This window comes from Gymnogyps californianus, chromosome 20, assembly GCF_018139145.2.
Source record: "Gymnogyps californianus isolate 813 chromosome 20, ASM1813914v2, whole genome shotgun sequence".
In the NCBI taxonomy this organism is placed as follows: domain Eukaryota; kingdom Metazoa; phylum Chordata; class Aves; order Accipitriformes; family Cathartidae; genus Gymnogyps; species Gymnogyps californianus.
In genome coordinates, this window is record NC_059490.1 from 7,470,503 (window position 1) to 7,592,398 (window position 121,896).

General features: G+C 49.4%; 5 protein-coding genes across 10 annotated transcripts; 2 read left to right on the forward strand and 3 right to left on the reverse strand.

The window, feature by feature from the left end:
* Positions 1-16,782: 16,782 nt before the first annotated feature.
* Positions 16,783-83,505, forward strand: TAOK1 (TAO kinase 1). Of its 2 annotated transcripts, none has more exons than XM_050908773.1 (20): positions 16,783-16,936; positions 48,511-48,737; positions 52,964-53,035; positions 56,596-56,697; positions 58,073-58,118; positions 59,026-59,122; positions 59,907-60,020; positions 60,795-60,886; positions 63,417-63,510; positions 64,921-65,002; positions 66,978-67,145; positions 68,020-68,223; positions 69,414-69,548; positions 70,118-70,354; positions 71,121-71,249; positions 72,856-73,059; positions 73,577-73,816; positions 77,524-77,736; positions 78,817-78,999; positions 82,844-83,505. In XM_050908773.1, exons 2-20 carry the CDS (start codon positions 48,606-48,608, stop codon positions 83,303-83,305), a joined length of 3,006 nt encoding a protein of 1,001 aa, XP_050764730.1. In that variant the 5' UTR covers positions 16,783-16,936; positions 48,511-48,605; the 3' UTR covers positions 83,306-83,505. The 2 variants fall into 2 exon arrangements, with proteins under 2 accessions (XP_050764730.1, XP_050764731.1); XM_050908774.1 differs by having other exon boundaries at positions 69,417-69,548.
* Positions 83,506-92,181: 8,676 nt separating this feature from the next.
* ABHD15 (abhydrolase domain containing 15) lies at positions 92,182-94,597 on the reverse strand. The gene is given in 3 exon segments (XM_050908785.1): positions 92,182-92,659; positions 93,769-94,129; positions 94,132-94,597. Coding segments are annotated over 3 exon segments (1,305 nt in total).
* A 303-nt stretch (positions 94,598-94,900) lies between these two features.
* Positions 94,901-103,662, reverse strand: GIT1 (GIT ArfGAP 1). Of its 5 annotated transcripts, XM_050908775.1 has the most exons (22): positions 103,611-103,662; positions 100,341-100,474; positions 100,143-100,255; positions 99,952-100,057; positions 99,779-99,865; positions 99,535-99,665; positions 99,354-99,448; positions 99,232-99,274; positions 99,003-99,029; positions 98,667-98,715; positions 98,514-98,586; positions 97,772-97,869; positions 97,583-97,694; positions 97,376-97,503; positions 97,150-97,302; positions 96,848-97,075; positions 96,685-96,738; positions 96,342-96,428; positions 96,164-96,237; positions 95,905-96,087; positions 95,706-95,769; positions 94,901-95,604 (listed from the first exon to the last, which is right to left on the reverse strand). In XM_050908775.1, exons 1-22 carry the CDS (start codon positions 103,660-103,662, stop codon positions 95,392-95,394), a joined length of 2,304 nt encoding a protein of 767 aa, XP_050764732.1. In that variant the 3' UTR covers positions 94,901-95,391. The 5 variants fall into 5 exon arrangements, with proteins under 5 accessions (XP_050764732.1, XP_050764733.1, XP_050764734.1 ...); XM_050908776.1 differs by lacking the exon at positions 99,003-99,029; XM_050908777.1 differs by lacking the exons at positions 96,685-96,738; positions 99,003-99,029.
* A 2,139-nt stretch (positions 103,663-105,801) lies between these two features.
* On the forward strand, positions 105,802-112,904 carry ANKRD13B (ankyrin repeat domain 13B). Its single transcript, XM_050908783.1, is given in 16 exon segments — positions 105,802-105,912; positions 109,450-109,585; positions 109,811-109,935; positions 110,025-110,070; positions 110,320-110,463; positions 110,596-110,785; positions 110,906-110,972; positions 111,067-111,148; positions 111,220-111,284; positions 111,363-111,493; positions 111,602-111,759; positions 111,839-111,991; positions 112,097-112,257; positions 112,484-112,564; positions 112,653-112,670; positions 112,672-112,904. Coding segments are annotated over 16 exon segments (1,878 nt in total). The 3' UTR covers positions 112,882-112,904.
* Positions 112,905-113,788: 884 nt separating this feature from the next.
* On the reverse strand, positions 113,789-120,551 carry CORO6 (coronin 6). Its single transcript, XM_050908747.1, is given in 12 exon segments — positions 113,789-114,551; positions 114,649-114,879; positions 114,977-115,034; positions 115,121-115,266; positions 115,353-115,457; positions 115,878-115,997; positions 116,480-116,661; positions 116,743-116,872; positions 117,303-117,425; positions 118,030-118,055; positions 118,058-118,228; positions 120,506-120,551. Coding segments are annotated over 11 exon segments (1,413 nt in total). The 5' UTR covers positions 118,227-118,228; positions 120,506-120,551; the 3' UTR covers positions 113,789-114,428.
* Between the last annotated feature and the right edge of the window lie 1,345 nt (positions 120,552-121,896).

The following is a 121,896-nucleotide window of genomic DNA, read 5'->3' on the forward strand; positions in this document are numbered from 1 at the left end:
CTGGGCTTTCAGACAGTTCTGGATCTCCTCCTGCTTCCTAGGATCATCACAGGGACCACAGAGAAATCTGCACAAACACCCTCCAAGGTGCTCTTGCAAAAACTGCCCTGGTGTTATGACCTGACGCACAGGCAGTCTAGCCTGACTTACATGGGGGATTGTATCAGTCACTGCTTGCAGTAGACTTTGACCTCTAGAAGACAAATGAGAAAAAGCTCAATCCACAAATCCCAAGCACTTTTCATCTTGTTATACAACACAACGGTCACAAGGTCGCTGGTCACTTACATATCATTCTCATTGCATTTGGATACCAAGCACATATTTTGAAACAGGGATTTTTTAGTTACTATTTTTTAAATATACATTGGGTATGTCTGCATCTGGCACATGGGGACTTCAATACTTGTGTTTGGACTCATGGTCTCCAACCTAACAATGCCCGGCACTGGCAGAACATTGACTCTGGAAGGGTTATTATTTGAGTTATTACTACGACGGCTGTTTCATTATGTGACACAGGGCAATGACAGTTGACTACAAGATTAGGGATTGAGAAGAGCCCTTGTCTGAAGGAAAATTAAAAAGGCTGGGACCATTCTCCTCTGAAGGAGTGAGAAAAAGTCCACAGTGAAGGTAATACAGAATGCATAGCCTAGAGATAGCAGTCTGAGAACTTTTGTTCACCTTATCTCAAAACATAGGAACACAAGAACATGAAGGGAAAAAAAAAGGTAAATTAAAAGATAAGCAACCACATTTTAATGCTTTGCATAAAATACATATGGAATTCACTGACATGGAACATTGTCAAGAGCAAGGTAGTATTAGTATTCTCAAAGGATGGGCATAATTTAGCTAAAAGTAAATATTTAACATCTGAAATAGAGGTTTTAGAAGGATTATTATCTATCATTCTTCAGGGCACAAGTAAGGTTCTACCTCTTGGGATTTAAGAGGAGATTTCTGCTAGGTGTCTAGCACTTGGAGAGCTCAAATAGAAGCAGGGGGCACAATTTACTCATAGTAAAACCATCTACTCTGAAGAACTCATGAACTGAATATAAACAAGACAGCTGATGGCTCTCGCTAGACAGAGAGGAAAACACAAGGCACCAGAGACCAGTAATGACTGGCAAGGCAAGCAATGGTCACTGTGCAGCAGATGCCTGTTAATGTCTAGATTCCATAGAGGGGTTCTTGCATCCTCAACTTAATGGATCTATGCTCCAATTTATAAAATTCAGGTATTTTAGTAACTGACAACACTGTGGAAGACAGTTAAAGGCTAACTCTCGCCTCATCTTTAGCCCTACTTCCTCATCTTGGAATCCAGTCCACAGTGCCACTCTTGTTCTCCCACACAGTTTCTTTACTTCACTGCTTACCTACCGTGAGGACTGAATTACAGGACAAAGGCTATTGTTCGCAGCAAAGCGTTTGTGGAACAGCTATTCTGGCACAGCTCCCCAGGTGGAAATACAGTTCATATAGGCAAAAGAACTCACTAAACCATCTCCTTAAAAGGCAAACTACACCATCAGAATAAATCATCTCTACATCTTTGCTTTTTGCATGCATCATTGCTGCAGGGTTAGGTCTGGGATTTTTACATTCCAACCTGCATAACTATTCTGGCAAGACTAGTAGTTCCTTGACCAGGAAATAAACAAAGGGAAAAAAAAAAAAAGAAAAAAAGAGCTTGCTTTGTTTTCTTAACTGCTTCTTTTTTGTACATATTGAAAGAGAAGAATGAATGAATGAGCCATGAGCGCTGGCTCTGTTAACAATGGGAAGGGGAACTGTGTCCAGAAGTCACCTCTGGGGTAGAGAACAGCAGCTGAATAGCAGTACACAGCAACCCTTACAAAAGGATTTATTTATTACACGTATGGAAGAAGAATATTATGTCCTAATGAAGTTATAGTGAAACACAAGTAAAATCTAAAGACATAACATAAGCAACTCATCTAGAATTGAACCAGAATTCTAGATATAAGACCCCCACTCTACTGGGAAGTAGCCTAGGAATTCATACACCAAGTCCAACTAATAATATTCATTCTTCATTATCGGTTTTACACTGCAATAGACCTCATGTTGGCCCCAGGAAAGGATATGAGTCAATCCTTGACTAACTGGCTCTGATTCACTAAGGAACCAACATATATAAAATCACTCAAGATAAAAAAATGCTAAGGTTTGCCTCACTGATAATTTATCTAATGGCTGCTAAGATTGGAGTAATAGGATAGAGATGAGAACAGCACTACATTGCTATGGAAACTAGAATTTTCAAAATAAATACCTTTGCAGAACTGAGGTTGCAGATCTAAAATAATCCATACTGTTTTCGATGTTACCTCCCTTTGCCACGAGATCCATCCAGGCTGACCAGTCAGGCATAGGCAAAAAGCTTGCATGCAGTGATACAAGATATCCCATGGCTCATGTTCCTTATTCCAGTACAGGTATGGGCTCTGAATAGAAACCTCGGCGTTCGGTCTGTTACTTGTCCAGTTTTGGGAGCCCTCCTGCCACGCAGCCAGTCTGGCCACGCCAATGCAAAATGAATCCATAACCACTTGAGGCAGGGAGTGTTACCTTTATCCCACTATACTGATAATCCCAAATATTTGCAGAGTCCTTTTTTATTTTAAGTGAACTAGGCACAATACATACAGCTTTGTGAAGTTCTGATTCCCTTACTCGCACTAGGAAACTCCTTACCCTGCAAATGGCTCCACTGCAGTTATCGTTCAGGATATCCAGTCCTTTGCTCCCTGTTAGTCCCATTTTGGCAAAACGGTTGGCAACTTCCCCACTTGCGCCTGGGCAAAGGGTTTCTCATTTTAGACACACACGTACCTCCACACCCCACCTACCTAGTACCATCTCACTGATTGCTGCTGTAAACAAGTCTAGGCTCTAGAAATGCTGACTCACAGTGCTAGGACTATGGAAAATATTTAGAGTTGCTAAAGAAGTGAAGCCCAGCAGGTTTCCTGCCCTTCCTCCTTATCTGTGAGCCCCTTGCCTTGCTGTAATAAAGGACCTTGCTTCCTGAGAGGAGGCAGAGAGTAGGTACTTGCTTCCTAAAGATAGCTCAGATTCCTTTGAATTCCCAGTTGCTAGCTAGTAATTGCAGGCAGGGGAAGAAAACCCCCAGTGCTTACAACCACAGGGCTACAGATGTTGAGATTAATGGCTCCTGGGCAGGCTCTCTTGCCTAATGCAGCATTGCTCACTTCAGTGCACTTCCTGGGACATAGTCAAGTTCCTTTAAAATGCCTCAGTATGTGCTATGGAAGGCTGTTCTTTACCTATAGACTTTACTGAACCGGATTTAGCTCCAACTCCTGCCTTCAGCATAGCTGAGTCAGTGCAGACAGGCAAATCACTATTTGCTTTGGGAGGGTTTGCCACCAATCGAGACACAGGCAAGCAGCACTGGGTGCAAATTATGGTTTACTGTGGGCATGCCAGCACAGGCAAGGAGAGGGACCTGTGCTCATGCTGAACTGCAGGGATGGCGGAGAGCAGTGTGGGGAGATCTGCGCTATCTAAATGGGAGCCAGTCTGAGTGCATTCTGCCTGTGTTAGCACACTCCTGCACCCAAACTAATCGGCTCTGGATCTTATCCAAATGACAAGCGGACTGCCTACCACACCAACAGCCTGTTTTCCCCACTGGGAAATGACCTCCTGTTGCAAAAGGCAGAGCATTTAGGGAAACAACAAAGTTTTATACCCACATGATTCATGTGGCGAATAACTCCAGAAAGCTTAAGCAGCACGGAGCCTTTACGACTGGCTGGGATGGGCAGGTTGCTGAGCTGCCTCCTCCTCCCATTACCTACGCAGCTCGTTTGCAAAGAAGCAGAGGCTGATGAGCTACATTGGCAAGCTGGGCAGGGCGGACCAGGGAGCAACTCTCACTGAAGGGAAGGAGCAGGCTGGGATGAGAGCTGTATTGCAGTGCTCAGAAATGACTGTGCTAAATGGTCATGGGAGTGGTATTGAGTTGATTTTACCTATAACCTGATCTAACTACAGTCTGCAATCAACGTGGCCTGTAGCTTCAAAATGCACTAGAAGCACACAACTAGGGACGCAGAGCTTCCTTTTTTATTGGCAGCTGACTTTCAGCTTAGCTTAGCCGTGCATCAAATGAAATCCTTCGTGAGCTGATCTTGCGCATAATTCTCTCTATACTTGTCAATTTGGAGATGCATTTGGCTGAAGTCTCCCTCTTTCAAGGCAACAGGAGCCATTTTGCATAGATGGAGACTGGGGCTGGTCCTACAAGGCTCTCACACTAGTTTAAGAGAACAGTAACTATAGGGCTTTTGCCCTATTTATAGTGCTTACTCAAAGCAAACCTGAGGTCCTGTCAGTCCTTCATCTCAAATAACTGCTGTTACAATGAAGATGGCTCAGTGTAAAGATGGCCCTATATGAAGAACAGATCAGATCATAAATGCACAACAGCTGCTTAAGCAGAATGCAAGGAAAAGAAGCAACGATGTTGCTGGGCAGAGAAAAGCACTGCAAGAGCTTACAGATAGCCTCCTTTCTCCAAAGGCACATGCGCACTGCTATCATTCAGTCACAATTCTCTCAAGCTTCCTGGTAGCAGCATCAGCAAGTGCATTCTGTCACATCTGACTGGCTGCAGGACTCTGTCCTCGTCTGACAGTAATGACCTGGCCTCAATTTTTCACAATTTTGTCACCTCCTTCCTCTCTTTCAGCACCATAAAAATCTTTCAGCACCATAGGCATGAAACCTGCAGTACATAGGAAATTCTCGCTAGCACAGCCTGCTGCAGCACACTTCCCTCAGCAACACAGGCGACTGCAGGCATCGCAAACCTCTCATAACCTACATTAGATTCCCGTAACATTTCAAATCAGGCACTTAACTTCCAAACTTAGCTGAGACTTATCTCCATGGCCAGACTTACTATACACAACAGAGATTAAAACTCTGAGGATCATGGTAAGCAGCTTTGCTCCTTTGGTAAAATGTAATGCTTTACAACAACAGACAGTTCAACCCCATAAAAACAGCCCTTATTTTGGCCCAAGAACAAATACCGAAATCCCCCTAGAACTAAGGGCTATCCAGATTTCTCCACATGCAAACTGCACTGTAAAAGATCAACTCTCTGGTTGAATGGCTACAGCAAAACACACTTTACGTTGCCACGGCCATAGCCTCCAATCTGCCACTGGCCAGAGGTGATGTCATGGGCTGTGTTCACTGTCTGGAAATGAGGAGCAAGAAACACGCTGCTGTTGGCTGGCTGGCCAGTCCAGTGACACATCCTGACATGGGCCACAACGAGACAGAAATAGGCAGACTGATGCCTCTTAAACATCATGGAAATAAAACCCCAGGGAGAAGTCGTCTGTGTATAAGCACACTAACTTGGTCAGTGGCAGAGGGTCTGCCCAGGCCATTGATGCTTTTGTCCATCTCTCTTGCTGTACCTCCTTAGTCCTTTCCCACCCCTTATCACCTCTCTTTCCTCAAGGCTTAGCTAATTAAACTGCTGCTGTTCCGCCTTTGTTTACCCAGTTCTACCTGCACTGACCAGCAGCAAGAGTGCTCTCCCACTGATGTCACTACTACCTTTAAGAGAAAAGCTGACCTGCAAGCTATTTTTAGCCACATTGTAAAGTTGTGGAGCTATTTTGGTCACATCTCTGTACTGGAAGCTGCAGGATGCTGACAGGCTCTGTGTTTGCCTAGGGCAACAGGGGCTTTAACTGTGAATGAGAACGGCTTGTGACTTTGCACTAAGGCTTCTCTGCCCTTCCTATGCCATAGGAGTCCTTACACCAAGATTTCATTTCTCATCATTTTAGAAAAGAGCAACACATCTTCCTGAATTCTGCTGGATACCAGAGGCTCTGTAGGGCCTTTGCATTGTTGTCCTCTAGCTTGCACTGTTTCTAGGTCTGCAGGAGGTGCTATTTATTCTGTGGGCTCCCTCACTCCCATTTGCCTCACTTGCTAGGTGGAGACAGGTGCAATTATGAGTCCACAAAGACACCGGACAAGATTTTATCAATCTTCCTTTGCATCAGACCTTTGCAAAAGATCAATAAACATTAGGCTAGTGCCTGCTGAGAAGTTGGGTGCACGTAAATCTGTGGAGGTAGAAGGAAGAGCAGAAAGGAACCATTTGCATAGCAACATGTTCTGAATACAGACTAATGCCTGGGAGCTCTGGGGTACATCCAGGGCATCAGGCAGAAGGTGCCTGGTCTAGACAGTTGTTTTCTCTGGAGTGCCCAAGGGTTGGTTGCCAGGTTTGCTGGGGCTATATAGCAGGTGCAAAGCACAGGCAGAGTAAAAGCCAAAGCAACTGGATTTAACAGAATTAAGCCCATAGATACAAAAGGAAGCTTGAAGGATATGAAATATGAAGTAAATGAGAGGAGAGAAAAGAAAATACTGAAACTGGTGCATTTAGGACAGGGACGGATGAGTCAGATCGATAAATGAGGAACAAGGAAGTAACTGTATATGCAAGTTTTTGAACAGCTGTCGGCCATCCCTCCCCAGAAAATTCCTCTTAGGACTACTGCTGTCTTCAGCTATAGTGCACGTTTTCCCAAGACACTTCAGATAGTGATATTAACAGTCGTGCACCTATCTCGTTTGGGACAAGCCCCTCATGCAAGAGGAACCAGAATTTCATCAAGTCAGACTTCAAAGTCTCTCTCATGTATTTTTCCGCCAACTTTCTTCTAAAGGTTCTTCTTTAAGACTTCTCACACTAAAACCTACATCCTGCTCCTAAGGTGAGCCACTTCTTACTCTACTGACACAACTTGCACCTGTTTTCATGAGTCAGCACAACCAACATATCTCCTCCATAGCAGGATCAGCGTCTGCTAACAGGATGGACTGTCCCAGGCAAACACTGGCAACCTGTTGCAAACAAAGATTTGATTTACAGAGCATCACTGTATTTCACTGGGTATTTCAGCAGAAGGAGCTGCTTTAACTCATTTGGTCCTAGGCAAGTGTGAATCTGTCCGTGTTATATACATTACAATCTTCACGCCAGTAAAATCAGCTGACCATTAACTAATATTTTATGACATGTAAATTAAAACTAGCTTAGTAAGAATTTAACTTTTTAGTCAATAGGTGGAAATGGCATGCACAGAATAATATTGTTTAATATGTTGTTATTTTAGCAGGACAGAATGGAACTGCCGCACTTCAGATCAGACAGAGACATGTCCAGCAGCAATATGTCAAGACCTGTTGGGTCAAAAAGCTCAATGAAGTGTTTTGTGTTTCAGCTTCCCCCAGAGCTATGCACAAGACTAGCAGTAAGCATTACATAGTGAAAACGTTTTGGTGAGATGAAATAACATAGCCACATGTTGCATTCTTTACCTGCTGAGCTTCAGCAGCCTTGCTTTGGGACACTGCATAAGCAGGATAACAAACGCAGCATGACAAGAGCATCTGACAGAATGGACAGAACAGATAACCTGTCAGCTCCTGCACGGTGGACCCATGCTCCTGCTAGCAGAGCTTTGCCAGTGTAGGGAGTTACTAGTTTACCCTTCATCACCTGTCTAGATCCTTATATTTCATCCATTTTCACACAATTTATCTTACTGTGAGAGCATTACTGGAATCATCACTTGTCTCCACCAATTATTTAATGAAGACATCATATCACCATCTCCACAAGGCACATATTTTACTAGTAAATATATAGAAAATGCATTTTTAAGTATTCCTACTCCTGTTCTATTTTCTGGTATGGAAACACCAGGCATACAGTAACAAATCACAGGCAGCTCACCCCATAGACGTAGTCAGAGGTCGTCCACCAATTGTGTGAATCCAGACAAGCGCACATAATACGCTTTAGCTGACAACTGCAATTGTTCCAAGTCTCCTCTAGGGAGTGCAGTCGTAAAGGAAGAAATGAAAACTGCAGCACACATGCCAGCTGGTAATCGGTGACTCAGGACATTCAGTCAGTCACAAATGGTGTCTGTCCATTTCCAGCTGAACACAGGGAGCAGCAATGAGGTTTGAGCTTGATGTAAGAGCAGGATTCTACTAGAACCTGAGGTATGCTTTAGGATGTGAAAGAAAAGTCTGTCAAGATACTAAAAAATCAAGATGTAAATCAAGCAATAGGACTTCAAATACTGGATCAATCATTTAACCCAACACATCCACAGCTGAATGCAGCGTGGACAGCACCACTATGGGGCTTCCGTCTCTTGCCCACTAGTATCATGCTGCATAGCCATCTGATCCAGGGAAAGCATGCTCAGTCTCAAAACATCATTTAGGCCTTGGCCTCTGTGCAAAGAACAGCAGAGACACATTCATTTCTAAAACTAGCTGTATTTTGTGTGTATGTGCACGTCTCTGTACTAGAAACTGGGCAGACCCATCAACTTACTTCACCCTGGATCCACAAAAGAGCTAAGTAGATAGTATCTGGCTGATCTTAGTGGTAAGAAATCATGGATGAAAAGGCATAAGATTGCCTGTTTCCTCCTTACAAATCGCATGCATGCCTCGACTCTATGACCTTCTATACCTTCCTTAAAGAAGGACCAGAACATAAAATGAATCTGCTCAGAACAGGATCTTTGCCTCAAAAACATAAAACCCATGTTCCTAGTCTCAAGAAAAAAAATTTTAAGGAATGCAGAAATCATACTACCATCCACCTGAGGCAAAGAGTAAGAGAACAGACTTGCCAGGTAAGAGCCTCGATAGGAAGAGCAGGTCCGCAGCAGGGACATAACTGCGTTCAAACAGGTGCCAGGGTCCATCCCACAGCGCAGCAGAGGACACACTGACTTCTGCAACATTATTGACTGCTTTGTGACAAAGCAGCTCTGTTGCATTTCCTAAGGATGATCCCTTAGTGTCACCAGGACAGCACACCTTTAGAAGCAGGGTGTCTTTCTGTCCTGCCATACCAGACACTCTTTACTTTTCTAAGTAAGCGCTATATAAGAAGCTGCTGTCACAGTAATTATGGGATTGTATAGTGATCCACTGAAGCAGAGATCTTTTGCAAGATCCTTGCTCTCTCACAGGGTGCCAGGCTCTTGGTTCCTCGTCGGAGCCAGTGAGCAGCAGCAGCTTTGAGGATAGTGGGTTTGGGAAGCCAAGAGGCAGCAACCATTGCTGCTTATGGATAAAGCTGCCAGGCTGGCACTGGCAACTTTGCCACATGCAGAAATCATCTATAGCAAAACAGGAACAGACATTCACATATCCTAAGGACAGCAACTGGACCAGTGACCAGGGATTTCACTTTCAGCCAGGCGTTCAAGTGGCAGCAGATACCTGTGGGACAATGCCAGTCTTCTGCTTTTAGAGGCTAAAAGTTCCCTCTGTAGCAGGTGAGAGGATGATAGCTTCTGCTGTGTCTGTTACTAGATGTGGGTTCTGCAATCAAAATGCCAGCAGCTGGCTCAATTTAGACTGAGCAGCATTGCTAGTATCTGCTAGTGTGTAACAACCCATGGGAAGGAGGTAAAGGCACTGAGCACCAGCTTCATGTTTACTCAGCAAGCACCAGCTGAAGAGAACCATCTCATTTCTAAACTCCTGTTGCCTCCCACTTTTTGTCTCATCATCACACTACACATCTAAGCTACACATGTAAGGTACTGCAAGCTAATTCACTCATCCACTCCCTTTATTATAGCCCCTCTTGCTGTTTTCTCACCTGTCTCCCTCAACCAGCATACCAGAAGCCCTACGTACTGACATAGGGGGAAGAAAAAAAAAAAAAGGGCGAAAAAGCCTCTAGAAGCTGTGATAAATAAAAAGGAACCATCAGCTCTTTCTCGCCCTTGCAAATAACAGAGCATCTCCTCCCTGACCTGTCCCATCCACTCTTGTTTCTCCACCAGCACTGATTTCTATTGCTGTCTTGAATAGTCACAGGTGCTTTTTAATAGAAGCATGGGAAAGGCAGACTTAGCATTAAGAGATCCTCAGAAATCTGTAAGAATATTCCCGGTGATGGCACACTTGATTTCTAGGGGGATGTTTATGATGTATGCATTATCACAGTCTCAGAACTTCATTCTCCACCTATTTAGAATTCCCACACTCGATTACAACCTGCCTTCACATATGAGATGTTGAAGCTTTCAATGAGGTCACACCAGACACTGACAAGCACTGATGGGTGAGTCATGCTGCAGTAGCCAGAGATACTAGCAACAGATCTGTTAATCTGTATGCAGTCTAACTCTTTTTCTGGTCTAGAATCTTATTCAAGAGTGGAACACAATGTCTCAGAGATAGGTGACTGCAGAATTGCTGAAGAGCAAGGCCACATCTTCACAACTGTTTTACAGATTATAATAAGAATCAGTTCCTGGGAGTATGTTTACAGCAATGCAAAATGTGTTGTTTTACCTATCAAATGGAAAATCAACATCCAGATGGGGTCAACAGCAGAGCTGTTCATTGCAGATTACTGGAAAAGCCATCATGCTAATAAGGAATCTAAGGGTTCTCAGAAGAGTTCTACCAACTCTTGCTCCAGCAGTTTAAATCATCATCTCCAGCAAGCTGCTCTTCCAGAGGCTACATCCCTGTACCAGGGTCAGCAGGTGTAAATACATGTCTGTACAACAGCCAGTCTAGCACAAAGGCCCATGTAGTGGCAAGATTGTTAGGCTTGGGTTTGAGCTAAGACTCTAACCATAACCCAGCAGGGTCAGGCACAGAACAAACTCTCTTCTGCTGGCTCTGCTACAGGAGGGAAACCGGTGGAGAAGGACTAGACCAGACAACAGCAACATCCTGAACCACCACAGCAAAATTCAGTGGAGCTTGCCCATGAAAACTTTGGAAGTGTGGCAAGAGGGACACAGAAAACCATGGAACAAGTGAGATACGGGGGCTGAGTGCATGACAGCGGAAAATCTTTCTTCATTTTGGCTAAACTACTGGACTAGAAAAAGAACCAGTAAGAAAGGGAAGAGGCAAAGTAACTCTAAAAGAAATTCTGTAGAGGGAGAACAAAGAAACGACGTGCTGTTGTATTTTCATTGCTACAAAGCTAAATTAAGCTTCCTAAGTCAAGCAGAGAAATAATTGTTTAAGGCTTCTAGTCAGAAGACAGCACGAGCAGCAAATGCCAGTGGGACAACTAACAAAAGGTGTCTTCTCACAGAGAAAGAAAACCACCTGGAGATTGCATAACTATAATGAGTTTCCTCCCAGTTTCACATTATTAGTCACCTTTCACCCTTCTCTGCCAAAGGCCTCTTCCTACCCATCCATCCAAGGACCAGAGCCAAGACACAAGCCTTTCCTGTGCTGCTTCTTTCCATCAGTCACTCTTCAAGGTCAAGGCCTCCACAATACTGATCCTTGCTGCCCATTCCAGCCATTTTGAACCAACTCCAGAGTAAAACCCTCTTCAGCCCTCCTGTAGGGAAAAGATCTGAGATACCTGAACAGACCCTCCTTATACTCAGTTGTCATGGCCTGGAAAAAGTTAGTTTTTACACCAACACATTTTGATTTTCCTGTTAAAAGGGAGTCAGGAACGTTGTTACCTACAACTGTGTTTAAAAGACACTCCACTTATCTTTAAGCATCCAATCTATAAAAGTGCAATGCATCTTGTTGTGCTGTATCGGTCACAATATGTTGTACTGATACTCTGGAAGTACTTCCTAGCATCAGTTCATTTGGCATGCATATTATAAGCTATGTATAAAAAAAGCACCTGAAAAATGACAGCTCAATCAGCTTATTGTTATTCTCTTGCAGAGAAGGGTAAAAAGAATTCCTGGGTGTCCCTGGGCAACATATAGTACAAAAGACCCTGAAAGTAATCAGAGGAAATGTACATCTGGCAAAAAGAGAATTTTTTTCAAGTTCTGAAAATATTTCAAAGCAAAACTATTGCAAAGATCCATTGAGGAGCCCTCACCAGCAGAAGACATGCCCATCTAGAGTCCCTTGGAAACCTGACTCAGGTGGAAATGACCTACTGGCATTTATTTGTAATTGCCCAGCATGGCAGTTGCTGAGGAAGGAAAAGCTGTTGAGTCACGCTGCAAGCCACTTTTCCACTTTTGTCTGGTTGCCCAGAGGGTAGAGTGGCTGAGAAGTCACTTCACAGTCAGAAGGCTGAGATTCTGTTTATGCCTCTGACACTGATTTCCCATATGACCTGGGCAAGTACGACTTCTTCTTGTGCCACCGTTTCCCCATTTCTTAATAGATAAAACCACCCCCTTGACTCATGGGACAATCATAAGTGCACAGCAAGGAACACATTTGTTTATCTAATAAAAGGTAAGAGAGAAGAGCAAAGTATTATTATTGTTGTCATATAATACAAAAGCAGTTATGTAATAACATCAGTATTGCTTCATTTTTGTCATTATGACATAACAAACTGTCAGAAGCATACTGTCTGACATGGTATCTTCATCCCAGTGACTGTACTGAAGTGTTTATCTCATTGATACAAAACCAGATTACAACAATCTGGAAGACTCTACCCCATTTATTTTGACCAGCCTTTCTCTAGAACACGTTTTTCCTGTATAACCTTGTAACCCATAATAATGGCCCAAACTACACTATAGGAATGACGGCAGGTTTCATGAGCTAGTAAAAGCAAAACAATTCCTCACTCGTGCATTTCACAACTCGTCACACACTAAAACACACGAGTGCTTATCTTCGAGAACAGAGAACAAGCTGAAAGTTAGTTTCTAAATTGGTACATAATATATACAAAGAACACATTCTAAAAATCTCAATGCCATGAAAGAATTAGAAAAACTACGTAATTTAGCCAAATTACTTTCTGCTTGTATGACAACAAATTTCCTAAACCAAAAGCATTGACAAGTGCAGCTCATAACTGCTATTATAATTAATAACCAAATTTCATTGGTTCAAGTTCTACGATTTATTCTAAAATATACAATTGTTCGCTTAAAAAAGGTCAGATAAAAGCAGCACGTGGACTGAAGGCTAAGGAAGGTATGACTGTGATTACAGCAGCTGAAACTCTGCCCTAATCACACTCTTATCTTTCTTATCTACTGAAAGTATTTATAAAGCAATGATTACTGTACTAGGCCCCATCACTGCTCTGAGTTAGTTCTGAACCAGCACCTTCGCGTTGCTGTAAGAAGTTTATACTACTAGAGGTGTTGTCATTCTGCTGAGACAGAAAGCCAAGCTTCTCATCACTTGAAGTCATTAAAAAAAATAAACTATGACACTTCTAAAGAAGTAGGGGTGTTAACCCCAATGTCCTGGCCAAATTCCCAGCTTGAGTAATTACAATGTGCCTTGAATAAATTCTTGCCACAGTTTCCGTTGGACATAGTATTGTTCTCTACTTCCTCTCCTACGATATTATGGAGTGCTGATGCACACACTTAAAGGTCCTGTCTACACTGGAATGTCATACGGGTCTACCCCAGGACCAGCTCTGCGGCAGCACATTGGGAACAAGGTGTTGAAACCAGTTCTGCCTGTCAGCGGAACCGCTAGGCAATTTGTAATTTTTATTTATTGATGTTCTGGCACCTCCTTCAGATGGAATTAACTTTGGGTATAGCTATCTGATAGACAGACTGGTGCAAATCCCAGATGCAGACGTACACAAACCTGTTCAGTTCTTCTTTAAATGAACTAAATTTGCATCAGGAAATTAGCAAACTAAGCTAAACTAACTTTCTAGATGCTTACTATGATCATCTGAGAAGACAGCAAGAGCATGCCTAATAGCACAGGGCTAGAAAAGCATGCTAATTGTGCCTGTTTAGTTGGCGACAATAAACATCATTTTCACACTGTCTGTTCCTTCAGAATTTCAGAGGACTTTTTCTAAACGGGTGGTCCACAGATGATACTGTTTATTTTTGAAGCAGTCACTGAATATGTATCAAATGCAGATCTAGTATTTTAAGTAAAATACTTGATAGTTAATGGTAAAGCATTATTCACATTTTTCTGCAGCCTCCGTTAGAGGCTCTAAGGATTTTTACCTAGAGCTATCATTATCTTTTTATATGTGTAACACAAAGAGCTGAGGCCCAGACTCTCTGCTGGTGTTTGCTGGGTTAGCTCCATGGACCTCACTAACTGAAGCTTTTACTCTCATAATTCAGGAACTTTAAAGGCAATTTGTCTGCACGAAGAAGTACAAGATCAAGATTCAGAAGAACCTGATTCTCCATTCTACCTTATGACCCCATGGGCAGATCACTCCCTCTTACTGCTCCATTTAGTTCTCCCATCTGCAAAAGCAAATGATACCCACTAATTTGACAAAACAAGTACAAGAACAAATTTATATTGATAGGCCATGCTGAGCAATTCGTGTTAAACGCCATTGTTCCAACATTTGAAATACAAATATTTATCTTTCAAGTATGTCCTTAATTTCCCCAGAAGCATGCCTCCAAACCCATATTATTTTAGAAGACAGAAACTGTAGTTTCAGAAAGTGGATGGTTTTATTTTTGTGCCATTACAAAAATGCCTTTTAACTTGTCAAACGATACGCTACAAATATCTTTGGCAGATGAATGAAACCAAGTTTCCTGTCATAGCTGCCAACTTCAAGGTTGAGATAATCAGATAAACCTTTAGTTTGCCTCTCCCAATACTTACAACAACATATGTTTGAAGTGATCCACATTTGTCTTACTTTTCCTATTGGGATTTGAAAAGGCAAAGTATCAGACCACGACGTGACAAGTTCGCAAAACTCTAGATGTGGTCCACAATTATTACAGCCAACCTCTGTTCTCAACTTTCCTCAGGTTTCCCCCATCCCAGGTTAAATAGTCCCCAGCAGCTCTGCTTGCCTAAAGGTAAATGCAAAGTTTACATAAATAGTATCCAGCATCATCCTCGATGCCTGCTGGATACAAAGCCTTCTTATGGTACAAAGTACCTGTTAGTTTATGGGAAAATACGAAGGAAGTTTGTTTTGCTTGTTTTATTTCAGCAGCATCAGTAATACTGGATTTACAGAATTGTACTATTTCACCTCAAAATGGTGAATATTTGCAGGGTACTTTATAACTGAGAACACTGTCCCTTCATATATAATCCTGAATTTAAAAGTGGAAGCAATCCCTACAAACACACCTTTTACAAACTTTGCGTCTCATGTAACTGTTTCTATTAATTTATTATCAGGATGTCAGTACAAATTGTTATTTTGATGATTCCTTGCCCCCATACTTCTGAAAGGGAAAGCAACTATAAACACACGGGAGACTGACCTCAGTGATTTCCTCTGTTCAGACAGGAGCACAATGCGCTTAAACACCACGACAAGGAGAGGTGGACTGTTTAGAATTCCTCCAGCTGTAATCTACAGTAAAAACAAATAAACAAATATGTGACTACAAGACATGATAATTAATCCCTGCATGAAGCCAACTGTTATCTCTAGTTCATAGATGGAGATACCAAAGCACACAAAGGCTCAACAACCTACCAAGTTCAAAACCCACCACTGCGAGCCAAGACTACAGCTCAGGAGGCCATGTGCTCGGTCCATGAGATTTTTTTTTTTTCCTCTTCTGGCCATAAACCGGATACAGTTCGGCCAAGGGCAGACAGTCTGAAATGCACCCATTTGGTCAGGCCAGTTGCACAAGAGTTAGCACAAGCAGACACCTACCACCTCCTGGGATTATCGCCTGCAGCCGAGCTGCTCCCGGCCAGTAAGGCAGCTCCACTCAGCCGGATATCCTCACCCCCAGCTGGCCTGCCCCAAACCCACCCTCCTCTGCCACACCTGCCCCCAGCAACCTCCCACCTGCCTCCAGCCCTCTCCCCTGCCCTCATTCTTCACCTCCCCACCCGCGCCCAGGCCCCACCTGCAGCGTCCCCAAGCCCTCCTTCTCTCCGCTCCCCCCCAGAGCCCCCAGCTAAGCTTCCTCACGCCTTTCCTCAGTTTCCCCATTCCCCTTCAAGCCTTCCGCCCCCAGCGGCCCCGCAGAGCTCTTACACCCTCAGCAGCACGCCCCCCCCCAATCCTCTCCCTCAGGCCCCTCTCACCCACCCACCTCACCGTCCTCCGGGTCCCCACACGGGGCTCCCACAACCTCTCTACAACCCTCAGTTCCTCCAGCGGCCCCCTCCTCTCCCTCACCGACCCCTCACCCTAACCGCCCCCCGCATTGCCCTGTCTCTCCCCCCCGCCCCAAAACTGCCCCTCACACCAGCGCCCCACACAGCCCCTCACGGCCCAGCCGCCCCCTCACCCCGCCGCGCCACAACCGCCCCGCCGCCGCCGCCCCCGGCCCCGCCCCTCCTCTTCCCCCAACCGCCGCCCCCCGCCACTCCCGCCGGCCGCGGTGGTGGTGGTGGGGGGGGGGGGAGAGAGAGGGCGGCGAAGTCTCGCGAGAGGGGCGGGCGGGGGCCGCTGGCTGCGGGCAGCGCGGAGCGGCGGCGACGGAGCAGCCGGAGCCCGGGCGGCGCTGAGGGGAGGCGGCAGGCAGGCAGCTATCCCGGTGCGGTGCGGCCCGGCCGAGGGACCCGCTCCGCCGCGGCAGGCACGGCCGGCGCCGCCCGCCCTCCCGCACGCCGTGCCCCCGCGGCGCGGCCTGGCCGCGGCTCGGCGAGCGGGGCCCAGGCGGCGGCGGCCGTGGTGGTGGTGGTGGTGGCGGCGGCGGCTGGGCGCTCCGCCGCGCCTGCCCTGCCATCTTAGGTGCCGTGCCCCGCCGCCTTTGTGCCCGCCGCGCCCGGGCACCCGCGGGGGCCGGGCCCGACGCCCCTCCGGGGGCGCCTCCCCCCGCGGGGCCGCCGCCCCTTGCCCCGCTCCTCCTTCTCCTTCTCCTCCTCCTCCTCCTCCTCCTCCTCCGCGGGGGGCCGACCGGCGCTCCCAGCCCGGCTGCGGCGGAGGGTAAGGCGGGCATCGCGGCGGGGGGCTCGGCCGGGGCGGGTCGGTGGCGGGGGCGCCCCCGGGAGGGGGAGGGAGGGAGAGAGGGAGGGAGGAGGGGGGGCGGCCCGGTGGGGCCGGCGCCTCCCCCGCCGCGCTCTGCGGCAGTGCCGCAGGACTCGGGGCTGCTGCCTCGGCCCCGGCGGCGCTGAGCACCGGCGGGGGAGCGGGAGGCGAAATGGCGCTTCCCTCGGAGGGGCGGCCGCCGCCGGCGGGGTGTTCCCCGCGGCCGCCGCTGTCAGGGGCCGCCGCCAGAGGCCTAGGGCTGGGGCAGGGCTGCCGGCTCCCACCGGCCAGGCGTGCCCTGCGCTTCGGTTCTTTTTGTCTGCGCGGCTCCGGTGGGCTTCGTCGGCCGAGCCCGGAGCCCCCGGGGGGCTGGGGGTCCCTCAGAGACCGGCGCGGATTCCTGCCCTTTTCCCCCCCCCTTCCCCCCCCCCCCCTTTTTTTTTTCTTCCCCCGAGCTCTCTTCCCTACCCCTCGCTCCTCCCCAAGTGGTGAGTTTTCAGTGTAAATACCATTTTGTTCGGTGCTGGTATGGTATTTGGATGAAAGTGACCTATTTTAAAGACCTTTTATTGCTTCCCCTCAGCAATGCATGTGGCAGCCGATTCCGTTAGCCAAATAGCGTTTCCCAACCATTTTAATTTGTCAGATTAAAACATCTCATGGAGGCTAGATTTCTGTAACCCGCGTGTGGGTATGTCTTTAGAAATATCGTTCAGCCTGGTTTGCTGCAAGCATCTTTGGAGCATTAGAGTTCACCTTTGTCACTGTGAAAGCAGAAATAAATATAAACGCGGTACCTGGGTGCCTGTAACATGCAGTTGTACCATTGTGTTGGGCGCGGTACAAGAAACGGGGGGCAGAACCAGGGATTAAAATGGTTGTTGTCAAATGTACATCTTTACGTGTCTTAGGAAGAATGACAGAACGGTATTAGCCTTGAGGACTTTCGTTTATTTTCTTAGAAAAGCTTTTCGTGTTTATCGTGCTTGTCTCTGCTGCTTATCATGGTATGGAGTATTTCATTAGGTGGCATTTTAGTGGCTGAGTTGGTTAAATAGCAGTTGCATTAACTAGTTGAACCAATTGTGTCCTTCACCTTTGCCTACTGCATTTTGAGAGCCCTTACAGCGGTGTGCCCATGCATGGCAAGGGCAGATTAATAAGATGTTACCTAAAGGTTTGCATGTTATTGATTCCGTACTATTAATGCTATTTATAGTGCATTTGACATGGCTCTTGTTTTATGTATTTGGATAAAGGTTATCGGCTTGGAATGCTTCAAATGAAATCTTCCCAAAATACCACCCCTAACATTATATACATATGTTGTTGAACAGTATAGTTCAGATCTTCAGTGTCTGAAAAATAGCTTTAGTAGATAGCACATCATAATAGTGAAAACATGGTGGAAAACTGTGATATATTTTGACACTAGTGAAGGTTTGTTTTCATATTTCAGGATTACAGAATAACAACTTGTGTTGCAATAAAAATGATTTTAGATACGTTTTTCTTGCAGCTACTTTGAGTCTACGTTTTACTTGCCTTTGTGCCTGTTTATAGTGAGCGTGTCATAGTTTTTGCTACTTATGTCCAAGGGCAAACCTAATCAACAATTGGTTTGAGCCTTTATATTAGATTCTCCACAACGTTGGCCTAGTTCTGACTGGTATGTTTGCCATTTTTAGGACTCCTTTTCCTTTTGTCTGTAAACTGAAATACATTGATAAACTTGAACCTTAATTTGTCCTTTGAACTTGAGAGGATGTTTTTCTCCTCTGTTAAGAATGTCTCACTGAAGAGAAAGTGATTCTGGTAGAACAGCTTAAATTAAATTTAATCCTGTTGAAACACAACTGCCTGAAGTAAAAACTCCTTGGATAGTTTGATATTTTTTTCTTTTTAACTAGACTGAAATTAAGTGCTGCATGTAGAGGACCAGATGTTGGCATTAAAATTATGTACAGATAAGGTGACTTAGGCCTCAAGTTAGACTATTGGAAAAAGTTATCTATCATATGTCCTTCCGCTAAATTCTAGTGTAAGCTAAGCTGAAGAATTTTAAATGTTTACTTCCATCTAAATAACACTTCCATTTATGCAACTTTCATCTTTGCCTATCTGTTATAATTCATCAGTTTTTGTCGCCAGAATAACATATTTTTAATGAGTTGCAAGACAGTCTCAGTTTTTATGCTTGGTGAGATACATTAGAAGAGAAGCAAATATCACACTAATAATTACATCTTCAGATGTATCCTAGTAGTGGATTTCCTGTAATGAGGATGTTTTGTAGAGAACAATAGATATGGCAACGAATTCAGAGATTTGTTTTAAAGATGTTGTAGGTAGCTGACTCTGCAGTAGTGAGTTCCACTTTGACACAACCGTTGCATACTGAACAGGAACATCAGGTGGTTTCCAGGTACTTTGTTTTCAGGTGCTAATTCTCTTCCTAGCAAAGGCAGACTGGATGTACTACTGCTGTTGTCTCTTGTCTGTCTCTTCTGCAAGGATATGCTGCTGATCTAACTTAATAGAGACTACAGTCATTTGCAAAATATGGCTCATATAAGTTTATTTGACGGTATAGATGTTTTGTCAAATAAGAAAATGTTTAGGGTTGATCTGGCTCTCTGATCCAGAAGTGGTAAGGAAGCTATGATAAATATCACTTGTCTTATCCCATTCTCAGTGTGTTTTGGAGTACTCTTGCATCATCACTAAGATCCTATCTTAGAAGTATTTTCTGTTGTGTTTCTGTTCATATTAAAATCACGTAAACAACTTATTGTTATGTGGAAGGGCATACTAGAAACTGTAAAACTCTTTGGTATTACCAGTGGTGACCCAGGCTTTTGTTTTCTGAATTACAATGGTTATGGGTGGCCGTTACATTTTTCCTGTTCAAGTATGCTATGTAGTGTGAAGGTTTTTAGTTTTATTTCCTTTTGTGAACCTGGAGAAAGGGAAGAGCTTAACTTCAACTCTGGACTAGAATCATGTCTGAATTAGAAAGTTATCCTGGGTCTGACAGCAGGGTTTCAGTTATGGGTAACACAGATGTCCTTCCTTGGTGAACCATGTTTGAGACAAGCTTGCCTATAGCAGTGCAGAGAGAGATGACTTAATACCTTCTGAGACTGATGGCTGTCCTTTCTTTTATAACTCTTGAATGTGTCTTACTCTTCTCCACAAACTGCTCGTTCTTGACCGACATGATGCAGGATGAAACCCTGGTCTGTGTGGCCTTGTGCTTGCTGGTGAGTTCCTGTGACACTAGAACTTGATTTAGGCGTGTGGTTCCATCCTCCACCTGCTTTTCCATGTATGTCATTCCACTGGCTCTGGTCTTTGATCCGGCACTGAGCCACACCAGCAGAAAGCTAACCTAAGGAAAAATGCCGAGAGTTTTGTGTCAGCTTGGTGGTCTGAAATGGCTCAGTGCACAGTTAGGTGATGCTAGAGACAACCCAAGGGACTGGGCTGCACCATGACAGCCAGCAATGAGATCCGTTTATGCTGCCATGGAACCACAGCTTGTTCAAAGAGAAATGTTTGGAGACAGAGGTGGTTGGTGGCACTTTTTCCTGAACTTGTAGTAGTTAGGTTTCAGGATTCTTTGTTTTCATTGTTCTTTAACATGCTGAGGAGTTGCTCATCATACATTGATTTCTGTGTGGAGAAGAGACTGGAAAAAATCCAATGGATAAAGGGGTCAGAAAACCACTAATCCCCTCATGTGAAGTTCCAGAGGGAGCTCAGCTGTGCAGAGCTGCAAAGCAGAGTCCTTCCTGTGAAAGCAGAACTTAAAATATAAAAACATGAAATCAGAGGTGAAGTGCAAAGTATCTGAGGGGAAAATGTGTGCACAAAACAGGAGGAAAGGATGGAGAGCTGTTTAAAAGCACAGTTGGCTTTTAGGCACTGTATTCCCTCCTCCTTGTCTAAGTGCTCATTTACAGTACAAAACATGGAGGAAGGAATACTTTCTGAAGGCCCTTAGAAACACAATGGACATTAGACAGCACAATGGGTGCTCCAAACGTGGTTTCTTAAAGCAGTTTTTAAACAAATATTTGGTGATCACTGGAATGACAGTATTTTTTTAATTACCAAAGGGAAGCCATTGAGAACTTTTAATACTTTGCCAGAAATCAGTGCATTGTTACTCTTGACAATTATTTTTTATTTTTACATCCTGCTAAATCTTGGTTTCTTTGCCAGAAGAAAAGGCAAGGTAGCCACTGTAAACATAGCATGAAATTGCCTAAGCAGTGATAAGTTTTGTCTAAACAGAAAAGTTTCTCCAGTTTAATCGGAGCTTGCCGAGCCCAGCTATGCAGAGTTAGTTACGCACCTACATTGTAGCTTAGAGATGAGGTTTCCCTTCTCTTAGGGGTATGGTGAGGACAGCCCAACAGACGTTCTGAGTTATAGTGATGATGGCTTCTTAATAAGAGTGGACAGTAGCTAATAGTTTTGCCTGTTGTATTGCTTGGCTAGAAACAGTTTTGATTTTTCTCTAGGGGTCAGGATGGGGTGACAGCATGAGATTTACATATTGAATATTGTCCTTACAATGGAAAAGGCTAGAAATGTTTTGTTTTGGGGAAAACTTAGATCTTGAGGAAAGAAGTAAAAATCACAGTACTCTAAAGCTGGCAGGCTCTGCAGTTTTCTGTGCCTGTGATCTTCCACTGACCCTTATTACACTCCTGGCTACAGCCATGCAAATATTTTCTTTAGAGTGAGATGTAATTTTATAAAAACAGTTTTCTCCTACACTCATCAAGTGTAGCGTGTTTACGGGGCAGCCTTCTATCAGAATGTGGGTGAGTGGTGCCTGTGAATTTAGTTGGAAGCTTTTGCTGCATGTCAGTGATGTCAAGCCATATTTGAAAAGTAAATTTTGATGTTTAATGGTAATCTCAGAGATTCTTGCTAATAGCTTGTAGACTGGAAGCCAATGTGTACTACACCTGAATTCTTAAAACGTGAATAAAGTTGCTTTCAGCCTTTCACTTAGTTCAGCTAAACTTCAAAACCCCTGTTTCTTCCCGTTGGTCTGCTGCCATTCACTGAGCATCAGTAGACACAGTTTTTGAGGGGTTAGGTACTTTAGGATCAGTCCCTCTCTTTGCATTGCAGATTCAGCTTCAGTTCATTCTGGTCTGGCTGATTTCTAACCTGTGGAAAGCTTTGGGATCCAGGAGCATGGGAAAGTGGAATATGCTAATGCAAGTATGTTGAAAGGGTAGGGAACATTTCTTGTAACAGTTTTTGGCTTGTTCCCCATCCATGTGTTCAGTCTGTTTTCCAAGCATCCAGCAATCCTTCCTCTTCCCTGACATACCACTACTCAAAGGCAATAACAGACCCATGAGCCCGTTCCAGAAAATTATTGTATTGGGATTCCTTGCAAAGAATCACATGTGGTATTGCACGTTTGTTATTTTTGTCTCCCTCCCCCTTCTTAATATGCAATTCTTATTTCCCGCCTCAGTCCCCTTTTAACTGGTGACTGTCACTCCCTCCCCCAGCCGAGGAGATGAGAAGAGAGGTTATTTTTGCTAAGGCTGTTTCTCAAATAGGCCACGGGTACACAGTAAGTAGTGCAGTAACTTTCTCCATGGGAAACCATCATTTATTAGGATTTCTCAAGCTGTGTCCCGGTGGCAGTGCAACATGTTTCTTCTTTAGTTCTGGCTTGCAGTTGTCACTAGCTTTAGCTCCTCCCAGTTCCCACTTCCTTGTAACCCAATCTGAATAAAGATCATGGGATTTGAAAGTGCCTTGCTTTTCTGCTGCTGCTCTGAATGTTTGGGTTGTCTCTGTGTTCTTCGTAAACTGTACGCTGTGATCTTCGCTTTTTGGCTTTGCCTGTTCCAAAGAGCAGTTGACAGTTGTTAAAATCAGTTCTGGGCCAGCCATGATTTGATGCGATTAAACTGTGTTAAATATGTTCCAGAACTGTTTCTTGGCCTAGATAGCAAACTAGTTAAACCCTGGTTTTGAAATCTATTTATGTATAATTTGGTCCTGTACCTCTAGGTAAGCTGTCTACTTCTTCAAGGGTCAAACAGAGCACGGGATCTATGCACAGCACATGATCTTCTGCCTTTAAATCCATCGCCCTCCCACATCTCCTTTTATTACTCTTTGCATATCGAAGTCTTGTCCCGAGAATTATGTACCGGACTAACTGTAGTAATGTGGTTTTACCACCCATAGAGACTGTGTTGCAGTGATATGACTTTCCCTGGCATCAGCTGAACTGGTACAAACCCCACTTTATACTTGCTCAGTATATCCTAGTATGCAGGCAGGCTCATAGATTGAGGTTTTTATGAAGGTTTGCAACTTTAATTAAAAAAGAGGGTAACCGTAGGCCTTGACAAAATTTCATGTTGGCTTCTAGAAGTGCATATCAAAGTTGGGAAGGAAATAATGATACGTTTCAGAGGCAGTGCCTTGCTAAGAATGCCAAGCTCCATTTTTATTATAGGTTAATTGCCATATAGGCAAACCCTGAGCTCTTACCTGGGTTTTTGGCTTAATTTTCCTTCTTCCCTTTCCACACAGAACCCCCTCTAACCCATGCTTTGAAGTATTTAAAACTAGGTTAGTCTCTGGCTGGAGGTGTGTGGTAGAACCTCCTGTTAATTCTTGCTGGGACCTGCCCGTTTTGCAGCAAGAATGCAGGCGAACCCATCTGAATGCTGATCATCTGTCCTTTGTGGAGGATGGAAGATTATTTTTCCTTCATTTGACACAATACATGGGCAAACGAATCCTAGAGCATCTCCATTCCAAAAGCCCTGTCAAGTGGCCAGAGCAGTACAAGCAGGAGTGCGTGCCCATGGAGGTGGGGAGGATGCTTGGTCTGAGTTTAGCTGATTGCGTGACAATCACTGGAGATACTTCCTTCTCCCACTCTCAGAAGACGTTGCTGTGAGCTGCTAGCTCAGAAGTTGACCGCATTCTTACCAGATCAACCTACGCAGCAGTCCTGAACTGACCAGAGTCTTCAAAATTTCACTTTGTTGCTGACTGGGAAGACAGAGTGCAGGGTCCCAAACACTAAGATAACCTGTACTTGAGAAGAGGTCAATATGCATGCTTTTTACCCAAAATAAAATGTTATGGAAGAAGCAAGTTCTCATCCTCACCATTACCTTTGATTTCATTGCAATACTGATGTTTTAGATCTGTTTGCAAAAACAAGACTGGGCAAAAGGCTTGTTCCTGATTTGACAATAACAAGCAGAGCGCTTTGGATATTAGACTAACATGAAAATAGTTTACTTATAAAGAAGGTGATTTACCTTCACTAGCTCGTAATTAGTTACAGAAACACAAAGAACATTTAAAGAATTATTTGCTAGTTTATTGAAGACTTGACATGCAGTTTTTGATGTATGCTGTTTTTAAAAATACTTTGGAAAAGTCCCTACATTTTCCAAAATATTTTAATGGTAGGTGCTTTTTCTTAAATAGCCTCTATCTCTTGAAAATATTAATTCACACGTTATTTTAAGTATCCTGTATTTTCCCCTGTTGCAGGAATTGGTAATTGTGGGCGACTGTGCAGGCAGGCCATCACATGGAGTCTTTCCACAGTGGCTGGTCCAACACCAGCACCAGGGTGTATGATCCTCATTTGAATAGTCTTCCTGTTGCACTCTGGTATTGAAAATTAATTACTGTAGTGACTATCAATTGGTATAATCACCATGCTTTTTGTAGGTATTACAAATATTTTTATGTTTAAATAGAAATAGTTATCATTAATATTAATATGACGAGAAATGAAATATTAATACACAAACAGAAATTTAAGTAAGCTATAACACAGAAAGATTATCTTGCCTATGTGATTGTTTTTATACTTTTCTCTGAGTTGGCAGGATAATAATAGTAATTCCCAGTTGTGAATTTCATCTATAAATCTCAAGGTATTTGAAATGGATGATGAATGCATATTTATTTTTCACGTTTATAAGGTGGGGATACTGAAGTACAGGTGGAGGAGTGAGTGATTTGCCCAGCGTAGCTGGTGGCAGAGGTAGAATTTGTCTCCTTGGTCCCCAATGAACATCTGACTAGCAGGACTGCAGTACCTCCTGGGTTGTAAAGTAGAAGCAGAAGTGTACGAGATGCTGCATTGTCTGTGGGGTGTGGTGGAACAGCATAGACCTCAATGTTCAGCAGCACCACTGTCCCAGATCTCTTCCTGAAAGTCTGGCTGACCTACTAATAATGCAAGGGATTGGGTTTTTTTGTTTCATCATATGAGTGCTATGTAGATTTTTCTTATCATAATGGCAATTTGATGCTGTTCATGAATGAGCTGGCTAAACCTTGAAATTTGTAATATAATGCTACTATGATGTGACTTGTTGCTGATTTTTATTTTTAAATAAATCTGAAAGGGGCCTTTAATGCATTGTAGATCAGTCCCTGAACTTGATGAACAACAAACTAAGTCTTTTCATTTTGGGAGTCAGTCACACACAGGGATAACTGGGGACTGCTCACCTAAGTAAAAAATATTCTTCTGCATATATAATTGCAAGGCTTGGGGTTTGTCTGGACATCTTTATGAAGATCTGTGGAGGCAGAGTGTATCCTTTTATCCTGTTTGTGCAGTCCCTATTACAGCTGAATCTCACATCTTCTTAAGGGTCTAGTTATTGCGTAATGCAAATGCATACTGCTGTTTTCTGTAAAAAGCTGAAAGTGTTCTGACCTGATGCGCTAGGAAGGAAGAGCAGCTTTGAGCCCCTGTACCTGTCAGGAATCTGTAAGCATTGCTGAGCGAGCCATTGCTCAGCTCATCACAAGTAACTTTCCTCTGTTCTAGATTCTACTTTAACTGTCTCTGCAGAGAGGTTTACAGTGTTGGTATTCATTTAATGCATATCTATGCAGTAAAATTGCTTGGGCTTATTTGGAAATAATAAAATGAAGGATTTTGTTGCTTCAGTCATGTTATTTTTCAACTAGAATAACCCAAAAAGTATAAAAACTTTGAAATTTGAGTCCCTGTGTGGAAGTGCTCAATATTTTGGGACCTTGGTTTTCTGAGGGATTTTTGTACAATGTTGCCACAGCCACGGAGTATGAAATTTAGCAAGTTTTCTCCAAGATCTGCTTTCAGCTTTGGAACTAATGCTACCTGTGCTGGTTTGAAATAGTTCATACCTGTTTATCATGCGCATTGCAAAATCTACCTACCTATTTACATAGGTGTTGGGGAAACAAGGATGATACGGACTAGGATGAGTGGTACGGAGCAGCGTGAGTGGAAGGAGAGTATGGTGTGAGTTGTGATTCTACTTGTCTGCTTATTTTCTGGTTTGGAGGCATCAAGCACCTGCTGATTTAGGGGTTTTCTATATGTGATTTCATGCCTGTGATTAGCATTTCTAAGGACATGACACATATGGTCTCACCACTAAAATACGTTCTGTAAATACGTAAACAGAAAATTACAGAGATGGTCATTGTCCGTCTGTCCTGACTAGTCTCCAGAGTTAACCCAACAGGACTCAGCACGCTTCATTGGGCCCATCTGATATAACAGATCTCAGACTTCAAACTTAGGAGCAAAATTCCTTCTCTGAGTGGAGTTACCGCCTGCTTTTGATGCTTCCTTAATGGCAGTTGCTTGTCTCATTTTCTTTCTTTTTAATCACTGGGGTAGGAGATTGAGATATTTAGATAGCGTATTCCAGTGTCTCTAGAAAACTTCAGCTGCTTCACATAAATCTGTAATTGCATTTTATCTGAAATCAACCATTTGTTACGCCAGAATTTCTCAAGGTAGATGATGAATAGTAATAACAGGACTTGTAAGTTCTGGGGAGGTGTGAGAGATCCTGTACGATGGCATCTTTTAGAAATCTTTTTCTGGATAAAATCTGAGAGTGATACCTGGTTAGTTGATGTTATTGTTGGAGCGTTGTCCCTAAGTTAATAGCAAGGCTATGTTTGTTTTGCTGCTTTGAGAAATTATTAGTATTCTGGCTGAATTGAGCAGGCTGCTAATACTGATTAGCTTGTGCATAAGGTGGAGATGGCAATCTCCTTAATTTCATATTTAATTACCAAAAAATCACAGCAAAGAGCTGTCGAATTATTTATTACCGTTGTGCTGTTCAGTAGCTATCAGTGGAACTGTGTGACCACTGGGTATTTAATATCTTCCCCTTCTATAATTCTCCCCCCCCTTTTTTTTCTTTGCTGTTTTTTGTTGTTGCTGGTTAAAATTAAGTCATAAATTTTTAGGAGCAAGGAAAATGGTCATGTACCATCTAGTTTGGTGTCTCCAAGAAGCATCTTGGAGATTTGCTTCCAAGATTTTGCAGACATTTCTCACTTAAAACCTGTTATTTCTGAGCTTGCCAGTCACGTTGATCTGTTGAGTTCAGGTATTACATGAAGGATAAATACCCTTGTGACGTGGAGCAGTCAGTGCATATGTTCTAGCATGGACCTCTCCTGAGTTTTAATAAATACAGACAAGGTATGAGTGCCTCTTCACGGCAAGAGGCATGTGTTTTCCCTCTACAGGTGCTGCCTTCTGCATGCATACACATCTACCAATTCCTCTGTCTCTGGTGTAGCACATGCACTTGCTCTGCAGGAAAGATGCTTTTTAGAATGCTTACGTCATATGGAAGAAATAACTTTATAAAGCCTTTAAGTAAGACCAGTTTCCAATTTACAGAGACTTAAACATGCTATGCTTTGTTTTGTTTCATCATGGTGAAAGCTACTTGCCTGTATAACTCGAAAACAATAATAAAACAGGTATAAACAAGCATAAAACAATGTACTGTTCGAGGTATCTTTATAGCCAAACAGTAACTAAACACCTTTTAACTTTATTCTGCCTGGCCTGGAAAGCATCGGCACTGTCGCCTTCCCCCATTTTGATGGGCTGCTGTCATGGGGCAGGGGTCTGAAGGGAAAATTATTTTACCCCTGGACACGTTGAGTTTTGAGTTGTCCAAAAGGTAACAGCCAGATGCAGAGCTGTTGTTCTGAGCTCTTGTTTGAGGGAGAGCTGCTTCCCTCCTGTTTGGGTTTTGCTTTTTTTTTTGGTAGGTGTGATGTCATCATTCTGCGAGGTTTGCGCCGCCGTGTCCTCCAGGAAAACAAAACAGGGGGACGAGACCTGAATGTCAAATGCAAAAAACAAGCAGATCTGATTCTTCCTCTCCTCCCTCCCCCTTTTGCTTTGAAAGGAGCTTTCAAGCTGACTTTATACAACAGGAATTAGCTTAATAGAAAAAAGAGAGCGAGAGAAGCAGAGTTATTTCTTTTCAGTTCTTACTATTAAGTTCTCAAAAATAACTTTTTCCTGCCTTGCTGGAGGATGTGATATATATTATGTGCCAGATGCAAATATATGGGCATTTTATAAATACCTAAGTCCTCCTTGCTTCAGGGATCTTTTAATGTAACCTTTCTCTGTTCTTTATCGTTTGGAGATATTTAAATAAGCACTGCACAGTGACTTCTTGTCACGTTTGTGTTGGTTTCTACCAGAGAACTGTCCCATACGCTTCAGATGTTTGTATAAATATCGTGGTAGTACTAACAGCAGCCTTCCACCAAGATTACTGTTGGGCCCTGGCCAGGGTCAGGGGAGCAGCCAAAACCAACTGCAGGACTGATATAACCAGGCTGATTTTTGTTCAAGCCTGTGAAATTTAATATAAGAGTGTATCCGAGTTCTTCCTCCTTTATGGGAGCCCTTTTGTGGCCTAGCAGCAACTGGCTTTCCTGCAGCTTGTTAGATATACTAAGCAATACGGTTCATGTAAATATGGACAGGTTTATTCTTTTTTTAAGGTTAGAGTTTTAGATATTCCCTCACTCAAAATGACTTTGCAAAATGATCTGCAGAGAGGCTTTTTTACGTATTTGGAGGCCATAAACTCTGAGTATTGGTTGTGAGAGGATAGGCTGGTGGTCTCTGAGAAGCTGTCCAGATGTAGTAAGAACTTCTGGGCAGCAAGCAACACTGGAGCTGATATTCTTTGCCCTGTTGTGTTCAGGAACCTTAATTGCTTCTTGGTTCCTTTTTATAGCTTGCATCCAAAAAGTAAATACTGTTTTCTGGCATGGCATGTTGAGTTCTCAGTAGCTCCCTGTCCAGCTGGGCTGCATGGGTGATCTGCATGCATGATGAGGGAGCAGTTCTTGCTTTTTGCTGGTCGGTTGTTAGGGCAGTATCTGCCCAAGGTATCGGGAGGTTGTCCTACTTTCCCAGCTCAAAAATCCAAGATCCTTAGAATTTGTAAAATGGACACCTGACTTTCCCTTTGTTTATTAGCCAACAGGAGCGGTCAGCAAATAGATCCTCTTTTAATAAAGGAAATGTTGCTTGAAACTTTACTAGGTTTTTTTCTCTTATATGTCTGTTCCTACTGACAAACAAAAGGCATAATCCATTATTCCAAACTGCTGAAAAAGAGGCTTCAAATTGCCAGGTATGAAATTATGCTGCTTGTTCGGTTACCAGTAGGAAACGGCATGTGAGATGTTTCAGAACCTACAAAGGAGAAAGTTCTTTGTATGTGTGAATTTAGTATTCACAAAAGGTATCAGATTGACAGCCTTGGAAATTGTGGAGATTGGAATTTTATTTATCCCTAGAGTAGGTGCAGTGCAGGCTGCAATAGTGCAAAAATTTCCTCTATTATTCTGCTGTTACACACTACTAGTGCCCTTCACAGGCAGCCTCTAGGGGCGAGGAGCTCCTTCTTTCTCTGTGCCCCTTCAAATAGTTGGCTGCCAAAAGGATGTGAGGGTGTTTTTTGTGTGTGGTGTGGGTGCTTGTCTCCTGAAATCTAAACAGATGTGAAAGGAATTTGATAACATCTACCTCTAAAACAGCCACCGGAGCAGAGGCAGCCTTCAGCCCCCATGTTCTCTGGTTGTATGCAGACTGGTCTCGAGTCAAAAGATGCTAGCAGTCATGATTCTGTTATTCACTGACTTAGCCGTTCTGCAAAGGTTTAACACTCTGTCTGGTGATAAGTGTAAATTATATTGAGATATAAGACTATAAAATCAGGTAAATAATACTGCTCCTTATTTTAAATAGATTGGGCACTGGGTGAAACTTGAAAAAGAAACACAAACCCTATGTATTTAATGGTTGGCGTAAGAAACGGGACATCAGACCTTTCTATTCTTGCTGTGAACTTGTGTGGTCTTGGACAAGTCACTTATTCACGCAGTTTACATGTTTGTAAGGTAAGAATGTTTATTGCAACTCTGCTAAATACTCAGAAAATATCAGGTGCTTTTTAAGCCTTTGTAATGAAAGTATAAGTCAGATGTGACATTGTGAGTTTTAGCAGTTGAATAATATCCTCTTAGGAGAAAGTAGTGAAAATGAAAATAAAAGGGAGATGGAGCAATCTCTAGTCGCCAGAGCTCTGGTCTTTCCACCTTTTTCCAGACCTAGCATAAGACCTGAGAAATGCCAAAGAACCTGTGAATGGAGGCATCGCAGGTGCGGTCCTCTCCATCCTGTTGAGTTGACACAGTTGGCCAACGTTAGTCATGCAGAGCTGTCCTCCTCGCTCTGCAGGCTGTGAAACCGTCGGCGTGAGCTGTGATCTGCTTTCTTCAATCTGTGTGGACAATACGTTTGAATACCATAGAATGATAATATTTCAGCTTCAGAATGAATGCTCTTTATTTCAGAGAGATGGTTTTATTTTACTTTTCGCCAACAATTAAATACCATCAACCCCAGTGCAAACCATCACTTCCATCCCAAAAGGAAAATGTCTTTGTAAAAGCTTCTGCTGTTCACCAGGACAAAATTTCTAATATGATTTCTCAGTATAAAATATCTGTGGCATGATAAAATCTAAACATGCATAGCTATCATTAATTAAAAGATGGATTTTAGGTAACAACTGATTGTCTTCTCATGCGCTCTTTTACTTTTTAAATTCCATAAGTTTTCTTAAAATTTAAGTGAAAAATGCTGCAGATTTTTCTGCCTCAGAATAAGGACTAGTTCACTGCAGCTGTAGCTGTGTATAAGGTAGATTCTTAAATACTGTAAGGAAGAGGACCATTTTAAGGGAACCTGGACAGATATGCTGACAGTATTGAAACTCTAATGCAGCCAACCTCTTGTTTTGTCTAAAAATGTTTGATAAACTCTCCAGGGAAATAGGAGGGTCTCTGGGAGGTGTCATGTAAGAAAAGTATAGTGTTTTGTGTGAGTCGTCCATTTGCTAAAATGAAAATGGAGAAAGAATACCAAGCCCTGTTTCTGGAAAAAAAAAAAAACCTGCCACCACCAAAACAAACCAGTAGGTGATTTATTTTTGAAAATTTCTAACGTCCTCCTGGCACGATCTGTCCCACGGCTCTCTTGGGGCTGTTCTCGGGGCCGTTCTCGTGGCTGTCCTTGTCCCCTGCTGCTTTACTTCTTCCATATCCTGATAGAGCCAGACCCCTGTGTCGCATATTTGCAGACAATCTTAAGGAAGCCCTTCAGACCATACAGCCTAATCCTACTCCAGCTGTGCCATGTGGCTGTAGCTCTGGGTAGTAGCTTTTATCATCTGCAGTTACCATCCTTCATTAGGTGGCATGATTGTGTGCCTCTGAGTAGCATGGTTTAGCTTTGACCAAATCACTGATTGCCTTCAGATCAGAGACTCCTCGCAACAGCCACTGCTGCCATCCAGCAAGGCACAGGCTGCTGTGCTGGCTGAAACAAAGGCCTTCAAGCTCAATCCCTGCCAGCAGTGAATGCTTAAGGAGAAGTATAAGATTATTTTAATTGGCTTTTTCTTTGCAACGCTTATTCCTTTACTATGTCTCTCAAAGATCAGGTCAGTCTTGGAAAAGTCACCTGTTGGCAGCTCCCTGCCTCACCTCATGCAAAAGCTGAGGCCAGAGTCCTTGAAACAGGCAGGACAACCTTGTTTTCAGAAAGCCCAAGTGTGAGAGCAGGTTCCACCGTATCTCAATTAACCTTCTATTTAAAGGCACGGGAAATAGTTTTGTCCGTTGACTGAAGCAATCAAATTATTGTTCACCTCAACTAAAGGGTAGGAGTGGAAATGGTTGCTGATTATTTCTTTTTTGTTCATTTGCTTTTGTGAATGATTGCTGAGAACAGCTGGATTAAGCGACTTTGTGTGTGAGCACACAAAGAACCTGTGAAATAGAAAAGTGTTTGGATCTGTGCTATTGGAATAGACCAATTTCTGATTACAGTTTTCTGTCAAATTTAGGATGGATGTGTTCCTACTTGAGCTGAAATGCCTTTTCAGCCTTAAAATACTTTAACGCTTACTAGGTACATTCAAGCAACTTAAGTGCTTTCCTCCTCTCTTCAGGCCAGAAGAAAGTGCTGTATTTCTTGCTTGGGAGCTGAAGAGTTGGTGTACAGGAGAAAAAATTTTTTTAAATACTCCCAGTAAGAGTCAGCCTAGGTAGGATGGACCTTGGGCATTAAAACCTGCTTTGTGGGCCTGGTTTCTGAATTGTTGTTCCAAGTATTTGCTTCGGGTGCAGATGCTGACCTGCCTCTTTCATCCCTTGTATTCAGGATAATTAGTAATACTGCCAAAACCAGAAAAGAGCCAGATAATTTTTTTTTTAAAGCAGGTTTTTGGAGAAAAGTTGTCATTTACCTTCTGTGTGTGTGCCACGATGTATTGACTTAACCTGTCTTTCTAGTGGAGAGAAGGTCAAGCAACAGGATGTCTAAGTCCATGATTTGATGGACTTTTTAGTAAACCTGTAAGGAGAGATCTGCTGAATTTACTGGATATGTTCTACTGCAGTGGATTCCACTCTTCACTTCTATAGTGCTTGCAAATGCTGGTGTTCAGAGAAAACATAGCACTTTAGTATTCCATGCATGTGTCTTCCTCCTAGCTATATATATATATAAAAGATAATGATACAGGCAGGTAAAGCATAAAGGTTAATTTGTTTTGTATAAGTTCCATCAAGATGGAGACTCTCTTTGTATTTGCAAAACACCTCCTGGAACAGGGGCTTAGTCCTTAGTGGGACCCACTCTTACAGTGCAATGGTAATAAGAGGGTAAACCAGCACTATGCGTTGCTTAGGCATTTTGCAGCTCCTGGTGCTGAGCAGGCAGTTATCCTCAGAGAGCAGCTGAAGATGCTCCAGCCCTGGGCTACGGGAGATCAGAAGGACTTTTCCCTGCAAGAGAGGCTCCTCTTGTTTCCAGTTCCTAGACTGTTGGGAATCTCTGTCCTGTGTTCAGTGAATCATTCCTGGAGAGCAGCCAGGCAGTGTGGAGGAGGAAAATGCCTGGTGTGAATGCAGGAGGTATAAAAGTCAGATGAGAGAGGAGAGATAAGAATACGTCAGGACAGAAGTGTAGTGAAACTGGGGCTGCAGAGGGATCGGAGAGGAAGGAGCTACAGCTGGTGGAGAAATGGAGCTGGAGATTTGGACGAGAGGTGACTTGGGAGTCCAGGAGATGGGGAGGGAGGCAGCAAGTGAAGATGGGTTGGCAAAGGGAGATGGCAGTCTGAGTTCTGACACTTTCTCATTTTTGAGTGCTTGCCTTTGTAACCTTAATAATTTTGTTCTAATACACTGGATACAAAAATTACATTATATGTTCTGAGGAATTTGGTTACTATGGTAATGGGTATATAAGTACATAAGAGATAAGATATCAGCAAACGGAACAGCTGTAATGTAGCACACAAACCTGTGACTGCCTGAATTTGGGAAGCAGGCCGTTACAAAATGCTCGTGCTTCAGTCTCATATCTCACTGCCGGGATGTCTGTTCCTGTGTGAAAGTGACATCAGAGCTTCTACAATAAATCTTTCGGGTTTATGGAATTCCAGCAGACGTGCCCAAAATTTCTGGGTAAACAGACCACGTACCTCCCTTCCGTGCCAGGACGGGGAGGTCTCTGTGTTCCCACCCAGCCGCTGGAAGTGCAGGACTGGTGCGCTTGTGCTGACCAGCCGGACCACGAGCGTGCGGGATGGGAGCGGGCTGCCGCTGCCTGCCCTCTGCTCTGGCACCCTCCGTCCCCCTTGCTCGGATGCCAGGGCTGGCTGGGCCGTGGGTGGGTGACTTGTTCCCAGGGTCACGCAACCAGTTTCCCCCTCCTCACTGTCGGTGCCCTGTCTAGATGGATTTGGGGTAGTGCAGCTGGTACCTATTTTTTAAATCTTTGCCGGAGCCATTGCTTTCATTACGGCAGCTTGGTGATGGCGTGGTCTTGCTCAACCATAGCAGTTGGGGAAGGTCGTGGGGAGCAAGAGCATCCTGGGGACTGTCAGGCAGAAATGTGGGGCAGCCGTCGGCACAGGAGTGGAAAGGATGATGGTTCTTGCACGCTTCTTATCCCTTCCCTTCCCCCATCTGCAGCAAGGATACGTTTTGTATGCCCACCCACACCTTCTGATTTAAAAACTACTTGTACAGTGTTTCCCATGCTTGGGGATGGATAGGTTGTGAGGGGGGACTATCCTCAACAGGTTGCTGGAGAGCTGGCGGAGCAAGACAGTGGCCGGGATGGAGGAGCACTGCAAGTACAGTTCATCTCACATAGGTGAACGTCAGTACAGCACAGGTCACAGCATCACGTTGGAGATTTCTTAAAGCCAAGTATGGTGTAATGGCTTAGGGACTGGCTATGGGAAGGGGAGTTAGTCCTGTTGAAGGAGGAAGTGTGGGCTAGAGGGAAGCTGCTGATTGTTTTCAAGGACCAATCTTCAGACAATTTTAAATGGTGTTTTGGTCTTGATGTACACGTGAAAGGAGTGCGTTAATAAAATTTGCTGGGGCAAAGTTGGGGGGGCATCGTCAATCCAGAGGAGGACTGGAGTCTCACTCGGCAGGCCTGAATGAGCTGGAAGATTTGCGATAATAGAGACACAAATGGGCTAGTACAAAGTGCATGGTCATGCAGTAACAACAAATATATCGTAACATATGTAAAAATATATATTATAATATATGCATATAATATATATAAATATATGAAATATAAAAATGATGTTTATCAGTTAGAAATGGAAAGATGCGAAAGACTTGAGTATATCCATTGATACCACAGTGATTTTAAAACTTTAATGCTATGTGTCCAGGAAATAAGCAGATGTGGAGAATTCTGGTCAGGGATGTTTAAAAAAAAAAAAAGCCTTCGTTTGGGACAGATGTGAGGAAGGGCTGTTAGGATGGTCTGGGAAGTCAGTTCTCTCTCTTGTGTCGTAAAGGGAGGCAAAACTGGCTTGGTTTTTTCAGCTAACAGCTAAGGGGACACGTATTGTATCTCTGTACTTATGCTTATCCCTCAATATTGAAAAGGGAAGAAAACGGTTTAAACTTCAAGGACAGTATGGGAAAAAGAGTAAGTCAGTGTAAACTGAAAAATAATAAATACAAACTGTAAATCAGTCTTAATCAGTTCTTAATCTTAAATTGGTTCCTAATCAAAATAGGAGTGGGGTTGTGGAGCAGCCTTGTAATCAGACTAGTGGCTTTGAGGAGTTCTCAGGAGTTAGTTATTATTTGATGATTGGATTCTATTATATAGTTGCTTAAAATAGCAGGAACAGGACTTAATAGGACCGTCAGTCCTATGATCTTAACTATCCAATTGAGAAATATTCTGTATCTGAACCACTGCTACCTGAATTGTTTTGTGTATTAGTTGAAATGAGCATTTTCCTCATGAAAGCAGATAAAACTCATTGAATTAAAAGGGTACGCTTGTTATCTTAATACATACTGAAAACTTTTTTAAGTGGAAGGCATAAAGAGAAGTAATCTAGACCTTGCAGAACCCACTGGAAAAGCATTTCTTCAAGTAGGTAAAATAGCGAAAAAGGTGTTTTTTGATTTGTTGTTGTTTGCTTTTGGTTGTTTGACTCATCCCCTTGCTGTGTGCTGTTTAAAAAAATTGTTTTGCTCAGTCATGTGGAGACAGGAAAAATAAATACTTGAGCTGGAGTAAAACTGGACAAATTGCCATGACTTTGGGGAATTCCAGCAGGAAAGGAGGTACTCACAGGCTCTAGAAATGTGTGAAATAATTGCTCAGTAAAGGTACTCCATTTATGGATAGAGATAATCTGGTAGAACAGATTTAATGTTTGAACCCCTTTTTGAACCTGCTTTAAGTTACAAACTTACGTAAGCAGCTGTATACCCTTGCCATACTGCTAACACCTCTTTCTGTGTGCTCCGTTAGGTTGGTCACTCCTCCTAAAGAGCAGAATGGTCTTTCACTGGTAATCTGTTCTGAAATGGCATTTCCGCATTTGCCCAGTGATGAAGATCCATCACAAACATGCTCCTTACTAGAACCTAGTAAGGTACTTTCTTGTTATTTCTGTGCAGCCTTTCAATAAACCTTTTTTCTGTTTATGATAGTAGTTGTATATTTTATAAACTCCTATGTAAAGCTAAATTGACCTTTTTCATAACAAAGTGTGTTTTGATGATGCTTGTTTGACCCTAGAAGAATAGCAATATAAAAATTGTCATCCAGATTCTAATATGTCGCCTGTCTGGTCCTACCTGCTGTTTCTGGCAGTGGTAACAACTGGATGCTTCACAAGAGGTGCCAGGAGCATTCAGGAGTACCTTACCTGACCTATCTGTGGATGTTCTTACTTGTGTAAATGTCTCGTTTAAAAAGCCATGCTTATATCTCTTGGGCTCAGTACCTTGCAGTAATTTCTGCAGGTTAATTTTGCTCTTAATAGCTTGATTGGTTGAATTCCTTCACTCTGTTATAATTATGCTGCTCTTACATTTTATGGACTCTCCCCTTGTTCTTGAAGTCTGAGCACTTGACATGGCCTTCTTATGTATGATTTTTAACTCCTACACCTTTTGTCTTCAAGCTTAGTTTGTCGTCTTGGGCATTTACGACTTCCTATTTCTGAGGCCTTTTTGTACTGTACTTTCATTTTATTGCTAGATGTGAGTGAAGAATAATAGCCAGGAGCAGACCATGGCAGAGACTTCCTTAATGTATTGTCAGAAATTCTATATTATTTTCCTAATTGATTCTTCATGTTGTTTTTTCTGAAGAAAAGTCTGGCATTGTCTTTGCATAATTGTGCAGTTACTTTCATTGAGGTGTCTGCACAAGGCTCAGCTCCTCAGTTATGTTTAGTTTAGGAGTAGATATGTGCTTGACGGCTCTTTACTTTTTGACCTTTCATCTCTTGCCTTGTTGCTCATTCGTGTTGTTTTTTAAGGTTCCTGTGTACTTTCTGGTACTGTCAGCTGCCCTAAATATAACTTGTCATGTTCTTTTCCCTCCCGTTCCAGATCTTAAATGCAAATATTATGCAGGATCTGCACAGTATCTGTGGTCACTCTGGTTGCAAGGGCCTTTTCCCTTGCTCAAAATGTGTAATCATGTATCTGACCTCTTGCCTTTTTCAGAGTTTTCTGTCAGTTCAGAGGTGATGTTTCTGTTCTTCACCTATGGCTAATTAATACTCACACTAATTTTGTATACGAGACATTGCCCACTTCTTTTTGAATATCCTTTTGAGTAGTTCTGTTATTTTAATGATATGTAGTCTAGTGCATAAATGTTTGGCTCGTTAGTTCTTAGTGTATCACAGTCACCAAGTGACTAGCATGTTACTTCCACTAATTGTTAGTTCAGTTAATTCGTCTGTTCAGTTTGGCTGCAGCCATTGTGGGGAGCTTCTCTGGAGCAGCAGCCGTTGGAAGGGAACAGCAGTTGTGACAAAAGTATACGTCACTCTGGAGCTACGTCAGACTTTTAGGGCAGCTACTTACTCATCTCCATAGGTCAGTAGTGTTTAATTTATGAGTTTATTGAAGGACCAGCTTTCTTGGTGTATGGTCTGTGACAGCACCATACCTTATACCTAGTCATCTTCGTTGTGCGGATAATTTACCTTCTTGCGTGTGCCCTTGCTCTCCTGCCTGGCTTTTTTCCAGCCCGCTAGTGGATCAGGCTGGGCGACCGCCTGAGGCTTCTCGCTGTCACAGCTTGGTTTTTAAGATTATTCCCACAGAATCTTCCAATTTTCTCTTGGATGTTTCTGTTTGTATTTGACTTTATTTTCTAGTTTAGGTCCTTCCTACTGGCTTCAGTTTTGCCAGGGTCATACTTGCTCAAATAAGAGTCTGACCTGTGGACTGGACGGGTTGGACATAGCCTCTGGCTGGGGTGGACATGTGTCCTGGCGTTCTTCTGCACTCCAGTGAATTCAATTGCAAGCTCAATTTAAACATTTTCATTTTTTTCACTTATTGGTCAGAAAGACTTTGAATTACTTCTTTTCAGGCCTCCTTTCTAAAACTGTGTGTGATACTGCTACTTTTTAATTACTTCTTTTCTCAAGGGTAATTATCTATATTGTGAGCTTTAGTAGCTTATTTCTGAGTTATTTATGCTGAATCCAAAATAGCTAATTTGCTTACGTTTACTGTATTTATTGTTCTGGGGCAAAATTGCTCAGGGGTCAAGAAAAGGTTTCTTTAAACTCAAGTCCCATTAGGATATCTGAGTAATTTTTTTTATGGGCAGCTGAAGTTTCCCAGTATTTTTGCCTCTAGACTTAATTGACTCTCTGTGCAAGTAGCTGGCCACTTGCTAACCTCTTCCTGGCCAGTGTGCTGCCAGAACAGCATCTCCTGCACTGGAATCGTTATAACGTACGCTCTTTAGTCGGAGAGATGTGGCCACAGAGTTGTCTGTAGGTGATGCAGTCACAGAATGTGTATTAATGTGGTGCTTTATGTAGTAAAGGAAAAGAGTTGGCAACGACTGTGAACTTAATGAATTGCAAAAGAAGGGGGACAGAAGATTTAATTTTTTCCAGTTGCCTTCCTCATAGCTTTGCTAGCCTAAGGAATTACTAAATTTAGAGCTGACCTTCTTAATAAATGTACCAGAACTATCACAAGCAAAGACATTCAGGAGATGTTAGTGTTGAATATGTCAGGGTATGGTTAGCACTTCTTGAACTTTCATGACATTGGTCTCTGAGAAATGAATGCTGGCTATTCTTCAGCTATTCTGTAGGTCTAACTTTTGATCCCATGGGATGTTTTGTTTTAAATAGGAGAAAAAATACAGAATGCTTTTTGGCATTAATGTTTCTGTCAACTGCATTAGTAATGTCTTTTATTTCTGTTATTTAAGTGGTAGGGTCAGTAGGTAGATTTAGTGTTTCTCGGGTGAGTGATGTTGCAAAAATTGCCAGTTAACAAAACTAGTATTTTCAGGAGTACTGGTAGTGTTAGGTATATTTGTGTTTGTTTATAACTGGCATATGTAACTTGTCAAAATAGATTTAGTTTGTTCAGAATATCTGTCTAACACAGGAACAGTCTTACCCAGTTAGAGTTATCTTTTCCACTACTTAGAAAACTTGAAAGATTGTAGAAATAATCAGAAATACAAAAAACTTATCCTGTGCTTTCCATTTAAAAGGAAATGGAAATTGTTGCACCGTTGGCTTTACTGCTGGTGTGGATCGTCCTAACGAATATTTACACCCAACCCAACCCAGAAACACAGATCCTGAGCTTGTCAACGGAGGTTTGGGAAACTTAGCTTTCCTACCCTTTTGCTAGTGACATTCCTGGAAAGTAAAGATCCAAGCAGAACAGCTCAGCGGGATCAGAAAGTGTGCTGGGGTAAGTAATTCAGGGAGTTGATGATGGACATTTTAGTGTCAGAATCTTGAGAGGAAATCAAAGTAAGCCACAGAGTCTACAAGTGCATGTATAAGAGAAATGCAAGCAGTACTCTAAAATAAAAGTGTCTTCCTGAGGCTATTCTGTGAAGAAGTATAGCACAAGAAAAAAACACAAGTAGAGAAGCAGAGAAAGAAAGAAAAAAAAAATCTGCAAAGAGGCTTTTCAAGGATAGAACCATTCCTCAAAAATATTTTTAAAAGAAATTGAAAAAGGCATCTTACTGGAATGATAGGCTTGCTCTTTGTCAGATGAAGAAAAATTTACCATGTTGGGGAAGAAAAGCCTGTTTGAACATAGGTGCTCACGCAGACAAAAAGCTGCCAGAATTCACCATAGTATCCAGGTGCAGATTCATCTTATCCTTGTAATCTATTCCTTCTAGAAATACATAGATGAGGGAATGTGAAAGTTATAAAGGGGACAGCATTTAATGACCATTCTTTGCTGTGAACTTCTGCTACGGAGGAGGATCTCAGTTCATTGCAGTAAGCAGTACTGTTGTTACACAGGTATACGTGGGATTGTAGACCACATGAAGTGCTCCTTACTGTCATAACGCAAGTTATGGAAGTGTCCAGCATGGCTGTAAGATCTCACCTGCTTCAGGCTTTGGCAGCAGAAGGGGCTCCTGACTCGGAGACGAGGCGATCTTGCCTTTTCCCTTCCCCTGGGGACTGGCAGAAAGCAGAGAAGCTTCTCATGTACGTAAGCTTGAGACTGAAAAGCAACGTAGAAAAGAGCAATGTCTGAGTGGGGCTTTCCGTGGTTCACAGCTACCTTCCACAATCCAGTTTTCTCAATGCGTTCCAGGTGTCTTTGTTCTGCTTGTAGTAGGCACTATTTCAGGATGGTTCCTTTTTTAATCAGTTCTGTGACAAGCATTTTGGATTTTTTTTCTGAATATTAAACATTTTTCTAACAGTCTCTTGTAGAACGCCATTCATCTGCACTTCCCTTTTCCTTAATGACAGGTACTCCTAGTGGATCCAGTGTGGAGAACAAGTGTACCAAAAAGAATGATTTTAAGATAACTAAGAGAAAGGCAAGTTCATTAGTCAGCCTTTTTTCATCTGAGCTGCAGCTCATTACTAAGTGGTAAAAGTAAGTTAGCAGGATCCCGAGGGAGATGTTCCCGAGTGCCTCTTGCCCCTTTGGCAGGGCATGGGTGAAGCTAAATGCCACTTGCTGCATCTCCAGGTTTTTCTTGTTTCATTTCTGGGATTTTCTTTTTTTTCTTCCTTAATTACCACTGTAGGAAGATTTCCAAATTGCAAAACTAGGAGGAGAAAAAGTAACATGTTGTTAGCTTGGTGGGAGAGGCTTACCCAAGTATGCAAGTAGACTGTGGTATGTGGTTTCACATGAATCAAGTGACTTAAAATTGCCGTCCGTTTTGAGAGGCTTGGAGATGCTGATAGACTTTCCATTGTCATAGTCACCTAGAATACAACTGTCTTGCTACAATCTGCCGTGGCGTAATTGAGCATGGACGGGAAGCTGATTTTTAGCTGTTCAAGGAAACAGCTGCCTTCTGCTATGAGCAGAGTGTAACTCGTCTTCCATGTGTGCAGTGCATATTAAGGCACTTGAGAGTTGCTCTGCTTTTGTCAGAACAGGAAAAAAAGAGTTGACTGGGTGGACCAGAGCCTAGGTTAAAAGAGATTTTAAGGAACATCCGCAGCATTTGGTGGGCTGCCAGGGCATTTTTTTGAATTGGAAAGCAATAAAACCCATGGTATATAGTTTTGACAAGCTTGCCGGAAGGAGAAATTGAGTGCAGTGATCAAGAATGTACTTTTCCAGTGATCATGAAGAACCTGATGAACATGTGTGTCTGTGTTTGCTGAGATGTGCAGAAGGATGGACAGAAGACGATCCTGAATTTGGCAGTATTGCACTGGCTGCAGATCCCCTGAATTTCAGATAAGCCAACAGAACTTCTGTCTGTGCCCTTATAGAAAGGACCCACCACAGCAGGCTGGCTAGCACCTGGCTTTTGATGAACAGCAAATAGTGATGGAACATATAGTAGGTAATCTCCGTCTGCCCTTTATCTTTCTGGATAAGGTAACTCCATGCATAGAATTCATCAGGCTGAAATTTTAAAGGCTGATTTATATGCAGATCACAAAATAAGTCAAAGGTAGTAGCGTCATTCCTAAAGTCACATGTATCAGCACTGCCTCGTGTGATGAGTGTTCATTTCTTCTGATGCTGGGCCTTCACCATCTTTTCTGATATGTCCCCACCAACTGTACAGCCCTTCTGCTTCCGATACCAGGTTAGAGTCAAATGATCACACTTACATCCCCGTGGGTTTGAGGGGTGGGTATTGCAACATACTGTTGTTGCCTGAAGAGAGTACACTGGTGTTGCAAAATACCAGTTTTGCCTGAAGAGAGTACGTTTCAGAGTAAAATGAGTAATTTTTTTTTTTATTTCTACTCAGACAATACATATGCTGTTCATCACATTTGTTTTTTCTTTCCATACGTTGTGGCCTTGTTTTGCAGTGTTGTAGATCAGGTATTTTACCCTCAGTCACATAACAGCCAGAGCTCAGCCTCCTGTGCTCGGCAGTGCAGTCTTGATCAAGTGGTGATGTGCCGGGGTACGCAGTTGTACGTTGTGCTGGGAGAGCCTCTTTGGTGTCTCAGATATATGTCAGAGAAGAAGCTTCCTCTACCCAACAGGCAATATGATATGATACTGAAAGTTCAGCTGAGGTTTCCTCTGCATGATTTATAACCAAACAGCTCATACGTGCTGATATTTTTGGTTTGTATGCTAGAAAACTCTTATTTAAGTGTTTTTTTCTGAAAGCATGTAGAATAGTGACTAGTTCACATTTTGCATAAAGCAGCAACTTGCATTCTGTAACTTCGCTTACTTTTTTTACCTTACAGGCTTTTATTCAGAGTCGATCAGAAATGGGGAGTGATTTGTCTGCTACTTCCAAAGAAATTGTGCTTTCAGGTCAAGCATTCAATGCTATACAGAAATGTTTAAAAGTCAGTATTTTAAGCGTTCTTACCATCTAATCATTCTTCAAGCATTCTTACCATCTAACTCTCACTTCAGGCATAATTGCAAGTAAAAGAAAAAAAAAAAGAAAAGTTCTTTCAATAGGTCCAGTTTACCATATTTATGACAGTGGTGGAAATTTTCAGTGTCAGCTGGAAGCCATTCAGGAAATTTTTAATAGTGTGTTGAGAGGATAATTTAATCTCAGCTTCATACACTCCCCGGATCTGACCCATATGCAAGTAAGAGAAAATCCCTTTTCCCTTTTTTGACAGTTGCGTGATGACACTCATTCCCCATCTATTTGATGCTCTTGCATTAGATCCTGCCAGAGGAAATTGCACTAGAATTTAGCAACTGTTTGCACTACATGCAATGCAGATGCTTTAAAAAAAAAAAAAAAAAAAAAAAAATCTAAATATCAGTTTCCAAATGAAGTTATGTTGTGGTGGGCTGTTGTTTTTTGGTGTTGGGTTTTTTTGTTGGTTGTTTTATTCCCGCTCTGACTTTGAGTAAGAAGACCTGCAAAGGATCAGTATTTTTCTGTGTTGAATATTCACTTTATAGTCTTTGCTGTTGGAGTGTGCAGCTCTACAGATCATAGGTGCTATAACTGGTCTCCTGGTTTGTTTGTTTGTTTTTGGTGTCATGTATATTCTATCAGGTAAAAATACATAGTGTACCTACATTTGATACTAAAGATAAGTTTTTGTAGATTTTACTGTGCTAAGTGTGTCATATAGCAGATGACTGTAACATAAAAGGACATTTTATGTCTCAAATTGCAAATAATTTTTTGTGAATAATTCAGTAATGGAGGACAGCATTCCTGTCGGCCTCATTAGCCATCATAGGAGTCTGTGTAGCGTGCCTCTTGGTACCTGGTGAAACGGAGAGAGACACAGGATGATGGATGCATAAATCTGTTTGTTGTTTCCATTTTGTGCTTACATGGTATTTGTTTAACTCCGGTTATAATATTCTTGTGTATAGAAGCTGAAGGATGTTGAATATGTTGATTCCTTGAAACTTCATTTGTACGGACAAAGTGTGCTGCTTTTTAATGCTAATAATCTATGAGCAAGCCTGTATTGTAATTTGGTTTCTGCAAACCTTTGAACCATCTTAAGGAACTACAAATGCTTTGATGCATCTCATGGTTAGTGTAACCGAATACCTTCTAGTCACCATCACTCTCACTGAGTTGGTGTGGATGTGAACTTGAGAAACAATATGACAGATAGATGGAAATCTCAGTGAGTAGGTTCCCTTCTTTGCAGGGAAGGCTAAGTACGTTCTCTTCTTAGTACGTTGGGTTTATTACATGAAAACAGTTATCTATGACACTGACAGCCGTCAGATATTTTAGTGTAGTGTGAACAGATTTTAATTTCTCTGAGGTCTCTGTAGCATAAGGCTTAAATATGCACTTTAAATAAGGCAACTGACCATTTAGAGCTTTGCTTGTTCTGCTCTGCAGGATCCCAGGGGATGTTAGTCACAGGGGTGGGTCTTACTTCAGCTTGAGATGACATGGCAGGCAGGGAGGCAGAAAACTCCGAAGAGAACAGGTCTTACCCTGTCCTCATCTTCAGCTGCCTTATGTCAGTGGTTCAAGGTGTGTGTGTGTGTACATTTAATATAGCCATAATTACAGGGAATGTAGCATCTTATTGATTTATAGACTTTTGTGGATGTGTGCATGCGGTTTCTACTAACTGGTGGTTGTTCAGATGAAAGTAATTTGATAAAACATTTTGGCCTGTAGTCGGTGTCATTTACACTAGTAATGGTAGCCACTAACTAAATGTAGTTAGTTCAGCCTACTGTATGGAAATAGAGTTGGTCCAGTCTTGTGCTTTGGTCGTTCCCTGGTTTATTTTGAATCTTTCTCACATTCCTACATCACCTTGTTGATTATGAGTGGAATTGATCTAAGTACCAGTAGTTGTGTTGTATGCAATGCAGTATTCTCTCTTTGTGTGAGTGACAACTAGGAAAAAATGTGGAATTTATTTTATCTAATTTTAGCAGCCTGCAAGGTGGTTTGTAGGTAGACTGCCTCTTCAGGCAGCGGAGAGACGGGCATTGTCAGAGGGTGCCGTATCCTGTTTGCGGTGCCTGTCTCTTGGCCACAGCCAGGATCCGGCCACCTGACCTGTCTAAGGTGAGATGATCAGGCCCATCCACTGGGAACAATTGTGTTTAACAATATAGCTGCACCGATCCAAAAAACCTGTAGTAAAGAGACTGCATTGGTGGAAGAATGTAAAAAACATAAGTGCAGCTGCCTGCTGGTATATGATTTAATTTTCAGTGCAGTTTAGTTGCAGGATTTTTTTTTTTTTTTTATCTTAAGACTTGTCTGTATTTTAAATACATTTAAAATAATGCAGTAACCATGTTGCATGCCACTTCTCCTAACTTCAGTTCCATTTCCCCAAAATGTTCAGGTGTCATTATTGCAAGACAAGAGGCAGAGCATCTTGGCTGCTGGCACTGTCGGGCTTTGGCAGGCAGCGTGTGTTGTCTGGGTAAAAGAAGACTGAGGGAATTTAATATTGTAGCATCCATAAAAAATGGGAGCACTTTATTAAGCAAGCCTGGGTAAAGCTTTCTTATGGATGGAATTTACATTAGTGCATTTTATTGTTCCATCTAAGCAGATCAAATGATAAGCGTAGTGTCATGCACACGTTTGACTATTCTGTTAAATAGGTTTTAATACTTAATGTTTTTATTCTCATGCATTTCAAAGCAGCAATTATTTCCAAGAATAAAGATAATTAAATTTGTCTCGATGCTCGCAGGATTAAAGGGGAAAAAGCTGTATTTTAAGGTGTATCACAATAGATGAGGAGTTCTGCTCTGATTTGCCATTCGAAGTCCAGCAGCACAGTAGCCAGTCCCGTACCACTATCTGCATGTATTGTCAATGAGCCTGGTAAGAGTTTTAGCAGGGGTAAAAAGTGTTGCCTGTTGATGACATTTCTGAGGCATGCTCAGAAATGATGCCAAGAACGAGTCTGGTGGCTGGTTTGGCATCCGGGGTAGCTGGGGAGGGGGAGAAAGCTGTAATCCATCTCAGCTGTGTGTGCGCAGGGTTTTTCTCCTCGCTCTGGCTCTCACACGCACGCTTGCTCGCAGGGACATGTGACTTTTGGCCATATTAGCAGGTTTATCCAAGCCTAGCCCCTCTGACTAACAGATGTAGGGAAAAGGGCATTCTGGGATTGCAGCAGTTGCTTTTGAACAACAATGTCCTTTTTGTAAGAATCTGATGCTTCTTAAAAGATGGAGCATGACATCATTACTGTCGATCCAAGAAACATTCCTTCAATAATACTGAGTGTGCTCTGGTTATCAGCTCCCTTCCCCCAGCTCCTTTCTCTCGCTTTTCTGACTGATGCTTTTTGTCTATTGTTTCATCGGGGGCTGTAAATGTGAAACAGTTGTCTTTCAGTGTTATGTGCTTGTTGGAGCTGGAATCAAGTGGAATATTGTTGGCTTATTTGGAAGAAAGAAAGAAAAATAACAAAAAAAACTTTTCTTCCAGTCTTCATAAATGTAGTGTGCTTCAGGTACGGGCTGAATTGAAGCTAATTATTTCCCTTCCCACACGGTATTAGTTACTGCGTTATGCAACGGAAGGTGGAGATATCGCAGTCCCGTTCCTGTGCATCTCACTCTGCTTCACTGGCAGTTGGGTATGTCGTGTGCTGATGCTGTCTGCTTCAAAGGCTCCTGTAATGATGCTGCATCGATACCAAATGTGTGCGTGCATGCTCGTGAGTGCAGTATAGCAGAGTTGTGGACAGCTGCATATTTTCTGTGTGTGTGTATATATATGTTTTTATACTTGGTCCACCACTGGGATTTGAATGTCGGTTTTTCCTTAGTCCCTGGGAGCGGGCTATCACGGAAACACATTTTGGGTTGCATTATAAATCTTTTTGAACTCTGACTGCTTGGAGGAAAGCTATGAAAGTGCTGGATTTCGCTTCCCTTCCCTGCGTTCTCTCTCCCACGCATGTCTTCATCAGAAAAACTGGAGACTCTTGCAGACTTTACAGCTAGGTATGTCTTGGCTGTCTCTTGCACAATCGTGCTCTCCTTGTAACGATGCTGGCAGTTATTTGAACTAACAAGGAGCAGGCAGTCTTTGGCACTTCCACATGCTGCAACTGTCTAGAGAAGAGTACCACTGAGCATAAACATGCAGGAGTATGTCTTTTTCCATCCTTGTAGGAATTGCTCTGCAGGGAGGGGAAAACAAATGATTCATTGATGGTCTAGAGGCTTGGAGAAAGGTGAAGTTTATAGTGTCCAGAAAAGGGGGAAAAGTGGACAGGGATAGGGCGTTCTGATACGTTGGTTAAATTCAGGTTTGGGTTTTTTGGGGGGTTTTTTGTTTGTTTGTTTGGGGGTTTTTTTTTTGCATTATGAAGATGTAAAGCTTCTTTAAAAAACAAATCTGAGATATGAAATATGAATAAAAAAAGCACAAGTTCTTGACCAGACAGGGATTTTTGGAAAGAAGTGAGCTGTGTGATTAGCTGTTTGCCAGTGACGCAGAATTGTTTTTATTGGTGACAATTTACAGGGAATTGAGAGGAAATCCCAATACTGAGGCCCTTCCTTTAGGAGGAGAAAAAAAAAAAGTGCATTTTAGTTGTAATGGTTGTTTGGCTTCACCTTTTGTAAAGATACAGTAAGATTTTAGCACAACTTGAAAGTATACTTTTATTCTGGATAGATTCCAAGACACACTTTGAGTAAATGAAAGCAAATGCACGGTGCAAACAGAAAGGATTTCATACATTCCCAATGGCATCTGAAGTTGCAAGTTCCTCTGAAGAAAATGTTTGCCAATGGACTATTGTAGAAGGCTGTATCATGTGCTATCACAATTAAAATATGTGTTTGCATCTGCTGAAGCAGAGTAGAAAGACGTGTGTCGTGTGTGGAACTGGGTCTCTCCTGTTCTGGATGCTGTTCCCCTAAAGAAGGGGGTTGCAAATAAGACTCTGAAGAGCAGGCACTTTGAGACAGAAATAATGAATTTGGATAAGAGAAAAAACCAAAAAGGACCGTGACTGACTTAGTTGTGGAAGGAGAAGCTTTAGAGAGGTGTTGTGGAAGGAGAAGCTTTAGAGAGATCTCCGTGTGCATGCTGAAATGAGTTAAAATTGATCACTGGCTGCTTCTTAGCTGGAGTACAATTGCAGAAGAAAAAAAATACTGAAGTGAATTAAAAAATGTAAATACAGATTAGTAAATGGCAGTGGTGGTTCATACATGTCATACTTGTACCATATATCTTGTCTTGCAAAGATCACGATATATATATGCAATTGTGTTGTCCACTTCACAAAGTCCAAACAATACTTGAAGACATAGTGGGCGTAACTCTTCAGAGGGAGGGTGTCAAGGTAATACGGGCTCACTAGTGACAAACTGCTTATCGCTGTAGGTCAGAGATTCTGTTGACTGCTCTGCAGGTGACTGAGCAGATGCTGGAGCGAGGAATGTGTCTCATTTTGTGTTTTGATTTTGATTGTTGTTCTGTAGAAATGCTTGACTGGTGTCACAGTGGGACTGTGACATTATCCCTGCAGATAGGTTGTGTTGCTTCATGCAACAGGGATGCTCGCTCTGGAAGAAGTGGAAGCTGTTCTGCTGTGGCTTTGTTTCTGGCTCTTTGAGAAGAGGATAATCAGTGAAGGATTGCAATCTTTTTCTTGCAGTAATCCATGCTGAAGAGGCTCCATTCATACAGATGAACCAAGGGTTGAGGCAGCACTTTAAACCCAGATAGTCGGTCGGCTAACTGCCCAGCAGGATGCCATCAACCAGCCGAGCGGGCAGCCTGAAGGACCCAGAAATTGCAGAGCTCTTCTTCAAAGAAGATCCAGAAAAGCTCTTCACAGATCTCCGAGAGATTGGCCATGGAAGCTTCGGAGCAGTTTATTTTGTAAGTAGCTCCGTGACTTGCGAATTTTAGCTGTGTCTCTCTTTAAACTGTGGATGTAGACTTTTTTGAATGTATTGAGGAAAAGAAGGAAAAGAAACTACTGTGAATCTTTTTATATGGTGTCTGGGGCAGAGATGTTTTCTTGTGTGTCTGTACAGTCTCAGTCCGTTCACAGACTAGCAGTATCTGTAAGGTGTTTGCATACAAAGAAAAAAGAAAAACTGGAAACGTGGCCCTTGCCCAGTGCTTTTAGGTGCATCGTTATGTTGCAAGCAGGGATTTATCTGCAAATTAAAACATGGACTTCTGCTCCATCGATTCTGACTGGCAATGCAGTTCTCTTGGTCTGATCGTCTCCTTACCATCTCTTGTCCCTTGAGAGAAATTGAGTTCTCTCTCCCTTAGTGCATACCCCAAGGCTCCCTTAAAGCCATTCTTTGTGTTTGACACCTGAATGTTGGTGCTTTTGTTGTCATTTGTCCTGTCACATCCTTCTCTACTGTAGGCAAGAATCCCAGTATTCATCTGCATAAAACTTACTTGAGTGAACGTCTGGACAGCAGAATTTTTCCCAGGCTGCTTGTATAGCTCAACTGGAGGTGGGATGTCTCATGGTAACCTCATTTGCAGGTTGCTGTATGTTAACCAAAGTGCATACTGTGAGACCTTCATTAAAAAAACATTTTCCTCAGAAAACCTTTTCACATTTATAATTATAGGAGGTGTGGCCAAACCTGCCAATTTTCCTTCAGAAAGCTATTTGTGTCAGTATTTTATGAGATGCCTATTCATTGTTAATAATTGCAGCAGACCATGTTGGGAACCTTCCAGCACAAATTTAATGCAGCACAGATGAACTAATTAGGAAAAGCTTCTTAATTTTGTTCCCTGCTTAAAACTATGAGCCGCCACTGTCTGGGAACAGATCTGGGGGAGGAAGTGTTTTCTAATGAAACAGTACTCACCTGCAGCCTTTACTTCATCTCATTTACTCACTTCGGTTAAAGAGTGGCTATAAAAGGAGAGAACTGACAAATCTGTCTTCCTGCTATGTGGAAATATTATTGAAGAAATACTGTTGTGGAAATATTGAAGTTTTTCAGGAACACTGTATGTTATAGAGGCATGCATGAACCACGTGGGTATGGAAAACCAGCATACAGCTAGAGGTAACCTGCGAACTGTATGCTAACAGCGTTCCCAAACATCAGCAAGAAGCTGCCATCGTGGCATTTGTAGACTGCCTGAACTTTGTAGTTGCGGTAAGGGCTGATTGCCCATTACCGGCTCCTTCTACAAAGAGATCAAAAGTAAGAGGTCATTAATTTCTAGGCTCTTTTTTCTCTTTTTTTCCCCCACCATTTTAGACTACCAATTCATTATAGATTGGTATTTATTCACTAAAGACTGCAATTACTTGCCGGTGTTTGGATTGTGCTTCTTTGACAGAAAGTACATCTAATTTGACGCTTGTGAAAAGGCAAGTGTAAGCAGTGCATCACACTACTCCAACCCATTTGGGGGCTTTATTTTTGTCAAGTAAGAGAGTTTCCAACAAAGAAGATAACGCTGTTGCTATTTCTGTGTTACGAAGTTTTAACCTGTAAGTTTTGTGTTGTATTATGGTATCTTTTTACTACTAGCAGGTCTAAGATCTTGAATCTGAAACTGTTGCATGTAATGTACTGGATACCTCAAGCAGAAGCCCAAAAGATGAGAAAGAAAACATGGAGAGAGAAATTGTGTGTGAATTAAATAAGCGTAAAGAGCTAAAGTAGGGGTGTGTATGTCTTGGGTCCTTTATTCCTCTGTAAAGTTAGGGAAAAAACTTCTCTTAAGTTTCTTTAACAAGATTTCGTTTCTACTAATGCAAACAATTAAACTTTCTCTAATTAATGTAATATAGGATTATAGTTAATAACTGCTTAAAAGCATATTACCAAAGCCGATGACATACTCCACCTTTTCTTTGCTCATGCTTTGCTGGTATCACTGCTGAAGTTACTCTGGTCACCAGATGTTGATCCTTTGTATGGAGTTTTCGGAGGAAGGCAGGATATATGGCGCATAAATGTCTACCATAAAACAAGCCTCATTCATTTGGACCGTTGAAGTTAGCTGGCCTTGTAACATCTTCACGGCTTTTGTCTAGAAACTGTCTTTTTTCAATTACTCAAGATCACAAGGAAACTAAAAAAGCAAATGAAACTCCATGATTTTAACATTCTTGGGGTGTCAGCTGTGATGGTTCGCGCTCTCTCAGCCCCACTGTAGCGATGAAGGACTGTAGATGTTAGGCAAACGCAATCAGGGGTTGCTTGCTTGGTTTTTCTAATACATAGCACCCCCCTCACCAGGCTGCTTTCATTGCATACAGCCTGGACCAAAAATGTTGATGATAAATAGATGCGGGAGTAATTAACAAGTAGAAAAATCCATATAATCCTGAAATCTCCCCCGCCTTTTTTTAAATGCAGTTTAGTCTTTCATTGTTAGTTGTACCTACCTTTCTTGCCTTTTAGCGGTGATCCCGAGAAGGGGTGATAAATTTATCTTACATGATAACTGGCTAAGAGTGTTCACTCTTGTCTCTTTCTTTGTTTCTGTTACATCCTGCAGTGGCAGAAAGTTTCTGTTTTTTTCTTTCATAGTTGACATGAATTTTGCTGGTTCACCTCATGGTTTTAGTTTCTTAGAAACTGCAAGTCTGGCACCTCTGAATCATTTTGGTATTATCCTTACCCTACTCCCTGCTCTGCAGTGTAATAATAGCTTTCACTTGACACAGGAAACCTACTACACTGGAACACTGCAGATGGAGCAGAAGAATAACCCACTCTCTTTTGTTAGAGCTGTGTTCCTTCTGCTCTACTCTAGTATTTTGCTTGCCTGTTTTATTGCAGTTCTTCACTGATTTGAATGTTTCAGAGATTGTCTCTAATTAGTAAAGATCTGGGAGTCAGAATTTTATTCTTCCTTTTTTGTCTCAAAACCCAAGAATAGTCATCCCCCCAACCTTAGAGGTAATACGAGCGAGGCAGTAGGAAGGATCTTCTCAAACAGAAAGAAAACTAAAAATAGTATTGGTTCAAGCTTATCATAACTGGTTGAAATAACGACTGACAGGGAATTCTGGGAATCTCTTTAATTAACAGCAGAATTAAAACATGACTGAAAAACCTTTTTACGAAAGGCAGAGTCCTGGTACTTCATTAATCCGTGTTCTGATAGGCTGTGCTCGATAGTACAAATATATTAAAAATCAGCATTTTCATCAGTCATCAGTGAATGCTGCGGTGCACATTATTCTGATTTATACCGTTTGGCTTCGTATCCAAGTTGATTATTCTTATGAGAGAGACTCAGAGGTCTTTTCTTCCACCACCCTCCCGTGCCACTGCAATCCTTAACAGAGGAGAGGCTGGGGTCTTGTCTGGAGCCATCCTTCCTGCAAGGTGAAGCAGCGCTGCCTCTTCTCCTGCCAGGGTGAATGAGCCGTTGCTTTGGTGCTAAATTAAACAAAACTTCTTGTCTAGTCTTATCTTGGATTGTTGCTGTCTGAACTCAGGAAGTCTGCCTCTGAAGTGTGAAAAACCATGTACAATTATTGTGCAATGTAAATAATAATATTATTGGACTGAGAAAGTGAAAGACCAAACGGGAATCTGAAGATGGGTCACTTAGATTGCTGCCATCTCTCTCTATATCATCTGCCTTCCTTTAAGACACGTTAGCTAATTTGTGGGAGGACTGGGGAGAAAGCCGCCGGTGTCTGGAGCAGGTATGTCCTGTGCATCCTGTGACATCTTATGCTTATGTTTAGAATCGAATAAGGGGGCTGAGCCTTACTTCTGTTTTGTCTGGAATGGACCTGGGCAGGGAGAGAACTTGATTTAGGGAAAATCCGTTCTACTTGAATCAGAGCTGCTTTTATAAGCTATGATTTTTAGTTTAGAAGTGACAGTATTCGACTCCTGCAGAGAGTTGCTGGATGCTGAGCACAGAAGAATGTCATACCTTGTCTCACAGACAGGAGAGTGATGTTTAATTTGGAAGGCAACATCTAATAGATGCAGCAGTCACACCCCTTGGAAGATATTTTAGTTTAACTCTCTGCAAAAGTTAACTAATGGATAAAGATTTTTTTTTTTAATGAGTACATTTGGTTTACATCTTATGGGAGATATGATCTGAAGGAACTGATGCATCGTGTTTTCATATTACAGGCACGTGATGTGCGCACCAATGAAGTGGTGGCCATCAAGAAAATGTCATATAGTGGGAAGCAGTCCAATGAGGTATGTAGAACATGTTGCATATTAAATCTTGACCATTGCAAATACTTACTATATGGGATTATTTTAATTAGCTTGGGTTACAGCAGGAGAAATCTTTCCTTCAGCTGTAAAGGTGTGTCCTGGTTTCAGCTAGGATAGAGTTAATTTTCTTCCTAGTAGCTGGTATAGTGCAGTGTTTTGGATTTAGTAGGAAAATAATGTTGATAACACACTGATGTTTTTAGTTGTTGCTAAGTAGTGTTTATAATAAGTCAAGGATTTTTCAGCTTCTCATGCCCAACCAGCAAGAAGGCTGGAGGGCACAAGAAGTTGGGAGGGGACACCGCCAGGACAGCTGACCCAAACTGGCCAAAGGAATATTCCATACCATATGGCATCGTGCCCAGTATATAAACTGGGGGAGTTGGCTGGGAGGGGTGGATTGCGGCTCAGGAACTAACTGGGCATCCATCGGCGAGTGGTGAGCAATTGCATTGTGCATCACTTGCTTTGTATAGTTTAATTCTTTTAGTATTACTATTGTATTATTATTATTATCATTATTTTTCATTCCTTTCTGTCCTATTAAACTGTCTTTATCTCAACCCATGGGGTTTTTTTTCCTGATTCTCTCCCGCATCCCACTGAGGCGGGGGGGAGTGAGTGAGCAGCTGCGTGGTGCTTACTTGCTGGCTGGGGTTAAACCATGACAAGGTGAATGATGGTACTGTGTAAACAAAACGAATTAGTTTACTGTTCACAGTGTATTTCTGCCTAATCTGCTCCTGGAAAAGATGGGTAGGACTCTCTTCTTCCAGACACAAAGGGCTCTTTTATGGGACCACATAAATGTGTAGAAAGCAAAAAAGAAAATTAAAAATGGTAGGTTTGTATGTTAGTATGTCTTGTTTCCCTTAAACATTCCATTATAAATACCTTTCAAAATAACCATGTTGCTTACTGGACAAAGGAATAATAGCAGTGGATGCAGTAGCGAAAGATTCAGAGAGAATCTTGCTTGTACAAAGTAGTAAGGCAGAATGCACCCTTCCCTGGCATGACTGTGCTGATGAGGAGCTGAAACAAAAGCAAAACAGCAGTGAATGAATGAGTGTGAAAATCTGAACAGCAGCATAGTTACAGAAGAACTGCCAGAGCTAGGGATTAAGGCAGTCTTTGCAGAGAGGTCTGTAAAAGTAGGCCTCTGAGATTTAAACGTTAAGTGTTTTCATGGCCACCCCAGATGTGTGTGTTTTCCCTAGGACACTTAACAGAGATAATTGATTTTATACTTGAAATGTTTAAGTGCTAATACAGATTCTTGACAAGCCCAACATGACATGAACAGCTGATTTGGTATTATTTCTGGTAAACGACATCTATCAAATTGTGGCATGATTTTTCAACAGAAGTATTTATTGTAAGCATGTTGTTCAAGGCATTTATGGTTCCCTCCCTCCATTCTCTATATTCCAGTCTTAGAAGCAGTCTTGCTCCGATGAGTTTGACTAACAACTCGTTGCTTTCTGTGCCTGCCTTTTGTGTATTGATCATCTGTGCTACAAGGAGCTGAACTATTCCTTCCTTTCTGTGTGTGTGTATGTATCTGTGTAGGAGGTAGAGGTGGCAGTGTCTCTCCAGCAGTCTTAAATTCTAGCTTCATAGTTAAATTTGCTATGCGTGTTTCTATTTTGTCACTGCGGTGACTTGTTTAACTGTACTGATGAAAGAATAATTTGTACTTACTACTTGTCCTACTGTTTTAATTACTGTGAGCTATAAATACTCTATTCACATGAATGAAACAAACTGTGCATGCTTCAGAAATAGCCTTTGTTTGTCTTCAATGCGTATGTTTCTTTATTTTGAAGAAAGTAATAAGACCAGGATTAAAACACTTTCTATTTTACTTTTATATTTGTTTGTTTTGTTCAGAAGTTTGCTAGAGTTATGATCTAGGCTATGTAAAGAAAATTGATTAAGGGCATTCTGGTATCACTTATATTTACTTTGGTTTCGTAATAAGATTTAATCATTGGTGGGAACAATTATTCTCTAAAATAAGGACATATTTTATACTAAAACTAAGTTAAAAACCTTTGAAATACATAGTACTGTGCTCTTAATGTGATCTCGGAGCTTTTTTTTTACGCAGGAAATCATTCATACATCTTGACCAATACATCACCTCTCTCTTCCCAATATAGAAGTTTAGCGTGGCGCTTTCTTGGTTTGGCTTTTATTGCTTAGTACCTCAGAGCCTTTGAGGCTAAAGGTGAAAGGCAACTAAGTTGTTCTTGTACTGGAATGAGGGTGTCAGTGTGAGAGTTTATGTTAGTATAGCTGCACTAATGTCATTTTCATGAAATTTCTGGTGTTGAGAAATGCTTAGTCAATCAGCTGCCTCGGTTGTGGCTACCATGTTCCCTGGTTTCATTTGTTTCTCTAACCCTGAAATTTTTATTGAGGAGATTTGGGTTTTGCATATGTTTTCCAAAGCATTTGGGTATATGGGACCTCTGTCCATCTATGAATCCTAGCCACATACATACGCCTGAGGAACTGTGTGCTGGGAGATTACCAGGACCTGGAAAACAGCTTTTGAACCTTTTGGTGTTGGGTGAGGTTTCTCCACCTCTGATTAACTTCAGAACTAATACTCTTTCTCAAAAACATATTCAGTGTCAACACTCTTGGGTTGACATCCGCATACTTAAATGGTTTCAGCTACTGCATTTGTTTTTGAAAATCTTTTCTGGTAGTTGTAGTTTTGCTGTTGCACTTACAAGCTTTTGCCTGCCTTGCCTGAGGAGGTGTGGATGTGCAGCAAATGGGAGGACTTGGTAATTTCCTCCAAGGGGAGTAATGGCAGTGTCTAGGCACACATTGGAACATGACATTTTGACCTCTTCTGTACTTCAGAGTTACACTGGTAGAGCTGCCCTTATTAGAAACCTGGATTTTGTTTTATCTGTTTATTTTTTTTACTCCTGCAGAACCATTGCCTTATCTAGTAGGTAACTCATTTTAAATCAGTCCTTGTAAAGACTAAACTAGTAATGGAGAAACATCATCAAGAATGTAGTCAGATATTTGGTGGCTGATAAATGGAGCCTCATCCAGTGTAATGTAGTTACTAGTAGGGAATAGGTCTTTATATCTACAAGAGTTAAGTGAGAGACAGCTGATCCTGCTGAAGGACACTTATCGTCCACATCTCTTTCAGGTTGGGATGTATGTTTGATTTGACAACAGAAATGGTATCCCTTAAAAAAAGGATCGCTTCTTTTTTGAGGACTTGCTCAGATATTAAGTGTTTACCAGTATATCCTATGCGTACGTGTAAATATAAAGTATTACATTGATGAGAGATCCTTACATACAGCCTAACTGATCAACAACTTATTTTGTAGATCTGTTGAGGAGTTAAGCAGTGAACATCATGGCGTTGATGTAAATTTATTTTGATTTGGAACCTTAAGATGATTTTGCCTATTAAAATAATTAAATGACATACTAAACAACAACCAAAAAAAGGTAACAGTTTTATAAAGTCTTTCTATTCCTTTTATTTTCTACAGAAATGGCAGGATATTATTAAGGAAGTCAAGTTCCTCCAAAGAATAAAACACCCGAACAGTATAGAATACAAAGGCTGCTATTTGCGGGAGCATACAGCATGGGTAAGCATCTGCTGCACTCTGCACTTCTCTTGCCTTGGTTAAGGGCGCTTTAAAATATCTCCAGCTGGCTTTCAAGAGGCACCTGAACACTTGCATTGCACAGACTCAGATGAGAATAGCCAAGGACCTTACAGATGCTCAGCAAAAATGGGAATGTAGTTTTTGGAAGCAAGATTTAGGGAAATTTTCCCTTTCACTTGCCAAGTAAGGTGATTGTGCTGTTGTTCCAGTGTATTTAGCTTGATAGACTGAATATTTGAAATAAATAATAATGGGGGGAGGGGGGCAACAAATTTATCCATCGCTTTTCTTGCTGTAAGGAAAGGTGAGAATTTCACTTGTACTGCCTGGGAGGCAAGTATGGCAACTTTGTTAGATACTTGCAGGTCATTTAACAATGGATTTGGTATGCCACTGAGTATTAATGGTTCACTACTTTACAAGTTGACTAAATATGTTCCAGAAGTAAGTGTTCAGTTTTACATTAATGGAATAGGTTAGAATTATCCTACTGGTAATTGTAATTAAAGTATATTTTGAGTTGTTAGTATTTTTATTATTTAACTAAATTCTTCTGTTGTATATTGTTTACTTCTGTTGTCATTTCTCTGTGTCTGTGTTCAGCTGACAAAACCAACTAGCTGGTTTTGTCTCTGACTGTCATCTCCTAATTAATTTCACACATTTGATTTAAACAAACAAAAAAACCCAGCCTCCCCCCACCAACGAAATTTGAGTTATTTGAGTTTGTGTGCATAAAAATGTGTGTGTAGGAATAGATGCAATTGGCTATGCAGAGGAAGCATTTTGTCAAATGAAAAGTGTGATGTACACCTCTCATTGACAAAGTTTTTGTAGTACAATATGCTAAAGAAATCATACTGTTGAACTAATAGTTTAAATTGTAAGTACTGTTCATATATTAGCTTCAATAAATCTGTAGGACAAAGTTTTAGTTTCTTTTTTTGAAATCTGACTGGGACAAAATCTTAAGTAAATCCCTAAATAGCCCTTTAATACTCTGATAAGCTGGTTAAGCGCAATTTAATGTTCCTGTTAAATACGTGCATATAAAATAAGATATGTAATACAATACATAATTGGGTATGAATATGCTTTTGCCTTCCTTACAAGTTTTGTTGCTTGGTATCTTACACAGGAAGGCTATGCTAATTCCAGTTAAAACTGTCTTTGTGGGAGGGGTCAGTGTGACAGTGCTAGGATGGGGCTTATGTTACAAGCGATACTTGTTTTGTTATGGCAGTCTGCATTGTGTGCACCAGTGATTATTTCTAGATTTCTATGGAGAAATCTAGAAAACATACATTTACTATTAGAGATTTTGTAACAACTTTTTCAATTTCTTCCCATACAGCTTGTTATGGAATATTGTTTAGGATCAGCATCAGACTTACTAGAAGGTACGTCACGCACGTTTATTTGATTGAAAGTCAGAAGTATAGTACTGAAGTAGGAGGTTACAGCATCACAGAATTGTCCTTAATTATATAGTTTTACTTGAGGGCAGAGTGTGTGTGAACAGGTGCAGTTTTTCAAATTCTTGCATGGCTGTAATGGTTTTTCTGTAGAATATTGGCTTTCCTAGGTGCCTAGTTTCTCCTTGGTTCATATTATTTTAAAGTTGTCAGTCAGCTATTTATTTTCTTCTGAGTTTTAGGTGCTCCTGTCATGACAGTTCAAGACTTATTTCTGAAAACCCTTGCTGTTGATCCTAATGCTTACTAACAACTGTAGGCCTGTTGACTAAAATAGCACTGCAGCAGTATTAGGGTTTTGCTTGATGAGTTCTTTTGTTAAATGGTCATTTTTCTATCAGGCGTCTTGAAGTGAACTTTCTTTGAAGATATATGTGTGGCCAGTAAGTTGTTCATCTCCTTTCCTTGCCAGAAGCGTTTCAGAACAAAAGGATGAGCTGCCAGAGAGTCATCTGTATTGCTACAGTTTATTCATGTGTGAATTGTTGTAAAGTTCTAGGGTTTGGGATTTATCTTCATTAATGGAAAATTGAATATTGAGTCTCAAATAGGTATTTGGGAGAATGGTCACAGAACTGACAGGAATGTAGTTTATGGTTGCAAAGTAGTCTCTTTTTGATAGTAAATAGTTGCTGGTTTACAGTTGGAAGATTACATCTGATTATAGAATGTACACTGTGAACTATTTTTACATTTGCTTCTCATACTGAACCTAGTAAAAATGAACTTTTAGTATTTTCCCTCTGTTTACATTGTTAACAGTAGTCACTTGCATGCTGCAAACTGCATTGTTTTCTTTAATAATGAATTTCAAATAAATTCTTTCCTTAAGTTCATAAAAAGCCATTGCAAGAAGTGGAAATAGCAGCAATTACCCATGGTGCTCTCCAGGGATTAGCATACTTGCATTCTCACAATATGATCCATAGGTAAGTGGTTATACTCTTGCTGTCTCACACACGTACAGGTAATTTATTTTGTTGATTGTATCCCTTCATCCCAAATTTAATATTTGTAAGCAGAGATTCTCTTTTCACAGTGCCCGCATGCTCCCAAACTGGTGATTTATAGTAGTCAAATACTAGCAAGCTATGTATCTCCATATGCACTGTCTCTTACAGCTGGTGTTCATAATTTCTGCAGAATTGCTTTGAATCTGCTAAGCTTTTCAATACTTGATATGATACTGATTGTTCCCTGAAGCGGTGAATAGCAAGGCAGGCTGAGTTCACCTAAATAGCTTGTAGCAACTGCAAGGCAAAGATTGCTGGGGCGGGGGGAGCACTAGTACTTGAAAAATTAGTTTTACATGAACACACATGTTGAGAAGCACACAGTAAGTATGGGATGCAAATGTTCTTTGTGTTTAAAGTACCTGCTGCATTTTAGTAGGATGAAGTATTTGAATAGTTACATTATTAGGACTTTCTGAAAAACATTTATAAAGGACGTAGTTGGTTCAGAAGGTTTTGCTGAACTGTACACGAAGCTTATCCAGGTGTGCCATTTTAAGTTGATTTTTAAGACAAACTAGATTCCAAGATCAAGGGCCATGTTAAGCAATTAACCTAAAGGTTAAAGATTTTATATTTGGAGGAAATGTGGGTATTCTGCAGCTTGAACATGTGAATACTGGCGTGTTTTGTAGTCTGTCCTACAAAAGGTTTTCTTTTTTGGAGAGGAATAATACTGACACTTGTATTCTATAACCAGAGATATCAAGGCAGGAAACATCCTGCTGACAGAGCCAGGACAGGTGAAACTTGCTGACTTTGGGTCTGCTTCCATAGCATCTCCTGCCAACTCATTTGTGGGGACGCCATATTGGTAAGCCAAGAGTTTTATGCATTTCTGGCTTTGTGAAGTAAAAGGATCATTTACTGGGTATTTAATATACTTGGACTTTGTTGGAGCTAGCTTTGTAATCTTCCGGTTGTGGTAGTGATAAAATGTACTTTGCAAAAAAAAAAGATTAAATAGTAAGTAGGGTCTGACTTCAAGAAATTGTGAATCCTTGTATTTGTAGTTCACAAAAAGTAATAAAAATATTTTGTTCTTCTACTTACACTGATTTTAAGTGGTAGAGGTGGGATTGAATCATCTGTAATATATTTTAATCACTCTCCCCAGTTGTTCTAACAATTCGTATGTTCTCACCGCGTCTGGTTGTTGAAATAACTGAAGTGTTTTTTCTTTCATAGGAAAGGCCAGGTTCATTGAACAAACCCCTTTGCAGATCCCTTGTATGCTTTTGATCTCTTACACCTAATCTGTGGTGTTTACACAACTGCATGCTATAATTATTTTACCAGAGTTGGCCAGCCAGCTAAACTATTGGAGATGTGGGAGGGCGAGAAGGTGATACTCATAAATGGAGAGCTGGGCAAAGCACAGGAGAACATCGTGCAGCCTCTCTACAGGCTTGTACTAGTGTGGATGCCTGGTCTTTGTTCCCAGTATCCCGTGTTCATGCCTGATACCTTGGGGAATGATTTGTTTATGGTAGCTGAAATCAGTGAAACAGCCTGTTTCGTTGAAATACCGACGATGATAATGTGTTCCATTGCCCAGAATTTTATGAGCACCAATTTCCTATTTTAGGATGGCCCCAGAAGTGATTTTAGCCATGGATGAAGGGCAGTATGATGGCAAAGTAGATGTTTGGTCTCTTGGAATTACCTGTATTGAGTTAGGTAAGTTATTTTCTTTGAAAAATTATAAAATGTAGTTATTTAATACCTAGAACTTATTCAGCTGAATCACAGTGCAGAAGATCTATGCTTCTTTCCTTGTCCTGGTTTCTCTGGGACTTGAGTTTTAGAGAAAAGAGCTAAATGTGCTCTCTAGAATTCAAGACCAAGTCTCCAATTTGATGTTTATTGAACTGGTGTTTTCATTACCCGAAGAAAGAGTTATATAGGCAAAGAAAATAGCCAAGCTATATCACTAAAGGTCTTCACATTCTGTGGGAGAGGCAGTTAACTTTTGAACTGAAAAAGTCTATTTGCTGAACAGCTTTAGAAATGAATGATTAAAAGTACCAGTGTGAAAATATATTTAATGATATAAGTTGATACTGTTTGCATGAAAATTTAAGATACATTAACAAGTCCTGCAATAACTAAGTTTTGGATAAGTGGACAGCTTCAAAGCTATATTCAGTGTATGTTTTCACTTGTGAATAGATTTGGCTGGAAATTTTTTTTTTTTTTTTTAAAGAAAAAGATACAGAATTATCCAGCTTTGAGGTGGTAACCTATAAATCAAACCCAAAAGAAATTATGGCATTGCCATTAGAGCAGACTCCTTAAAGCAGAATGTCAATTTAAAAGGACTATGTTAGTATGGCATTCTGTTTAAATTTAACATGTAGTATTTGCTTGGAACAAAAATACACTCACTGAAGCACAACACCATGCACAGCTCTACTCAGATTTTAGTCAGGATCCAGCTCTCTAGAAGCACTTAGCTGTAAGTTTTTCTCAGGATGGTGAGGTTCAGTGCTGCTCGTTGCACCTGAGGCTGTCCTACCATCCTTGTCAGATCTCATTGCTCGTACTCCAAACGGACATCGGTGGAGGAGCAGCCCGGCCGGGCAGCGAGAGCTCTCAGGAACACGCTAATCCATGTGAACTGCACAGTTTAGCTAAAAATGCTGTCTGGCATTCCAAACTGTCAACTTCATTTTCTTCCAGGACGTGAAATAGATTCTTTCTTCAGAGCAGAGATTTTTTTGGTTGTCAATATAAAGCAAGTTGAAGGGGTGTGACTGTCATGACAGAATCCTGCTCCGAGTGGAGTAAGGAGACTTGGCTGGCTGCAGCGCTCCAGGAATGCAGTGAGCTCATGGCCACCACACCCCCCGGGTGCCTTCCTGCACGCTGTGTTTTTGCAATATGAAGCGTTAGGCTTCGTCTACGGCTTCTAGCGTGGTGGGAGGTGAGACTAGGTCAGGACGGTAGAGCGTTGTAGGCTGGGTTGGTGTGGTTATCTCATTTGTGTTCGTTTGAATAAGCATGGGAAGAAAGCAGAAAAATGAGATGTCTAGTAGTCTTCTCAAATTATCACTTAGTCTTAGAAATGGCCTCATTGAGGGCTCAGTGTTTCCTCAAGATTTCTATTTTATTCAGGTGAGTTAAGAAAAAAAAATGCTAGGGACAACAGTCAGTTAAAATAGTGTAAGGGGTCAGTTAAAATAGTTTAATGGATAATCACTCTGATCCTCGATAGCAGCAACTAGTTGTCTGACAGATTAGAGAAGGTAAAGTGCTACATTTGAGGAAAGGCTTAACTCCTCAGTTTACCTGTTCTGAGGAATTTGTAGGGCTTAGTCCATCCTGTGATAGCGATGAGTGATCTCTGATCTCTGATACGTAGCTTAGTGCTACTATTTGACTCAAAATTGAAAAGCAGGATAAGAGAACTGGAATTATTTTTTCCTTGTTTGTTTTTTTCAGGAAGGAAAGTTTTCTGTTGCATTTTCACTAGTGTAGGAACGTTCTTGTGGCCTGAGCAGCTTCTCTGGAATGTTTATGGCGAGGCTGAGCTTTATAGGTTTACCCCATAAACATTCTGATGAAGCTTCAATTTTGTTGTTACAGTGAGATCATCTCCTTCCTCATTAAGCTTTCATGCTGTGTCAGTCTATAAGAGTAACACAAGCTTGAAAGAGAGAGAAGAGCCAAAGAGAATGCAACTCTCAAAATAGTATAAAGAGTTGGCCTGTTACTGACTTCCTGCCCATGTGCTTAGTCAGTTAAGTGTGATTTGATGGTTCTTGTAACCAGCTTTTTCTTCATCACTGCTGTACTGCTAGAATTAAATATTTGTTAGCTTTTTAGCAACTGTAGTTTAAAAAGAAGGGGGGGAGGGGTATGAAACCGAGAATGCTTAGTGGCTAAACACCAAGTCTAGAGCTTACTGTTAACTTACACCTATTTTAGTACATTAAAATGAGTCAGAGAACTCAACTATGATAAACCACGTAATTTAAAAGCTTGAGAGGACAAGGCATTTGATCTTCAAAGTGCTTTCATCTTCTGCAATGGTACAGGACGTATGCCAACATATCTGTCTGATTGCAGGGTAGGGTTGGTTTGGGGTTCCGTGTTCAGGCAATAGTGATTCTGCTGATGTGGTTTTCTTTTTAAAGGGATGTAAACTAAAAAGAGCAAAACCATGAGACTATCTCCCTATATAAAAATTATTTTCTTTTGTGTGTAGCGGAAAGGAAGCCTCCTTTGTTTAATATGAACGCAATGAGTGCCTTATATCACATAGCGCAGAATGAATCCCCTACACTACAGTCTAATGAATGGTGAGTATTACTGAGGGAGGAATGTAGTAGGGAATTGCTGTAAATGGAGTGCTTTGTCATGCTGAGTTCTTGAAATGTCTGGATTCCTGTTGGGAGGATGTGAGCTGGAAGGTTCTTATTAGGTTCACTATGCATTTTATATACAAAATTGACCAATTACTAAATATGCATTTTAGACTCTAGAATGTAGTAGAAACAGGACATGCTGCTGGAAGAACATAAGATCCTGTAAAAAATTCAGTTCATGGGTCAGTAAACTTTCGAAGCTCCCAGGCTAGCCAAAAACGTGGGGTTTAGTGTTTTTTAATCACAAACCACACTGTCAATTCCTAAATCTTGTTTTGTTGAAGTATTGCTTTGCAAGATGAAGATGCTGCTTGTGTGTGGCAAGTGTCTGTTGCATAAACTTCAGAAGAATAAAGCACAGTAGTAACATTTTGTGCCTCCCAGCCTCAACAACTGTCTTTTGAAACAACAAACACAGTAAACTAATTTCAAAAGTTAAAAACTTCCTAATTATGTTTTTCTGAGCCATAGTCCTAGGCATCTAACATAATACATTGTACGTTATTTTTAGAAATTTTTTTCTACTTCTGAGATTTTTCTGGTTAGGCTATGTCACACCCTGGTGCTTGACAAAACATTCAACTCTTCTTATGCATTTTTCTGACCAAAAAACGCAATAATTTAATTTACTGAAAAATTGCAGTAGCAAAACCCCCCGTTACATGATGGGAGGGGGGGAGCAGTGGGTGAGGAAAGAAGTAAAACCTGTACAACTGATGTGCCGCTGTTTTCAGGGTTATAATCCTGCCCTTCTGAAAACATGTGTTCAGAGAAAGAAAGGGCGAAATACAGCATTTTAGCTTACAGAAGGAGAGAAGTTACTAAACAAATCATGACCTTAAGTCTTACTTGTGACAGATTGCACAAGAGTGTAGAAGCTGCGTCTGAGGGGCCAAAGGCATTTCAGGGATTGTGTGTTAACACAGTTTGCGGATGAAACACCTGCGCACAGAGGGGGAACGGGGCAGGGGCTCTGATTAGACCTTGAAGAGTTTGTGCAGTATAGAATTTGACAGGGTTGATGCTCTCATTGAGATGCATGGGTGTCTGCCTTATACGGAACTTTCCTTCCTCTTGAGTTGGCCCATATATTTGCATTCTTCAGCTGAAACATTTTGTCTGGAAGCTGAGGTTAAAGGGATCTACCTACTAATAGCGGTGGGCTTTCGCTTAACTAGGGATGGCAGAGGCTGTAGTATGAAGTACTGGGTCTGTGTGGTTTCTCCCTACTCTTTCTGCTAGGAGCACCCAGATGTGAGTCTCTTGATTCCTTAATGAATTAAACTGAGTCATTAACTCAGATGGATTTTTTTTTTTCCCCCTTCCCCCCTCTCCTTGCCACAGGTCTGATTATTTTCGAAACTTCGTAGATTCTTGCCTCCAGAAAATTCCTCAAGACAGGCCTACATCAGAGGAGCTTCTGAAGGTTGGCTTGCTTGTCCTTTTTGTTTTCCACATGGTATTAAAAAGGGGCCACGCTCTGTGATGTTCTTCTGTCTCACCTACCGTACTAGGTTACAGTTAATGATGCTCTCTCTGCCTTGTTATCCCTAACACCTTTGAGCTGAGGGTGCTGTGGAGCGTACCGAGCTGGCAGTCCTAGCTTTACTGCCCCTTCGCAGTGTCCCGGGCAGTTCCCCAGGTGACTCTCCACGCTAGCCTTGCTCTCATCATAAGACGACACCCCATCAAGTGACACTAGATGACCATCAACTTGTCAAGAGTTTCAGTTTCTTAAGCTCAGTCTATCCTTCCAGTGATTATAATTAATCCAGACAGAGCTGCCATGCATTAGTTAACAAATACCTTTCGTTACTTCCCTCTTTATTCTATGCTATATATACCCGTAAAGGCTTTTTATCCTCTCCCATCACCTATGTGCTTTACATGTAGAACTGAAATCCGCTGTTCTAATAGTATCCCTGGGGAAAAGGGGGCAGAGGAAAGCAGTTTTTCTTCCCCATACCTTTCCTTGACATGAATAAACCTCAGCCATCTGCAGGTTTTCTCTTGCTTTGTTTCTTAGCTTTTTTTTTTAATTCATTTGTGCTCCCGTATGCTGCAGATACTTGGTTTTCCTTGCTCTAGTCTGGAAACAAAGCCAACGTGGTAGATCGTTGCAAAAAGCTGACGTGTTCCTAAGTGAACACAACTCGCATACAAGTTAGGTGTTAGAGCTGCTTTATTGGAAGCGTGACTTTGATGGATTTCCTTTGTGGCATCAGGTGGCATTCAGAATTTTGCTAACTTGTCATTCTCTTTACAGTGCTCGTGACATCATTTTGGGTTTTTTTAATAGCAGCCATGTTTCCGCTAAACAGCGATTTTCCAAAATTTTGCATTGCAGGGAAATGGATGCTATTTATGAAGGTCTTATCATCACCTTTCTGCATGTTTTTACTTAAATGGCTCTGAGGACTTTTACCTCTTTAAAAACTATGTATTCAGAAAGTAAATGCAATTATCCAGTAAAGGTTTCGGTGTGGGTGTGTAGTCCTGCCATTTCAGAATTCTGCAGATTGGTTTTATTTTGAGCAATGCACTGCAATTAAAGAGAACATTGATGGAAATTAAACGTTTGTGAATATATTCCTTCCATATCTATAGTCTGAAACAGCTGCATGCCACTTTACAGGGACAGGTAGGGAATGTGACATGTTGGAAATGGCAATGCAGTTCTCCAAAGGAACAAAATGAAACTAGCGGTGGTGTTAATAATGACTCATGCTTGCACAGCACATTTCATCTGGAGACTGCAAAAGCTGCTTCTGACATACATAGACAGGTCTTGTTTTACCTATTGGCAAAATGTAGCCACCTTTGCAGTGAAATGCAGTGAATATTTCCAAAAAAAGAGCATAACATAGCTAACTGTTCTAGGGCCGGGCTTGAAGGTTCACAGCCTGTTTTATGACTCAGAGCTGTATGCCGAATATTTGATTCTCAAGCTTTTCTAAACAAGGAAAAGGGTTTTATAGTGAGAGTTAGCTGATGAGTTAATTAACATTTGGTTAGAGATACTTAACCAGTCTAACACCTTTAGCATTTATATGTTATTTGTTGCTCTTCCCCCTCTAAACCACAAGTAGATAGCGTCTCTAAATACCTCAACATCCAAAGAAGTCTAGGTTTAAACTGAGCCCGTTTTCATAGTACGTGAAATAACATTTCTGGGTTTTTTACATCTTTACTTTCTGGTGGATGTCTCCCATCAGAAAGCAATCATTCCAAAACCTATCTGGATCATGAAGTCTAAAAATAGTGCCAATGTAAGCTGCGAAGGTATTCTCCTCCTGTGCAGGGAAGAGGGCTAACAAACCCAACTAGAGCTCATAATTTTATCCTCAGAGCATGTGCACTGGAGGCGTAAGAGGTCACTCACCTATTTTTGTGTTCTACAGCACATGTTTGTTCTTCGGGAGCGGCCCGAAACAGTGTTAATAGACTTGATTCAGAGAACAAAGGATGCAGTGAGAGAACTGGACAACCTGCAGTATCGTAAAATGAAGAAGCTCCTCTTCCAGGAGGCGCACAATGGCCCTGCAGTCGAAACGCAGGAGGAGGAGGAGGTGAGAGAAACTTTGGATTTCATCGCTGAACCAGAGAATGATGCTGTCATTTAAATAACCGCAACTCAGATATCGCTAAAACGAATGGAGGCTGTTTACACACCTGGCTGTAAACTCTGTCTTCCACTCCGTGCTTGGAATAAAGCTACCTCAAGGCACAAACAAGGACAAACAGGGTAGATGCCTAGTGCTGGCAAGAAGCTGTGCCATGTGTCTATGCTTGAACAGTTAGCTTCCAGTTCTGTAAATCCTGGCTTTCTTTGCCTGTTTATAAGGCTTCATGAGGACTCTTTCAGCAGCTGCAGTTAACCTCTATTTTGACCATATGTACAAGGCCCTTGACAGTCTTCTAATTTTGTCTGGAGAATGTTGTTCGGAGTCTAAGACACAGAAATTTGTACTTGGTTTTAAAAAAAAAAAAAAGAAAAAAGTCGTCAAGGAAATTAATTTGTCTTTTTTGGGTTGCATGCTGCAATCACCATGCAGAAATTGAGATTCTCTGGATTGCAGTTCTCTCATGTACAGAAAGGGAACTGTGCAAGGTGCAGGGTCCCAGCTGAGCACTTAGATGATGCTGGTGTCAAAACAGTTTCTGGTGACATGCTGTTGCTGATACATGATGGAGTTCAGCTTGTTAAGAGGCTCGCTGTTGAAAAGAATCTGACATCAGCCAGTTAATCTTGACAAGGTTGATTCTTTCTCTTGCCAGCATCCCACAAGAGAAACATTTCATGGCAATGCCTGGAGGGTGGGAACTGCCAAGACGTGGCAGGTAGATGCCTTTAGAAAGGAATGGAATGAACATTTCATTTGGTGATGTCCATAGATACAGCTGTGATGGATTTGGATTTTCTTAATAATTCCTTTCTCCTAGGAACAAGATCACGGTGTCGGCAGGACAGGAACAGTGAATAGTGTCGGAAGCAATCAGTCCATTCCTAGTATGTCTATCAGTGCCAGTAGCCAAAGCAGTAGTGTTAACAGTCTTCCAGATGCCTCGGATGATAAGAGCGAGCTGGATATGATGGAGGGGGACCACACCGTGATGTCAAATAGCTCTGTCATTCATTTAAAGCCGGTAAGTATTGGATTTTTACTGGATAACTTTGAAGGTGTAAAATGGGACCTATCCTAAGTCATTATCTGCAGGTTCTAATATTGTGCCCCAAATATATTAATGTGTGCTGGAAACTTTGGAAGGTTGCTGTAAAAATCATTTTATTTCTGTTGATTCACTAAAAATTATTTTACTACTTGAATTGTTTCAAAAGCAGTTTGCTTTACCATGAGGAGTTGGAAGGGCAGGTTGTGAACAGATTTATTTAGTGGATGCCCTTAATTTGCAGAGCACTGCTTCATGGAACAAAAGGATGTGAGAGTTCCCCCTTTTTACCTCCTAGTCAGTGAATTCTTAAATACAGGACCCACAGCAGTGGCTGAAATCTGTTCCTGAAGCACCCAGCTTCCCAGCACTTGATTCAAATATTTAGTTAATGTACAAAGATGCATGGAAAAAGAAATGCAGCACTCTGGCCATGGCAAGCTGGGAAACCACTTCCCCTGCTTTACCTCTGCACGATGAAGGATAAACTGGGGAGCGTCCCTCTGAACTATGCTGCTCTTGCTATGGAGGGGTTATCACACCTTCTCTCAAAGCAGTAACGTTTCCCTAGCTAATGATAGGTGTGGTTAGAATGTTTTGTTCTTTGCCCAGATATGCAACAATGATGCAGGTATTTCCTCGGGGAGTTAATTAGTATATCATATCTAGCTACTAATCGCTCTGTGATGAATGACAAACTCAAAATAAGAATGTGGAATACACCATGACAAATTTTAAAATTTGCTTTGAGGTATTTCTGTAGTGGGTGTAATGAAAATCTTCCTCTGTCTTTCAGGGTTACAAAGATGTTGGTTTTGTCTTTCAGACTTGATATAATCTACTTTGTAGCTTGTATGTTTTGTTGAAGTAAACTGTTTAACTCAGTTTTCAGTTTTCCATTTATTTTTCTCATTTTCAGCTTTAATTACTAATTTTCCTCCTAGTAATAGAAGTGCGCAGTGAAATTTCCAAAAGCAAGGATCCTAGATCAGAGCTCTTGTTGCAGTATATTCCTTCATCCAGCTTATTGGCAGGAGGGTCTTTCAGGGCTGCTTGAATGTAAAATGGTTTTTCTTCCTTTTAAATGTCTTTTGAACCAGACCAAAATAAAAATCTTTAGTAACACAGTTTCTCTTTATTCTCTCACATTAATATTTGCTGATAAGGAGGAAGAAAACTACAGAGAGGAATCAGATCCTCGAACAAGGGCATCAGAACCCCAGTCTCCTCCCCAAGTATCTCGCCACAAGTCTCATTATCGCAACCGAGAGCACTTTGCTACTATACGCACAGCGTCGCTGGTACGTTCAGGTTTTTATTTTGATGAAGTTGTACAGGGAGGGATGTCTTTGAACATAGGGCTGTGAAACTACTTAGAGCTGTTAGGATTTCATCAGAATATGAGCTACCCTCTGACTGAGATATTATCACTGAAATAGTTTAATGTAAGTTAATAGAAGCTTAACTGCGACACCTGGGCAAATGTAATTTGTGTATATTAGATATTTTTAAAACCAATATGTCTAGTAGAATGCGGGAAACTTTTTGTAATAATAAGCTGACTTTTATTTTCATATGCGTATTATGTATATTTGTGTGTGTATAGATGCAGCCTCATTGCAGTGGGCTAAAAAGAGTTTATTTAGTACCAGCTTTCTAACAATTGTACAGTTTTTCTGCTGGAGCCCATGTGAGCTTATCTTCTACAGCAGAATTCAGTTTTTAATCTGCTCTGCTGCCATTAGGATGTGTGCTTTTCTTTAAAACAAAATCATATTTCTTTACTGAATAGTTTTCTTTCGTGGTTTGAAGACTGCCGAAAAGCAGATTAAGAAGCATTAACTTTGGCCCGATATGGTTATCTTCCTAGGTGACAAGGCAAATGCAGGAACATGAACAAGACTCTGAACTCCGAGAGCAGATGTCTGGCTATAAACGTATGAGACGGCAACACCAGAAGCAACTGATGGCATTAGAGAATAAACTGAAGGCAGAGATGGACGAGCATCGCCTCAGGTTGGACAAAGATCTTGAAACACAGCGTAACAATTTTGCTGCAGAAATGGAAAAGCTAATTAAAAAGCACCAAGCAGCCATGGAAAAAGAGGTAGGAGATTACGGTTTAGCAGACCAGTCTATATTTGTTAATTACATTGAATTGTCCACTTCCCCTCACTGATGAAGAGATGACATTGTAGTCTCTTACGTGTCTGTTTTCAGGAGCCAAGCAAATTGCTAATTAGAAAAAGGCTAATACATCACCTCCTTACACTAAGGGGTTTATGTAACTAGAGGAAAGGTATGTCCTTCATCAGTGCGTTATACTAAATGTTAGTATACTGACCCCAGAAAAAATACTGTAAGAGTTTTCCATTCTTTTGTCATGTATATGCTGTCAATAACTGACTGCCGTCAAGTGTTATGGAGGCAGATTAGCCTGCAGAGAAATGTGCCAGCTACGCTTAAATGTTCACCGTCTAGTTGCTTATGGATATGGGGGTTTTTATGCTTTTAAATAATTGATAATGAAGTGGTGCCGCCTACAGCGATTATTATTGATTCTTTGTTCATCTTGGATCTCTTGGTGGAGGGCTAAGAATATAGTTTATCATAAGGTGTTGACTTTGTTAGGCAAGACTAGCGGAACAGTAGGGCTGAGGAAATGAAGCACTGAAAAAGGACTCCTGCTGGGTGCATTGATGGGGGGGTGGAATGAGAAGAGAGTGAGGGCAAGCTCCTGAGACTCATGCTTATTCAGAGTCATGGTGAGTATCGTGGTGACTGTACCATGAGTTCCCGGTCTTGGGGCTGAAATGGAACATGAGCTGTAATCCATCAGGACTCAAACTGATTTGCTGCTGGATTTGCTGTAGGCTAAAGTGATGGCCAACGAAGAAAAGAAGTTTCAACAGCATATTCAGGGCCAACAGAAAAAAGAATTGAACAGTTTCCTGGAGTCCCAGAAGAGAGAATATAAACTCCGTAAAGAGCAGCTGAAAGAGGTAACTCACCTGTAATGAGAAATATGAATATAGTACAGCGTATGATACAGTGCGAGAGCGGTGAACATTCAGAAATAGAAGTGCCGCTGTGCACAAGAGATCTTTCGCTGAATTGCAAGTTCTGCGTTTCATGAGCAGAGTCCTGTATGTACTGTATTTGTTTCATATCTTTGACCTTAGAGTAAGAGGTTATTTATATATTGGCACCTATATGTTTATCTTGTGAAAGTACAAACTTCTCCATTGTTTAATATTACTTTTTAGCCAGAAACATGCAAATTTGGCAATCATAAGGAATGAAAAAAGGTAGTTTAAGAAAGGTCATGAGCATTTTTCGCATACCTTGTTGCTGCAGATATTGACCATGCACTGCAGCAGTTAATGAAGTTTCTTATCACTTAAATGATATTTCTGTAGCAGCAGCAAGAAAACAGAGCAGTAAAGATGACCTGCAGATTTTTTTTTTAAGGAAAATATCTGTAAAACACTTATTTAATTTTAATGGAGAAAGCTGTGTAATAGTTTAATAATCACTGTCTTGTAGTGAAAGTCATGACCTTTGTGAAATGCAAAGGAACTGTAGAATCAAACTTCCTGATTCTTTTTGTGGAACGGCTGAAACCGTAAGCACTATAAATAATTTTTTTGAAAGAACCATTTAGTGCTCAAGCATCAACTTGTGTGACGCAACTTTGGAACTTGCTCCAAAGGGGAATATTCCCAAACATAGACATTTCCCAGGAGAAAAAAAGGCTAAAGAGCAGCAGGGCCAAGAAAGATCTAACAAAAACTATAGTAGCGTGGGCTTTTTATAATAACATAGAATCTTTTTCTAAGTGGGCAGTAGATCACAAAGCACCAAGAAACACTGATGAAATACAGAGGAGTTCTGTCTCGTACTTAAGTTGAAATGTATCGCGACAAGTCTAGTTACTGTATGGGCATCTCTAGTATGCAATTCAAGCAAGCAGTCTTTTGCCAAAGATGCTTCAAACTATGTATTGAATTTAATACAAATGTGGAAACTATGGCCTTAAGTTTCACCTATGAACTTCTTTATATTGTTTTTGTAAGTTATGGCATCTCAGTGAGTGGCTCTGCCTTGATGAGTTACTTATAAAATGTATATGTGTTCTGATCAAGCAAGACACAAAAATTTTCTAATGTGCTTCATGTGGCTGGAATTTTGTTTGAACAACAGGATGACGATGCTTTCCTTCTCAGTCCTTTGGGAGCCTGTAAAAACGTTTGTCAGGCAGTATGGCAGGGCCTCCGAGTGTCTTTGGTTTCAGTGGCAAACCATCATTTTTACATTTCGAGCTAATATATATGTCTGGAAACTGTGCACATGAACCAGCATTTTGGCCAGTTAAAATGGCCAATGCAAAAAAAAGTTGTAGTTAAATTTGCTCCACTGTGAATTGTCTCCTGGTGTTCTCTTAGATATGCGATATGATGCATTTTGCAGAGGCTGGGACGGTACTGGCCATGAGAAGACAAGGTGGAACGGCTTTGAAACGTAGTTTATTAGGCAGGTCCGTCCAGTCGTTCAGGGCCAAGGAGCTTAATGTGACTATTCCACAATTAATTACCTTGCTGTTACCAGGAGCTGAATGAAAACCAGAGCACTCCAAAGAAGGAGAAGCAGGAGTGGCTCTCCAAGCAGAAGGAGAACATCCAGCATTTCCAGGCAGAGGAAGAAGCCAACTTACTGAGGCGTCAGAGGCAGTACTTGGAGCTGGAGTGTCGCCGCTTTAAGAGACGGATGCTCCTTGGCCGCCATAATCTGGAGCAGGACCTTGTTCGGGAGGTAAGAGAATAGGCAGAGATGAGACCTGGAACCACCTCTGTGAAATGTATCTCACAGGAGTACCTGCAATCCAACTGCAATCTCACTGAAGTGTTAATTACCAGATCTAAAGTTTTTTGGTAAAATAATGGTTCGATGTGTTTTGTAACGCCGTCTGGTAATCCCTGTGGCATTTAGGGGATCATGCGGAATCAAATGTTCATATTGGTGCCCTATTGTGGGAGAATTGTTAGATCCAAAAAGTCAACAGACACAACAGTTACAGTCCTTTCCAGAAAATGCTTGCTTGTGAATCCTGTTGAGCATCTAGAACAGGAAGAAGAAAAGTGAAATGAGGAAGGAAAAATTACCGGTGGTGGTGCTGTCTGCTTCTGATAAGACGTTGAAACTCTGTGCTCTGTCCTCAAATGCCTTGGAAAGAGAGAAATGCCCTTGTGAACAAAGTGAAATGTCACGTTGTGAACGGAAATCCAAGTAAGTACAAAGAATCTAATAATTCCCCCTGTCCTCCTGTTAGGAGTTAAACAAAAGGCAGACACAGAAGGACCTGGAGCACGCCATGCTGCTGCGTCAGCACGAGTCCATGCAGGAGCTGGAGTTCCGCCATCTCAGTACCATCCAGAAGATGCGCTGTGAGCTGATCCGACTCCAGCACCAGACCGAGCTCACCAACCAGCTGGAATACAACAAGCGCCGGGAGCGGGAGCTGAGGCGTAAGCACGTCATGGAGGTCCGGCAGCAGCCCAAGAGCCTGAAGGTACTAAGTGATGTAGGAGCTGTGGGTGTGAGCTGGTGGTGGTGGTGGAAAAGTGGTACATTACAGCTCAGTTCTCATTTGCAGCGTATGCAGGTCCAAGGTATTTTGAAGCTCGTTAATTTGAAGAAGTGTCTCGTTCTGTAATTAATACCTTTTTTAAAAAGTGTCGTATTTGTCAAGTTGTGTCACTGCCAGGGTGCAACTGCAGCCCTAGAAGCGCCATACGTATGAACCATAGCAATGGTGATCAGGGTTGCAGTGTATTGTAGACAGGCTTATAGCAGCACTATTCCGTCATTTTATTTGGAAAGCTATTGTTCTCGGCAATGTGCCTTCCTTTCTGTGGTACTTTAAAATGCATTTAATCTTTTGCAGTGCACTTTTTTCCCCCCTCTTCCTTCTACACCGTTTTCTGATCCTCCTCTTCTCCCCCCGTATACAAGAAAAAAATCTGTTTTTCTGTAATGAAGCAGTGTCATTTAAAAACAAAACAAAACAAAAAGCTTTGTGTTGCTGTGTGCATCAAAATGAACTGCACTATTGGTCTTGGCTAGCTCACCTTGTTATTGTTTTTATATTAAGGCTGGTACGCTAGCAAGCGTGGGGGGAAGAGAGAAGATACCAGACAACTGCAGTGTCCTCAGGAAGCTCCTGGCGCTGACCTTTGCTGTGTTGTGCTCTCATGGGTTTCTCATGCTGCCCTTGTAACTGCGGTGGCTGACCAGAACTATAGGGCCTCTGTAATTGAGGCTCTTGGTGTTTTCATTGTAAGCCTTCACTTCATCCAAAGAAGTCCAGTGGCTTATTCTGAAGTGTCTGAGAAGGGAGTATAAGGCCTTTCACAAAGCTGCCTGGTACATTTCCTTTGAGGAGGCAGACTTCTTCTCTCCACCCAGTGTTCAGCTGTGCCAGTAACAAAATGAGTGTATGGCATACTGAGCATGGGGTTTCTTTGTTGTTCTAGGTCTTTCCTCTTCATGATATTTCCCATCTGACTTAGTTTTCACCATCTGCAAGTTATCTTCTTACAGAGAAAATAACCAAATTGAAAATAGAACTTCAGCAAAAAAAAATAAATACCTGATTTGTCAATATTAGAATAATATTAAATAGTGAAAACCTAGCTTGTGAGAACAAGGGACCATCTGATCGCTGGTGAGAATCTCCAAGGATATAGTGTATAAATAGCTGATGACTTCACAGGGAAGCTGTGCTGCACTCTGAGCTGAATAAAACTGAAGCAGCTGTATTAGGTTGATCCTTCTGAGATTAGCATGAATGAGTTCTGCCTCCCCAAGGTGATGCGCTGCAAACACAAGTGTGCAGCATGTCCGTTCTTGTTCCCTGGCTGGCAGTCGGGACAGCAGGATCGGCGGTCTCTCTGGGCTGCAGAGGCTCGGCTGCCCTCTCACCTCTGCGGACTCTTCAACCCCTTCCCTTTTCCAGTGAGGACAGGGCTGGAGCATTTTGCGGGGAGCGTGGAAAGCTTGCACTTTGCTTTGCATGGCTGTTCTGCAGTTAGTGAAGGATTTCAGGCTTGAGCTGTCAATCCAGTACCTTTGCATACATAGAGTGCTAATAATGCAGCCTGCTGGACAACCGTTCCGTTTGTAGTGCAATCCCCTATTTATCGAGACTGTTCCCTAGTATTAACTCTTCTCTTGCTTCTGACTAATGCAGGCAAGTTTTCTTAATTGAATAGATAATTTGACTGTTTGTTCAGTTTCTCTCTCCAGCAACGTTTTCCCTCGTGGGCACATGTTTCAGGCTTTCCCTTTGTTATTTAGTGAGGTCCTTTGCCCTGAAAGCAGTTTTTTAACGGTCAGTGTCTGTTGCTGCTATTACAGCACCAGAAGGACCAATAACTAGAACTCGCCCTTCAGTGAAAACGGCTCTGTTGTTATTTCGAGTGTGTTAATTGTGATGCAAATACCCTCTTGCTGGTATTTCACAATACTAGGTCAAAATGATCTTGTCAGAAGTCTGACTGGAAATCTTACCCCTCCCTTCTGTTTCCTGTTGTTAAAGCCTTTGGATTGGAAGCCTGTAAACAGAGTCTGGTGTCCAAGCAAGACTTCACAGAAAACGAGGACAAAATAGTTTGCTAGTGTTTTGCTGTGACCAGGTCCCTGATGGGAATGTGTAACCTGCTGACACTTCCCTTAAGGGCAGGGAGAAACAACCTTAAAGGTTTCCTGGAGGGAAAAAACTTCCTGTGAATTTAGAAAGGGTAAAAGTGATGTATTCCTCTCCATGATACCTGTTTTGGTTTGAATGAAACCCATCTTTGTCCTGTTTTCTGCATCAGGTTAGCAAAGTGGAATTGTTGGTTTATGCAGCAAAGCATGCTGATGTCTAAATTGGGCTGGATATATTGTCTGATCCCACTGCATCTTTCTAGGTAGCTACAAGTGCTGCGCTTATCACCTACCCTGCTGAGCCTTGAGTTAATGCCAGGAGCAGGCAGTGGAGGAGCTGACGGGAGACATGCACTTATATCTGCCTTGCTGGTTCAGATCCCAGAGTTCTTCCAACTTATTCAAGGGACAGGAATCTGGTCCTATGCTCTGTTCCTGCCCCCAGCACTTCAGAATTTGACCATGGTGGCTGACAGTGGGAATGACCCAGAGTGGGTACTGACTGCCCTGATGTGGGGCTTTAGGGGTTTTGTTTGTTTGTTTTTTCTTACCATGAAGAACTCGACTATCTGTCAGTTAACCAGCATCGCTCACCACTTGGGAATTTTGCTTAGTTAGAAGTATCCCTGCCAGCCCTCCTGTAGAAAGATACAGGGCACTCCAGAACACCTTGCTTTTGAGGGTCTTAAAACACTTAGATGTTAACCCTCATGAGCTGCTCTGGGGGCAGGTAAGGCAGGTGAAAGAAAAAAATAATTAATTTCCTCAAGATCATACAGCAAATTCAGGTCCAGATGCCTTTTCCAAGATTGATGTCTCCCAGCCCTGTGTGCAATCACAAAGTTATGTCTCTAAACAATACAGAGATCCTAGCAAGTGCAAAGGGAAAACTCAATCTCCAGTAAGCCTCTGTCGGGACTGGGGAATTGTTTTGTTTGCCAGACTAGCACAATGCTGATGTTGCTTGTGGCGTACGTCTTCAAGCATCTAATCTTTCCCAGCCATTTTTTAGTATCTTTATGAAAATCAGACTCTTAATATCAAGGGTTAGAATACATCTTATCTTCATCAAACCCTCAACGGAAAAAGTGTTGCTCTTTTTCCCTGTTCCTTCCCATGCACCAGATCTGCTTCTTTTCATAACATTAAGTGCTGTTCGTATATATGTGCCATACAAGCACAGTCATGTGTAAGTATGGCTTTTGGTGCTCATAAATATTAGTCCTGTCCCTCAAGAACTTTTCTTGAAAAGCAACACCCGGGACTGGATCCAGTCCAGTGACAAATGTGAGGCTCTTTGTGCAGACAGCTGTATTTAGGCTGGAGCTTTGTTATAAAAGTGTCTGTATTGTAATTGTTTCGCACAGTAGCAGTGTCAAAGCAGCTGCGGCAGTAGTCATTGCCTCTTGTGTATTTTGCTTCCCTCCTTGCACTGTAGATGTTAATATACATTTGTGGATTCTTGAACTCATATCCTTAATGTAATCCTAAATATCCATTTGAATGGATATTTCTCCCGTTTGAAACATGCTGGTTTTTTCTTTGTTTGTGTCCCCTCCGTCTTTCCAGTCAAAAGAACTACAGATAAAGAAGCAGTTTCAGGATACATGCAAGATCCAAACCAGGCAGTACAAAGCACTGAGAAACCATCTGCTGGAGACCACGCCAAAGAGTGAACATAAAGCTGTCCTCAAACGGCTCAAGGAGGAGCAGACCCGGAAGCTGGCTATCCTGGCTGAGCAGTATGATCACAGCATTAATGAAATGCTCTCTACACAAGCTGTGAGTCGCCTCCGAGGGACCCAGGGTTCCTCAGCCAAATAGGGATGTTTGCATTTTAACCAATCTGTATCCTGACAGCAGGCTCTCTGCTTCCTTGCTACACGTGCCATACCCTGCACAGTCATTCCTCTGTATTTAAAAAGCAGCATTCAAACGCAGAGAAAAGAGGTATTACCCCCTTCAGGCAGGTTGAAGTTGAAGCTGCTGTTGCAGAGATGCAAAGCGATGCATCTGTGTGGCCGGAGGACTGCTTTTGCATGAAGTTTGACAACATAAACATCCCTGTTAGAGCATCGTTAAATAATGTGCAGCTTGCTATCTTAAGTCATTTAGGTTTTGATTTGTCAATGATACCAACCAAAGCATGTCTTACTGGTGGAAGATGCTCATTGAGTCATGGAGGAGTCCACAGTTTTGATTGTAAATCTGAAATAATGGTAAAAGTGTTGTGAAAGTTCGGTTCCTTCTTTAAGAGATTCATTCTTTAAGGAATGACCACATGAGCAATGCTTTGAGTCCTTGCTACAACCGAATGTGCAGTTTTCTTTGCGCTTCTTGCATATTGCGTCCTGCTCACATCACTCTGTATAAAGTTGACGCTGTGAGGCAGGGTAGCTGGCTTAATTTATGCATGGGAAGGTTAAAAGTTCAGTATTATATTGCTTTTCAGTTTATGTCATTATATTCTTTTGCCTGAAGTCCTGCATTGGCAGGGATATGGACTGCATACAGGTAATTGGTTAATCCAGTTGAACAGAGCAAGAGGTCTTGTCTTTACCTCTAGCAAAAGGAGAGCTGTGGATTTTAGCACCTGCAGCAGTCTGGTCTCTGCAGTATGGATCGTGGTTCCTGAGGCACCACTGCTCATCAGCATCCCTTGCATCAGCACTGTGGGCTCACTGTCACCAGTCTTTGTCACTATAGGTCCTCTGTTCAGTGAAACGAAACACAATAGATACCAATTGTATTGCTAAGAAAACAACGTCCCATCCCATTCTGTCCCCCTCCCCACAGTCGTCCCCCGGAGTGTCATGAGTGGTTACCCCATAGTGAAACGTCTCTATTGTCTGTCTTTCCCAGCTGCGTTTGGATGAAGCACAGGAAGCAGAGTGCCAGGTTTTGAAGATGCAGCTGCAGCAAGAATTGGAGCTGCTGAATGCATATCAGAGTAAAATCAAGATGCAGGCAGAAGCCCAGCATGATCGGGAGCTGCGTGATCTTGAACAGAGGGTATCCCTCCGTCGGGCCCTCCTTGAGCAGAAGGTAAAATGAGCATGCGAGCATCATTAGCACACTCCATATTTCAGATCTTAAATTGTACTGTACTTATCAATAGAGAGGGAAATTGCTTTTACCTTGCTGTATATAGTAACAGAGATCATTTGGGTCTTTGCCTCTCTGGGATGATAGCTCAGTGACACATAGGCTAAACTTTCTGCCAGCTCAGCCGTCCTCTGTGAGCAGCTTCTGGCTGGGATGGAGCTGCTCGAAGTGTGCCAGAGGGAGTCGTGCCTCTCTGGGCAGAAGGGAAAGTGAACTGTTCTTTCTGTCTCTGAGCTGCAGATTAGCTTCCCCAGCTCATTAGAGGACAGACAATAACAACCTAAAGCTGGGGGCGGGGGGAGCTTTTGGAATTTGCATAGTATCAGTAGTAGGTGTCTTTTGGGGGGGAAGGGGGAAGGTAAAATGTATTTGAGACCCTATGTTTTATGGTGATACTATTTTACTGCAGATCTGCTCCATTTGTCAGTCTGTGGAGACCAGGCTGCAGTTTCCCTATGAAATTATGCTTGTTACGGAAGTGCTGCTGTCTGCAGCATTTCCCTAAGCAAACTGAAGTGGCCAGACCCACAGGCATAGGTGACCTGCTGCTCCCTAGATTTCAGCTTGTAATTGGCTATGCCTATTAAGGTGCTCCTTGTTGAAGTACGCTTTTCTATGCGGTGCCAGACATGTGGTGTGTATAGAAATCAGTGGCCTACACAAACCAGGGGAAGGGTAATGCACCAGTCAGTGAAAAGGAAATAAACAATTAGCCTTCCTCCTGCAAATTTTTGCCCCTTTGATTTCCCCTGTGGGTGCCAGCCATCACCATTCACGCAACAGTTCCCAACTTTGCTGATCGGCGATTATTAAATTAGGGCAATTGCTCTGTGGCCTCGAGGTTCTTTACACTTAACTTCTCCCAGAGGCTAACAGATGGATACTGGGCTGATAGAGGGCCCTCGCTGGCATAAAACTGCTCCACCTCACGGTCAGCCGAGGAAGCATCTCCGAGAAGACAGTACAGTCCTATTGTGCTTTGGTCTCGTGCAAGTAGAAGTGAATCTCTCGAAGTAACTGAATTTGTGAAAACAGAGTTCGCGTCTGGCGCTCACATGTGTAACAGCTGTCTTTAGACCCCACACCACAGCTAGTTATTTTGCTCCTGCCCAGAAGAGGACAACTCTGCATTTGAGTATATATTTATGCTGGGTGTGCATTGCCCTCTGGTGGCACGATCTGCCGAGAGCTCTGGGAAGAAGGATGCCACAGTGAGCCTGCTACTGGTCATTGCTCCTTGTCTGTAGGACCAGCATATATTGCACTGCACATAGTGTTATGTTAAAAGTTGAAGTGAGGCCAGTGACCTAAGGAAGCACACATCACCTGATAATAATGTTGTATAAATCTTTCATTGTGGACCAGGATTGAAGTCTCTGCGCATAGAAAGCCCCTGCATTTGGCATCAGTAACGGTGATAGGAAGCTTAGCAATGCTACTTCATAAAGAGGAAAAAAAGATAAAAATAAGACCTAGCATAATTTTTTGTGTGTGTTTGTGTCCCTATATTGCCTTAGAAGAGCAAAAAATTGGATGGTGCTTCAACTTCCATAGGTTTATTTAGCAATACGTGCAGTCCTAGTGCATTGCAAGTCACAAAGTCATGGACCAACGACGAGACTCTGTTTCTTGGTGGGGTTGCAGTCACTTAGCAGCAGCTCAAGGGAAAACATGTGGGTGCAAAGGTAGATGCTTACTTCTCTTGCAAGGTTATTTTTTGGGAGGAGAGATGTTGTTCTGTTTTTGTAAGAATTAAGAGTTGTGAGTATTCTGGTGTGGGTCGCTCAGCGATGTCACCTGGTATTTGCTTGCATGTGCTAACTGAAACTGGCAGCCAGAGAAAGGGCAGGTATGTGCGCAAGATGAATGTCTGAATTTATATGCACAAATATATAGCCTGTGGCAAAGCCAGTCCCTGATGTTCAATAATAAACCAGATGCCAGAAGTTAGTGTGTGCATAGGACTCTGCTTCCTTCTCAGCACAGTGCTCTTTATTTTTGATGGTGCCCATCACCATAGTAACTCACCAGAGCATACATGTCTGAGGCTAAGGAGGGAGTAGCCAGCCCCATCAATGCGCAGCCTTTCAGTGCCAGTGACTGAGGCGCTGTACAAGCTATACCCTGATGCTATGTTGTTTGTGTTGCACCAGTAATGAGCATGTCCCAAGAGTGTCTTTAAAAGACTTCAGATTTACTCATTTCCTTCCCACATGCCTCAGACACCTCATCTTCAGAGTCCTGCATCCTGAGGTCGTTTCTAAGTGATGTCATTTTAATGCAGTGTGTTAGGCATGCCTTTCTGTGAAGTTCAGTTGCACCAAGTCCTATGTGTCACGCTGTCACAAAGACTGAAAACTGTGAGCAGCTGGACGTGCTGAAGACATTGAAAAAGGAGGATTCTGCTTAGATAGCAGGACTGGAAAAAACAAGTGGAGCATTTTAAAGAGCATCTAATTTGATGTTAGAGAAGGCACCTTCTTCCTCTTCTGCCTTTTCCAAGCTAGCTGACCGCTGCGTGGCTTTCAGCAGGAGTGAGCAAGGCTGCTCTATGGAGTGAGCGTCACTCACCTAGCACTAAGAAACAGGCAGGTGGATAAGGCCTTCCCGAAAGCCCCAAATGCCTCAGGAGATGACTCATGCTGGAGCAGATTGTTTCCTAAATTCCAGATGAAATCACTTTGCATATTCCCTGACTAAGGCAAGAGAGTGCTTACAAGTACAACATTCTGCCCAGTACCTTCAGCGCAGACCAAGATAACACCTCTTGGCCGCGTTGCTGCTGACAGCAGGGGAGATGCCAGTGAGCTATGCTAGAAGTCTTGGCTGCTACTTTTTACCCATTTGGTCTTTTTCATCAAGGCCAAAAGTAGCTTTTTCAGTGCTGGCAAGAAAATAATGGAGTGATTCTTTGGTTCCCCACCTGACTGCAAAGATTTCAATAAGAAAGGCTTTCATCCCTGTCTGATGGGTGTCAGGAGGCCATAGCCCCATGTTTGCTGTGCTTAGAGAGCTGATCCCAGTGCCCTTACCAAAGTACCGTTGGAAACCAATTTGGAACAGTGTTACAGGGAAGAAATTGGAGTTGCCAGCTTGCATATCATCTAGCTAATAATCTGCCACACAACTCAAACATCAATGCCTACTTTCTTCAGCCACACACCCTGGAGAAAGTATCAGGGTAACAAAATATGAGAAACCAATTTAGGAAAGGGGTAGATAGGAGGTGATAAACATGAGCTAAGAAAATCTGGCCAGTGAGCATTGGAGAGGAAACTGAATGTGGGCTTGTACATTGAATACTGGAGAAAATAGCCGTCATCAGATTCAGCTACAAACAGTGAAGGTCACATTAAGCTGTGTTGGCAGGTATTTGACTGTATAGGCACTGTGCTTGGCTGTATCTGAAGGTGCTTTCCCAGGAGGCTTTTATGGAAGCTGTAGACTTTGCTGCATCTTAAAAGATTAGTCTATGTCAAGCTGTTCGTATCAGTGCAAACTTTGGATTTGCATCCCTAAAACTTCTGTATTCACCAGGGAACAGGGACCAAGACCCTCCAACTGGTCTTTCACCATGCTTTGGCTTGTGCAGGTCTATGGGACTTACCCTTCTGCATTCAGAACAGATTGTGTCAGCAGACATCTGATCTAGATCCAGTCTCATGTAGAAACGTGGGGAGAAGGTTCCTCGTTAGCTTGCTGTTAAAAGTTCTTCAGAGGCTTGAGGCCATGCCTGTAAAGGAGTCCTGCTACTACAGACTGTCTCTTCTTTTTTCCTTCCTAGATTGAGGAGGAGATGCTGGCATTGCAGAACGAGCGTACCGAACGGATACGAAGCCTGCTGGAGCGTCAAGCTCGCGAGATCGAAGCCTTTGACTCAGAAAGCATGAGGCTAGGTTTTAGTAACATGGTTCTTTCTAATCTCTCCCCCGAGGCGTTCAGCCACAGCTACCCGGGAGCTTCTGGCTGGTCCCACAATCCTACTGGGGGTGCAGGACCTCACTGGGGTCATCCCATGGGTGGCCCACCACAAGCTTGGGGCCATCCAATGCAAGGTGGACCCCAGCCATGGGGTCACCCCTCGGGGCCCATGCAGGGAGTACCTCGAAGTAGTGCTATAGGGGTCCGCAACAGCCCCCAGGCTCTGAGGCGGACAGCTTCTGGGGGACGGACGGAGCAGGGCATGAGCAGGAGCACAAGTGTTACTTCACAAATATCCAATGGTTCACACATGTCTTATACATAACTTAAACAATAACTGAGGGTGGCAATTCCACTGGAGCTGTCTGCCAACAGAAACTGCCTACAGACACCAGCCCAGCAGCCTCCTCAGTGCGGTGCTGACGTGTGGAAGCTGGGTGCACATGGAATATTGTATTCATTTTGTAAAGCATTACGTTTTGTGTTTACTAACTGGGATGTCATAGTATTTGGCTGCAGGGTTTGGGGGGGGTGGTTTTTTGGTTTTTTTTTTTTGTTGTTGTTTTTTACTTTTTGGAGGGGTCTTGGGAGGGCGTCTGAGAAATATATGCAATTAGTCAGAAGAGTTGGCTGGTGGTCATCACACTGACAGGACAGAAGGGCCTCAGACTGCCCTCGTCACGCCATCCATAGGAAGTCTGAGGGAGAATGGAGACCTCCTCCCATGTCCATAAATTTCGAACTGCCACCCTGCAAAAACCAGGCGAGCTGCCTTTAAACCAACATCCAGGGGAGGAACAGCTGGATCTTCTGTTCCATTTTTATTTGTCATTAAATTGGATACATTTCTAGGGTATTGCCTCTGCCAAGAGGCATTTTCAGAGACTTGTAGGTGAGGAAGAAGGGTGAGAAGAGAGGCCAAGAGACACCAGGGCTCAGCAGGGCCCTTCTACCCAAGTGCCCGCTCCGTGTCGTGTAAGAAGTGACGTTCTCTCAGAAGGCACTGGTCAGCGTCCCGAGAACTGTGTAGGTAAACCTGTCTGGAGGGAACAGGCTAGAAATGTTTGAAATTGTATTCCTGCTTTGGCACTCCCTGACTGTGCTGCTGGTAGCTCAGACGAGGTTGGGCAGAGGAGCGTAAGTAACGCACTTGTACAGCTAATACTGTGACATCTCATTTTAGCTAAGCATCAGAATAATTCTTGGAGCCCAGTGTAGTCCTTTTTGCTCCATTCAGAACTGTTAGACTTTCAGCCAATCAGTCTCAAATGCCAGAGGTATTTTGAAGGATGCCATAGTCACAAAATGCCATTGATCGGGTTTTTCATTATTACACTACATCCACCGATTTATTACCTTTTTGACTTGTTGCAGTTTCCTGTTTACATGTAGAGTGTAGCCAACTGTTTAAATGTTTAGTTGCCACAGTGTACCAGGAGGAGCTGAGCCAATGACTCTTTCCCAGCTGATGACTAACCCACATCACCACTGTAGATCTTGCTGCATGTGAGGCTCCTTTTTATTATTTTTGTTGCTGCAATACTTCACAACTTTTACAGTCCCTTGAGATGCTGTGATATTTTGGCAGCGTATCACACCATGAGAGAAGGCACTACTTCCAGAGGCTCGGTGGAGCTGCTGTACTACTGAAAGGAAGCAAAGGAGGTTGTGAAATCCATACGGTGATAAAGGGGTCAGGGAGTCTCATTAACCGAATGACTTTGTGGCATCGTGTCATCCCTTAGTGCTGGGAACTGGAGGTGCCCCCATGCTCTCGTGCCAGTGCCAGGGCGGTCTGGGTCAGCCAGCAGTGTGGGGCTAGGGAAAGAGCAGGAAGATGAAGTTTGGCTTGAGGCAAAGGTTTCTGTCTTGGGGACTGACCAGCCAGGGTTCTTTGTAAATGTTTTTCCTTGCACACTAATCATCTTGAAGAAAACACTAGCTGCTAACTCTAGGATTTGCCTTTAATATGTTTATAGGGCTCAAAAGCAAGGTTTTCCGAATGTGTTTGTCCATGTGACATATTTATATAGTAAATACTCTAGTGTCTCGCTGCTGTTCAGTACTCAACAGGGCGACATTCTTTCGTTAGCTAAATTAACATCCACTCCCAATCCTTAACTCTCTGCCAGTGTCCAGTGAATCCAACTGGGATTTCTAGCATCTTGACGTAGCATATCACTCTAATCGAAGATGGAAACTCTACCAAAATATGTTTGAGCAGCCCCTTAGTAAGGAGCTTGGTAGTACTAACAGTTGACGGAAGCCTGGGATGAGGGGGTGGTCCCATGGAGGTGACTCTGTTTGCCCCCTGGGGCAAGTGGTGACCATGAATTGTCCTGTCCTTTCCTCTGCTATGTTTTTATGTGGAATTGGATGTTTTGGGGTCATTCTTTTGCATTACAGTGTTGTTGAAATGCAGCGAAACTGATGTAGGAAAGGTACCTGTATTTTCCTGGGGTTAGAAAGAAAGACAAAAATGAAATGAAAGGCCAAAATTGTATTGGGATTTACCATGCGAGCGTGGAGGGCGTGCCCAGAGCATGGTGCTAACACAGCATTTTGAAGTTCAGCTCCTCTATCACAAACAGCAGCAGCGACAGCGGGGACAGGCTATACCTGCGAGTTCAGTGGGTTCATTCTTTTGCTTCTGTTATGGTTTGAATTTGGTCAAAGTCTCTGGCTTAAATTGAGCTACTTCAACAGAATTCTCTCAACCCATCTCTTTGTGTAATGTCAAGCATGACTGAATGCTGAATCCAAATGATGGCTATCCCATATTGGCTTTTTTGTATTCAAAAAGAATTGTGTAGTAACCATTTTTACATGTATATCATGTGCAGACCTGGACTATTCCAACAAGTTAATATTTTAATTAAAATAGTTTGCAAAAACTGATTCAGATCAACTGGTCTAAATGTGTGTGTCCCTGTGTGTACGTGGGGGAAGGAAAGCTGTCCCAAACAAGCCTGATGTCGAGAGAAAGCACCCCATTATGCAGCTGTAGCCAGAGGGACTCAGGGTCAGGCTGTGCCTTGGAGGTATATGAGGAGGCCCTTGGTGCTGAGAATTTTAACGTATCTCGGGTATATTTCTGAGATCCATGAATAACTATACACTAGAGAGACGCAAACACTCTCTGAATCAGTTTGCAAACTCTATTTTTAAAAGTAAGAGCAATTACTCCATATTGTACTTGTTGCAGTCATGCCCTAACTTTGGTTTTAAAAATACTGTAATCTGTAAATTGTGGAAACTACTCCAGTACCTCAGCAAAGATGTTCTCTTACATCTTTTATGTTCGTATTTAACACTGGGGAACTCTTCTGTGTGGACTACTTTGCAAACTTTATTGCAGTATTTTCAAATCACCAGCTTGACCCCTGAAATCTCTTGTTCTGTGGTTATTTTTCTCTCCCCTTTGCAAAGACCTAAAGTTCTGATGTAGTTTAGCCCAGAGATGAAAAAAACAGAGAAGCCAGCATTTTCACCTCTTTCTGATTTGAATTTCTTTTGATTTTATTTAATTAAAATCAGTGCAAAGGACCACGTTTTTCTTGTTCTCCATGGTCCCAGGGAGTCAGCAGCCCCCTCTCCCTTCCATGTTGAAAGTTATGTGCTTTCTTCCCTCGGATGCGGCGCTGAAATGGAGGCCACAGCTCTGTTTCACCTGCATTCGCTCCGAGCCTGTGAGCTTCAAAGGGGTTGAAGAACTAGATGTGGTATGATACCAAGCTTTCCACTGAAAATTCCCTGCAGCCATTCCTTGCCTGGCTTGGGGCCAGGCTGGCATCGCTCTGTATCCCACCCAGCCCTCCCACTCCAGAAGAAACGTGCATTGCACGCTAGCTGTAACCTGCACGGGGTGCACCCCGGTCGATCCTGGGATGATGCTGTTTATTAACACACCCCACACCCCCCCAGGGAAGAGGGCTCCTTGCACTTCAGGCTGCCCTGCCCCCCTTGACCCTGCTTATGTGCCATTTCTTGAGAGGCAATAAATTGTATTGTACCACTGTCTACCATTACTCTGTTGAATATGCACATCTCTCTGGATATATATATATGGTATCTCATTTGTATATATTTATATACTCTGTATGTACGTGTGTGTGGGTATATGTGCACACACACCTCATGCTGTGCATTTCTGTCAGGGCACTTCAGTTCTGCTGTTCTTTAGCACTCCTGTTCATGAGCAAAAGCAACCCCTGCAGCAGGGCTCTCGAGGGCGAGGGCACGTACATCTGCACAAGCTGTGCTAGGGCTGAACGCAGTCAAAAGCCCTCGCTTAAATATTGCCCTGCTAATTGTAGCTTTCTTTTTCTGGGGCGCGGGAGGGTAGGCTAGCTGCTATGGCTGTGCTGTAAAGGAGAGGAGAGAGCTCCCAGAGAGTACCAGAAAGTCAGAAGACAGCAGAGAAGAAAACAAGATGGTATAGCGATAGGAAAGCAGTTGAGGCAATGTACCGATCTGCTGGGGAGGCGGTGAGTGGGCCGGTGAAGTGCTCAGCAGGCTGAGCTCAGAGTCCCCAGCTGCGTCTTGCCACGAAAGATCTCAAGCCCGGCACGGTCTTGGCACGCTGCACCGGCGCTAACTTTTGGCAGTCCTGAGTTTAAGCCGCCGCTAACTCTGAACACTGTCTACCTTTGTGTGTGTCTAATAACTAGAGCAGGTTATGTGGAGGATCAAAAGAGAAGCTAAATTGGAAGATTTAAAATACGTGTGTGTGTGTGTGTACAACATATACATATATATGTATACACACAGACACTTTTGGTCCATTCTTTATTCTGCTTAAGCATGTGTGTTTTGTTACTTGAGTCCAGTAAGCAGAGAACAGCCTTGTTCTTCTCCTGCGCACTTGCTCTGCATTTCTAGTAAATCTTGCCCTGGTCTTTCTCATAGTAGAGGGGCGAGTGCCATGCTGGACACCACAAGCTCCTCAAGCTGTGAAGACCCTTCTGACCTTCTCCTTTGTCCTCTACAGACTCCATCTTAGCGAGACATCTGGCAGTTTGGGGCATAGATGGTTCTCGCATGTGTCAAGTCACAACTGTTCATCCAGCTACGATATTTACCCCCCGGGGAAGCCCAGCCAGCTCAGCAGCATGCCAGCCACAGGCTCTCTGTGCTACCAGAGAATTTGGAGGCAATTTTTCCCCCCCTGTCCCTTTTGGAAGGTCTCTTGCAAGTTTTTTAGGAGAGGCTCGGGTTGGGTTGGGACATCCTTACTCTTTCACAAGGAGTAGTGTCATCTTTAGCTGTGCTCCTGCCTGTGGGACTTTCCCACCCCGGCCACGTGCCAAGGATGGAGGAGTGGTGGATGCCCAGACAGGGATGCTGGTCAGTGTCCCTCTGCTGTGTTTGTTTCAGTTTGCACTTTTACGAGTTGATCGAGCCAGAGTCTGTTGAGAAATACGTGTGAGGCGCTTTGGAGGGTTGTGGGTAGCTTTTTTACAGCCAAAAAAAAAAAGAAAGCTGATAGATCTAGTGGTTATAGTAAACATCACCCCACCAGGGAACGATGGCAGCAGATAACCCTGGTTCCTGTTGCACGATGAGGTTCAGCCAGCTGGGGCCGTGACGCTGCCTGCTGCATCCCTGCCCTGCCCCTCAGCCCAGGCTTTGCTGGGGAGGGAGAGGCCTTTGTCAGCTAGAGAGGGACTTAGTAAATCGGATTTGCGGGCAAACAAGCACCTTAACCACCGAGCTGTGGGTCTCAATACTTGCACTTCACCTGAAGGCTCCTCTGGGGGGGGAGGAAGGCAGTTTGGTACCTGACTGTTGGCTTTGCACCCGTCTGGCGTCCTCAAAACATCCTAAAGCCAAGTCCTAGGAAAAAAAAAACCCCAACATCGGTTCACTCTCTCCTTGCTTTCTCTGAGTGCACGCACTGAGTCCAGGAACCAGTAACCAGGAGGGCCCAGCATTGTCCCCACGGATGTGAACAAACCTGGGGGGATCTTCCCTTTCCCCCCCCCCTTGCCCCTGCGGTCCCCTGCCCCGCTCCCCACCCTTGAGTACGGGTACCTCAGAACATGCACAGTTTGAATTTTCACTGACAATTAGTTTAATTATTGTGAGTGAAAAGAATTGTAATTATCTGTAAATATGTAGTTAACAAATTGACCTAGTTTCTGTATTTTTTAAGTTTTTGTACTAAAATTTATAGATACAGTATGTGCCAGCTAGCAAAAAGCTACTGTAATTGCCAGTCGTAGTTCAGCATGCATCTAATCCCCGAGACTTGTCGAAGTGATGCTGTAAGGAATTGTGCTTAAATATTGCGAGTTGGGGAGGCGCAGCAGCTGACGGGGCAGGAGGGCTGGGGAGGCCGAGGGCCACTCGCCTGGGGCGTTCGGCTTCCAGCCTTCAGCCGGGTTTTCTGTGTTCGCTGCGTGGAATCTTCTTCCCTTCGGCGTCGTGTGCTGTACGGTGGGCAGTGCGAGGGACGGAGCGGTGGCTTCGAGCTTTCTCTGGAGCCGAACTCAACGGGAACTGAGTTCAGGTGCTTTGCTGCAGTTTAATACCGGCTTATGACTATATTTTTCAACCTCTCTAGAAATGATCTGTTTTCCCCTTCTGACTGCTTTTGTCTTAAACCCGAGATCATCTAAACCTACTGGAGGGGAAGAAAAAAAAAGAAAAAAAAAAAAAAGACTTTCTTTTAAGATTGTTGCCTGCTTTTAGTGCCAGGATCACGCATTTCTATGGCAACTCTGAGCTCAGCAGAGTTTAGAAATCAGCACAGGGTTGTTAACGAGCTGAAGTACGTCGCCGCTGCTTTCGCAGGGCTCCAGCGGAGCCCGACTGCAGCCGGGGGCAGCCGCGAAGGGCGAGTTTGTGGGTGCGATGCGGTGGCTTGCGGGGGTCTCGGCGTCCCTGCCCCGGCTGCGGCTGGCTTGCACTGCAAGACCTGCCACTAAGTGAGGGGTGGGCTCCCCCGAGCTTCCTAGGAGTAAAGCAAGGACCTGTGCTCCTTGTCTTGTGGCAGAGGCGAGTCTGCAAGTCGAGAACGGCTTTGCTGAGCGTCCCGGGAAGCTGCGAGCAGAGGAGTTTGAGCGCCGGTGAGGCCGTGCTCTACAGGTCTGGTTGTCCTGGAGGTCGTAGGGGACGGGAGCTTGTAAGGATTCAAGGGTCAGAGAAGGAGAGGCATACGTGCGCGTACGGGTTTGGCTTCTGGCAAGCAAACCACCCGCTTCCTTTCTTCAGCTTTTCTTCCCTCCGAACCCCCCGCAGCTCTTCCCCCTGCTTGCTTGGAACAGGAACATTTTTTACCTGCCTAGAAACAGCTAAAAGATGGGGGGCAGCCCTGATGTAAATAATTAACGTTACAAAGTGAAGTGTGTATAACATAAAAGGCTACAGCCCTTTGGTGACTTGTAAATGCTTGAGAAGGTTGTGGTAAGGCGTGGAGGGCCAAGTGACCTGCCTGGGGCTCTGCAGCCATCGCTGCCCCCCGACACCGCGGGGCCAGCGGGTCGGGAAGGGGGGGCCCAGCGTGCGTACCTTGGCCGTGGGAACCCCCGTGGGTTAGTGGATGGGAGGGTAGCGTAACGTGTGTAATACGGATAGGAGAAGCTGTGTGAGGTGTGTATAGTGTATATTTTTTAAAAATAGCTTGCTTGTATTGTGAAGATTTTAAAGACAAACTTGAGAATTCTAGCCTAACTATTAACACAAGTTTAACATCAGTTACCCCACTGGGTTCAGAGCCTCTTGAATGTATATTCCTTTTTGTAACCTAAATGACCTATTCTTCTACCAGTCAGCCAGACATCCTATTTATATTTTTAATTTTATATTACTTTCCATTTTTTTTCGTTATTTCCAGCATGTTTCTGGTTTTGGTTTTTGTTTGTTTGGGGGTTTTGTTGTTTCTTTTTGCACAAGCATTGTGTGAAGTCAAGGAAATGTTAACTCCAACCTGGTATTTTCCAACCTGTTCCCCCTTCCCCTTCCTCTCCTCCACCCCTGTTTTGTTTTTTTTTTTTTTATTCCGCCAACAGTTTGGGATTTTCTGGGCTGGGATGCAGCGGGTGGGAGGAGGGGATGGCTATTTTCCATTTGCAGCTTCTGTGCAAATGCCAGGTCTTTTGCCAGTCAACTAAAAATGCTTCACTTGCTGGTTGCTTTAAAAAAAAAATAAAATAAAAAATGTAACCTTATCAGTCCGACGTAGACCACGGCGGGAGGAGGGGAAGTGCACACCTGTAGCCACACAACTCTAGCTTTGGCTGTGAAACAAAAGCAAACCTTTCCTGGCGAGGAGGTGACCACAAGGCAGCTCCCAGCCCCGCCGGCTGCCTGACCCCACGGAGGTTTTGCCGGGCACGAGCTCCGCGTGCAGCCGGGGGCTGAGCCCCATGGTTTGGCCGAACCGTGCCGTGCCGGGGGAGCAACGTGCCTTGGGCTTGCTCTTCCCGCCTCGGCGCCTGCCTGTTCATGTGCGCAAACCCGAGAGCTGCCTACTGACGACAGCAAAGCTGTTGCTGCTTTTCCTCTCCTCTTCCTCCTCTCCCCCCTCCGTAAGGAGGTCCAGCTCACCAACAAGAGCTCGCCCAGCGCCCGGCCCCAGCGCCGAGGCCGTCTGCTCTAGGGCATCCTCCAGGTATAGCAAAGCCCGGCTGCCGCGGTGCCGGGGGAAGGCGCCCGGCCGCGCGGTTTTGTACCGCAGAGCGTTAGTTAGAAAAAACACACACGTATCTGCTGTTTTACTATGAACACTGGTCTGAGGTTTCCAGGCCCAGCACCATGGTGATGGGCCGTGAAGGATTTAACTAGGGGAATTAAACTCCTTCCTGCTTCCATGTCTGGTAGCACCAGCTGGTATGAGTGAATCTACAGGTGTGCGTTTTCCTTCTTGTAGAAAATGCCACGAGCACTAACTGGTAAGGCTTAATGTACAGTATATTGTCAGTATTCTGGTATTCTTCTGGTTCAGCATACATTATAGCTCATATATAACCTGTATTAATTGTATAGATTGTGCATTTAAAGCTGTTACCAAGTTGTCAGAAAATAAGAGAAGAGAAAAAATAAGGTCATATGTAATATTTTGTTTGTAAGTATCCTTTGTATCATAGCAAAGGAAATGTTAAAAAAAAAAAAAAATCAACTGTAATAAAGTAATTTTAGTACATGGAGTGTCTGCCTGCCTTTCTGAGCCCCCCCAGCATGTGGGACCCTGCCCGGGGGCTACCGGGTGTAGGACCTCTGCCAGGTGAAGACGGGGGGCTCGATGGCGGCACCCCCCCACCTGCGGGGCCGCGGCAGCCCCTTCCTCCGCTCCTCTGCCCGCAGGAACTCAGCCATGGCCCTGAAGTACTCCAGTACGGCCTCGTGGCCCCAGCAGCGCCCCGGTCCCCGCCGGGGGAAGCCGCAGTGCCCCCCGTGCTGGGTCAGCAGCAGGAAGAAGTAGGGGCTGCTGCGGAAGAGCTCCAGGGGCAGGCTGTGGGCCGGAGGGCCGCGGACGGGGTCATCGGCACTGCAGAGGCACAGCACCGGCACGGCCGCCTCGTCGGCGTCGCGCAGGGGCTCGTTGCGCTCCCAGTAGGTCTCCCAGCTGGTGGGGCGGCTCTTGGTCTGGCAGAAGAGGGCTTCCTCCAGTTCCCACAGCGAGCGGCTGCCCAGCAGCCTGTCCACGTCCACCGCCTGGGCCAGGGACCCCGCGTACCTGCGGGGAGGGGGTGGCTGCGGTGGGCTGGGGGCCACGGGGATGCCGCCAGCTCGTGTGCCCACGCTAAGCGGCTGGGGACTGCACTCCAGCCATGGCCCTCTACACAGGGACTGGAGGTGGCCTCAAGCCCCCCTGCTCCCCGCAGCTGGTTTGGGGGGGTCCTGTCCCAGCCCCTTGCCAGGGATGCTGGGGGGTGGTCCCCGCAGCGCAGCCTGCGCCAGCCCAGGTACCATGGCAACGGGAGGCAGCCAGCACTCCGCTCGGTTGCTGTGACAGCAGTGGCTGCAATGGGTATCGGGAAACGGGGCGGGGGGAATGACAGCCTGCTGCCCAACCCCCCCCACCCCCCCCAACCTGGCCAAGAGACTCCTACATGCCCCCCCCAGCACCCCATCACTGCAGTAAACACTGTGCCTGGGCTTTGCTGAGGCTCAGCCCGGCACCTGCTTGCCCCAACGTTTTGGGGCTTAGCTGTGGGGTTTTTTGGCCCTCCTTTGCCCACCAGCAGGGCCCCTTTGTGTCCCCCCAAGGTCTCAGCACTGCCCAGGGAAGCGTCACTTGCTCAAGGCCTTGGCATGGGGCGGTTTGCCTCCCGTCCCAGCCCACGCCAGTGCTTGGCCCTCGCCAGCGCTGCCGTGTTGAGCAACGGGGACCCAGAGCCCTTGGGAAGCGGGTGGCAGCTGCCACAGCCCCCTGCCCCTCACAGCAGACACCCGGGTTTGGGTGCTGAGGGCAAGCAGCAGTGCAGGGGGGGTGGCCAGCCCTGCTCAGCCCCCTGGGGTCCAGCACAGAATGGGGGCTTTGCCAATCCACCCGGTGCTGCTCTGCCGAGGTGGTGCATATCCAGCCAGGGGACCCCCCGAGATGCTGCCACAGCCCCAGCCAGGTCGGGGGAGTGTGTGGTAGCCAAGCTGGCCCCGTGGCAGCCGGCTCCAGGCTGCTGTTCATTAACCAGCACGTTTTGCTGCTCTCAGCACCTCTGCCCCCATGCTGGGGCTCCCGGTGCCAGCAGCAGCACCCGTTGCACACACAACCCTGGGGATGGCCGAGGGGCTCCCAGGGCAACCCCTTCCCAGCTCCCCCCAGGCCCAAGGGACCCCACTGACCTGCTGAGTCCTCGCTTGAGGTGCAGGAGCAGCGGCCACTCGTAGAGCCAGGGCATCCCGGCCTCAAACCAGTCCCGGCCACGGAAGACAGGGGAGATGCAGGCAGCGGCGGCCAGGCGGCTGGAGGAGCCGCTCTCCCCCAGGTAGGCGAGCAGCAGCCCCGAGCCCGAGCCCTCGCTGACGGCCAGCAGCGGGGCGGCGGGGTGCCGGCAGCACAGGTAGGTCACCGCCTCCCGCAGGTCCCCGGGGTCCCCGAAGGGCTGGAGCCGGGGGGTGGTGAGGGGGCAGCCATTGTGGCCCCGGCGGTTGAAGATGACAGGGATGAAGCCCCGCTCCAGCGCCCGCAGCCCCAGCTGCAGAAGCCCCCCGTCACCTTCCCGGCAGCATTGGGGATGAGCAGCAGCACCGGGCTGGGGCCCCCCTCACCACCACCTGCAGCCCCCCACGGCCCCACCAGCCAGTCCAGGGCCACCAGCCCAGCGTCAGGCAGCTGCAGGAGCTCCCGGGCCACCGCAGGCTCCAGCTCAGGCGGCTGCAGGAGCTGCCGCAGCATCTGGAGCCGGGGCCAGCGTGGCCATGGCCAGCGGCCCCCCCGCAGCACCACCGACCGCCCCAAGCTCCGCACCAGGTGCTGGGCCAGTGCCGAGGACTTGCACAGCAGCCGGCAGCGCCCTGAGCCGTCCTCGGCGATGAAGGGGATCCCCTCCTCTTCCTCCTCCTCTCTCCACTCTCCAGGCACCTCCAGCCACCCTGCCCAAAGGCACCAGGCCAGAAGGCCCAGGCCGGTGAGCACCGCGGCTGCGGCCACCAAACCCTCGGGGTACACCATAGGGGCAGCGGGAGCCCCAGCCGGCAGCCCCGGTGCTCAGCGGGTTCGCAGAGCGATGGTGGGGGCCATGCCGGGAAAGCCCTGCCCCGGGGCTGGGCAAGTGGTGGGGCCATGCCGGGGACAGCAGGGCTGTGCCGGGGATGGCGTGACCGGCCGCCAGCCGGGGCCAAGGGGACTGGGTGAAATGGGAGGGACACGTGGCTGAGCCCTGCCTGGCGCCGGGGGGGGCGAATCCCCTGCAGGCACGCACCGGGGGGACGGGACCCCCCCATCGCCACAGGAGCCGGGGGCCGGGGGCCCGTGCAATGCTCACACCTTTATTGATACAAATGTACAAGGACACATCTTACAGTAGGGAGCGCGGCCCCGGCGGGGGGCAGGACGCCCGGGGAGGGGGGGCCCGCGGGCGCCCCGGTCCAGTGTAATGCTGCGGGCAGCCCTGGGGGTACCGGCCACCCGGCGAGGGGCTTTGTGGGGGGGGGGGTACATCGCCACCGCCGCCACGGACAGCTACACAGGCTATGTACAGGATAAGTTAGGCGCGTGCCGCGGGGTGGGCGGCGCGGGGGCGGGCAGGGGTCTGTACAGGGGGATGCAGGCACCGACCCCGCAGGCTGAGCACCAGCTCCTCAGCGGCGCGGGGGGCAAGGGGGGGCTCGCCCCACGCCCCGGCTCCCCATGGGCTAAAGGCCACTTGCAGCCACGCTCGCCCCAGGTGCCGGCTGCTGCCGGAGGGGAGGGAAGAGACGGAGAGCGCGGGGGCCAGAGGGGTGCGGGGGGACACGGGCCGGCGCTCACTGCTTCTTCTCACGGGTGGTGATGGTGACCAGCTGCTTGGCGGCCTTGGCGATGTCGTAGGCACACTGGATGACCTGCTGGGTCAGGAGCTGGTAGTCCACGGCGGCACCCGGCTCGGGCGGCACGGTCTTGCGGCACTCGCTCTGCAGCCGGTAGGCGCTGGCGTTGAGCAGCCGCAGGGAGCTCCGCACCGTCTCCAGCGCCGGCTTCTGCAGCAGGGCAGAGAAGCAGCGTCAGGACCCGTGCTGGGGGGCGGTTGACGGTGCCTGGTGGGGACCTCTCCACCCTGGGGACTCCCCACCCCTCCTACCTTGGGGAAGAGCGATGCCATCTCCGTCACAGCTGAGTGGATCTTCTCCGAGCAGGGCACGAAGCTGGGGGCAAGGAGAAGGGGTGAGCACTGGGCACAACAGCTCCCAGCCATGGCGGGTGGCAGGGATGGCCCCGTGTGAATGCAACCCCCTGGTCTGGGGGTCCAGAGGGACCCCAAGGCTGTGCCCCAGCCCTACCTGTCATGCTTGGACTCCTGCGCTGCTCGCAGCAGCTCCTGGATGTTCTTGGTGACCTGCTCGGTTTTGAGGATGACGTCCTCTGTGCTGGGCAGCCCGGGGTCCAGCTCCCCGTCCAGCGGGTCCAGCTCGTGGGGGAAGTCCTCGTCCTTGCTCAGCTCCACGAACCGCTTCCCCTCCATGCTGCAGGGACCGACCGACCCCCCGGGGTCAGTGCCAGCCCCGTGTCCCCACCGCAGCCCCCAGCCCCGGCACTCACCTGATCAGGACCTCACCAGCCTGTGTGTTGTCGTAGTCGCTGTCGGTGCCGCTGCCATGCCGGTCCAGCTTGCTCTGGAGGGGAGAGGAGCAGCGTCAGGCCCTGCCCAGCCCTGTCCCCGTGTAGGGCCGGGGTCCCCCCACCCTGGGAGCTGCCCCTCTGCTCCCCAGTACGTCACCATGTGCCGGGCACCGTCGGGTGGGCAGGAGAGCAGCGGGGAGGATGGGGGAAAGGGCACCGAGGAGGCAGACGGACCTTTCCGCATCTGGAGGGGGAAGAGAGGGGAAGCCGGCACTGAACAGGGTGCAGAAGGGTCCGGAGCTGATCCCAGTGACGTGCAGGGGAGGACGAGCACAGGGGACACCACTGCCCTGCATGCAGGAACGTCCCGCGGCCACCGTCCCCCGGGGAGGTGCCCGGCCTGACCCAGGGGGTGCAGGGTGGCGAGGGGAGGGGACGTCCCAGGAGGGTGACGGCCACCACGTCCCATGCAGGAGCCGCCCCCGCCGCGGCCCCCTTACCCGGTACACGCTGGCCGGGATGTGCATGGAGTACAGAGCCTCGTCCTCCACCTCCTGGCGACACACGAAAGGTTACGGCCCTGCGGGGACAGGACCCAGCACCCTGGGGGGCTGGGGGGACCGCTGCACCCCAAAAACCTCCCGCCTGCCCCAGCACACTCACGCCGGCACCGAAGGGCTGCAGCCGCGTCACCAGCTCCTCAACCGGCTGCCCGAAGGGTTTCAGTGCTGAGCCCGGCTCGTACATGGAGAAGGCCTGGCGGTCCCGGCGGTGCGGGGGGGCCGTGCCCGGGGGGTGCCCGTGCTCCGGCCGCTCGCTGGGGGCCGGGGTTGGGTGAGCGGGACCCGTCTGCTGCCGGATCTGCGTGTTCTCTGCCTGCAGCTTGTGGATCTGCAGCCGGGGGGGAAGGCATCAGTGAGGAGGGGGGTACGCCGAGGGGGGGGTCCCGCCGGCCCCGCACCCACCTCGCGCTGCAGCCGACGCAGCTCGTCGCTCAGGCTGTTGTTCACCTTCATCAGCTGCTGCACCTTGGCCTCGGAGGCGGCCAGAGCCTTCTTCACCTCCAGGTACTCCTGCAGCGTGATGGGGCCATCCGAGAGGTCGGAGGAGTCCATGCTCTGCAGGGAGAGGGGCTCAGCGCCGGGATCCTGGACGCAGGGTGGGGGTCCGGGGCGGGGGTCTGGGGCTCACCCTGGCACGGTTGTTGCGGGAGGCGTTGCGCAGCAGCTCCTGGTCCGTGTCCTCGTCGGAGGCGACGCTGTCGTAGTCGTGCTGGTCGTCCAGGTCGCTCTGGCTCCGCAGTGAGTAGTCGAGGGCGTCTGGGGGAGGGCAAGGGGGTGCTGAGCACTGGGCAGGGGGGGGATGCTCAGCCCCCCCTTGCTGCCCCCCATCCCTCACCTGTGGGGCTCAGCAGACTCTTCCCTTGCTGCCGGCGCTTGGCTTCCCCGAGGATGTCGATGAGCAAGGTGGCAAACTCCCTGGCGTTGAACCTGGCCAGCTTCTGCCGGCCCTGGGGCGGGAGGGGGAAAAGGGGGTGAGCAGGGGTCTGGGTGCAAGGGGGGATCGCGGGGCCTGGGGGGGTCTCACCTGGTTGCGTGTGGCCGAGTACTCAGGGTTGACAGGGAGGAAGGGGACGGCGCTGCGCTCTGTCACCAGCGTGCTGTGGTTCTGCGTCGTCAGCCAGACTGCGGGCAGGCACCCAGCGTCAGACCCCCGGGGGGGCTGCGGGGGCCAGACCCCCCCTGGAGCGAGCGGGCCGCAGGGCCTGGGGCCGACGTCGGAGCTGGCAGGACGCAGGCGCGGGCGCAGGGCCAGCCTGACGGGACTGGGAGCGGAGCCCGGCCGGGCTGACGGGAATGGCCTCCCCCAGTCGCCCCGTGGGGCTGGGATCCCCCCCGCGCTCCCCAACAGTGACCCCCAGCTCCTCACCTTTTGGGGCACCAGCTCTGCACCCCCCCCAGCTGGCGGGGAGAGGGTTTGCCTTGCCTGTCGGTGCCCACCCCACCATGGAAATGGGGTGGCCCCTGCCCCGCCACCCCCCAAGCTTAAGGGCACCCCTCCAGGCTGAGCCTCCATCCCCGGGGGGGGGTGTCCCGGCACCCACCTCCAGCAGCACCCCAACGCCGGCGCCCAGCGGCGGCCCCTCGCGCTGAGAAAACCTCCCCGGCCAGAGGAATGAGGAAGGAGGGGCCTGCGGTCCCGGCGGACGGATCCAGATGGGGGGAGCGATGGGCTCAGGCTGCGGCCCCGCTGGCTGCTCCTCCCCACGCCGTGACGCCCGCCCCAGCCCCAGCCCCGGGGGGGGTTGCACCCCGTGCCCCCCGCTCACCCGCGTCGTTCTCCCGGCGGTCCACCTCGTCGTAGACATCCATGGCCAGCTCCTCGAAGAGGCGGTTGCTGAGCTGCAGTGGGACCGGGGATGGCGTCAGGCGGGAGTGGACGGGACGCCCCCCCCCCCAGCCCTGCCCCGGTCCCCACTCACCGCTTGCAGCTTCTTCTTGGCTGCCTTGGCCAGCTCCGAGAGGTCCAGGCTGGGGGGGGTGCGGGGAGGGGGAAGACACAAAGTGAGGGTTATTCCTGGCCCGTCCCCACTGAAATGGTCCCCAGCTGCACCCCACCAGGACAGGGACCCCCTCCCTGGGCACAGGGGGCTTCGCCGAGCAGGGCTGGCGGGCAGGCACGGGGGGATGAGGTGGCAGGGGGCGAGCGGGACCCCCCTCCCTGGGTGCCAGGCTGGGCCGAGCAGCCGGGGCTGCAGGGGGGGCCCGTGCCAGCGGCACAGGGGGGCCCCCGGAGCCGAGAGCCGAGCAGACAATACCTCTGTGCCATGCACTTTGGGCGCACCCTGCGCTCCGGAGAAGGCAGCGGAGGGAAGAACAGGATAAAGGCGGATGTTAAACGCGCGGGCACGCGGACCCCCCCCGCCCCCCCCAGGGATGCTCCAGCGCCGGTCATGGGGTGGTGACCGGGGTCCCCCCCTCGGCCCAGTGGGGACGCCGGGGGGGACGTGGGACAGGGCAGCAGGGCCGCAGGCGCTGGGCACTCACCTGTCAGCCATCTGCGGGATGATGTAGTGCCCGTTCTTGTGGTCTGCGCAAAGAGAGGGGTCGTGAGCGGGGCCCCGTGCCCCCCGGGGCTGAGCCCCCCCCCCCGGGACCCCCGCACTCACCCGGCTTCCTGCCGCAGAGGTAAAAGGCCAGCCGGTCGGTCAGCTCGTACTGGCACTCCACCAGCCGCTCCGCCAGCTCATGCTGGGCTGCCTGCCTGTGAGAGGACGGGCAGGGGTGATGCCCACCCTAGGGGAGGGGTGCAGGCAGGGGTGACCCCCCCCACCGCTTCCCCACCCTCACCTGGCATAATCGATGGGGGTCCGGCCGTTCACGTCGGGCGCCCCAGGGTCGGCACCGTAGACCACCAGCAGCTCTGCCTGCAGGATCTGCCCGGCTTTGGCGGCCACATGCAGCGGCGTTGTGCCCTTCTCCTGCGGGCACGGGCAGCCTCAGCCCCGCAGCCTGCCCGCGGGACGGGGCTCCAGGACCTCCCCCCCCCAAGCCCAGACCGTCCCCAGGGACCCCGAGCCCCACCAGCGCTCACCGGGTGGAAGAAGTTGGCCTGGGCGCCCAGCGAGAGCAGGCGCAGGCAGGTCTCCAGGTTGCCCGTCCGCACGCTCGAGTGCAATTGCTGCGGAGGAGAGAGGCAAGTAAGGGGGGGATCCGTCCCTGCTGCCAAGGCCGGGGGGGGACCCATGCCCCCAGCCTGCACCCCACCTTGCTGAGGTCCTTGGCAGTGACGCCATCGTCATCCCGGCAGGGCAGCTTGTGGACGAAGGCCAGCATCTGGTACTTGGCGCGGATGAACTCTGACTTGGTGGGGCTGGGGGGGGTGCAGTAGGTTGCGGGGTGAGGAGGGGGCTCCCAGGCAGCGCAGACCCCCTCCCTGCGGCACGGGGGGCACTTACTGCACTTTGTCCTGGGGGTTTGCCTTCCGGCGCCCGCTCTGCACCTGGGCCGGATCCAGCAGCGAGTGCTCCCATATGGAGTTGGCCCCGTTGCTCGCCAAGGTGTGCACCATCTGCGGAGGAGAAGCAGGGCCCAGTGGGCGCAGGGGGGTCCCTGTGTGTGTCCCCCCCCCATGGCCCCGTGGGGCCGGCACCCACCTGGAGCAGGGTGGCGGGCCAGGGGCTGTGGCGTAGGTGCTTGACGATGGAGATGTGGCGGCCCAGGCTGCGGTGCACGCTGCAGCACTCGTCACAGATGAGCACCCCGCGGTTGATGGAGGCCCAGCCAGGGTCTGTGGGGTGGCACCGGGGTGTCACTGGGTGTCCCCGCCACCGAGGTCCCCTCCCCATCCACCACGCTGCTGCCGGGGGGGGGGGGGGGATGCGTTGCCACAGCAACCGTTTCCCAGGCGATGGCAAGGGGCTCAGCCCATCGCCAGGGGAAACCCACAGGTTTCCCATAGCAACCAGGCATCAGCCAAAAGGAGGGGGCAGGATTTGGCCTCCCCCATCAGGAGGGTGGCCGGTGGCAGGGATGATGCCAGCCCCGTGGCAGCACACCCTGAGCGGGGGCACCCTGACTCACTGCGGCACCCGGCAAGGCTGTGCACCCCCTGAGCCTCCGGCTGGGCATTTGGGGGGATCCTGCACGGAGGCAGCGTGCCCCACAACGGGTGGGCACCCCCAGCCCGTGGGCTCCCACGTACGGTGGTCACCGGCTCTGTAGCCACAGCACCCCAGCCCAGGCCAGCCCCCCAGGGCACCCCGGCTCTCGGGGCAGGTGCCGCAGCCCCCCTATGCTGCCATACCCGCCCCCAGCCCCGGCTGCTGGCCCCGGCCCGGCCGGACTGGAGCCCTTTGTGTCCCCGCCGGGAACAAAGGGCCGTTTGAGCGGCCGCGCCGGCCCCACGCTGGCACCAGCCCCGGCACCCGCAGGGGCCCCACTCCCGGCTGGGCAGCAGCTCCCCACGCCTGCACCCCAAAAATGAATCCTGGGGCTGGCCCGGGTTGGGGTCCGGCCCCACAGGGTGGCTGTGGGGCCGCAGCTGCCACCGGCAGCACCGAGGGCAGGATTTGGGGATCCCCTGCTGGGTCACAGCCCCCTCCCGTAACATGGGGCCAGGCACGGGGTGATGATGCCGAACTGTCCCTGGGTGGCCCCTCTGCCGGGCACCGCAGGGGAGTCCTGCCAGCCTCTGCCCAGCCCCACCACCCCTTGTTTCTGTAGGGCCTACATAAACACTGCCCTGCCCCATGGGAGGGGGGAGCCCCAAGCCCGGGGGGTACAGGGCCTAGGGGGGTGGCAGCACTGGCCGGCCACGATGGCCCCAAGGGGGTGACGGTGGCCCTGTGACCCCACAGAGGAAGGTGGGTGGGCGGCCAGGCCTCCCCTGCTTCCTTCCTCCCTGCGGGGTCCCGGACCCCTCCCCAAGCCCCCCACAGAGCCCTGGGGACGCGGTTTCGGGGGGCACCCAGCCTTGCAGTGCTGCAGTGCCCTGGGGCCGAGGTGGGGTGGCTGGGGGGAGCGGCGGCCCCCCCCAGCCTGGCAGCCCCGCGCACACAGATGGCAGCGCCTTGGCAGCCGGCGCGGCGGCATCTGTGCCTTCGCACCCGCTGCCCACGGGGCGCTGCCGGGAACAGGACGCTCTGTGTGGGGGGAGCCGGCCGGCGAGGCTGCCCGCGGCCCTGCAACCGGGTGGATCTGGGGTACCCCCGGGGCAGCACCCCCTCCCGCTGCAGGGGCCAGCCGGGACGTGGTGGGATGCAGGTGGGCATTGCAGCAGCTCGGGGAGCGCTGGCACAGGGACACCCCGAACACAGAGAGGATTCTGGAGCCCAAGGGAGCTCCCAGCACCTCCATCCCTGCACCAGGACGCGGGCTGACGCTGGGACCCCCAGCGCTCAGCCCCGCACTGGTGAGGGGAGGACTGGGGCCGGCCAGCACACGGCCAGCAGAGCGGGATTCGGCCAAGAGAGCCCGGGTAGAGGAACCAGGGCACCCAGTGGGCACCCCACCACGCAAGGCCAGGCAGCACATCCCCGGCAGCGGTGGCGGGTGCTCCCGGTGCGGTAGGAAGCGGCCTCTGGACTTTATAACTCATTTCCTCACATGGCTGCCGGGCGATACGAGATTGGAAGAAACTGGTTTCCATTTCCCCCCGCCCCGGCACAGGGCCTCAGCACCACCCCAGGCACCCCTGTGCCCCCCGCTTGCCCGCCGGCAGGGGGGACACACCCGGAGGCAGGGCAGCCCCGCGCCCACGCGTGCCGCTGGCTCTCCTGGCAGGATCCGGCCATTGGCACGTGGCCGGAATAATTTCGGCGCAGCCTTGGCCCGCGGGCAGCTTTCCGGGGCCGGCTCAGAGCGAGCCTCGACTCTCGACCCCATTCATTCATCACCGTGGGGCCACCCGCGCTGGCCATGGGCAGGGTTTGGGGGTCCGGCCCCACCGTGGGCAGGGTTTGGGGGTCCAGCCCCACCGCGACACCCATGGGCTCATGTCCGGCGTGGGGGCTGCGGGCACCAGCACCACCGGGGATGCGAATCGTCTTGCCCAGGCTCAGGCTCCGGCTTGCAGCACGGCCGCCGTCAGCCCGGCTCAGCCCGCCTGCACCGCCAAGTCCAGATCCAGCCGGCGTGGGTGCTGGCTGCAGGGTGCTGGGGGGCGCAGCAGGGTGTCCCCCCCATCCTGCCATTTGCAGGGTCCTTGGTGCTGCTGGCACCGACCGGCACGTCCCCAGCCTGCGCCAGCAGCCCCCACACCAAGGGGTGCAAAGGCTGTGGGTGGTGCACGGGGGCGTTGGGTGCAGTGGGGGTATACTGGATGCACCGGGGCAGCACTGAGGAGGGCATGGGGGGGTTATTGGGGTCACGTTTGGGGTGTACTGGGAGATTCCTGGGGGGAAAGGGGGTGCACCAAGGGGGCCCAGGGGCCTCACCAGGGTGTTGCACTGGGGGCACATCAGAGGGTTCCTGGGAGGCAGAGCAGGGGACTCAGTGGGGGTCCCTAGGGTGTGCACTGCAGGGTGCAGAGAGGACTCACTGGGGGGTCCTGGGGGCACCCAGGGGGGTGCAAAGGGGCCTCGCTGTGGGGCATAGAAGGAGATGCAAAAGGGCTCCCTGGGAGCATACCGGGGGGATGCACCTCGGGGTGCAGAGGGGGCTCACGGGGGTGCTGCGGGTGCACCGGGGGGATGCACCTCGGGGTGCAGAGGGGGCTCGCGGGGGTGCTGCGGGTGCACCGGGGAGAACACCGGGGGGCACACCGGGGAGTGCAAGGCAGGCTCCTGGCCAGGCTCGGGGCGGGGGGGGGAGCACGAGGTGCGAAGGGCCCCGCCGCGGAGGGGGGGCGGAGGGCTGGCGGGGGCTGGGGCGTACCGAGGGCGTACCGGGGGGGCCGGGGCCGGGGCCGGGGGGGCGGCCCTTACCTGGGGCGCTGCAGTCGGCGCACACCTCCGCCCGCGGCGCCTTCCGGGACATCCTCAGCGGCGAGGCGGGCCCGGGCCCGGGCCTCTGCGCCAGCGTGGGGCGGCGGCGGCGGCGCCCCCGGGCCCGCCGGGGGGGGGCCGGAGGGGGGTGGGGGGGTCGGGCGGCGGGGCGGGGCGGGGGCGGCGGGGGCCCGGGGCCGCGGCGCGCCGGGGGCTGCCGGCTGCTCCCAGCGCCCGGCGGCTCCGCAGGAAGCGGCGCAGGCCCGGCCCCGGCGGAGGAGGGGCCGCGCCGCCCCCGCCCCGCCACCGGCAGCGCCGCCGCGACCGCCCCGCACCGGCACCGGCACCGCCCCGCACCCGCACCGCGCCGGCACCGCACCCGCCCGGCACCCGCCACCCCCCACCCGCTCCCGCACCAACACCTGCATCCGCACCCACACCAGCACCCGCCCGGTGCTGGTCCTGCTGGCCGGTCCTGGACAGCCCCCGGTCCCGGTCCTAGCCCTGGACAGCCCCCGGTCCCGATGCCGGTCCTGGGCATCCCCCCCCCCGGTTCTGGTTCCAGCCCTGAGCACCCCCGGCCTGGTCCTGTGCAACCCAGCCTGCTCCTGGGCATCCCCCTGGCCCTGGTCCTGCTCCTGGGCATCCCCTGGTCCGGACCCCAGTCCCAGTCCTCAGTGCCCTCCTGGTCCCATTCTCAGTCCAGGGCACTGTCCTGGTCCTGGTGCCAGCCCTGGTCCTGTTCATCCCCACCTCTGGGTCCTGGGCACCTCTGTGGTCCTGGTCCTGGTCCCAGCCTGGGTCCTGCACACCCCAGTTCCAGCCCTGGGCACCTCCCCCTTGTCCCAGTCCTGCTCTGGGCACCCCAGCACCGGCTCTGGGCACTCGTCCTTGATCCAGCCCCAGTGCCCCTGGGCAACCCCCAGTCCTGTTCCCAGTGCCAGCTCTGGCACTGTGCGCCCCAATCCTGTGCACCCCCACTCCCCACCCTGGCCCCGTTCCAGGGGCACCACGGGGTGCAGTGCGGGCAGCCAGGGTCAGGCCGGGGGTCCCAGGACACTGGGGTTCCCTGCCTGCCCCAGCAGTGCAGGCAGGACACTGCACTGGGGATGTGCAGGATGGGCCAGGGATCCCTGGGGTGTTCAGCAGGGGATTTTGGGGGGACACACAGAGTGGGGACCATTTGGCGTCTGTTCCCCGCTCTGGGATCCTATAAGCACTTGGAGCAGGGGGGACACCTCGGTATCACCGTGGGCAGCTGTGGGGGTCAGACCCCTGCAGCGTGGCCACCCCAGGCAGGAGCCACCGGAGCGGGGCCGGATCCTGCCCCTCACCACCATGGGCCAGGCTGTACGGCCTGTGCCGCGAGTGACCTCACCACTGGTTGCCGAGGAGATGGCTCGTGACGTCATGGGGCAGCGGGGCTGGCAGGGAGATGGGGGATGCTGTGTGGGGACCGGGGCAGGGGGATGCGACCACCGCCGCCTTCATCGTGGCTGAACGGAGAATAAAAATGAGGGGGTTCACCCCTCGGCGGCAGCCCCATGGCAGGGTGGGGGGCAGCGGGGTGGGGGGCCGGGAACGTGGCGCCGGCGGGAGGCCGAGGCGGCCGGCGGAGGCCCAGCCTCGCATTGTTCTCGGGCAGCAGCCGGAAAACGCGACGCCCGCCCCGGAGAAACGCAGGCGGAAAAGGAAACGGGGCTGGGGGCCCGCGCCTGCCGCTGCCTGGGGGGGGGCTTGGGGCCCCCCGCACGGCCCCCACCCGGCCCCCACCTGCCACCTTCGCCCCTGCCCTGCCATGTGCCCGGATCCGCTGGCCCATGGGGGAGCGGGGGTCAGCCGGGAGGGGGGAAATCAGCCTGGTTGGGGGGGGGCCCTGAATGCGAGCGGGGTGACCCTTTGCAGCCATCCCCGCGGGGTCGGGGACCGCGGTGATGGGCTGAGCGGTGCGGGGGGGGGGGGGGGGGGGGGGGGGGGGGGGGGGGGGCCGAGGAAGAGGAGGAGGAGGAGGAAGGGGGCGATGCCGGGCAGGGCGACTACAAGTCCCATGAGGCCGGGCGGTGCGGGGGGGGGGGGGGGGGCGCGGGGGAAGCACCGGGCGGGAGGTGCCGTGCCCGCCCCGCCCCGCGCCCCCCCGCGCCCCGCTCCGCCCCGCGCCGCGCCCGCCGCGCCGCTCCAGCATGCACGGAGGATGCTCGCGTCTTGCTCAGGCAGGAAGGGGCCGGAGGGCAGGTACCCGCTGCACTACCTCGTCTGGCACAACCGCGCCCGTGACCTGGACCGGGAGCTCAGCGCCAAGCAGGTTGGGGGGGGCGGGGAGGGTGGGGGGGCACCCCCGGGCAACGGCCCGGCACGGCCCGGTTCGGCTCGGGCTGATGCAATGCTGCCGGGCTGCAGCTGGGCTCCTGTTCGGGGCTGGGATGAGGATGGAGATGAGGATGATGATGGGGATGAGGGTGAGGATGGGGTCCCTCCCGGGGCTGGTAGGGTTCTGGGGGTGTCGTGTGTCTCCCTGCACCCCGGGACTGTGTCAGCTGTCCCCAGGGCTGGCACGGAGCGGTGGGTACCATCCGCGGGTCCCCTGTATCCCCCGGCACACACAGCCCCAAGCATTCCTCCCCACGTGTCCCCGGCTCCCTGCTAGGCCTCTGTGGGCCCCTGGCACCCCGACCCGCACCCCGCTTCTCGGGGCACTGCCAGCCCTGCTAGAGGTGCAGCCCCTAGCTCCCCACCCTCAGGCTGAGCCCCTCTCGGGGACACCCACAGGGCCCTGATGCTGCCGAGGCACAGCCCCCCAGCCCCAGGAGGCCAGGCAGGTTCTTCTCAGGGTGGGGGGACCCACTGTGTCCCCCAGCCCGGGAACCCCCCCAGCCAGCCAGAGATGGAGCGGGGCCACGGGTGCATCCCCAGGCGGGTTCCCAGCCTCCCTCTCCCCTGTGGCGTTGCAATTCAGGTAATTAAAACCCAACCCCGAAGACGCAGGAAACCGCAGGCGCTGGAGGGAGGCCGGCGGCGAGGCTGTGCCGAGCATCCCCGTTCCCTCAGCCCAGCTCCCGGCACCCCAGGGTGCTGAGGGCTGAGCCGGATGGACCCCAGCGATGCACGAAACGGGGGGCCGCCGTGCCGCGATGCTCCCGCCGGGATGCAGGCGATGGCTCCTGCCACACCCGCCTCTATTGTGGGGGCCAGCCGGGGGGCTGCGCCAGCATCGCCCCGGCCCCCCACCCCATCGCCGGCGGTTTTATTTCCGTGGTAATTTGGGGTCATTTTTCCAGGAGCCTGGCGCGGCGGAGATCAAAGCTGGGCACAGGCGGCGGCGGCGGCTCAGCAGGCGCGGGGAGATGCAGGGGCTGCGAGGGTGGCTCCGGCCCCGCGCGCCTGCAGAAAGGCTTTCTCACCCGCCCCCCCTAAGCCCGGCCAGCGGAGGGGCTCTGCCATGGCCCCTACTGCCATTTGCAGAGGGAGAGCAAAGCCGGCTCTGCGTGCACCCCAGGGGTGCACAGGGTGGGCCCATGGGTGCTGCAGGCCAGACCCCAGGGCAGGTGGGGGTTTGGGGGAAGGAGGTGGGGGTCAGCCCAGGCTGAGCCCCCCACCTCTGTCCAGGGCATCCGGGGACACGGCTCAGCCCTTCTCCTGGGTAAGCATCCCATCTCTCTCTGGCATCCCCCGGGTAAGCGGGTCAGGGCTGGTGCTGTGTGTGATGCTGGGGGCTGGGTGTCCCCCTGCCCAGGGGCTCTGCCCTCCCGCCACCCCGGGGACCCGTGTGGGGCAGTGGCACCACATGGGCCCCCCCACACATGCAGGTGTTTGGGGTTGGGAAGCGCTGGGGCAGCTGGCGGCGTTGCTCCTCTCCATGTCCCCATAAGGGCTCTGTGTGGGTCACCCCTGAATTGTCACCACGAGCTCCTGTCCATGCTTGCCTCCACCTGGGGAGTGAGGGCCAGCAGGTCCCCATGGCAGGGACAGCGCGAGGACGTGGCAGGGAGTGACATGGAGCCTGTTGTGCCAGGACACCCCGCACCGCAGCCTGCCCCATCACGCGTGGCAGGGACCTGGAGCTGCACAGGGACAGCAGCGCCCGGCACCACCTCCCCACACTGGCCCGTGTCCCTCACTGCCACCCAGGAGCAAGTGCTGGGGTCCCCCACCTCAGTGACAACTCCAGCAGAGGGGATGCGCTGTGCCACATGCCCAGCTGGCACAGGAGGAGAGGCCGAGCTGCGGTCCTGCGCTGCACCGCTGCCACCCCAAAGCCATCCCCATCCCTGTCCCCATCCCTGGTGGGTGTCACGGCCCCAGGACAGGCAGCGCTTGGAGGTCTGTGCCGCGGCCCCCGAGCCAGAGCCATCCCAGAGCCAGGGCCCGGGACCGAGCTCTCACCGGCGAAAACTGGGTCACGCCATGTCCCCCGGGGCTGGCTCCGGCACTGCGTCCCCAGAACGGGGACCCTCATCCCGCCCGGTGCTGGGGCAGGGCTGCGGCTGGGGAGCCCCGCTGAGCCTGCAGCACCCGTCCCCCGGCTGGGGGGCGATTGCTTTAATTAGAGTTATTTCATTAGCGCAATTAAGAAGCAGCAGTCGCCTGGAGAGTGTTGGAGCAGCACGTTGGCTCCCGGGGAACTGGGGGGCTGTTTTGCTCTGACGGTGTGGGCAGCCAGGGGGGTTCCCCCTGCCCGGTGAGCCCCTGGGGATGAGGGGCATGGGGATGCCCACAGCCGGGCAGGGATGGGGACATCCCTGGGGCAGAGGGATTGCAGGACGTGCCCAAGAGTGAGGCAGGGACTTGCTGTGGGCAAGAACCTGGGCACCGGCAAGCCCACACCCCTGCCCAGCCCCAAACACCTCTGGGGTGCCTGGTCCCAGCTGGCACCTTTGGGTCCTGCACCCCAGGTTTGTCCTCCTGGGGGTGGTCTCCCCAAAACCCATGCCTTGATTTGGAGTTCATCCCCACTGCCTCCTGCCCTGGCAGCATCCGACTGCCCCTCTCCGGGCACAAGTCTTCTGCTCCAGCTGGGTGCTGGGGGGGCAGAGGCTGGGGCCCCCCCCCTCCCGCCACTCCATCAGGCCCCGAGCCGTGTCCCTAGCCCTGGGCATGGGTGCGATGCTGCACCCCGTGTGGGGAGCGGGGCCCGTGGGTGCTTGGGGTGCCCACCGCCGCTGCTGGCGGGCGAGGGATTCCTCGGGGCTGGCTGGGTGCCAGGCTCCGGGCTTGGCACAAACAATCGCAGCCCCAGCGCGCGGCTCCCCAGGGCCCGGGGATCCTCCGAGCAGTCTCTCCGCTCACGCAGCCGCCCGCCCCCGGCTCAGGCAGGGGAACACGTGCGCCCGCCGCAGCCCACGTCGCCCGCCGCGCTCCCGGCCCCGGCGGAGGGGGGCTACTGGCAGCTGCTGCCTGGCAACTGGGCAGCAGCCCTCCCCTCCAGATCCCAGAGGTGGGGGCTTTTCCCGAGCTTGCAGCTGCATCAAGCCGTGCAGAGCTCCGCGCACCGCGCTGGGGGCATCTGTGCCCCCCCCCGCTGCCATGCCATGCCCCTGCTCCATGCCCGCGTGGTGGATGCAGCCCCAGCCTGACCGTGCCGAGCCGTGCTGGGTGCTGGCAGCCACTGCCGCACTCTCCCTACCCTCCCCATGGGGCTGTGGGGAGCAGGGAGAGCCTTTCGGGGTACAGCGCATATGCATCTCTTGGGGGAGCTCGGGAATGGGGACAATCTCCGAGATACTGGCAAATGTCGGCTGCTTTCCCTGGCTGCTTTGGCCAGGAGCCTTGCATCTGCACGAGGGCATTGGGGGGTGAGGTCCGGCCGCCCCAGTGCCCCCTGAGCCCCGCAACCTCCCGGCAGGCCGACATCGAGCAGCTGGACCCCCGAGGACGCACCCCGCTGCACCTGGCCACCACGCTGGGCCACCTCGAGTGCGCCAGGGTGCTGCTGAAGCATGGCGCTGACGTGGGCAAGGAGAACCGCAGCGGCTGGACAGGTGAGCGGGGGGGGCGGCTCGCCGCCTCGGTCCTCCTCGAGCTGCCCTGGCACGGGCACGGGCACAGGCACGGACAGGCTCAGCCTGGTGCTGCAGCTCCCCAAGCGACAGCTCGCGCGGTGCTACACGCACATGGCTCCTGTGCAGTGGCCAGCTCTCCTGTGCCACGCCGTGCCACGCCGTGCTGTGCCGTGCCCCTGGGCACTGCCCCTCTCTGCCCTGCAGTCCTGCAGGAGGCCGTGAGCACCCGCGACCTCGAGCTGGTGCAGCTGGTCCTGCGCTACCGCGACTACCAGAGAGCCATCAAGCGCCTGGCCGGGATCCCCATCCTGCTGGAGAAGCTGCGCAAGGTACCTCCCTCCGGCGGGGGGGCTGCCGGGGCTGGGGAGGGGGGGATGCCGGCCACGGTCTCCTCCTGACCCCGCTGTGCTCGCCACAGGCCCAGGACTTCTACGTGGAGATGAAGTGGGAGTTCACCAGCTGGGGTAAGCTCGGCTTAAGCGTGGCTGGGGGGGGAGCGGGAGTTTCCCAGCAGAGTCTTCCAGCCCCAGCATCCATCCCCAGGAAGGGGGACACCTGCCCCCTTTACCTCCTACACCCCAAGCTTGCAGACCCCTGTCCCGCCAAGGCGTCGGGTTCCCCAGATGCGCCCCCCACCCAGCTCAGCGCTGGCAGCCCACTCGGGGGTGCAGGGTGGCCCCATCCCTGGCTGGGCTATCGCCGTCTCTCCCCAGTGCCACTGGTGTCCAAGATCTGCCCCAGCGACACCTACAAGGTGTGGAAGAGCGGCCAGAACCTGCGAGTGGACACCACGCTGCTGGGCTTCGACCATATGACCTGGCAACGGGGCAACCGCAGCTTCGTCTTTCGGGGACAAGGTGAGCCGGCACCGGGGTCCCCACCTGCCCTCACTGGGGAGCACTGGCAGAGCCCCTTGGCACTGCAGCAGGGCCGGGTGACGTGGTGGGGACTGCGGTTGTCCCCACATACCCTGACCCTCCTCCCTGCAGACACCAGCGCCGTGGTGATGGAGATTGACCATGACCGGCGGGTGGTCTACTCGGAGACGCTGGCCCTGGCCAGCCATGACCAGGAGGTGCTGCTGGCTGCTGTGCAGCCCACCGAGGAGCAGGTGATGGGGCGGCTGACGGCCCCCGTCGTCACCACCCAGCTCGACACCAAGAACATCGCCTTCGAGAGGTGGGCTGGGGGTGGCACCGAGCCCCCCCCTCCCCGGGATGCACAGCCCCCCAGGGTGCTCACACCCTGGACTGTCCGAGTGAGACCATCCATCGCTCACGGTGCCCTGTGTCACCCCAGGAACAAGTCCGGAATCCTGGGCTGGAGGAGCGAGAAGACGGAAATGGTGAATGGGTATGAGGCCAAGGTGAGGGGCAGGGGGGGTTGAGCTGCCCGGGGAGGGGTACAGCCGGTTGCGGGTGGGGGTTATCCTCCTCTGCCATTCCCTTCTCCTCGGCCAGGTCTACGGCGCGTCCAACGTGGAGCTGATCACACGGACGCGAACTGAGCACCTCTCAGACCAGCACAAGGGCAAGAGCAAAGGTGGAGCCGGCGTGGGCTGGGTGGGCAGGGTGCTGCGCCGGCTCTGGTCCTCACCTCCTCCTCTCCCGCAGGCGGTAAGACCCCCCTGCAGTCCTTCCTGGGCATCGCCGAGCAGCACGTGGGGCCCAACAATGGGGTGAGTGTCCCAGGGATCTGGGGGGGAGACCCTGCAGTCAGACACCCCCCCCCCTCACCCCGCCGGGCTGTCCTGCAGACGCTGATCACGCAGACGCTGAGCCATGCCAATCCCACCGCCATCACCCCCGAGGAGTACTTCAACCCCAACTTCGAGCTAGGCAACCGGGACATGGGACGGCCCATGGAGCTCACCACCAAGACACAGAAGTGAGGGGGGAGGAGCAGATTGGGGACCCCCCTGTCCCCCTCCCGACTGCTGCAGAGCCCCCAGGGGGGGCAGGCAGGGGTCCCCAGCCCGGCGCCTGTCCCCGGCAGGTTCAAAGCGAAGCTGTGGCTGTGCGAGGACCACCCGCTGTCCCTCTGCGAGCAGGTTGCCCCCATCATCGACCTCATGGCAATAAGCAACGCGCTCTTCGCCAAACTGCGGGACTTCATCACCCTGCGCCTCCCGCCCGGCTTCCCCGTCAAGATCGGTACGGCGGGGGGTCTTTGCCGCTGGCACAAGTGGTGCAGCCAGCTTCCCTCCCTGCTTTTTTTTTCCCTTTCCCGCAGAAATCCCCATCTTCCACATCCTCAACGCCCGCATCACCTTCGGGAACCTCAACGGGTGCGACGAGCCCGTCAGCTCCCTGCGGCACAGCCCCAGCAGCGAGGCACCCTCGCCCAGCAGCGACTCCTCCAGCGTCAGCAGCTCCAGCTCCCTGAGTACGCTGGGGGGGGGGGGACACGGACGGACAGAGCTGGAGGGGGTGCGGGTGGGAGGGGTGCATAGCGGGGTGCCCAGCTATGCCGGCGCCTGTTTCCCCACAGCCTCGTGCCGGGCGTGCGAGATGGACCCGGCGCTGTTTGAGGTGCCGCGGGGGTACAGCGTGGTGGGCACCCACCAGGACGCCCTGCGGGAGGATGAGGATGACCTGCTGCAGTTCGCCATCCAGCAGAGCCTGCTGGAAGCGGGCAGCGAGTATGACCAGGTGGGCACCGTCACCCCCCTGCCTCCTCCTACCCCCCCCCACCCCCGGCGGGGGACCCCGCTGCCCACCCTGTCCTGAGGCTGCCCTGGGTTGCTTACCCCACTTTGCCCCATCCCTGCATCCCGCGGTGGTGGGTCAGAACTCATGCAGGGTGGCCAGGTTTTAGGGTGCTGGAGGGGGGGGGGGGCATGCCACCCTCCAAGCACCCCTCTGCCACCGGCCACAGGTCACCATTTGGGAAGCGCTGACGAACAGCAAGCCGGGCACCCACCCCATGTCGCACGAGGGCCGCCGAGGAGACAGGTTGGTAAGGTCTGGCCAGTCCCCCCCGCCGGGGGAGCGGGAGTGGGAGCCGGCCCCGCGGGGACCCCCGCTGAGACCCTGCCGCCCCCCAGGACTCCCCAGCACACGGCGGCTCCCCGGCCCCCCGTCACCCCGGCCCCGGGGGGGGCAGCGGGGGCCCAGCACCCTGTTCCCCAGCTACGCGGAGCAGCTGCGGCTGGCCATGGCGCTGTCGGCGCAGGAGCAGGAGGAAGCCGAGCGCCGGACGCGCCAGGAGGAAGAGGAGCTGCAGCGGATCCTGCAGCTCTCACTGACGGAGAAGTGATCCCGCGCCCCCGCTGAGCCCCCACCCCACCCTGAGGGGGATGGGGACGCGGCCGGTGCCGTGTATGGGGGCACGGAGGGGGAGCGGGGTGGGGGGAACCAGCCCAAGCACTGCGGAGGGTAAATGGGGAGGGGGGGGTGCAGGATTTGGCCATGGCGTGGGGGAGATCGTCCCCATAGCTGGGGCGGTATTGGGGTGTGCAGGGGGGGCACCCCACAGCAGAACAGGGTGGGGAGGGGTGACAGCCCTGCAGCTGGGGTGGCAGGGACCAGGGGGGGCAACCCCACGGACTGTACCCCACCCCTGGGACAGCCCTAGCCCCCCCCAACCACCCTATGGGGTGCTGCTCAGCCCCTCACCCCAGGAAGGCGGTGGGGGGCACATCCTGCCCCAGATGGGGGGGCTGCCAGTCGTGTGGGGTCCCGGGGTGTCCCCAGAGCTGGGGGGCTCTGCCCAGCCCCCTCAGCCCCCCTGCCCAGGCGCTACCAAGTGCACTTACCCGGGAGCTGCTCTGCCTGCCAACGGTGGGGGGGGCTCAGCCCCATTGCACCCCACAGCCAGCGCGGGGCTGCACAGCCACCCCCACCCCAGTGCGGGGGTCCGCTGGGGCAGCCGAGGGGGTGCCTGCAAAAGGCTGCCCAGTGTCACCCCCCCTTACCCCTGCTCTCACCCCCCCCCCCCGCCCCGCTCGGATGCCCCCTCCTTGGCAGCGCTGCACCCCCTCATCCCGGGCACTGACCCCGAGAGAAACCTTACGTCAAATGGTGCTAACCCCCGGCCCCCCCCGCCCCGGGCTGCTCCTCCTTTGCACACGGGGGGCCGGGGCCGCAGGGGGTGCCGGGCTCGCTCCCCTGGGACTTTTCATAGCCGGCGCCCCCCCCCCGTGCACCCCACAAGCGACATCTGGGCCAGGGCCGGGGGAGCCCGAGCAGCTCCGACCGCGGCCAACACCAATAAATGCTCTTTAATGTTTTTCTCTCTCGGCCTCTGTCCGCCTGTGCCGGGGCTGTGCAGGCAGCGGGGTGCAGGCAGGACCCCCCCGGCATGGTGGTCCCACGTCCCTGGTACCTGCCACACAGCCACGGGTGGCTGAGCCCTTTATTAAAGGGGGACCCAGGAGCAAAGAGCCGGTTGGGAGCACCCGCCGAGGGGGGCGATGGGGCAGGGGGAGGCGAGGGGGACAGCGAGGGGCGGATGTAGCACCGTACCCAAGTGCATCCCGGCTGGGGGGGGGCCGGCAGCCCCCTGTCCTGGGAGGACGCTGGTGTCCAGCTTGCAGGTCCCTGAGGAGGGATGCTCAGCAGCCCCAGCCTGCGGGCACCGAAGCAGGACCTCCCTGGGTGCTGCAGCGGGGTGTTGATATGCCAGGCCACCCCGGGAGCAGGATGCAAGCGATGCCAGTGGTGGGGGGGGGGGTCAGGGTCCGACCCCCCTCCCTGCAGCCTCGGCTCCTGGGGAAAGAACACGGCTCTGGGCTCCTGCCCTCTGCGGGGACTCGGCTTTAATCCCCAGAGGGGTCGGGGCAGTCCTCGCCCTGCCCGTGGCCGTGGCCGTGGCCACCGCGCTAGTCCGTGCCATTGGTGAACTGGCAGAGTTTGTTCTCCAGGTCAGAGATGCGCTTCTCCTGCGCTTGGACCATTTCCTTCAGGGCACGGATCTCCTCCAGCACCTCCTCCAAGGCTGGCCGCTGCAGGGGGATGACAACACGTGGGGTCACCGGGGAGCCCCCTCAACTCCACCCCAGGACAGCCCCGCCGTGACGTCCCCATCCCCAGCACACTCACAGAGAAGTCGAGGTCGCAGGTGGAGTGGCTGCGGCGAGAGCCCGGGGGGGGCTTGTTGTCCAGGATGTTCTTCTTGACCACCTTCAGCTCCCGGTTCTTGATGGGGACGTAGCCGTCCTGCAGCGAGATGAGAATGGGCTCCGCATCCTTCCCCGACAGCCACTCGTCCGCCTCCAGGGCCGGCTCGGGGCCCGGCGTGTCGGGGTACAGGTCGTCCTGGAAGAGATCTGACTGCGGGGGCGAGGGAGACAACAGTGAGACGAGGGGGGGGGGGTGTGTGGTGTGTCCCCAGACCCCCCCATCTCCCCTGGGACCCCCATGGGCTCACCTTGCGCGGCACCGTCATAACGATGGGCTCGCACTTGCGCTCGTGCAGCTTGAAGAACCTGTGTGGGACAGAGGCAGTCAGGGTCCGGCTTGGCCGCCCCCCCCGACCCCTCTGGCTCCCCCCGGCCCCCCCCCCGGCTCTCACCTGGCGATCTCGCACTTGCTGACGTCCAGCCCGCGCTTCGGCATGAAGCCCATGCCCCGCTGCGGCTCCTTGCTGCTGTAGGTGTTCAGGTAGTGCACGTAGGGCGGCTCGTCCGTGATCTCGAAGTACCGGATGCTGCTGTCACCCTGCGGGTGTGGGGACGGGTGTCAGCCGGCTCCGGCACCCCCAGGGACAGGGTGGCATGGGGGGGGTGCACCCCGGGGTGGGTTACCTTCCCGCAGAGGTAGACAATGCTGGAGTCGGGGTCGTAGAAGGGCAGCAAGACCCCGTTGCTCGTGTCCATCTCCTGCAGGGCGATGGGCTCCTCAAAGTTTTTCTGCGGGGCCGGAGCAGTGTGGGGGGGTGAGTGGCGGCCCCGAAACCCCCACCCCGGTTAGTCACACACATTAGCCACAGCACACTGCGGGGACGGGGCTCGTCCCCCCCCGGGATACACAACCCTCCGGGCAGGCAGCTTGGCATGCCCTGCCCCAGCACCCTCTGCCCCACTCCTGCTTACCTGCACAACTGGGTGCACCCCAGCCTGGCTTGCCGCCCCCACCCCAACGCTCCCTGCTCCCCCCCCCAGCCCCTCCCCATGCCCGGCACAGCACGGCACACGTGGGAACTTGGCATCTTTTGGGGGGGGGGGGGGGATGTAGTAGGCACCCCATCCCGGGTCAGGGGAGGGGGGGGGGCAGAGGGTCGGGGTGGGGGGGCCAAGTTCCCGGGGCAGCACTCCATGCGGCCTCGTTACCGGGTCCCACAAGCCCAGCTCCCGCTGGCTCATTCTGGTAAAGCCCGTGGTAAAGATGAGTCCTTCCCGCGTGAAGATGGCCCGCACGGGCCTCAGCCCTTCGTGGGGGGCAAACCTCTCCTGGAGGGAGGGGGAGAGAGTCAGCACGGGGCATGGGAAGGGGGGAAAACGGGGGGGGGTCCGGATCTGTCCCCCAAAACAGCCGCTGAGTCCTGCTCCTGGGGAGCGCACGAGGCTCGGTGCACGTGCTGCCGGAGAGCATCCCCGGCACCCGGCGTATCCCCGGCTCGGCCGAGCTCCGAGGGGTCCCCGAGGCAGCGCTGGCTGAGCGGGAGCCGCCATCTCGTACCAGGTCCCAGAGGCCCAGCTGCCGCTCGCTCATCTTGCTGAAGCCGGTGGTGAAGATCTTGCCATCGGCCATGAAGATGGCGCGGATGGGGCGGGTGCCGTCGTGCGGTTTGGCTTTCTCCTGCGCCGGCCGTTAGCGGGTTAAAACCAAACACAGAGACGCGTGGGTGCGGGCGGTTAGTAGGGTCAGGCAGGCATGGGGGGGGGGGAACCCCGCGGGCGGAATGGTGGGGGGACACGGCGGGGCCACTCACCGCCACGATCTGCTGCTTGCGGGGGTCGATGATGCGGACCTTCTTGTCCTTGCAGGTGGTGACGAGGAGGCTGCCGTTGCGGTTCCAGCCCACGTTGTAGATGAGGTCGGTGTGCATGTCCTCCAGCACCAGCAGCATCTCCCCCGTGCCCACATTCCAGAGGATCACCAGGTTGTCACAGCCTGCGGAGGACCGACAGGGTAGACGCCATCACCCCACAGATCCCCCCTGACCGCGGGGAGGATGACCCGGAACCCCCTTACCTGCGCTGAGCAGGACGTTGCGGGCGGTGGGGTGCCACGAGATGATGCCCACCCGCTTGGAGTGTCCCTCCAGCGTCACCACCGGCTCCGTGATGTTGCGCACGGGGACGTAGTCGGGGACCTGCCACACCTGGGGGGGAGATGCAGAGCAAGGCGTAGGGTGGCGGGGATCACCCCGCTAAGCGGCTGAGGGCCTCAGAGCCAATTAACCTCATCGTTAATCCCGGCTCAGGCTGTGGGGAGGGTGGCGAGGAGACGGCAGCAGCGTCTCCATCCTGGGGTGCATCCCCAGCACTTGGGGTGTTGGTGGGCACAGGGAGGGGGGCACGGCTGGGGCGCAGCCTCCCCCCCAGCTATTCCTGGGTGCTGAGTCGCCGGGGCGGGTATATTTAGCACAAACTGCTGCATCATGGAGAGAGCAGCCGCCGCCAGCGTGAACGCATGGCACCGGGGCTAAAAATAGGCCAGTGACACTTCGCAGGCAGCGAAGCTGGGGGGATGCTCCATGCCACTCTCCCAGCGCCCACTGCCCCCCTCCTGCCCAGGGACCGGCCCCTCACCATGACAGTGGTGTCCTCCGAGGCGCTGGCGATGACGTTGTCGTTGTGGGGACACCAGTCAATGTCCAGCACGGGCGCCGTGTGCCCCGTCACCAGCGGGTGGTTCTTGTCTACCCGTCCTGTCTGCAATGCCGAGGTGCCAGGATGAGTCCCCAGCGGCTGGGGGGGACCCCACCAGCTGCCCCCCAAGCCCCAGCCCAGCCACCACATGGGGCTGTGGCACAAGCGGGGACACGCAGGGGGCCCTGGTGGTGGCCAGAGCTCTGCACCCTCCTCAAAGGGGGAAACTGAGGCACACAGTGGGAATGGGGCTCACTTAGCATGAGGCCGCGTAGGGACATGAAGGGGAAGAGGTCGTTTTGTGTCCCCTCTGACGGCAAGGAGGGGCTGGGGACCCCCTCCCATCCCCTCTGCCGGGGTGGGCAGGGCAGACCCCCACCCCACTGGGATGCTCCCTGGGCATCGTGTGCCCCCAGGGGAATTTGGGCTGGGGAGAAAGCAGCCGGGGGTCTCCCGCATCACTTCGGTCACCCCCAGGACGTCACCCTTCGCAGGTGCGATGATCACCCCAGGCTGTCCCTGCTCTGAGCCCCCACGTGAGGACGGGGATGTTGGGGCAAAGCTGGGGGGCTCTGGGGCCACAGCAGCCCCCCAAAAGCAGAGTCCATCAGCATGTCCCCCCCAATACATCCGAGGGGGGCCAGACCCCGGCAGCCTCCCCACTCACCTTGGCAAGGGGCAGGACGATGAAGGCCCCCCGCCGCCGGCCTCCACGATGATGGCCACAAACTTGGGGTTGACGGCACAGAAGGAGCTGTCGCACGTCACCTTGGAGACACGGATGTCCTCGTACATCTGGTCGGCCTTCACCGGCTGCCCGAAGACGTGCCGGAACTTGCTCTGGCGCACCACGCGGCGGCTCATGGCTGGGGGGAGCAGGGTCAGGCCGTGACCCCCCCCCAGCACAGCATGGAGGGGTTTCACCCCCTCATGCCTCACACTCTGAGACACCCCCCCTACCCTGGGCACAGGGAGAAGCCTAGAGACGTGGAGATGGCGGGGGATGAGGGTGCAGGATGGTGCCCGATGTGGCCCGGCCCCGCGGCAGGGACCGGGGGCAGCCCTTGTGCGGGGGGTGCGGGTGCCCCAAGTGCCGGGGACAGGCATCCCGCGGCCGGAGCCACTTGATGGCTGGGCAGGGACACGGCCGTGCCACGATGCGCAGCTGTGCCGTGCCCCGGGCTGTGCCGTGCCCCGCGGCTGGCACTGGGGTTGGCACATGAGCAGCTGCAGTGGAGAAGCGGGGCTGAGGGGAGTTTGGGGCGGACACGGAGGTGCCATGCACCAGGTCAAAGCTTGTCCCCTTGTGTCCCATCCTGCATCGGTGGCCCGAGGTCGCCTGGCTCGACCCAGCACCCAGGAGGGAGGCCGTGCCTCCAGTGTTGCCCACCCCACGCCTCCCCCACGGGCCCCACGTGTGCCACCCACTCTACACCCCCAACCCACTCGCCTGGCACTGACCCCGGGCGATGGCTGGACCCGGCACAGCCACGCAGCCCCACAGTGCGGAGGAGCCCCCCGTGCTCAGCACGGCCCCGGCGGGGTCTCCAGCCCTCGGCCACAGCCAGGCACGCTGCCCGCAATCACCCATCTCTGTCCTGAGCCTGCGCTGCTTCTGGGACCTACCTGGGGGGCACTGAGCCCCTCGGGACCCCGAAACCCCTGGAGCTGGGGCTTTGCAGCACCCATGAGCCACTGACGGCCCCAGGGACTCCCCTGTGCTCTTTTGGGGCCTCAGCCATCGCCAGGGGCTGTATCTAGCCCCCAAACCACAGCCTGGAGGGCCGGGCACCGCTGCCCCCAGCCTGCGGGACTGGTGCGGGCAGAGGTAGGAGCAGATCTGTTCCTCGCGTCCGGCCGGTGGCTTTTGGCCAGGGCACGTGCAGCGCCAAGCCAAGCCACATCTGCCTGGTCCCTGGGCGTCCCCACGGGTCCTTGTGGCCCTTTGGCATCGTCCCTGGCCCGGCAAAGCAGGTGGGGGTTGGAGCCAGGCACTGAGGGGGCCCGGAGCCCTGCTACCAAGGGGGGCTGGATGCCAGCACCGCTGGCATCACCCCCACGGCCCCAGGCACAGTCCCCAGCCCTGGGGAGCAGTAAGTGGGCTCTGCGGGGACGCGCTCTGGGTATTTTGCAGCTCCTCATCCATTGCCAGCGGGAGCAGAGCTTGGGGTGTAGGCATGCAGGGGAGGGGGTGACGGCCTGGCTGGCTGGGCAGAGCGCATGCAGCATACAGGCAGTGTGCAGGCAGGGTGTGGGGTGCAGGAAAGGTGCAGGTGAGGTGCAGATGTGGTGCAGGCAGAGTTGAGCAGGGTGCAGGCAGCGTGTAGGGTGCAGGCTGGGTTGGGTAGGGTGCAGGTGGGGCGCAAGCAGAGTTGGGTAGGGTACAGGCAGCGCTGAATGGCGTGCAGGCAGAGTTCAGGTGGGGTGCTAGTAGGGTGCAGGCAGGGCTGAATGGGGTGCAGGCAGAGTTCCAGCAGGGTGCTATCAGGGTGCAGGCAGGGCTGAATGGGGTGCAGGCAGGGTAAGACAGGGTGCAAGTAGGGGCTAGTGGTCTGCAGGCAGGGTGCTAGTGGGCTGCAGGCATGACAGCTAGATGGGGTGCAGGCAGGGCGTTAGCAGGGTGCAGGCATGATACAGGCAGGGTGCAAGTAGGGTGCTAGTGGTCTGCAGGCAGGGTGCTAGGGGCTGCAGGCATGACAGCTAGATGGGGTGCAGGCAGGGCGTTAGCAGGGTGCAGGCAGGGTGCAGGCATGATACAGGCAGGGTGCAGGTGGGCTCGGATAGGGTGCTAGCAGGGAGCAGGTGGGGTGCTAGCAGCGTGCAGGCGGGGTCAGGCGGGGTACGGGCGTGATGCAGGCAGGGTGCAGGCAAGGTGCAAGGCAGGATACAGGCAGGACAGCCCCGCTCCCCGCTCCCCGGCCGTGCCATTACGTTGCCACAATTGAATCCGCAGCGGCTGCTCGGGAACGACCAGAGGTCACTTTCCAAATATAGCCATCTCCTGCCGGGCGGCGGGCGGGAGAGGGGCCGGGGGGCCGGGGGACCGCAGCCCACCGCCCCACCGCCGCCACCCCCCACCCCCCCCGTTCCCTCCCTCCCGGTGCCCGCCGCCGGCCCCGGCCCGCCCGCACCCCGGCTCCCACCTGCGCTCCGCGGCTCCTGCGCGCTGCGGGCGCGCCCGGCGCTGCGCTGCGCCCCGCTCGGCTCCGCCCGGCTCGGCCCGGCCCGGCCCGGCCCGGCCCCGCTGCTCTCCCCACAGGCCCGGCCCGGCTCGGCCCGGCCCGGCCCGGCCCGGCCCCGCTCCGCTCCGGCCCGGCGCGGCTGGGCTCGGCACCGCGCAGTGCCGCTGCCGCAGAGAACAGCTGAGCCGAGCCGGGCGCCGGGGCCGGCACAGCCCCCCCGCGGCGGGCACCGGGAGAAGAGGGGGGGGCCCGGCCCGGCCCCGCCTGCCCCCGCACCCTGCCCGGCCCCCGGCCCCCTGCCTGCTCCCCCCCCCCCGGCTCTGCCCGCAGGATGGGGTCAGCCCTGGCACAGCCAGCCCTCGATCCCTCCCAAAAAGCGGGGAGCCCAAGGGTGCCCGCAGGCCCCCGGCACGGTGCATGAGAACCCCTCGGCCCGGGGCCGGGGGACAGGAGAAACCCCTCTGCCCCCTCCTGCCAGGCAGCGTCTTCCTAAAGCATTGGGGGAAACCAAGGGGAGGGTCAGCCCTCGACACCCCCCAGCTGCCATCGTTCCGGGGGTCACCTCTGCCCAGAGCTCAAGTGGGACACAGGGCTGCTGGGCATCCCACAGGGCTGCGACCCTGAGATGGGTCCCCCCCCCTGCACCCTGGGGTCAGCCCAGCCCCACAGAGACCATGGCCATGAGCTGGCCCCCGGGGCTCCCTACACCCACAGCACCCCACGGGCTCGCTGCCTCCCCCTGGGAAGGAGGGGCTGCAATCCCACGGGGGTGAGCCCACGTCAGCCCCGGCCCTGCATAGCGGGATGGTGACAGGCACATTCAGAAGCCAGATTTGGGATTTAGCAGAGCCCAGCCCCGCAGGGATGCCCTGGCCCAAGGGGATTAAGGGATTGTAGAGCTCAGGGACCCATGGGAGGGGAGCCGTGGTTCCTGGAAAGGCAGCAAAGCCCTGGACCCTACAAGGGCACCAAGCGGAGCCGGATGAGCATTGGCTGAGCCGGGCAGGAGGGGGCAGCTGGCAAAAAGGCAGGGAAAAGGTGACATCCTTGCTCGCCCGGCCAAAGGGGTGGCAGGGAGGGAGGGAGGGGGCTGCAGAGGCACCCCCTGCCTGCCCCGTCCCACCACGGCCCCAGCTCGCTCTGCCCTCGGAGCTTGGGGACAGAGCGAGCCCCGTGTCCTAAGTCCCCAACTCCAAGCCACATCCCCAGCAAGTGGAGAAAAGGCCCCGGGAAGCCTTTCCCCAGCTGGCGCTGGGGGGAACAGGAAGGCATGGGGCACCTCAGGGACACTGCCAGCCCCGCCGTGCCCCGCAGCGATGGCCCTGCACCCCTGGCCCACACCCTGGTGCCCA

Bases quoted from the DNA above. Each gene is read 5' to 3' on its own strand.
- TAOK1 (XM_050908773.1), top strand. From the start codon at position 48,606: ATGCCATCAACCAGCCGAGCGGGCAGCCTGAAGGACCCAGAAATTGCA. The intron at 59,123-59,906 runs GTAAGTGGTTAT...TTCTATAACCAG, and splicing joins TCTCACAATATGATCCATAG to AGATATCAAGGCAGGAAACA. The intron at 68,224-69,413 runs GTAAGTATTGGA...TTTGCTGATAAG, and splicing joins CTGTCATTCATTTAAAGCCG to GAGGAAGAAAACTACAGAGA.
- GIT1 (XM_050908775.1), bottom strand. From the start codon at position 103,662: ATGTCCCGGAAGGCGCCGCGGGCGGAGGTGTGCGCCGACTGCAGCGCC. The intron at 100,475-103,610 runs GTAAGGGCCGCC...GCCACCCCACAG, and splicing joins CGCCGACTGCAGCGCCCCAG to ACCCTGGCTGGGCCTCCATC. The intron at 96,088-96,163 runs GTGAGTGCCGGG...CGGTCCCTGCAG, and splicing joins GCTGGTGAGGTCCTGATCAG to CATGGAGGGGAAGCGGTTCG.